General features: G+C 32.8%; 2 protein-coding genes and 1 pseudogene across 2 annotated transcripts; 1 reads left to right on the top strand and 2 right to left on the bottom strand.

Moving 5' to 3' along the window:
- Window positions 1–15,547: 15,547 nt before the first annotated feature.
- On the bottom strand, window positions 15,548–16,804 carry LOC142320063 (cytosol aminopeptidase pseudogene; annotated as a pseudogene).
- Window positions 16,805–26,349: 9,545 nt separating this feature from the next.
- On the bottom strand, window positions 26,350–106,624 carry eIF2Bepsilon (eukaryotic translation initiation factor 2B subunit epsilon). Its single transcript, XM_075357192.1, has 14 exons — window positions 106,324–106,624; window positions 102,730–102,854; window positions 98,594–98,767; window positions 95,017–95,194; window positions 84,900–85,144; window positions 75,598–75,705; window positions 72,271–72,424; window positions 66,006–66,162; window positions 63,301–63,525; window positions 54,468–54,558; window positions 42,843–43,035; window positions 39,787–39,945; window positions 32,757–32,851; window positions 26,350–26,532 (listed from the first exon to the last, which is right to left on the bottom strand). Exons 1-13 carry the CDS (start codon window positions 106,432–106,434, stop codon window positions 32,786–32,788), a joined length of 1,986 nt encoding a protein of 661 aa, XP_075213307.1. The 5' UTR covers window positions 106,435–106,624; the 3' UTR covers window positions 26,350–26,532; window positions 32,757–32,785.
- Window positions 106,625–107,326: 702 nt separating this feature from the next.
- mRpL21 (mitochondrial ribosomal protein L21) lies at window positions 107,327–122,639 on the top strand. Its single transcript, XM_075358078.1, has 5 exons — window positions 107,327–107,485; window positions 114,939–115,046; window positions 117,733–117,896; window positions 119,490–119,646; window positions 122,414–122,639. The coding sequence occupies exons 1-5, from the start codon at window positions 107,392–107,394 to the stop codon at window positions 122,518–122,520; spliced, it is 630 nt and encodes a 209-aa protein (XP_075214193.1). The 5' UTR covers window positions 107,327–107,391; the 3' UTR covers window positions 122,521–122,639.
- The last annotated feature ends 21,540 nt before the right edge of the window (window positions 122,640–144,179 follow it).

Genomic DNA, 144,179 nt, shown 5'->3' with positions numbered 1-144,179 from the left:
TCTTAATATTGCATTAGCATACTACTTCTAATTTTGATTTACTCAATGAGAAATTAGAGTGATTTCTACTTCCACTCTTTAATCAAACTATCTTAAATAAGATTATATGTAGTGTAGTGCAGCAGGTGACATGCTGACAAATGAAACTTAGAGTGAAAATAAATATAAAATAAAAAGCACATTAGTATCTAAAACCAGCAATTTAACTGTCAAACTTTATACAGCATGTATTTCTAAGGATTCCAATTTCACTAGAAAGTGCATATATACATTCAAAGAAAGAAAATACTGCTCATTTATGGAAAAGATGTAAATTTTTAAAAGAATTAGTTTATTGTAATATCTTATATAAATATGATAAATACCAGAATTGCAACTTACAACTAGAGGCTGCAAAACATTAATAGATCTCACGTTCAGAAATTTTCTAATGTTCACCTAACATTTACTTAGACTGAAGTAACAAAAGATTTCCTTGCTTTAATAAAATACATCGAAAGTGAAATTTTTAAAAATTTATTTAGTAAAAATAAGAATACCATAATGCTTATGTAAAAAAAAATTGTATTTTACAGTTTACTTAAAATAATACATTCCTTATGTACACAAAATAATGATATATACAGAATTTTAGAGATAAATTCATAAAAACCTAATATCACATAGTAACACAATATTTGTATAATGAGAATATCTTCATTACTGTTGATGGAGGTAAATGATTCTCTTGTAGCTTTATGTAAAGACTAAGTGGATCAGAAGAATCTAAAAAAATACACATTATGATATAGAAAATTTAATTTTTTTTTTACATCATTCATTTTTTATATAAAAGTTATAAGGCAACACCTGGAAATTATACTTCAAATCCTTACAGACATAAATGTATGATACGTGTCATAACCAAATGATTTTAGATGACCTGAGATAATAAATCACACAATTGCACAACTATTCTAAGGACTATCCAAGATTCTATGAAAATCTGCACGGTAAAGTGAGGAATGATGTGGTTTCCTATCGCCTTTTTCACTTATCTGAATATACTATTAAAAATTACATACTTTACAAACATCATAACCACAAAGAAACAAATTAATATTTTCATTTCTATAAAAGAACCCAATGCATTTTTACCGGAATTAATAAAATTATTGATTTCTGTGTAAACTTTTGAAAATAGTATACATTATGACAATATAATAACCAATGGAAATAAGAAATTGTGTCTTTCACATCTATGAAAAGATGTGAAAAAATCTTGTTGTGAAAGATTTTTTCTTTTTTCACATCATCTTGATGTGAAAAAAATTTTTTTTTTTACATTATGACAATATAATAACCAATGGAAATAAGAAATTGTGTCTTTCACATCTTATTTACTTTATTAACAATGTAAATAATTTTAATTTTTATTTATAATAAACTATTAAAATATCTTCAAGGTATGTTTGTAGTCATGAGTCACTAATAAACATCAATATTAAAACAGTGTTTAACTGAAAATGTTAGAGCTTAGAAATTGGTAATTCTGATTTATCTAACATAGCAGCAAATTAATTTTAATTCAAATAATGAAAAATATAAAAAAATTGAGATTAACGCTATCAATAATGACAATCAAAATGATAATAGTATATTATGCAATGATCCTATAATGACCTGATTATCATCAGGCCAGTCTCATGAGTGAGAAGTAAGTTATGACACTCGCTAAGGTTTGTGCTATTAACTTGTGCATGAATGGCCATTTTTATTCTATGACTGAGGAAATATTGGGATTATTGATTTAAATCAATGATAGAATACACTGTTAATGGAATTTTTTTTTTTAATTTTTGCAAAAACACAATTTTTGGCAATAAGTTATTAGTAGAAGGTTCTGACTTTTCTTTAATTTTGATTGGTGTTAAAGACTTTTTTCTTCCCCAGAATCACAGAATCAGACATAATTAACAAAAGAATAAACAGTGTAATGTAGAAACATATTACCTATTGGTGTGCTTTCAAATTAGCCTCTGCTAGCTAACTACTAAATCGGATTAAAATCAAAGTAAAAAAAAAAAAAACAGAAGATGCATTAAATAATACCTGTTTCTGTTTAGTCAATGGTTGAAAAAAAATAGGCTTTTGATTGAACACCTATATTATAATGGAAAAATGTTTCATAACGACCCTAATTTTGATATAGGTTCCAGCCATGTAATTTGAATATACAGCCATAAAAAAATTGTATTAATGGATTTAAATTCAAACAAACTAAGGAATCAATAAGTAGTTAACAGATTATGAACAGGAAAACTTTTTAACAGTAACAAAACATTAGGAGGAATTTATTTTGAACTATTGTGTTAGCTGTAACTACTTTTACATTTTGAGATCAGAACCTCAATCATAAAATTTCAAATTAGATACAATTTTTTTTATATATTAACAATTTAAATAGTTATATGCTTTTTAAATGTAATTCATAACTGAATAAAAGACTGAAATTTCTCTTAAACAATATCTCAATTGAAGAATTTTATTCAGTTATCTATTAGAAAGTTAATTTATTAACACTTATGATGATGAATAATTTATAATTATTATAAGACCCAGAAAAAGAGGAGTAAGCAAGATTCAAAAGAAAGCTCAGAAAGGAACTGGATAATTTTGGAATGGGTACATTGACTTAATTACATATATTTGCAGTGATCCAATTTCAAGACCTTTCCTTTAAGAAATGTGAGAAGGATTTGTTGATAACTTTTCTGGCTTTTGAAAAAGTGATTGATAGTACAAAGAGAATAAAAGTATGAAAGACATTAAAGAGAACAGGGGTAGAAAAATTCAAGGCACGGTTCTAAAGGGCTGACCGGTAACAAAAGGAGAACAGTTGAAAAAATAAATCAATGGTTTCAAATACTTATAAATCTTTATTTATTCTTTATTCTTCTACAATCAACATTTCATTCCAAATTTTGACTGCCAACCAACAATAAGTAGGTACTATATTACATAGGTGACATTTTGATATAATACACGTCCACGTTTGAAAATGAGATGATGGTGGGAATGAGTGACAGAAAATGTTAAAACTTACTATACTCAGGCATTAACATTTTTATTTCAGGTAAAAATCGTGTTCACAGACAAATAAAGTGAGAGAACATGACTTATTCAATGCAAATCATGAATTTATGTTTGAACAATCAAACCTTTGTTCTTTACAGAAGTTTTAAACTAATTAAGTAGTTTAGAAAAAAAATAATTACACTCTAAAATGAAATTATCATATAATTTAAAATATCAATATAATTTAGAATATCATATAATTAAAAATAGTTGATTAATATCATTACTACTTCTCTAACATGATCAGTTTTCCTCTTTTACTCTTCTCTGTTGACTCAATAAGATTTAGATAAGTTTTGGTGTGTTGATTATGGTTATGAACTTATTTTAGTTAACTTATGTTAGTTGTTAAGTTAATAGAATGTTACATCTTCATAAATAATCTGTTTGTTACACTGGTTAACATAACATTTGGAACTGAAAAGGGAGTAGGTGTTCTATTTAGTATTTTACATAGTATACTCATGTGCTAAATCTGAATATGTACTCCAAAAGAAACAACCCATCACAAAATATTCTTAAGTTAAACCCTTTAAATTTATCTGTTCCATCATTCGTGGAACAAACAATACAAATAAGTTAGTACATCTGTATGTTTGCTTATTCACATCTAAGTGACTGTTATTGGATACGATCACGGTCACGGATAAGATGGCCGTTATTGGATATGGCCGTCGAAGATATCCTTCGTGAAAACCAAGGTGGTTCGGGAGCTGGGAAGGAAGGAAGCCCCAAAGAGTCACTGGGTGTTAATGAAGACCTCGCCAAAGATCTGACAGGTCTTGGTGGCTGATGGACGTTTGTTTTTTGGGTGGATCTCATGTACTGTCGTTGACCATATAGAAGTCACCTGATGCTTTTAACTGTTAAGGCTTTGGTCACACCTCACTCCACTGCAGAACGCAGTCAGAGATGTGTGGGGACTGTGATCTTCCGGGGCACAGGGCAACCAACTGCCCTGCCAAGTGCATCCCCTATACCTTGGTGAAAGGCAGCGATGCTGGACACCGAGTCGGGGGTAGGCAGTGCAGGGCATATGATATTGATCGGATGAAAGCTATGAAAAATACAGTTTATGGTGACACCTGAATTGAGGAAAGCCTTTGAGGACGGATGCCACCATGTTGAACGATTGCGCCTGGGGAAGTTAAATCTGCATCACTCCCAGGCGGCCACAGTGAAACCATGAGGCACCTTGAGGATACAACCTCCAGGTTCTCTTCGTCCAGGAGCCGTACGCGGTCACGGATAGAGTGGTTGGCTTCCGCGAGGGCGGATGTTATTCATTCTCGTGGAGGACAGCCGCTCTCCACGATCGTGGTTGGCTCAGATTCGTTGGGTGTCTTCTGGATGTCCCATTGATCTGAGAGCAATTCACTGTCGTGCGAATCACGAGAGGTACACTCCATGTCGTACTGGTGTCGGGGTATTTCAAGCTTCGGTGGAGTATCGATGACTTGCTGGCGAAGTTGGGCAGAATTCTGGACGGTCTCCCGGGAACCAGAGTGCTGGTTGCTCTGAACGTTAATTCCAAGTCTCCCACCTGGGGTTCACCACTCACTGACTCCAGAGGCGCTGGTCTCGAACACTTCGTGGAAGCCAAGAAAGTTGGCAGAACCGCCAACTTTCTCTTTCGAACTCGAACAATAATAAAATAAATTATTAAAGCAGCTTTAAAATAAATTGTTCAACATAATTTAAAATTTGGTTTATTTAAAGAAAAATAGATTAATAGTTTAAAAAACGAACTCAGGTTTTAGAAAACTTACTGATATAATAAATTAAGCATACCACTCTTCTGATCACCGTGATTGAGTGGTAGCGTCTCGGCATTTCATCTGGAGGTCCCAGATTCGAATACCGGTTAGGCGTAACATTTTCCTGTGCTTAAAATTCCCTTCCTTTGCAATAACTTCTTTGTAAGCTTCTACACTGAATCATTCAACAGTTATAGAAAAAAGAATTGATACAATTGAATTTCAATTAAATTTTTATCTTCCCGGAAATGTATTATCTATTACATATACAAAGTGTATCACGGATTTCTCCCGGGACTTTCACAACCTATTCTACTCGCGAAGATAATGGAAAAAATTCATAATAAACATTTGTCCTAAAATGCTTCGTTTGCGAGTACGTCGGATTTTAGTTACCCAAATTCTTGCTTGTCGTTTAAATTGCTTGCGGTAACATCCGGACTATGTTCCTTTTCAGATATTTAAATTTACTATGGCCAAACCGTTGATCAAATCGAATTCTGACTCCATTTACAGTTTTTTAAATTACATTTTCTACAAAAAGAGGTGTTCATCTTTTACGATATCTGTTTGGGTTATCGGCAAATGTACCTTTAAAGGTGCGATGATGTACGGCGTACATTCCTTTAGGCTTTCCCTTTACATTAAAACATCTTCAATTTTCAAATAAAGGTCCTTTCTTTATGAAAATTAAAAGTCAAAATAGCAGAGGTTTCAAGTGGCTGGTCTCCGTTTGTAGAGTTAATGCTTCTCGCAAGGGCAGCTGTATGTGGCTTGACTCAAATTCTCATGTAGGAACAACCTATAGATGTATATTCCAGAGAGAAGAGCTATAATTTTGTATGCAATTCCAGTGTTTCAATTATGATTTTTCAACATAATATATCGCAAACTTTTTTACAAAGAAAATTGTTAAAAAAGAAAAAGAAAGAAGACTTGTCATCTTCTTGTGGTGTTTGTCGGATAACGCTATGAACCGTCCAAAATACTTTTTTACCTGTACGAAAGACAGGTAACCAGCTATAACCACTATTTTTAAGATGCTGGCTGACTTTCTAAAATCGAATACTTCAGAAGTTTTGAGCCCTGTTCTTATCACACTTTTTGCTCTGAACAAATTACAACGCACAGTTAGTTTTTATAAATTGAATAGACTTAAATTGTTATTAATCAGTATTATTCTGACATGCATGAGAATAATGAATGCAAAGGAAGTCCAGGAAGGAAAATTAGTTTCCTTCCTGGAGCCTAAGAAGGCTCGATGGGAGGGGACGATTGAAGCCCTGCCTACAAATTTGATAAGATTTTTGTACATCAGGGTTGTTGCAGAACTTGAAATTCCATGACATCTCTAAAAAATATGAAAACTTCTGTGTGTGTTGTTTTGGTTTTTGCTTGATATCTGCAGACTGGATGAAATGAAATTTGGCAACATTATTTCTGAATATAGTTAAGTGATGCAGTTTTATTTTCATAATGATTGGTCAAAATGGGCAGTGAGATACGGACCTTAACAGTCAAGTATATTGATTATTTACGTTTGATTATGTTTGATATTTTATACTCTAAAAAGGGGAAAAGGGGACAGAAAAGTTTTTACTTTTTAAATCTCTGGACTGAAAATCAAAAAGTCTTGTACTAAATAGAGCATTCTATTAAATTAGTGTGGATCTTTGCTTATTAGGGTACAATCATTCTAGGAGGTGGGCAAGGAGTATAATTTTTACCCCATTTTTTCATCAATTATAAAGCTTGCTTACTGTCTTCAGGATGATAAAACGCTTTTTATGAAATTTAATACGGTTACTTTTGAATATCAGTAATTGACTCCATTTAATATTGTCACAATTTTTTACAGGGGTAGGGAGATATAGTCTCCGAGGCAGAAAGCCGTAGTGTTCAGTAAGAAAAAAAACAATTTAATGCCATCGCTTTAACAAGGTTTTATATTCTTACTCTAATTCTTATGATAACTGCCCGTCAAAATCAGAGAGAGTATAGAATGTTACACGTAAATACAGCAGTTAATTAAGTTAAACTTATATAACAAACTTAAGAGAGTAATCAACCTTGATATTTTCCAAATAAAAACAATTCTTTGTTGTTTAGTGTAAACATTGCGAAGAATTTGAGTCCTGCTCATTTACTTCTCAGAAAATTGAAAATTCAGACGTCTTTGATGCAAAAAGACGAGCAACACGTGCATTTTGTCGGTTGGAAAAGGCTACAGTGGTGTAGAGAAATGTTGTCAAATAATGAACATGAAATCTTTTTTCCAACAAACTTTTCATAAACAATCATGTGTAATTTATTCAGATTGTAAATCTAATTCGATCCAATCTTTTTCCTGAGCTCACCAGCTTGTTCGAAATTATTATAAATACCTTAATCCGTTACTAACAAATGTAGGTTAATTGCGAGTCCTTTCTCTCTTTTTCTGTTTTTTGCCTCTGGAACCACCGTACTTCAGAGGATGATATGTATAAATGTAAATGAAGTGTGTCTTGTACTGTCTGAGGTCGACCATTCCTGAGATGTGTGGTTAATTGAAACCCAACCGCCAAAGAATACCGGTATCTACAATCTTTCCGCATAATAATTTAAATCCGCATAAAAGTATCTGCTTTTTTCTACGATTTGAACCTTAGAACTCTCGACTTCGAAATCACTCTGCGATGATAATTGTAAGTCCATCATTTTTCATATTTTAAGAATTTTGGGACAGCCAGCGAAGAAATAGAATTTAACGATACTATTAAGGCTTTCTTTTACTCCTACCAAAAATTAGAAATCTTGAAAAAGCACGAAAAGAAGTGTGAAAACAGTTTTAATCCTACTTAAAGGCTTGAGATGGTAAAGATTCCCTGTTTTTTTTCTTATATGATGAAGAATGTGTCCTTGAAAAATTATGAAGTGTGAAAGCAAAATTTCAGAGATTTTCAATTACAGGATCTAAAAGGATTAGAGTGTCTGACTGGACAATAAGACAAATCGTCAGTATTTTCGTTGCGAAGCTGTATGCTATTAATAAGGGCTTAAATATAATTAGCCCAACATTTTGACACGTACTTATCTTCTCAGATTCCATGAGTGTCTTACAGGCGATTGGTGACATGTACTCCAGACACCTACTGTCTGCGAGACTCGGTGTGTTATTTCTCAGATGACTCAATGTACACAACTGTAACCTTCTGCTGAATCCTCAGCCATATTAAAATTTTAAGCAATGAGCGTGCCGATACTGCGGCAAAAGAGGCTTGTTACCAGCCTCGTTTCACCAATCGCGTTGTCTCGAACGATGTTATCTGTTTTCTTAAGAGGTTGGTTCATGATGAATGGCAGAATGAATGGAATACTATCATCAATAATAAACTTTGTCGAGTTAAGGACACTACGTTACCGTGGAGCTCTTCATGCAGAAATAGCTGTTGACAGGAAGTTATTGATTACCGTTTGCGAATAGGGCACACCAGGCTCACCATGGATAGATATCTGATGACACAAATAGATGCATCCGTTTGTACTCGCTGCGATTGCCAACTAACAGTGCACCACATCCTTGTGGATTAAATCTGTTATGCGTCATTGGTGGCAGGTTTAAACTAGGGGCTGGCATGCGAAGTACGTCGGGTAACAATGAAACAATGTTATCTAATCTTTTACGATTAATCAGGCCGTCCGTTTATATTCAAATATTTGAGTATTTAGTGGTAGCTTTCAGCTATTTATACTTTATACCATTTCGCGTGTACCAGATGGTAATTTTATTGTTTTAATTTAGATTACTGATGTAATATTTCATTGTTATTTTATTTCACTTTTTGGGTTTTTAGTTTTTAATTGAATTTTTAATTGTTTTTATTGGATAATAGCTTACAATACGAATCACCCACTGGAGCATAAGTTAGCGGCTATTATACTCATGGTAGGTAGACTACATAAATAACCATTAAAGAAACCAGCATATAAAAACGATTTAAAAACTATTTTTCAAATAGTAGAAAATAACGGGTATAAAAAGAAAACGGGTATTATCAGAAAAATGAATTAAAATAGAAAAGAAATTAAAACAACATACGATAAAGAAACCTTTAAATGGAGTAAATTAAGATTTACTGGGAAAGAAATTTACCCAATTGAACACGCTTCCCGTTTCCCGGGACGGGAATATCCTACAACTGTTGTCAACTTTTTTATGAAATAATAGCTATGAAATTATTCAAAAATAATAAAATCAGTACTCTTCATCTCCCAAAGCAACAAAAAAAAAGAAAAGTAAGGCATTATAGCTATATATTGAAAAAGTTTAGTGTTTTTCAGGACCATAATATAGTTATTGAAAATAAATCTTTAATGATGAAATAATATAAGATTAAATAAAAGAAATTAAATTTGAATATTACATACATATATTTCTTTTAATTTGATGGATGCTTAAATTTCCACACAATGATCCTAAGTAATAATAAATACATGGCCAATCCGATAAAAAAAAATCTTTTTCACACATCAAAAAAACACAGTTGGAAAGAATTAAAAAATCCTCTTTTATTAAACAGTAGGACTGATCTCATTCTTTTATTCATCTTGTGGTGCCGTTGTAAGTTTCCTCCACCCATAAATCTGGTGGAAAATTTTTTTAAAGCAAAAAATTAACTATGATTTAGACCGTTTGAAAATATCACATTTTTGTTGTTTTCATTGTTCAATATTATTTTTTTATAACAAAATGATGGTATAATCTAATGTCATTCTGATATTAAAATTATTTCTATACAAAATTCAAAAAAAAAAATTGTTAAAACATAAGGTAATAAAATAATATCATTTCTGCAAAGAGCCTCACACTCACACAGGGCCTCAGCCCACACACAGTATCAGTATGTTTTTCATTTCTCATTTTTATTTTAATCAAAATGGAGTAAAAAGAAAAAAATAATAAACATTGCTTTTCAGAGAGCCTTGGCTAACACTTGCTGTCAGTATCTTTAAATCATTTCCCCAAATTTATTTTTTTTATTTTTATTAATATGAAAGTTATTTGCTTATTTCTTTCATATTGGCAAAGTTTTTTCAGGCCTACCCAGATTTTAAATAATAAAATAAAATTTTAAATATGAATTAGAATTTAAAAAGCTACACTATACTTGTAAAGTTGTTACCAAATTGCAGATCAGTAAGTTTATTATTATAATTAATTTGGCTTGAAATTTGAAAAATAATTAAATGAAAATAATATGTTTAGTTCTTGCGGTCACAATTTTTTATAATTTGGAAATGAATGACACTGTAAACAGCATCTTTAAAATGTACAGCTAGGAGTTCAAACAGTACGAGGACTGTTTGATAAGTATATGCAAATTCAAGAGATTGTGAATATAGTACACTCTGCTAGGAGTGTACACCAAGTTTCAGTCATGTACTCATAATTGTATGTGATTTGTGTAAAAAATGGACAAAAGAAAATTTTATCTGGTGATCAAACATTACTTTTAGAAAGGCAAAAACCACACAGGAAAGTAAATCAAAGCTGGATAAACATAATGATGAGTCAGCTCCATCAATTAGAGTAGTTTACAATTGATCATATGAGCACAACTGTACTAAACATCTGAATAAGTCTATTGAGTTTCCAACTGCAGAGAACATTTAAAAAATCCATGATATGGTGATAGAGAATAGAAAATAGGTGAGATCGCTGTCATAGTAGGCATCTCAAATGAACAGTTGCATCATATTTTTCATGATTATTTATTTATGCAAAAACTGTTGGATGCTATGTTTGCTCCCAAGCATGAACAAGAAAACATTTCAAGGCTTAGCATAGTTTGGGTTTACTGCTTCATAATAGTTGATGAAACTCAGATACATAACTACTGATCTAAATCCAAGGAATAGTCAGAAGATTGGATTGCAAGTCTCTGTTGGCCCCAGAGAAGGTAAAAATCATTCCATCAGCAGGAAAGGTGATGGTCACTATCTTTTGGGATGCTCGTGGCATAATCTTCATTGACTCTTTGGAGAAAGGTAGGATGAAAACTGGGCAATATTATGGATCATATAAATGACAAAATAAAGAAAAAACTAACTTGAAACAAAAAAATTGTTCTTTTTCACAATGTCAATACTCCAGTATTCTGCAATTGTGGTAGCAAAATTGTTCGATTTACACCAGAAATTCTGCAACTTGCAACTTGCAACTTAGCATCCAAAGATCCTAAGTCTGGCAAGTAAAACAAATTCTTAATTTGTTTTCAATTATGATTTCATGATTTCATATGAGTGTGATTTCAACATTTTGATAATTGAGTTCAGGTAAAGATTTGAGAGGATATCCAATAAGAAAATGTCTCGGAGAAAGTGGTACTGGATCTCTACGATCTGTGGAAATAGCAAAAATAGGGTGAGGATTGTTTTTTCCTATTACATGAGATATTTGATAATTGAAACCTTTGATTGCACTTTCCCATAAACCACCAAATTACCTTCTGCTCAGGACCGATCACCGCACCCCTGCTTTCCACCTTACTAGACTTCATGGGAGGCCAAGAAGCGATGTTGCCTTGTGATGCCGCATAATATCTTCAGAACGCTGGAATTGCCCAGCAAACAACCGGCATTGGCCCAGGCCCAGGGAATAGAATACTCTCCCTCCGCATCCAAATGGCTAGGGTAATAGCCAGGTTTCTTCAGAGAGCTGATTACCGGCCATGGTCGATTCTTCTAACACTGGCCTCCAACGCTTGCAAGTACGCCGGACAGTCTCTACTGATTACATCACGGTCCAGCTTACGACCAAATTTGGCGCAAGCCTGGCATGGTTATTTCTTCTCCCTGTTAGGACATGCCTTTAGGTCATGCTCCTCACCACATCGACCACAGACGTGCTTCTCCTGGTAGTACTTGTCCACATGGCCATAGCCCTGGCATTTGTAACACCTCGAGACATCTCCATAATGCTTAACGCGGGAGCAGTTCCTGTCAAGGTAATTCTTTCTCTTCTCCCCAACAAATTTCTAACTCGAAAACCCATTGACGCTCGCATTTATTGGTCTTTATTTTTTTTACAAGCTTAAAGCCTTCATTAAAAGCCTTCACACACTGGGCCTCCCATTTTTATTCTGGTAATATATGCAATATACAACCTCTTCCTTTGGCAGATCCGGTACATGATCTTGGGCCTAACGGACCTCGGGATGCTGGAGATCAAGCCCTCCTCTTCTAGAGAGCCTGGCTTTCCAAGATCTTCTTAGCTCCACCCTTGTCCGTCGTTTCAATCCCCCATCCCAGTCTTCAGAGAGGGGGGTGAAGAGGGGACTCCTCCCCTATCTTCAACTTCCTTAGATTTTTCACCTGAATGTTATCCAACCTCAGCTTAATCACCTCTCTGATCTTGCTTTGGGTGGCCTCAGCTGACAGCTTCGACTCACCATTTCCATCCTTACTGGAATGGACCAATACTACATTATCACGACACGGAGCCATCCTAGTCTTGGGCAGCCTCACAATATTAACCTTAGGCACACCCTTCTTCCTGAGAGCATTGGTATAGCTCCTCTCTCCCCCACACAACTCCGACTACTCTCACCCCGACCCCAATCCACCGAATCTAGCAAACTCTTCTCTTATTACTTCCTGGACCTCCTCCTGCTCTTGCAACCTCCCCAATAAGTAGGCCTGGTCTCGCATACATCGCTCAATGTCTCTCCGAAGACACTCGACAATGTCTTCAAAATCCTCCATTCCTCCACCTCTCTCCCTACGAAGCTTCCTTCAACTCTACTGTGTTAGGGTCCCATAACGCCTCTCCAGGCCCTTCAAGCCTTCAACAACTCTGTCTGAAACTCCGCGTCACTCCGTCTCAAGGCGTCGACTTCCATCGCCCTAGAACCTAGCCGTCCTCATCCTACGACGGAGAAGTACCACAGCCGCCCGCCCTATTCCTCTTCTCCCCCTTTCCTTCTGGGGAGAAGACCTGGTCCTCTTGACAGCTCCCTTCGCCGCCGCTGCCACCACCGCACCTCCAGCCTTATCCTTTATGACGGCGTTCGCCGCTACTTGCCTAATGTGGTTGCTAAACAGCAAATTCTCATCAAACAATACACCAAGGTACTTATGTACTGGAACTCGGCTGATTACATAGCCTTTATATTTAATACGGAGGTTACGACTGTACGATAATTTTTCTGCACTTTTGAGAAGCATAAACTTCGTCTTGGGTACAGAAATCTTTAAATTTGAATGTCCATCCAGCCCTCTGCGGTTGACAAAGCCACCTTCGCTCGGTCTTCTAGCTGCGGCCGTGAGTTACGAATTAAGGTGACAGTCATCGGCGAAAGCCTGGGCCGTCATCCCTTCCGGGAATGTCAGTCCCAAAAATCCGTTGATTACCAGGTTCCACAGAGGAGACCGAGAACAAAGCCCTGCGGGCTTCCCCTGGTGACGGACCTTTCCACAACTAGGAGCGCATCCTTAAACAGAGCCGTGCGATCAGAAAAGTAGTCACGTACTACGTACCAGGCGTATGTTCCCGTAGCCCTGCAGACTAAACAAAGATTGCGGCGTTCTAACTCACAGGACAGAATTCCAACACAAGGAAGGAAATGCTGCCTCTATGTCAATAAAAATTGGCAAAACATATTTACAGTCGGCGCTTTCCACTTCAGCAGGAGTACTTAAGATGCAATCCTCGGTGCCAACACCTTTCATGAAGCCATACTGGCCTCGATTTAGAAGTGAGTTCATATTGATGTTTTCCCAGAACTGTTCCACAATCAGCCTTTCCAGCAACTTACCGATAACCGGCAAGAGGCTGATGGGTCGATAACTACTGACCTCATTTGGATCCTTTCCTGATTTTAAGAGCACCCTCACCAAAGCCACCTTCCAACAAGCCGGAAAGCGGCCCCAGCTGAGGCACCCCGAGAACAGCCTGCCAATCGGCTCTCTTATGATTGGCAGCAGATGATAGAAAATATTCGGTCAATCCCTGGTTCTTTTCTCAGTGCCATTCAAGAAACCACTCCAATTTTCATTCACTGGATGATTAAATTTTACATGCAGAATATTTCAAAAACTTGCCAGGATGTGAGGAATATAAATAAAAAAATAAAAAACTGAAAATATTAGAAATCTACTGAATCATTTAAAATGTTTTATACAAAAATCCTTTTTTTGTTTTACTTATTTTCAGCTTACTATTTCTGTACAACTCTGCAAGGAAGAATATCCTTTAAAGTTCTTTCCAGTTTTAAATATTTGTTACAAATTTTACATATAACAAAGTAAAATCAATGCGATTGTTAACTGCTAGGTTCAATCAAGTTTTCAGAAATTGAACAAACCTTTTTCTCAAAATAAGTAATATCAAACAAATTTATAAAAATTAAAAATATAAAATAGTAATTTATTATATTAATGTAAAATAATAAAATTATAATATAAATATAAAAATTAATGAATTGTTTTAACATATATATTTTTATTGTATCATTATCAAAGTGATAAATCTAGTTTCAGTACATTTTAATTTTTCATAGTTTGGAAATGGTAATTTTTCAAAAACCTTTGCCATGTTTCATGTTGCTTTTTTTAAACAACTGAAATTTCACTTATGTATTTTTAAAAGACCTTTTCCCAATGAATAATTATAACAGTTGCAATTTTTTTTTATCTTTCGTACAAAATGTAGTTGCTACATATGTTTATAATCAGTTTCAATTCTACAGTATATTTTGACAAGTTTTATAATAAGAAAATTTTGTTTTTTTGCATCAATGAATTTATGTTACAGAAATTTTAAAGAATAAATGTTTGCAGTCAATTGTATATTCAGAAATATGGGATTCAAATACAAATTTTTTAAAAATGAAATGAGAGCCCATTTGAATTTAATGATAATTTTCAATTAAAGGACAACAATCATTAAATTCAATGTAATTTTTGTTAAATGTAAATTAGAATAAATTTTTTTTTAATACGAGAGGTCTAACAATATCTAAACAATTATTTCTTCAGTAATTTCAATTTTAATTTTACAGATCTGGTTGAATACATACTGCTACAATAATGTTAACAGTTTTCTATTTGATTTTCTGCTAGTTGTGATGATTCAAGTAAGAATCACTTTTTAAATAAGTGAACATTCACTTATTTAGGAAAATAAATAGGCTATTCTGTCTCTGTAAATAACTAACATTTACAAACTTGAAATATTTTACTTACTTGATATATTTATATAAACTTTTTTTGCGTAAAGTCATATATAAAAAACTGTTTTGAAGTGTTTGATACTTTTATTCAGCATTTCTGTAATTTTGAAGTTTAACATCTTTGTTATAAAAGTTAATGTTTTATATTAATAACTTAATGAGCAGAATAGTTTATGGATTAAGAATTAAATCAATATTCAGTAGTCTGGTACACGGTCATTAAATGAAACTTTTTGTGCTAATAAAAAATATAAGAAATCCTTATGTTTACAAGTTAACCAAAAGTTACATTCTCTGGTGTTCAATTCAAACATTTGTATATTTGATAACAGACATTCGCACATGCAAAATCCATAAATGTGTGCAAAATGGATGATCACATACATACATGACATTTAGGATCAACCTTTGTTTATATAGTTACATATCATTCAGTTACTAATATAGTTTCAAAATGTAAACTTAACTTTTCTTTAAATCAGACTGCTGGCAGGCGAACTGAGCTAAGAATTCAATTACATTTCGTGTTGGACGACCTGACTGTCCTTTCTGTAAATATTTATATTTATGGCCCGATGTTATTGATACACCATAAATATCCATATGTATCCTGTCAGTTTTACCACAAAGAAAATTTTCCAGGAAAGATGCAATCATACAAACACCTCCTAACCTATCAGATGTTAATTTTAAATAAGCTTAAAAGTGTTTCACTTTAATAAAAATGCCTCCACAATGGAAATCTCCAAACCCTGTCACCAGTATCTATACTTGCAATTTTCATCCGCTCCCATAGACTATCATTGTTCGTAAATACACCAGTTGCAGCAGTCCCAAGACCAGTCCTCTTACATTTACTTAACATTCCAATATTCAAAATAAATTTTGGGTTAAAGGATTCAGCGTATGAAAGAATATTAATTAATAACAATTTTCCAACTGTATCGGTGTCTTCAACTTTTACAGTCTTTCGTTTAAACTTTTAACAATGCCACGTGGTTTCAATGATCGTGGACCGATCATATTTTCACACATAGGAATTAAAGCTCGAATATTGACTGGAAGTTGTAAAGCAGAGGCAACACGTAGAGTTGCAATGACAACTGCAGCTGCCACATCCCCTCAAATTCTTTCCATTTATTTGTAATTTTTTAAGCACAATCTGCCACTATCAAATGTCACTCCTTTTGCTATCAAGACAACATGCAAGACAGTTGGATCACACCCATAATAAGAAGCTTCCACAGTAGTATTGGTTCTTCACATGATCCTCTAGCAAAAGCCAGAAATGCATTAAATCTCCACCAGTTTTAACCGGTGTTTTATCTTCATTTCTAAATTAATTCCAGAAACATGAAGTAGCTTAACTGAATGCTCTGCAAATGTTCGTGGTGTCAGAAGGTTCGGTTGGCATTTCACACAATTGATGTACAAGATTCTGTGCTGCAGCTTTGTGTAGACCAGTTTGCTAACCGGTGAAGTCACAGTCATCAAAAAGATGTAGTATTGGAATAATTCTCTCAGTGAACCCAGACACCCATCGCTGCTCCTTCTGCAGCAGATTCTGCATGTCCAAAACTCTACATAAATATTTTCACAGCTGTTATTTAATTGTAAAACCTGGCTTCCTATAGCTGCTGCTTCTCTAATTTGTTCTTTGTGCTCATCTTCATTATATCAGAGGCACTGTTCTCCTAAGCCAACTACAGCAACGCTCATAAATTTTGGTTCCAGACTATAAAAAGTTCTTCATTCCTATGCAACGCAGGTCCAGACAACTAACAACAATCCCTGCAATTTTCCTTTGCATATTCTAAGTATCTGCTGTTTTTGTGAGTGTGAAGGTTCTGTTGAGTTGGTCTTTGGGATCAGTGTATAGTCCTAATACAAGACCTACACTATCTCCTGATCAGATTTAAAACCTTTTAAATAAGATCATTCTGTACTCATGTTTTAAACATTTTCGAAACAGGCAGCACTATTGATATTTAGTGCAGTCTGTTTGGAAAAGTTGATATGACTTCAAACAAATTTAACTCTGAAAGAAATGATAAAATTTTACTTGCTCATATTGATTATCAGAAAGTAAAATTTTGAATATATAAACCTTAATCCATAAATAAACCTTAGTTACATTAAATAAATTTATATATGAATATATTTACATTAAAAATTTCTGTAAAGTAATTGTGATGGAAATTTCAAAAATAAATGTAAACTAAGAATACAATAAACTAAATGAATTTAATTGTAGCAGTTACTTAACAACATTGTTATATGAATTCTATCATATGATTCATGTAATTCTGACAGTTCTTGTTATTTTAATTAATGTTACAGAATTTTAAAATTATTTTTTTTATCATATTTGAATATAAATATTTGCTATTAAAAAAAAAAAAAGTTTTAAACAGTCCCGTTCTCTTTCAGTTACATTTTAATTAAAAATTTATAATTATGCACTCTAAACCGATTTATGAAATATGTAAACTTTATTTGCTGATATATTAATGCATGTATATAACTTGAACAGGTGCATCTTTAAATTGAATAAATAACTTGGAACAAAAATTCTTTAATTACTGTATTATTTTCAACTAAAAACTTTTTTTTTAATGGAGAATTGGTGTGTGAATTCATAAGAAAATAATATTAAGAAATAGAAGCCTAGTTAGTTTACAAATACAAAGATATCCTGTTTTATCCATTCCCCATAATGAAACCTGCAAAATAATAAAAACAAATTATAAAAATTAAAAAACTACTGCCAAAAAAATAAATAAATAGAACAAAAAAAAAAAACGAAAATCTAACTAAAAAAAAGAAAAAGAAACCAAAAAACTATGTTTTTTCCATACCTTGGTTTCTAATGTTTGACCAGTCAACTTTAAGACAGTTTTAATTTGTTTAAATATATTTTTCATGTTTTAGAAATAGGTTGTGTAATGTATGTTGCATTTTAGGTTGTCTAATTACGTTTTCACCAGGTATATATCGGTATTAAAATTTTGTTCTTCAATGAACATATGTAAATGCAGTCGGGGGTTTTGAATAGTAATTGTCATATATGAAAGCTCTGAGTAATAATTATGTTATATTAGCCCTCCCCCCACCGATTACCGATTGCATTTAAATATTTTCGTTGAAAGACCAAATTTTCTTATCGATGTAAGACCTGGTGAGAAGATAATGATTAGACAACCTTACATGCTTGCTATTTCTACAACATGAAAAATATAATTAAACAAATTACAACTGTCTGAAAATTGATTGGTTTCATTGTATTAAATACTGCATAACGATATTTAGTCCTTCATTTCCATAATTTATCTTTTTTAGTTCGATTTATTAATTTTTTGACTATAGCTTTTTAATTTTTTATAATTGTTTTTATTATTTAATACTTTTTAGTGATCACGAAAAAATTTCACGATTCGAAAACTTATGAACATAACGTATTTACCGTACTGAGCCAAATGAGTAAATTGTAAACATTTCAACTTATTTATTTAATTGTGGTATACCAATTGTGGCAATTTTTACACGGACTTGAATACTAGATCGTGGATACCGGTGTTCTTTGATGGTTGGGTTTCAATTAACCACACATCTCAGGTATGGTCGAACTGAGAATGTACAAGACTACACTTCATTCACACTCATACATATCATCCTCTGAAGAATTATCTAAACGGTAGTTACCGGAGGCTAAACAGGAAAAAAAAAAGTTTGTTCCATTATCGCTGCCCTGCCGTTAACCATGGCTGCTCCGCTTTCTGTTTGCACCAAAGAAGAGTAACGTTCAGAGATCCGTTTTTTGCGGTCGGAAGGTGTATCAGGGGCCAAAATTCATCGAAGACTTTCGGAACAGTGTATTGCCGCAACGGAGTGTCTACGAATGGATTGAAAAATTCAAAAACGGTCGCACAAGTGTTACGCACGACAAAGGAGCCGGACGACCATTTACCGCCACAAATTAGGAAAACATCGAGCGTGTACGTGTGACAGTTTTCTTAGACAGACGAGTAACTATCGATGAAGGGGCACATCGTCTACAAATTAGTCATGGTTCTGCCTCCGAAATCAACCACAATAGACTTGGGTTTCATAAAGTCTGTCTAAGATGGGCCCCAAAACAACTCACACAGTCGCATAAACAAACGCGCTTGGATTGAAACAACGTCTTGTTGCTTAACTAATATAAGCGTTCATCCGAACATGACCAACCTGACTGCATGTGCAACACGACTGCTCTTTTCAGGTTTCGAGCTCCGAATGAAAGTCGTCTCCCACTCCCTGCGGCATTATGACGTAGAACGTGGCGTATCAGATCGCCTGCCAAGCTTGCCGTGGGGCCTCTAGCCCTCCCGACGGCACCCTCCCGTAGCAGCACCCGACGGCACAAATGGGACGAAACATATTTAATCACACAATGTAACCTCATTAGATCAATCATTTTAATTAGTGGTAATATTGTAAGAAAATTTAAATGTTTTAACAAGAAAAATTAAACGATACAGAGTAACAGTAATCTTATATTCAAAATATAATCAGAATTAATAAAAAAATATATTAAAAACTTATCTTTTATGTTTTAGTGTGTTTAAGATTATCGTTTTAAAATGTTTTGTACATATTTATTATTTTCTAGCATTTAATATAATGGTTTTTAAAAAGTTTATTTTATAAATTTCTCTACATTTTAGTCTTAATAAGTTTATACTTTAAGCTGTGCTAGCACAGAATTTGAGCGATGTTTAAAAGTTTTCATGCCTCCAATTTCCAATATCGCAGACAAGAGTATAGGCAGCGTTAAAAGTTTCTACGTTCTCCATCAGCTTCAATATATTCTTTGATATCCTCCAAGGTTTTCTTCCAGTTCTCTTTGTTCTGCCTAAGTTCACTTCTGCTGATTTAAGAATTTCCTCTTTAACACTCTCCCATTCTTCTTCTATATTTTCTACCTTGACTTTTTTACTCAGACCTCTTGCAACGTCCTCCTTAAATGTCTTTACCTCCTCTTCCTAAAGCTTCTCTAAATTCCACGGATTCATCTGACAACTTTTCTTCAGTTTTTTAAGCCCCAATATAAATTTCATTATCACTAAATTATGGTCACTTCAATATTGCTATGATAAGTTTTGCAGTCGACAAGTTGAATTCTAAATTTTTGTTTAACCGAAATGTAATCTACGTGATACCTTTGTACTATTGCTCTGCTTTCTCCATATTCATATTCCTTTATTATGATTTTTAAACTGGGTGTTGGCAATTACTAAATTATACTTTGTGCAAAACTCAATAAGTCGGTCTCTTCTTTCATTCCTTTTGACCAGCCCGTATTTACCCACAATATTTCTTTCCTTGCCTTTTCCGATGCTTGCATTCCAATCTCCAACTATTATTAAATTTTCATCCCCGTTTAATTGCTTCGTCAATTTCTTCTTATACACACTCTACATCATCATCATGGATAATTGTAGGCATATAGATGTTAACAATCATTGTTAGCTGAGGTTTTGATTTTATCCTTATTACAATGGTTCTATCGCTATGCGTTTTGAAATATTCTACTCTCTTCCCTATCTTCTTGTTCATTGGAAAACCTACTCCTGCCCGCCCTTTATTTGAAGCTGAATTAATTATTCTAAAATTACCTGACCAAAAGTCGTTTTCCACTTTGCACCGAACCTCGATAATTTCTACTACATCTACATTTAACCAATCTATTTCCCTCTTTAAATTTTTTAACCTATCAACCTTTTTTAGACTTCTAACATTCCATGCTCCGACTTGTAGAATATTATTTTTTCATTTTCTGGTGACCCCTTGCTTAGTAGTCTCCATCCGGAGATTTGAATGGGAGACTAGTTTGTCTCCTGAATATTTTACAAAGGAACGCCATCTTTCTTACTTGAAAATGCAGAGAGCTTCATTTTCTTGAAAAAAAAACAGCTGTAGTTTTCTATTGCTTTCAGTTGCACAGTACTCAGAAGATTGGGTGAAGTTGATATGGTCATTTAAGTCCTCCTGACCAACAACACTCTTAACAACTACTGAATGAACTGCTGTCCTTTTTCAGGAATCAATCCTTAATCTGGCTCTCAACAGATACCTCTCCAATGTGGTGCAACCACATTGGAGAGCTACTCATACAGCTACTCTGTATGAGTAGCTCGGTCCAGCTACTCTGTATGACTGAGTACTCAAGCCCCCTCACCATCGGTAAGGTCTCATGATCCATAAAGGAAGAGATCCTTAATTATTCTATTTAAATATATCGCTCACTTTTTTACAGATATTTTAAGTTTAATCCGCCGTGGCTGCTGTTGGATCAGCTATTGCATGCCGCTCCTGGTGATGTGGTACGCTCACCAATTATGGTTGGAGTGCATTGGGAAAATAAAATACCCATGGTTGAGAAAAGCCAGCAAAGATGCACAATGGCCCTGGACTTTCTCAACGTCAGAGGGGATGGACAAGGCTAGGGAGATAACCCGAATAAAATTCAGGATAGTTAGATATCTGTTAGTTGGAGAGAAAGGTTTCTGTCTGTGAGAAGGGAAATCTTCTAAGAAAACACTTAAGTCTTCCACGTCGGGGGTTAGGCGTAGGGTTAAAAACCCTACTCTATAAAAAGAATCTTATTACGAAACCCAACAAAAAGCATCGGATTGATAGGAGTGTTGAAATAAACACTAGAAATGAACATTACAAAATATTTAAGGGCACAAGCATAAAACTGGCTATGTGGAGTGTGAGGATGATATAATAAACCGAGAAGATTTTTGAAATTGTAAGGAAAATTTCTAAGTTTCAAGTTGTGATATTGGCCTTAATAAGGTCAGACAGGGCAGATTAGACAAGAAGGAGCTTTACACTGTTATACAGTGGCTCAGACACAAGAGGGGGGAGAAATGGAGTCAGATTTATGATTGTGCGTTGGCGGAGAGGTAATATCCTTGGCTGTAATTCAATAATGAAAGACTATAACAATGAGATTGAAAGGAGAGTTTAGAAATCTCTTTAATTTCAATCCGCTCCAACAGATTGTCCCGATGAAGAGAAGGATAACTTCTATAACGTGCTGCATAGAGTTTCAGAAACATAGACTACCAAAAATTATTAAAAAACTGTCCTTACAGAAAAACATATATGAGCATATTAAATCCTTTGTAGTAACCCGGTACTATGAAAAACGAGAAACACCCGTTCCAAAATCCCGCTATCGTCGCACAAGATATCACGGATGTTTCCGGGTATATTAAACTGACGACACAAAGCCGCATAACATATGCAGTCCACGAGAAGGTGGTGCACAGTCATGCGACAGTTGCATCGTGTGCACAGGGGTGGATCTTCTCCTGACATTAGGTATTCGTGTGTGATCCTCGTATGTCCCAACCGTAACCGGCAGAGGACCACTTCCTCACGACGAGAGTTTCTGCAAGAGGAGCCCCATGGCAACACCGAATCCTTAACCCGTCGTAGTTTATTATTGACGGTAACCGTCCAGTCAGGTTGCCACCTTGCTCGCAGTGATTGTTTTATATGATTGATAAAATCAAAGGTACTAACTCGGGTGGTGAAAGGAAGCTGAATACACGCTTACTTTCACCAAAAAGCACAACCAACGTTACCGTCATGCTTCGACCCATCAGTATATATCACCACGCCTGGGTTCGACTTGGCGAGTTGAAACTAAAACATCTGCCGGAAAACAATAGGTGACGTGGAACGTTTATCTACGTTGTAAGATCAAACGTAAAAGTTACATGGTTTATTCTCCACGGGGGGTTCGAGCACGGACATGATGGAAAGAACGAGGGAAAGTCAACACTTATACGCTGCAGCAGACGTCGTGTACGGACACCCACAAGCGCAGTACAACGTCCTCAAATTAGGATTCTTAAGAACTGGGTCAAAAGCTGGGTGATTCGGCTTCTTAGCGTTCAAGAAGACCCGACGGCATACCGCTCTGGCCCTGCGGTACAAATTTAGATGTTCAGTTGTTGGTCTATTAGTGAATTTGCGTAGTGCCCGCCGTCGATTCTTAATAGCACATTTGCAATCATCGTTCCACCACGGAATGGAAGGACGTGTAGGATTACCCGATGTCTGTGGGTTATATCTGCTGGCAGTTTCAAGTATTATGGACGTAAAAGAGGAAAGTTGCTCAAGGATGTTCGCACCGACGTCATACTGCGATTGGAAGGCTTTGTGATATCCATCCCAATTTGCCTTTCCAACAATCCGCCTCCGTGGCCTTCTCCGAATCTCGTGGTCCACACCAAAGGTCCACTAATAACAATTGGTTTGTGGTCACTGCCATGAAAATCATCACAAACAGACCAATCAAAATGAGGGAGTAAATTCGGCGAGCATATGGAGAGATCGATGTTAGACACAGTACCAGATCATAAAGACATGAATGTATGAGATCAAAGGTCCATACTTGGACAAAGGTCCAAGTCCTGTCTCACACTGTGTACTATATTTCCTCGAGTGGAGCAGAAAGTCGAGCCCCAAGAAACATGGTGGGCATTGAAGTCTCCTACTATTAACGATGGAGATGGTATTTGTGTGAGAAGATTGAGATATCCAGAGCACTGAACTCAATGTTCAGTGAGAGATACAGATTGCAGACATGTAACTTGAAGGGGACAGAGATCCTCACTGCAACAGCAGGAACAAGAGTGGTCAGTCGAATCCTTTCAGCCGATAATCCATCCTTCATGAAAATAGCCACTCCACCACTCTCTCTACCGTATCCTCCAAGTGCTACCGGGTTATGTCGCAGAAGATGAGTTTCCTGGAAACATGGTAATCGGATCATGTACTTGCGCCAGTACCCCAATATCTTCAATGCGGGACCGTACACCTCTAACATTCCACTGAAGAATGTTCATAAAAAAAAAAAATAAATAAAAAAATTTAAAAAAAATATAATAATAATAAATATACTTAGGAAACAATATAGAATTGTAAGTGATTCTGTTTTTCTTTTTCGTGTTCTTCAACTTAGACGCCCTCGGGTCGGGAGGTTCTTCAACCATATCCTCCAGTATACAGGATGATGGTGGAGGAGACTTATGAGAACGGGATGTTGCTACTGACATCCCAGAGGGGGTGGTTATGTGGGTTACCTTCGCAGGAACCTTGTTAGTTGGTTATAACTGGTCTGTGATCACTTCCAAATAAGTTTTTGAATACGCACCAGGTAAAACATGTAAGTAGGGATGCTTAACATAAGGATAGATCGATGCACAAAAATGTACCTGAAAAGATGACTTAAGCATGTATGACCCACCATTCAACAAGCAAAGATCCAAGTTCTGTCTTAATCGCTTAACTACAGTACTTGAGAAGAACATGATGATGAGCCTTGAAATCGCCAATTAGGCAGAGCAATGGAATCTGTGAAAACAAATTGGATAGATCATTCTCACTAATATTGGAATTGAGGTAAGGTACAAGTTGTAGATATTCATTTTAAACAGCACCAATATCTTTACTGAGACTGCAGGAATGATTGTGTCCAGTGATATCCACTAACATGAAATTGTGGCCAATACAATTTCCTTTAGGAAGACAGCCACATCTTCTTGTCCTCTACCCACAGCTGGATGGTCGCATCTCTCAGAGACGTATCCATGAAAAGACACTTCATCTTGAGGACAAAGATGAATCTCCTGCAGTACAGTTTTAAAGATCTCCTTCCTTACCTTAATAAAGTCTGTTCCTTCTCATAAACAGGTCTTTTTTGAGGTCTTGCTGAATGTGAACCCTCTTGAGTGAGTTAATGCACTCTTCAGCTTCAGTGCATGTGATATCACCATCTCTTACAGCTGCAACGTGCACAAACTTGTTCCTTGGTGTAACCAAAACCCTGACACTAAAAGCATCTCAAGTTTGGTATAGATGATCGAACGTGGACAGAGTAGCCAATTCTTATTCTCTCAGTAACCATTGAAGCAGAAACGGTTTGGACAAGTGAAGATGTTGGCCATCAACACCATTCTCCTTCCTTGATCCTTTGTACAGAAGTAACCAGCTGCGGTGACAGCTCCTCTGAGATTTCTGATAATTCTATGCCAGACAGGTCATGGCAAAAAATTACTCCCTTGCTGGAATTTCTTATTTATGTGGCTCCACCATTACTTCATATTTCCCATGGTAGCTAAGGGCTATGAGCTTCTAGCTCTGTGTATCATCATTCACCTCAATCAACAGAGCTCCACTCCTAAGTGTTTTAATTGATTTCAGTGAACCACAAGCCGTTACTCTGCATTTGTTTATTAAAAAGGGAGAAACAGAGAATTTACCTTCTTTCTTACATTTTACCATCACAAATCTTACATTAGATAACTTAGTTACACTACTTATCTCTTTATCGCTTGACTCGTCTTTGGCTGACAGCGTTGGTCGAAGTCTTTTCAAACTTTCATTTTTGTTAGTTTTTTTCAACTTGAGCAACAACCACAGAAGGAATATTTACTGGAACAAATATATGGTTCCCTCAAGTACCAACAATATAACAGACCACTCCAGCAGAGCACACATATACTTGGACTAGGGCTTCATAGAACTGGGTTCACCCTGGTGCCCAGAGGATATCGTTTGAGACTCACTACATATAGCCATCCACCCATCAGCATGATAGTTTCCACCTTGGGTTATGGTTGTTTCATAAGGTGTCACAACATTATCAAGTGTAAGTGAAAGATGTTGCTGTTTATGGTTTAAAAGGTCAGCAGCTCAGTGAGTAGTGGGAAGAAAAGCTGCAAAGGCTAGGCTGTGGAGACACTAACCCTCCACTTCCTTTTTTACCTTTACTGCTTTAAAATACAATTAATTAAATTTTTTTTAGACTCATTCATTTTAGGATTTAACTTTAAACCTAAACAACAGCTGATTAATCAAAATAGTGGTTTATAAGATACTTGAAATTCAATTACTGTTAGATTAAAACTGACGGAGTAAACACTTTTTTTAGAATAACATTGTTATTGCATCAATTCCAAATAGGAGGTAATGATCATGTTATATAGTGTGAATGAAATCTGAGTAGATCAGATAACTTTTCCATGTTAATCTTAAACATAAATTTTATACATAATTATAAGAGCAATTGTGTTGTGAATATTAAAACACTTGCATTATTATGGATGTAGATTTTATCACACATTTACATCATAACCAATAATCTCTGCATTAATTACATTTAAGAAAAATTTTAATTCAAAAAGAAAACACCAAAAAAATACATTTTTTAATATAATTTATTTAAAAATTATTTACAAACAATACAACATAAATTGCATTATTATTCTACCAGCATGAGAAAGTATAACTCCAACTCATTAGCACAATATAGTGCAGCACATCATTAGGAAATCCATAACATCATGAGGTCATCTATTTCTGCTACCAATGTAGCCACAAATCTGAAACATAAAATACATGTTTTAACCTAATTCTGAATTCTGAGGTAACTGAAGTTGCCTTTTTAACACTAATTACAGATTAAACATTATGAATGGATTACATCAAATGGAGAAACTAGTAGAAGAATGGGTTACAAATATTTTAAAGGCTAGAAACACAAGAGCATCCTGAAACAGTTTAACATTCTTTTCATTCAAAGAATTATGCTGAGCATTCTTAAATAAGTAAAGTTTGATAACTTCTTTGTACCTTTAGTTAATGCATGATTTACATAAACTCTTTATACCTTTAGTTACATACTACACGTTTAACTATGTACTTAACTTACGAGCATTAATTTCTCTACCATTATCATGCATATATGATTATGGTGATGAACATCATCTATCCTTGTACTACTCCATACCATTGGTAATCTGTATGCTGCGTGTATGTATTTAGTTTCAAGGTAAGACCGTTTCTTTCTTCAGCATCAGTATCAGGTAGTTTTCATCAATCAGCAGGTATATATGCAATATAATGCAATAATGCATTACTTCAGCCATAATTTCTCTTCCATCTCTACCAGTATTCTCTTCATGCTTCTACGCACACCTTTATACATTTACCATGGCATCTCCTCCTGCTTATATCTTTCATTTTACAGTCAGTAAAATGAATGTGGCTTCTGATCCAACTTTTGAATAGCTTTCTGTACCTTTTGGGCAGAATGAGGGCAGAAGTTATCATACAAGAGAATATTACGTCTTTTGGGAGAGAATCAGGACATTCTTTTCTTATTCTGGGTTTCACTTTATTTTCTAGCATGTAGTAGTGCTTGTTTAGTATAATTTTTTGTTTCCTCCTTATTTGATGGCAAACAAACTAACTGCTTCTTCTTCTTATTTCATAAAAGCATATTCATTTCTTATTTCAGTTGACGAGTTCACCAGTTGATTTTTACTACATATTACCTTTTTATACTGTATTGTTAGTCTAATTCAAACACTGATACATGTAACTTGACTCTTTGGATATAAACGATGCAGCGCCATAAAGTTCAGAATAATGAAAGGTGCCTTATGGGATAGCTATTCAAACATTTTTTTCGATCCTCCGTGCCATGCATAATATGAGGTTTATTTTTATTGTGGCATTTTTCAATTCACAGAGAATCCAGATTATATTTTACAAATCTTCAATATGTTAATTTATGTTTAATCAAAAAAGAATTTATTCAAGTTGCCAACTACTCAAAACAAGCCTACAACTTATTTCTTCATTACCATTAAGTAATTTCATTTAATTATTTCTTATTTAATTCATAATTTATATTTAACATTGTTAATTAAGATTACCAATTTTATAATGAACAAAAAACAAATAAGACAGAGAGGATCAATTAAATCCTCTTTAACAAGAATCAGTACATTCATTGAAAAATATAATGTCTCTCAAGTTGATAGTCATGTCTTATGAATTAAATAAGAAACCGTCTTGAGTTGCAAGGCAAATATGATGTCATTCAAATGCAACTTGAAATGGAATATGATTAGGATATTTGTTTAGATCGTGTAAAAGTTGAAGACGAGTATGCAGCTTTGAATGTAAGTTGCAATTGTTGATAAATAATAATATCAAACTAACTGCAATTGATCTAGAAGTCAATGTAATTACAGCAACTAAGCAAGATTTATTTACCATTTTTCAGAGAAAATGTTCTTGACTGGCTACATTATTATAGTTTATTTAGAAATTTAATACATAATGATTTAAGTAACTTACAAAAACTGCACTATCTACATTCTTCCTTGAAGGACGAAGCCTTAGCTATTATTAAAAATTTGCCAGTCATGAATGAAAATTGTATAATTGCACTAGATCTATTAAAAAGGTGTTTTGACAATAAGTTTTTATTAATTGCATCTCATAATGCAGTTCATATTTTAAAACTAAATTCTATAAAAGAGTAATGTAATGCCCACACCAACTGTCTATCTCATGCAAGCAAGATTTTATTTTCATCGTATGCACTATATCTTACTATTAGTTGTTAATCCTAAAATAGTCATTTTAAACCGAAGCGGTAAATTATTTGTAGTAATATAACATGTTTTTATAACATACTACAAGAAGATCCTCATATTGCTACAATTTTATATAATGTACCAAAAATTGTTAAAAAAAATGTATATATTCCTACATGTTTTAAGTCTAAGCCACATGAGGGAAGTTGTATCAGAAACCTTATAAATATGTTATTTTACCTTGGGTAATAAATACTCTTATAAAATTCAAAATCACAGAAAAGGAAAGACAGGTGGCCAATGATAACAAGGTAGTGTGCCCACCAGCAGAAAGTAGTAAAGGTTATTGCTACTATTCCATGACACAGGAACAGAGATTTCATTTATCAGCCAGTATCAGTTGAATTAGGCAGAGCTCACACAACATAAAGGAAGTGGCTGTAAATAGAAAAATAATCTGCGATTCATCAAATAGCAAGCAATTGGTAATGCATTATTCTTGCTTCATTGTTAAATTCTCTATTTCACAAAATAGAGAAAACACAATTCTGAATGAGCTTCAATAATTACAGAAATTAAGAAAAGTAAGTAATAATTTAATTGTATATGCATAATCATATCAAAGTAAACAGTCATTTTAATATATTTATTGATATTTTTACAAAAAATAAGTCAATAAAGACAAATCAGAAACAAAAATCTCAATAACCAAAATAACACACAAACACATGTGAAATTACTTTTCAGTATTTTCTCTTTTTACCCAGTAATGTTGTGAACTTTTTATCGTTAGAAAATTAAATTTTTTCTTTGGAAAAAAACTCATGTTGGTCAGTGATCCATTAACATTGCTTGAAGAGAAACATTTTAACATCTTGTGCAAAATAAAATCAGCATAATATTTGCACTCTGAAGCAGTAAAAAAAAAAAAGGCAACAATATGTAAATATTTGTTTATTTGTAGCTAGAATCAATCTTTTAACGAGACAATAACATCTAGTCTGAGGATAGATCTCAGACTAAGAGAAAAAGTTTTTTTCTATATTACATATTTCATTTTGTTGCATAGTTATAGACAGGTTCATCACCCTTAGTAAAGTTTTCTCTCATATGAGAGAAAACCATCCAGTCTTTTTTCTATTTCTTAGTTAAAAAAAGGTATACGATCTCACATTGCATTATGTCCTTAAATCGACTGCAACACACATACTGTTTTTCTATATAATTCATCCTCTGTATTTAATAATCCATTTATTTCCTGACCCCGAGAAATACAAATATTCTTGATTCTTTTTACTTTAGAAAACCATTTAATAACCCACCGTCAATTTCAGATGGCCCGATTTGAGTATGGGTTATAAACCCCCTTAAAATTGACCCCTAAAACCTTTACATTCAAATTTTCAGGTATCCCGAGTATTAGGAAGCAGTAATAGGAGAAAGGACCTGATCTCAGGAAAATGCACAGTCTGTGCGTGCACAAACCTCTGTGAAGAAGCGAACAGTTATGCTCCACCCAGGCATTACCAGAGAAAGAGGTCAAATTTTTGTATGTTGATCCAGGAGCAAATTTATTTTCCAGTTGCACAGCAGAAATTTGACAGGTACTTCATGATAGAATTTGGTGGAGATGATCTTGATGACAGATTTAGGTCACAGAATTTGATGGAGGTGAATGACATGACAGATTTTGGTGGAGATGACAAAATTTGATGGAGCGATTTTCATGATAGAATTTGGTGTCAGACGCCAATCTTCACTTACCTTCACTATTTTGGAGTTCTGGTCCAGTTTTTGTGCATTTAATTTCAGACACAGTCAAGTAGTTTGAGGAATTCGTGATAGAACTTTAAAATGGAATACTGACACTTGAAGATTTCTGACATGAAGGAGTGATGATATGACCTTGATCAAGGTTATAAGATCAACATTAAGGAAAAATGAGGCTTTGGCTGTACGACTTTCTCTTTTTAGCCTCAGGAACCACCATAAGGTATTATTTCAGATGAATCACCTTCATCCTGAAGGTATTACTTCAGGATGAATGAGGATTATGTGTATGAATGTAAATGAAGTGTAGTGTAGTACAATCTCAGGTTGGCCATTTCTGAGATCACCAAGAACACCAGTGTCCATGATCTACTATTCAAATAAGTATAAAAGTGTAGCAGAGATATTCTAGCAAGTTGCTTTTTCCTCTACTTACAGCTATACATCTACTCCCCATCACAAGCGCCTTGCCTTTACTATGATTTGAATCTTAGAACGCTTGACTTCGAAATCAGCTGATTTACAATAATGACTGACTGGCTGTATGACTGCAAGCCGACAACTACCTTGACTTGGTGAGGTTGAGAGGAGATTGATTTTCTCAAGAGATCTGTGGAGATGTTGTTTCTGGATAATAGAAATCTCCACAGTTTGCTCAAGACTATCAAGTGTTGCCAGGAATTTCTAAAGTTGTCAAACCAATGTTTATGCGATTTGGTTATAACATCTTCCATCTGCATTGGAAGAAAAAATACTTGATGATGACAACTTCATCACTGTTAAATCAAAAAAAAAAAAAAATAGCAAGGGACTACTAAGCCCTATAAAATCCTTATTTTTAGCAAGAGCCAGGTGGGAGACTTGGCTCTCACATGGGTAGCACATATACTCATTCTGACATGAACCATGAGATATTGTACTTACATATGGTGAGCACACATGAGTTTGATGTCGGACACTCGACTGAGAAAAATCAAACACTATAAAATTCTCAGGGCACGGCAATCTAACTATAATTAAAAAATAACCAGCTACTGCAAAGCACCTTTCATTATGTAATCAAGGGTGGGGGTAATCACATAGCGACCAGATGCATGCCGTCATTATGATGTCACCTTACCAGTTGAAGGTTAATGATATTAATATAAACAATTCTGATATTGTGAAACAAGCTTCTTCAAAACCACTGCATAAAAAAAATCCACCGTCTGGGATTGTACCCACTTTTGCAGCAAGATTTTCAACTCTTCACTTTCCTCAATCGTTGAGACGCAAGCCAGTTTTTGAGGTGTAGGAAGAAGTGGAAGTCACTGGAGGTGAGATCAGAACTGTACAAGGTTTGATAAAAAAATACATGGAATTTTTAAATTTCTCAGGTTGTATTAGTCCAATTGTCACAATCTTTTCTTTAGCTGTCAAAAAGGTTACATATGTTTTGGTATGGTTAAAGATTTTTAACTTTTGGAAAAAACTGAACAAAGAATTTGCATTAAATTTTGCTTTATGAATGTAATAAATGCAGCATAGTATTGGAAATGTTGAACATTGCTTTTGGAAATTTTTTTATGAATAAAACAAGCAGTATAAATGTTTCCAAATGTCCTTGAAGATGATGCGCACCCTGGATCTCCCAGCAAAACCACTGGATATGATTCCCCATGACTTCTTCCTATTCCCCAAGCTGAAAAGAATGATGAAAGATGACGTTTTGCCAATATTGAAGAGATAAAGACAGAATCGCTGAAAGAGCTAAATGCCATACCAGAAATTATGTTCCAGAGGTGCTTCAAAGATTGGAAAAAGCACTTGTACAAATATATTACATCTGAAAAGGAGTACTTTGAAGGTGACAAAATTAATATTGATGAGTAAATAAGGATTTTTTGAGAATTCATTGTATTTTTTTTATCAAATCTTACGGGGATAATAAAAAATCTCCCATCCTAATTTTTGAATTGTTTTTGTTGTGGATGCAGTACGTGTGGATGTCTGTTATCAATAAAGAACAATTCCTGATCTCAGCATTTCCTATTGTTGGTTTTAAATGGCATGACACAGTTTAGAAAGTGTTTCTTGTGATTTGACGGCTGTTCCAAGTTCCATGAAATCAATCAAATATCTTTTTGGTCTCAGAATACAGCCAGCATAGTGGAGTAGAGCATTATGTACTCTTGGATTTGGAAATCTATTCGCTGATCAAACTTCACAACTGGTGGAATTTGTTATTACTGTACTCATTTTAACACACTCACAAAGGCAAACAACAATGAACTGAAGGCAATGTGACAGTTACATGCCCAACAAACCACTTAAAGCTAGTATGCATAAACCAATCAAGGTTGTCAATCGCTACTCATAACTCACTGGCTCTTACTTTTGAACCACGCCTCATAATTAACATAAATATCTAAATAAAGCAAGTATATATATTTTAAAAATTCATTCACCATCTCCATGAAAAATCCTACACATATGGTTAATCACTTTCTGAAGATTCTTCAGTACTTTCAAGTTCTCTCAGCCAAAGTACAAATTTCTTTACCTGAAATAAGTAAAATATTTTTTTTAATACTAAAAATTTATTCAATAACCATAAAAAGATATAATTATATTCTTGCCATGCAGTAAAAAATGAGTTGAGAATTTTGAGTACATGGGTTCAGAAAAAACCTATATTTTGAGTATATGCGTAAAAAAGAAACTTTAAGAGCTTCACAAACTTAGCAAATCCTAAAGAATATTGAAGCTGTTCAGGCTTTGTTACAAGAAACCCTTGAAATTCTGCTCATAAACAAGCATCAACTTTGCACCTCAGCTGAACAACCATTCAACAAATACTCCCCCAGAAATTACAATTTCATCCACAGAAAGTGTAGACTGCACAGCAGTTAAGCCAATGGACCATTTAGTGCAGTGGCAATTCTATGAATAAATGATGGAAAAGGTCAACAACCAACCCAGTTTCATTGAAAACTTGTAGATGTCAGATGAAACAAAAAAAAAATTTAATTGTTATTTTAACCATTAATGGCATGTGGTACACACTTTTAATTTTTAACAATAAAACTTACAAAAACGTTTTTTAACATTGGTGACAGTAATTTCAAAATTATCAGTTTTCCTGATCCAGTTTGTAACATTATTAGGTCAAACATTAATAAAACCACTACTAATATCCTAATGAAAAATTGTTAAAAATAATGTACTTAAAACCTTAAATTACTTCTTTTTTTAACAAAATTAAACTTTGATCTCATTCTTTTATTTTATCTCAAAAGAAAAACATGAGAAGAAAAACAAGGTAGAAAAACTTTCTACCTTCTTTACTACCAGTATTTCTAACTTGAACACAGAACTAAAGAACAGTTAAATGATGTAATTAAAATTTTTTCAGCAACTGAGGGAATCTCTTCTTGAGCATATTACCAGATGTTTGCAATCCATAAAGCAATTTTAAGTATTTTTTAATGGGAAGTTAATTTAAGGCTTCCCAGTTTAATTTTTTTAAAGGTGTAGGTGTAGGTGTGAGTGTGAGTGTGAGTGTGTGTGTGTGTATGTGTATATGTGTGTGTGCATTAACTTATGAAATTGTATAAAAATATCTTGATGGTAATTTCTTTTATTAACAAATTATTGTAAAAAAATGTTTTTTTCCCAGCTTTATTAAAATAGTGAAAAGCTGCATACAACATTGGAAAGCTGAGAAAATTCTACACAATTTTGCTAGTTAGCACTTTTTTCTATGACAGTAGATTCAGCAGTATTTAATAAACAAAGAGCTGTTCATTAAGTAAGTGCATGAGCACACAACTATTGCAGCAGTATATACTTGAGTCATGCTGCCATAAACAATGCCACAACTTTTGATCCATTAATCATATTTAATAAATTCAAACTGGCATGTAACTAACAGTGAAGACAATTAATTAATCATATCTGAAAGCATTTCAAATGTTTGAATTCCCTGTTTTCTTGTTTACGTGTGAAATTTTACAATTTATTGATTTAAGCCCTATACAAACAAATTTAGAAAAACTAGTCGCTACTGTAATTTCTTCTTAAGGCCATTATCTACAAGTTCTATAAGGGATATATCTATAGGCTATTATTGTTTTCTTTATAGTAAATTTTCAGTTGTCTCTTATAAGAAAAATGCATTTCACGTCTTCCCCAATTAGAAAAACCAACCGCTACGTATTTTTTTTTTTTTTTTTTTTTTTTTTGTCTTCAGTCATTTGACTGGTTTGATGCAGCTCTCCAAGATTCCCTATCTAGTGCTAGTCGTTTCATTTCAGTATACCCTCTACATCCTACATCCCTAACAATTTGTTTTACATATTCCAAACGTGGCCTGCCTACACAATTTTTCCCTTCTACCTGTCCTTCCAAAATTAAAGCGACTATTCCAGGATGCCTTAGTATGTGGCCTATAAGTCTGTCTCTTCTTTTAACTATATTTTTCCAAATGCTTCTTTCTTCATCTATTTGCCGCAATACCTCCTCATTTGTCACTTTATCCACCCATCTGATTTTTAACATTCTCCTATAGCACCACATTTCAAAAGCTTCTAACCTTTTCTTCTCAGATACTCCGATTGTCCAAGTTTCACTTCCATATAAAGCGACACTCCAAACATACACTTTCAAAAATCTTTTCCTGACATTTAAATTAATTTTTGATGTAAACAACTTATATTTCTTACTGAAGGCTCGTTTAGCTTGTGCTATTCGGCATTTTATATCGCTCCTGCTTCGTCCATCTTTAGTAATTCTACTTCCCAAATAACAAAATTCTTCTACCTCCATAATCTTTTCTCCTCCTATTTTCACATTCAGTGGTCCATCTTTGTTATTTCTACTACATTTCATTACTTTTGTTTTGTTCTTGTTTATTTTCATGCGATAGTTCTTGCGTAAGACTTCATCTCTGCCGTTCATTGTTTCTTCTAAATCCTTTTTATTCTCGGCTAGAATTACTATATCATCAGCAAATCGTAGCATCTTTATCTTTTCACCTTGTACTGTTACTCCGAATCTAAATTGTTCTTTAACATCATTAACTGCTAGTTAAAGATTAAAAAGTAACGGAGATAGAGAACATCCTTGTCGGACTCCCTTTCTTATTATGGCTTCTTTCTTATGTTCTTCAATTGCTACTGTTGCTGTTTGGTTCCTGTACATGTTAGCAATTGTTCTTCTATCTCTGTATTTGAACCCTAATTTTTTTAAAATGCTGAACATTTTATTCCAGTCTACGTTATCGAATGCCTTTTCTAGGTCTATAAACGCCAAGTATGTTGGTTTGTTTTTCTTTAATCTTCCTTCTACTATTAATCTGAGGCCTAAAATTGCTTCCCTTGTCCCTATACTTTTCCTGAAACCAAATTGGTCTTCTCCTAACACTTCCTCCACTCTCCTTTCAATTCTTCTGTATAGAATTCTAGTTAAGATTTTTGATGCATGACTAGTTAAACTAATTGTTCTGTATTCTTCACATTTATCTGCCCCTGATTTCTTTGGTATCATTACTATAACACTTTTTTTGAAGTCTGATGGAAATTCCCCTTTTTCATAAATATTACACACCAGTTTGTATAATCTATCAATCGCCTCCTCCCCTGCACTGCGCAGTAATTCTACAGGTATTCCGTCTATTCCAGGAGCCTTTCTGCCATTTAAATCTTTTAATGCTCTCTTAAATTCAGATCTCAGTATTGTTTCTCCCATTTCATCCTCCTCAACTTCCTCTTCTTCCTCTATAAAACCATTTTCTAATTCATTTCCTCCGTATAACTCTTCAATTATATTCCACCCATCTATCGACTTTACCTTTCGTATTATATATAGGTGTACCATCTTTGTTTAACACATTATTAGATTTTAATTTATGTACCCCAAAATTTTCCTTAACTTTCCTGTATGCTCCGTCTATTTTACCAATGTTCATTTCTCTTTCCACTTCTGAACACTTTTCTATAATCCACTCTTCTTTCGCCAGTTTGCACTTCCTGTTTATAGCATTTCTTAATTGCCGATAGTTCCTTTTACTTTCTTCATCACTAGCATTCTTATATTTTCTACGTTCATCCATCAGCTGCAATATATCGTCTGAAACCCAAGGTTTTCTACCAGTTCTCTTTATTCCGCCTAAGTTCGCTTCTGCTGATTTAAGAATTTCCTTTTTAACATATTACAATACGCTACGTATTGTAATTTTTAAATTATTTAGCAGTTAAAATAAAGTGATAAAATACATACTTTCAGATGGTGGAATTGGTTTTAGTAAAACTTTAATTTATTAGTGAGTTTTATTAGAAAAAAGTAAAGATAATCTCCAAAAAGATGAAAATATATTTTTGGAGATTACAACAAATTTCTAACATTTTGGAGATTTTATAATAAATTGTTATAAAATGATAATTTCATTTAAAACTTTGTAAAGTTGTAGATAAGGCTTCTAAATATGTAACCTTGCAAATAGTGACTTTTTAGTTTTTCAAAATCTATTTATAAGTAAAGGGCTTAAATCAACAGATTGGAAAATTTCGCACTTAAACAAGAAAACCAGGAATTTAAACATTCAAAATAGGATTAACTGTCTTGATTATTAGTTAATTAAATGTGCCATTTTGAATTTCTCAAATATCTTTAATGGATCAAAAGTTAAGGGCATTTGTTTATGGCACATGCAACACATAAAGATATACTGCTGCAGCAGTCGCAAAGCTTGCACACATACTTAGTGAGCGGTTTTTTGTATATTAAATACTGCCAAATATACAGGTCATAGAAAAAAGTGGTTTACCAAATTATTTAGAATTTTCTCAGCTTTTCAATGGTGCCAGCCAAAAGCGTTTCACTATTTTAATAAATAACCGATCTGTTAAAGAAAAACCAAAAGAAGACTGAAAAGAAACACAATTTTTTTACAATAATTTGTTAATAAAAAAATTAGCAACAAGAAATTTTTGTAGAGCTTCATACATTAATCCACACATCTTCACGGACCCTTTCCAATAGTCTGTTGCTTGGGGTAGATTTTTCTCCTAGTTCAACCCTCCAGATCTAATATGCCTCATCTAGAGTAAAAAATCAACATTACTTAATTTTTTACATGAAAAATCAAAATCAATGACTGTGAAGTTGAAATTAACGTACTAGCATTCTATTCAAACTTAAGGTGGGGTGAGAAGTTCCGGACCACTTACAGAGATGGCATTAGTACGCTTAATTTCTTGAAGGCGTTGCAGAATTCCTTTTACATTGGTTTAATGTAACAGTTTAAAGTAGCTGCATCAGTTAGTAGAGTAATTATAGTCCATCAAAATGGAGAATTAAGGCACTTTTTTGGAAAATGGAAAACTGGAAATTCGTGCAGTGATTAAACACTTTTTTTCTGAAAGGCTTAAGTGTAAAGTAAATTAAAGAAGAGCTTGATACAACATTAGGATTATTAATCTTTCCATCAAATATAACAATTAAATACTGGGTCAGAGAGATTAAGATGGGTCGAACACACACTAGTGATGAACCACACATGGATGCCTTCTGAAATTTTTACACCAGAAATGTAGAAAAAGTGAATAAAATTGTTTTTATAAATCAACAAGTGACAGTAAATAAGTTAGCAGTCTCAAAATGCATGTGCAATATTTTGCACGAACATTTGGGCATAAACAAGCTGTACGCTAGATGGATGCCGTGTTTGCTCACACTTGACCAAAAACAGATCAAAAAACATTTCACGCGATTGTCTTGAGCTCTTTCAACATTCAATTGTCAAGTGCGCTCTCTACACTTTTCTCTTTCAAAGAAAGGTTTACGTCAATCTGTGACAGTTGGAGACTGATTTGGATACCAGTGACTATTACTTATCTCAGTCTAAAAAAATGGCTTGGAGAGAAGAGATTTTCAACCAACAATGAAGTTATTGTCACTGTAGTTAGTTATTTTAAAGTAGTTGGATAAATTGACATACCAAACTGGCATAAGCACTCTTGTGGAACACTGAGCTGTGTATAGACCTTAATAGTGACTATGTTGAAAAATAAATCAAAATGTACCAGAAAAATGTTGGTTTCTTATCCAGGCCTGGAAATTTTCACCCCTGCATCTGATCAATGCATAATAACGCATTACACAAATGACATAAGGAACCTACTCTATGAATAAAAGGAGAAATTGTTAACATCAACTGCCTGGATGGATCAAGGGAAACTGTAGAAAAAAATTTGATCAGGTGAACATTTCAAAATAAGCAATAAATACTAAGATACAAAATACATGAGGTTAAAGTCCATTTAATTATTTAAAATATAAACGTATGAAATTATTGAAAAGTAGATTACTGAAAGAAACTAAACATATAAAATAACTAAAAAAATGGGATCACAATTCAGATAGTATTAATGAAATTATTTGAGAATAAACTTATGTACATGTTGAATAGTGGTGTAAAAAATTCAGGTGTTTTTTATTTTGTAATTAATATTTTTATAAATTCTTTGATTGTAATGTTATTTAAAAAAAAAAAAAAATTATTTTATTTAAAATAAATTAGTGCACAATCCATTAAATTTTTTGGCAATTTATTAAAAATTACTACAGAAGCATAACAAGACTATTTTCTTGTAAACCGAAAGCACTCTGTTTACTTATAAAAAAACAGTTCTTTAGTCTGTTTTGGTAGGGGTGATATGTTATTTTTTTAAGAATAAGTGACTATTATTTTTAGCAAAGATTGCACATTCATAAATATAAACACTTGGATATGCTAATATATTTAATTTGATAAAACCAGTCCAGATGATACATATTTATCGACTCCAAACAATGATCTAACAGCCCATTTTTGTATCTTGAAAACTCACTTGAAGTTTTTGAGGAAGCACAGAAATTAAATACTTCAGACAGGAATACATGTTGGCATGATAAATACTTAATACTATGACAGGCTTAACATTTTTTATTACGACATTTCAGAGCAAAACAACAGTTTCATTCTATTGTAAACAAAACTAATCTGATAATTACAAGTGATTTTTTCATCTAATAAAACTAAATTAAACTAGTGCAAAAACTTACACTATAGCCTACACCAATACTGTTATCATAAACAGAAATTCTACTTGTACAATTAGCAATTTTACATCTACCTGAGAAGTACAATGGAATAGTTTTATCCATATTTAAAGTTGGACGGTTACAATACATACAGTGAATAATTTTTGGAACTACTAACATAGAATTTTCATGACCTTTTAAATAATTATCGTCAGATATAAATAAAGTTAATTTATCTTGGAAGAAGGTAATTATTGGTTTATGATTTTTATTCAGATTATTAATAGACAATAAAAAAAGCACGCTATCAAGGACATTGTTGTTATTATGAATTCTAGATTTTGAAGTAAAGAGCAAAAATTTTAATGTATATTTTTATCAAAATATGTAATCAATACAGTAAAGATTTCCTACCTTAGCACGCAATTCCTCAGCAATATTAACATCAATTGATCCTGAAGGATTTTCATACCACCAATCAATGGAATCAGCATATAGAATATCCTGATTATAAAGGAAATGTATCAACTGTATAAGAACTTCCTGCAGTCTTGTAAGCGATTCTGCAACATCCTAAAATTATTTATTTTATTTATCATATCCACAGAATCGCACACATTATATGGCATTTAAAAAATAATTAACATTAAAACAAAATTGCATTAAAAATACAATATAAAATTAAATTTGGGTTATTATTTCTGTATTTGATGGATAATTTGCAAAAATATTGCTTTCATAATCAAACCAAGCTTAGAGTACTCTGAATTACAAATCTATCGCATCTTACAAGTTGCAACATGTTTTTCTTTACATATTTACCTAAAATTAAGCTATTGGTCTTGAGCAAGACAATAAACTACCCCAATCTACCCTGATTATATTTTTTTACCACCCACACTTCTTTTTTATTCTTAATTCCTTCGCCATTACTGATTCTGTAGGTGTGAATCTGATCCAATTAGGTTTCTCTAGGCTAAGAATGCTAGGGTCTGAAATGCAATATTCAGCCTACTCACAAAATTTAGCCTCTTCTAGCTACTATAATAAATCTGCTGATGATGCCTCCTAACATTTCTTTTAGTTTTATTTATAGATGTATTTAAAACTCAAAAAATGCCTTGAGGGAAAAAACAATTGGAAAAATGAAATGTTGAACATTGTAAATAACAACTTTGTACACCTTGAAAAATAATAATGAGAAAAATATGTTCAGTTGAAAGAATATTGTTGAAGAATAAATAAATATAAATTGGGTACTTTTATTTCATCATAAAGCCCTTTATAGTTCCAATGATGATAATTCCTTTTTCATTGAAATTGTTACTGAAAATTACCTTATTATTATGAACTCGAGCATAAATCTCATTAGACATAGGGCATAATTTGAAATAATAACCAAGATAATAATAAAAGTAAAATAAAAATTAAAAATTAGAACCACATATCTTTTAACTAGTCTCAATAATATTACTGGCTTTGAAAAAAAAAACCGATACTAAACACATTTAATTAAAAATCATAATGTGTGATAAAGTTATGTGATTACATCAACAATATAAATACATCTGAAAGACGTTTTATTACTTAAACTGCTTAACTATATTATAATGATGAGACAAAACCTGCCATTCCGAGGGCTAGCTTTGTCATTTTTTAATCCTTTTTTTAATAAAAAAAAACTGTGTTTTGAAAAATCTACAGATAAAAATCGTAACCAATATGAGACTTTTAGTTAACAACTTAGCTAGCAGTTTCCATTCATTATTAGTCACGCTATTTCAGTTTTTTCTCATTTTTTCATTTGTTAAGTAGCAAATTATAAAATCCACTTCACTGTTGTTCTCAAATTGTTAATGGTTTAATGTAAATATAAAATTCAAAATAAAGTAATTAGTTTTAACAATTCAACATAAACAATTTCAAGTACTTTTCCATCATAATTGTACCACTTTGAATTTTGGCGGTATTAATAATAGACATTATTTGTCAATCTGAAATAGATGTTCCTCAACATTTTACACTGAAATTTGTCAGTTTTCTTTCTACAAACATTAAAAATCTAAGAAATTATTAAGATATATCATAATGGAAATACCAGCCTGCTAGTTTCCATTTCAACAGTGCCAACTCATGAATCATTCAATTTTCTTTTGTCAGATTTCACAACTATAACACCTGACCTTCTTTTTTTCTTGTTTTAGTCTCCGATACTACCGTTTAGATAATTCTTCAGAGGATGATATGTATGAGTGTAAATGAAGTGTAGTCTTGTACATTCTCAGTTCGACCATTCCTGAGATGTGTGGTTAATTGAAACCCAACCACTAAAGAACACCGGTATCCACAATCTAGTATTCAAATCCGTATAAAACTAGGACTTGAACGCTGTAACTCTTGACTTCCAAATCAGCTGATTTGGAAAGACGCGTTAACCACTAGACCAACCCGGTGGGTTATAACACCTGACCTAACTTTTTCAAAGTTTGTGAATAATAAACAGAAGGAGGGTTAAGTTAGTGGATTTAAAAACTATTTTTACACAGACACATTTCTATTTTCATTAATAAAGAAAATTGTAATATAGGAATATTTCACTATCTATATTAAGCTGTCAGAAATATTCACTTCCAGTAGTCAAACATCTTTTATTGCTGTCAGTAATTCACAGAAAAAATCAATTTGACATTGCCACAAGAATTCAGCAAAGTAATTTCATATAATGTCTAAAGGTTCTTTTATTGCAATTTTGTGGAGGTTTGTACCACTAAGCAAACCTTCATAAAATTGTAACTGTGATTCACTTTGAAGCGTGTAAATCTGGTTTTCTCTATTTCATTTGTTATATATGCGTCCCAAGAGTTCAATATTATGGGCGATTCTTCCTCTCAATTCTCCTCAAAACAACCACACGTAACGAACACAAGTCATGAGTATTATATGCTCATATCATTAAACAGCCAGCGCCACTACAATGGAAAAACTTGTTTCCATTATAACAGTGCCATAAGTTACAGAAATTTTCATAATTTTCAATTTTTTCAGATTGAAAACCAGTAAACTTTAACATAAAATAATAGGATGTAAATACCTAAATGATCTTTAGGTATTTACTAAATGATTTAGGTATTTAGATCATTTAACAATATCACGCTCAAATTCATTTAAAATACACAAAATTTGTAGTAGTGCTGTTATAATGGAAAAGTAAAAAATTTTAATAACAATCTACAAAATATTAAATAAACTCTAAGATTACCCTTCAAATAAACATTATTTTCCCATAGATCACATAAGCTGCAATATACTGTGGTCATTAAGCATACCGATTGACCAGTAATTAATACTTACAAATTTTTAAATTATACTCAATATTTAAAAATTAGCAAAGAAAAAATAATAGTCTCAATAATGGACATAAATGAAATGAATTCATTAATATCAGTAACTAATAAAAAATTAAGATTCACCTCAATGGCTAATAAACAATCCTTTTGAGAATCTGTACTACGAATGTATTTTTTTAAAACTGGATCAAAATAAATGATTCTCTTTTTAAGTTCATCCCAGTATAAAGCAGGAGTGGTCTTATCATTTGGTAAATTTAATATGGCTTTTACTACAAGACAGTTCAGTTCCTTTAATGTCACATTATAAGCATATCTGTAAAACAAAGATTAGTAATTTTACAATAAAATGAATAGCAACATTTTCACAACAAAAAATAAAATATTAACATTAATTTTACAAATAAAACTACATTTTTAAAAAGACTCATTCAGAAAAATACACAGTTAGGAATAACCTGAATTTATAAAATATATTGAATATTATAACACTATTAAACTCAAATCCAAATACCCATAATTATATGGTAGATCTTTACACATACTCATAAACTCATGCTTTGTCATTGCTAATGTACAGTATATAGTACAAAGACCTCATTAATAAAAAGTAATGAAAATTAAGAATTACTTTTCATTACTATTAACTTCATTACTTTTCAAATATTGTGAAAGTTTTTTTTTCAAAATGTGAAAGAAAAATAACATATATCTCAAATAGTTAAGAATTATTAATGCAGCACAAACATATATAATTATTAAACTTGTTTGTTAACATACAGAAACAGAATGAATAAAACTTAAAAATATGTATGAAAACAGTACTTAAATTTGTTAGCATCTCTGTTATAACCCTTTCACTGCCACCATAATTTCAATTTATTTTAACAAGAATTTTATATTAATTTTATCCTTGCAAGGATGAAAAGTTGATAGTCTACAGCAAGTAAAGCAGCATATTGCATTACTTGACTATACATTACTCTGTACCACACACATTTTCATGCTTACTGAAATCATAAAACTGTGCTCTTCACAATAAATCATTTATTTAATACAATTTTGTATATGTTTACTGGTTGTGTTTTACCTACTCTAAAGGAAGGTATAAATACACAAGCAAAATTATTATATAAATTTTATATATATATATATATTGTCACCGAATGGCTTCGACGGCACATGGCACTTACTAACCATATGGTGACCCTGAAAAGGGCCATTTTTTTTGTCGATTGGCTTCGACAGCTTGTTGTAAATGCTAACCTTATGGTGGCCCTGAGAATGACTGTTGTCGTCGAATGGCTTCAACAGTTCTTATTTCATAACCTTGTGGTGGTCCTGAAAAGGGCCAATTTTAGGTTCTTGGGTCCAGGAGCTGGTCTCTGGCGGAGTCAGGGAGTTGCGGCTCTTCCATTTCAGCAGCAGTTGGGTCCCCACTACAGCATGGCAGAGGTGGTCCCCAGAGCCCCACAGTGTCGGGAGGGCGTCGGTCGTCCTTCGCCGGCGCGGCTGAGGCGTTCTCCCCGAGCGATCCCACGCTGGGCCGGCTCCTGCTGCTGAGTCTACCGGCCAGAGCGATTGAAGTCTGACGATCTGAAGCTGGAGCGGGAAGGTAGCGTCTGCGTTCAGCGATTCCCTCGGCGGGCCGGCCAGGCCTGTTGCTCCAGTGGGGATGTTGGCATCTGCCGGGACGTTCCACGTTGAGCCGACCAGGGAACTTCTTCTGTCTTTTTCCATGGTCTTCTCCAGGTGGTGGTCGACGATGAATTGACAATCCACTCTCGTGCACACTCTTTTATTGGAGCCTGAGAGTAGTGGGGCTGCAGCGCCGCTATGGTGTAAGAACTCCGCAGTGGGAGAGATGCTTGAATCAGCGCATCCATATACTGTACGCCCCACTCACATCGTTGCTACCAATATTAAATTAGGCAGATATGTGGTAACAATATATATATATATATATATATATATATATATATACAATCATTTAGTTTATATTAACTTAACAAAAACAATTCTTTTGTTATTGTATTTGTTCATATATCTCTCTGTATTAATATATCAAAAATAAAAGTATAAAAACTATTTACCACCAAGAGTATAGAATTTGATAATGCTTCTTACAAAAATAAAATGATCAAAAATATTATTATTGATACAGAAATTAATATTAACAGAATTAGCCATAATGAAGAAGATAAAGAAAGATTATTTAATTTTATTAATAATAACATTTATAAAATTAGTAATGCACTTATAAACAAGAAACCACTTTTCAACAAAAAAGCAGTATATAATTTAAAAGAAAAAATAAAAGAAAAATTAAAAAGTATATAAAATACGAAAAAAGTCGTATTGTACTTAAATCAGACAAAACAAAAACTGGTTGTTATGCTAGTTGATGAATATAATAATTTAATAAAAAAATGTATAAGTGAAAATAATTTTACAAAACTAAAAGACCCAACTAGTAAATTTCTAAATATGACAAAAAGTATAACAACAAATTATAAATCAATTTTTAATAATAATAATAATACGAGGTATCACACGAGATTGTATCCATTTAGACCATTTGCCCCCAAACTTACTGGTCTTCCAAAGATACATAAAAAAGATAACCCAATACCACCATTAATTAATTTCAAATCCGCTCCTTGTTAAATCTAAAATCAATTTGCCTAATACGTGTATTATAAAAAATGGGTACATTTAGTAAATAAATTAAATAGTTTAACAGTAAATGAAAATGATAAGTTATGACATAACTAACATGCCCTAGTGTCCCTACAGATCAAACTATGTAAAATAAGAAATAAATTGAAAATTAATATTGAAGACCTGAAGTTTATAGCTAATATTATAACTATCACCAGAAATATATGTCAACAAAATTATTTTTAGTTTAACAACAAATTTTACACGCAAGATAACACTTAACCCATGGGATTTCCATTATCGGCTGTTATGCCAGAAATCTATTTACAGGAGTTTGAGAATAGAATAGTATACGGGATTACCTATATTCATAAAATTCAATTATGGGTACAAGTTGATGATATGTTGGTAGTCTATGAACCTGTTATAAATAATGAACAATTTAGTAATAAATAAGTAGTAATAAGTAGTTAATGAATAATTTAGTAATTTAAAAAAATTAATTCCTATTATAATAATTTAAAATTTACCTTTGAAGCTGTTAAATACAGAAAAATAAGTTTTTTAGATGTTGACATAGAAATTAGTAAAAGTAATAAAATTATAAAATGTGTATACAGGAAACCAGCAACTAACAAAATAACTATTAACAGAAGTTTAAATCATTCTTGGGCACACAAAATTAATACATTTACAAACATGTTAAGTAGAGTAATACATTATACACATAATAATAAAGAAAAACTAGGTTTAGAAATTGGTATTATAAAATGTATTGCAGTAAAAATGGATGTAACACGACATTAATTGATAATATTTATAAAAACAGAAATTAAAATCTAATAATGAAACAATGTTGATATCCATAAATAATAAAAGTGTTGATGAAAATATTTATATAAAATATTCCTATACTAACAACATTTTGAAAACTTTGTTACAGTTTACAATGATAAAAAATACAAAATAGATTACAGACCCATACAATCATATAAAAACACACTTAAAAATACATAATGATGATAATTTGTGTAGTATCTATGAAATAAAATGCAATGATTGCAATAAAATTTATATTGGGAAAACTAGTAAATCATTAAAGGCAAGGTTTGCAGAACATTTTAGATCTTATAAAAACAACAAGTTAGGATTCTTCTGTCTTGCAGACCATTTAATAATCGTAAACATTCAATCACCGATTTGGATACAAATTTAAATATAGCAGAAATTGTAAAAGGATGTGATAATAAAAATAAAAAATTAAATATTTTGGAAAAATATTATATATACAAGTACAGACAGAAGTTTAATTCGATTAATGTACAGACAGAATTTGATGACTTTCTTATCAAAACCGCCTTATATAGCAGCACATTTACATAATTTAAATAGCTTCAGTACCGTGCTGTTGTGTGTGTTTAATTTTTTTATTTTATATTTTTTAATATTTACGACTACATATTTTTATGTTATAATTTTATTGGTTTGAATTTAATGTGTGATTTGGAAGAAAACGTTTAACTGATGAGGGGAAAACCTCGAAAGTACTATTAGAAAAAAATAATAAGCATTATCAAATTCTGTACTCTTGGTGATAAACGGTTTTTATACTGTTGTCTTTGATATAGAGGACCAGTATAACAGATTCATTCCAATTAAAAACAAAGTATGAGAAAATAATAATGAAAGGAAACCAGAAGGAATTAAAAGGGATCTGGCTAACAGGCCCGTTTAACAATCTGTTCTTTGTAGTACAGACAATGCACCTCCAACAGCTCTTGTCTGATGAGAAGGGGCTACCAGACTGGAATAAGAATTTATGGGAAAATGTAAGGGGTTAATGTAAAGTTATTAAGCTTCAGCGGTTAAGTAGTGAGGCAGATACTTGTTCTACAGGCTAGGGGATATAAATACAGCCAGGACCAGCAGGAACACTTAATAGTAATTGTGCAAGTAGTTCTGCAAGACTGTGTTCAGAGCAGTCACCAAAAAAAGAGATCAGCAACTGAAGTCCAGTGTACAAGAGTTATTGGGCAGAATGGAAGTTGCTGGTAGTGAAGGATGGAGTCCTCTACCAGGAATGGCAGTCTGCAGATGGAAAATGGGCCGTTCTGCAACTTATTCTCTCAAACAGTAACATAATGGAGATCCTGGAAGAAATTCATGGCAGAACATTGGAAGGTCATCTAGGTATCAACCAAACATTGGACAACAGTAGTAACATTGCCTCTCAAGTTGAGGGGCAATGTTACTACTCGCTCTATGTGCGAGAAGAAGTGGAGAAATGATGCAAGCTGTGTGGCTAGTTGGGGACCTAGACTGTGGAGCAGAGGCCCCACATGCAACAGTACAACATGGAAGCACCATTTGAGCGTGTTGCCATCGATATTGCTGAACATTTCCCCATCACTGAAGAGAGAAATAAGTATTTATGAATAGCCATGAATTACCTTACTAAATGGCTGGAGGTCTATGCTTTACCCAACCAAGAAGCCTCATTGGTAGCAGATGCTCTGGTAATGAATACTTCTGCCATTTTGGGATACCAAGAGAAATACACAGTGATCAAGGACAAAACTTTGAATCTTGACTTTTGCAAGAGGTTATCAAGCCTTTTGGTGTTCGAAAAACAAGAACTACATCACTTCATCCACAGTCAGATGGTATGGTTAAATCAAAACAATAGAGAAGCATCTAAAAAAGGTCATCTCAGCCAATCAGCATGATTGGGACAAGAAACTACCTCTCTTTCTAATGGCTTACAGAGCAGTTGTATATGAATCCATTAGCATTACATCCACCACAATGATTTTGTTGAAGAGTTCAGGTTACCACGTTATTTGCTCTTTGGTTCAATGCCTGGGAAACAATACCCATCAATTCAGTACACAGCAGAATTGGTTAGTCACCTAACAGAAGTACATTATTATGCCCAATAACTATTGAAGATGGCCAGTGACCGCATGAAAATAAGATGCGACTTACAGGCCAATTCATCTAGGTTTCAAGAAGGAGATCGAGTGTGGCTCTATTGTCCAAGGATACAATTGGAAGATGTCCAAAGCTTCAGAGCACTTGGGTGGGGCCTTACATCATATTGAACAGAATCAACAATGTGTAGACTACATTAGTGCAGTTCAAGAACAAAGAAGATCGTAGCTCATCTGGATCGCCTGCTGCCTTAACAGGGAACTGTTGGGATGAACAGCTTTAAGGAGAGGGCGTGTAACAGACCAAGGTAACAGATTCCTTCCAATTAAGAAGAAAGTATGAGAGAATAATGAAAGGAATCCAGAAGGAACTAAAAGGGATCCATTTCTCAGGCTAAAAGATCCATTTAACACTCTGTTCTTTGTTGTACAGACAATGGCACCTCCAAAGGTTCGATGAGAAGGGGCTACCGGACTGGAATAAGAATTTATGGGAAAATACAACGGTGCAGATGATGAAAGTTATTACACTTCAGCAGTTAAGGAATGACGCAGATACTGGTTCTGCAGCCCAGGGGATATAAATACTGCCAGGACCAGCAGGAACAGTTGGTAGTAACTGTGTGAGGCCATGTTCAGCATAGACATGATAAAAAGAGTAGTTTTGTGGGGCTGTGTTCAACAACATTTGTATAATGGCATTATCAGTAAGTGTTTGATAACAACAAGTGAAGAGTGTTAGGGAATGAAATACTCCCAAATAAAGTTTAATTGAATTTATTAAATAATGCTTTATTTTTATGGTATAAAAATGGCATATGAATAACACGGTAATTGTACTGTATGATTTATAATGTATTAACTGAATACTGCACTTATACATCTCCTCAGCAGTTTGAATTGAATCCTACTAACTTATTTTTATTTTTTTTCTATGTTTAACTCAGTGTCCACCATTGCTTCAGAGTATGAGATGAATGATTTGTAGCGTGTGTGAAAATGCCATTCTTGATCGGGATTTGAATCTGGGACCTCCGGATGAAAGGCCAAGACGCTACCACTCGCACCACAGAGGCCAGCTGACTTGCATTGCCCAATCCCCACCACAAGCAAACATGCAACCAAAATATATGTATACTCTACAACAAAGAATACATCACAAGTAATCCATTTTCAACAGTGAGTGACTGCAGGAAGTTGTTTGGTGTGTTATTGGTAAACAGTAGTGAAAGTGATACCCACCAGGTTGGTCTAGTGGTGAATGCATCTTCCCAAATCAGCTAATTTGGAAGTCGAGAGTTCCAGCTTTCAAGTCCTAGTAAAGTCAGTTATTTTTACATGGATTTGAATACTAGATCATGGATACCAGTGTTCTTTGGTGATTGGTTTCAATTAACCACACATCTCTGGAATGGTCAAACTGAGAATGTACAAGACTACACTTCATTTACACTCATATCATCCTCTTAAGTATTATCTGAACAGTAATTACCGGAGGCTAAACAGGAAAAAAAGGAAGAAGAGAAAATAGTGAAAGTGACAGTATGAAATTCATTTGTAAGGTGTAGGGTAGTTATATTGAAAACAGTAGAAGTAATATTTGCAGAGAATTGAATTTTATGAATTTTAGGCCTTTCTTATGTTATCTTATTGTTTATCCAATATCAGGTTCCAACGATCATTACAAAATTTTAAGTGAATTAGACTGTATTCTGGTTTTTAAAATTTAACTGTCTTTAAAGAAATCTTGTCCTTAATTGAATTACTATTTTGTATGATATACAGGTGATTCAAAACTATACAGCAATCTCTCAGGAGCTGATTCTAAAGCTAAAAACAGGAAAAAGGTTTGTACAAAGAGGCCCAAAAACACTTTGTTAGCAAGTTACGGTTAGCGAAAAATTTTGCCCGGTGAAATGAATACTTCCTGAAATTCTGGGAAGGTACATTAAGGGATGAATTTAGTTGTTTTTTATGGTTTTTGACCTGAAAATATTTTTTAAAAATGGGTCTCAGAACTGTATCTTCATTAGTTTTAAAGATATCTAACATAAAACAAAAATTGGTATAAAGAATAACACGTTTTTGAGTTTAACGTAAGAAAACTTTGTTAAATGGTTAATTAAGTTGTATTTCTTTTTTCAATTACAAACGTAGAAAATTTAATTTGAAAATATTCATGTAAATTACTTTAGAAAAAACTGAATACAGGATATTGAAATTTAGCTTCTTTAAAAAACAAAACAAGACTGAACTGTGAAAAAAATCTTTAACAGAATAAAATTACTAATTTTCTTCATAGGTTGAAAACAGCTTTGAAAATAGCTAATAAAACAGCTAACTTTGAAAATAAAAGAAAAAAAATACATTAAAAATTAGTAAAGGTGTTATTAATTACCTTCAAATTTGCTCGAAACAACCCCTCTTTTGTTCAATACATGATCCACTTGACGAATTCATTCTTTTCTAATGTGTCTCTTAACATTAGAAGTATTCTTAATAATTTCTGCAGCTTCTATTATGCGATTCCTTAGTTTTCTTATGTATTAATCTATCTTGAATAAACAATTGACTTCATCCAACCCCCATAGAAAAAAGCCTGAAGGCGTGAGGTCAGGAAATTGTTGTGATAATTTCACTGGTCTGTTTTGACTAATCCATTGTCTATCATATGTATTTATAAATGACCCTTCACATTATTAGAAAAATGAGGTCTTGCATGAACCATATCTCTAACATGTTTTCATAAGAGATATCTTCTAAGAGGATGGACAGGTCTGTTTATAAAAAGTTTAAGTATGCTTCTCCTGTAAGCCTCCTTGGTAAGAAAAATAAAGTAATCGTATTATCAACTAGAACACCAAATCATACATTAATTAAAAATGTATGCTCTTGTCAAAGTCTCATGTTGGTTTTCATCTCCTCAAATATGGGTGTTATGAAAATTTACTATTCCATTTCTTGTGAAGAATAATTCATCAGTTACCACATTATGACAAAGGAAATTGCGATTTTGTACCCATTTTCTAGTTAACCATCAGCAGCATATTTTCCATTTATTATTATCTTGTGGTAATAAGTCTTGTACACGTGTTACATGGATTGGGTACAACTCACCTCATGAAGTGCCCACCATATGCTTGATTGTGAAATATTTAAATTCTGTGATACCCATCTGGTGCTTGTAGTTGGCAATAATTATACAGCATTTATTATTGCTTGTTCATATTATGGTTTCTCACACTTCACTGATAACCAGTATCTACTTGTTTTAGTTTAAAACTGCCAGTTTCTCTAAGTCATCTCTCCACAGCTTCAAAAGTTTAGCGATCAGAAGCTCTTCGAGGTGGATAAGTATCACAATATTCTTGAAGTGCAGCCAACGATTCTTGTATACTTTACGATAAATTAATATCATGTCCAAATAATCTTCAAATGAATAGAGATTTGCATTGTCTCCCATTATGTATGAAAGAAAATCTCACTAAATTTTGTAAAAACTGTTTTCTGAGTTGTATACAGAACATCATATATCTTAATACAATACAAAAACCTCAAAATTATTTAAACAGTTAATTGTTGATCACCTGATATTGCCAACCTATGAAAACAAATTAAAATTAATTCAATCTAGTAAAAAATTAAATGATCAGCTGTTATTTCCAACCTATAGACAAAATTAGTTAATTAAGCTTTAACAAAATTAAAGAAATAGTTAATAGTTAAAGAAATAGAGTTAAATAAACAGTAGATAAAATTCTTTAACAGTATGAAATACTGAATTAAATTTTCTAAATTTCTATTGAAAAAAAATACAACTTAATTAACCATTAAACAAAGATTTCTTAGGTTAACCCAAAAATGTGTTATTTTTTACCCCCAATTTTTATGTTTAACATCAGATATCTTTCAAATTAATGGAGGTACAGTTCTGAGAACCATTTTTTAAAAATATTTTTGGTCAAAAACCATAAGAAACAACTAAATTCACCCCCTTACTATACCTTCCCAGAGTTTAGGGAAGTATTCATTTCACCGGACAAATCTTTGGCTAACTGTAACTCACTAATAAAGCGTTTTCGAGCCTATGTTTACATAATTTTTTTCCCTATTTTTAGCTATCGAATCAGCTCCAGAGAGATTGCTGTATAGTTTTGAATCACTCTATATATTCATTATTATTATTGTTATTACTATTACTATTATTTATTTCATCTTCTATATCTTTTGAGTAATAAATTGTATTGATACCAAATTTTTAGTCTGTTGACAAACTAAATCTGAATATCCTGGTCGAGTAGTGAATATGCAGCAATTATATATATATATATATATATATATATATACATGTGTCCCATGAGGAAATCGACATACTGCACACATGTATTACTCTCATCAAAATAATGAAAAAAAGTTCATATAAATGTAGGTCTGGAAATGCTTCATTAGCAAGTTATATCTAGTGAAAGATTTCGCCTGGAATTCAGCTTCCTCGGTGAAATTAAATCAAATTGATTTTTTTATGACCATAACTGAAGAGCAAAATTAATGGTTTCCTATGGTTTTTGACCTGAAAAATTGAATAAAATAGTTTTCAGAACTGTACCTTTAGTAAGTTTCATGACATCTGAAGTAAAACTGTAATTTTGTTGTCTGGAAATCGGTTTTTTTAGGTTTGCAATACAATAACTTTGTTAAATGACTAATAAATGTGTAAATTTATTAACAAAACATGTAGAGAATTTAATTCTAAAAATAGTGATGTAAATAAGTCCAATAAAAATCAAATAAACGTTTTAAAAAATTAAATTTTACTGAAGAAACAAAATAAAAAATAAATGAAATGACTTACATGTTGGAAAAGGCTTAGTTTTCAGTATATTAAAAAAGTTATTGTATTTAATCTTGTTATTTTTTTAATTTAATTTTAATACTTTACAGTTACTGTTCAAAATGATTTCCTGGTTTATGTGAAATCTAGTGCAATGTATAACATCAATGGAAGCTTTTCTAAAAGCATAACGGTAAATTCTTAAGATATTCAAAAGCGTTTAAAATTCAGTTCAATAATTCTTCTTTGGAATTTACATTTTCTGTATAAACAAGTTCTTTTAAATGACCCCAAAAATAATAGTTCAAGTGATTTAAATTGAGGGACCTAGGTGTCCAATTAATTGGTCCACCTTGACCAATCCATGTACCTGGAAAACTTAAGTTTACATGCTGCCTAACGTTTTGTGAGTAATGAGGTAGTGCACCGTCACATCACAATAACATTTGCTCCCTTTTTTCAAGAGGTACATCATCTAGCAGAACTGGCAATTTATTGTGTACAAAATCTTTATACACAATACCAGAAAGGTGATTTTGGAAAATAAATAGTCCAAATAACTGGTCCCCAATTATACTACACCATACATTTATAGAAAATCTGATTTGAAAGTTTGACTCTTTAATTGCATTCGGATTTTCAGTTAACCGGATATTCACGTTTTGCAGCCCGGCTATTTCCATTAGTAAAACTGTAAACCAAAAGCAATATCTGCATATTCTTGATTTGAAAATTTTGTTAATACATTTTACAGATTTATTATTTAACAAAGTTATTGTATTGCAAACATAAAAAACAGTTTTCAGACAACAAATTTCTCAGTTTTACTTTGATTATCATGAAAACTACTGGAGATACAGCTCTGGCACCTATTTTATCCAGTTTTTCAGGTTAAAAACCATAGGATACCATTAATTTTGTCACTCAATTAACATCCTAAAAATTTTTGTACGACCTCATTTTACCAAGGAAGCTGAATTCCGGGTGAAGTCTTTTGCTAGCTGTTAACTTGCTAATGAAGTGTTTTCAAACCTATGTTTATATGAACTTTTTACATTATTTTAATGAGAGGAGTAAACCTGTGCAGTATGTCAGTTTCCTCGTGGGACAAGTAAGGAAAATAAAAAGTTCAAAACCATCCCAAAAATCACAGCTTATCTGAAACCTTATGAGATTTTTGTAAAATATATTTTCACGAGAGAAAAAATTTAGCTTATTAGAAAGATAAGTTTGTGGACAAATTTTACAATTTAACAAATGTATTTACAATCTCAATTAACGAATCAATGTGAATTCAACATACAAATAATTTTCAGAATCACTTACCTTGAAGAGTTTATTTCTAAGATAAGATTATCACAAGGTAGTTTTTCAGTGTATCCTCGTATCAATGAATCAAGAACTTCGTTATAGAAAACTGAAAAAATAATTTTTAGTGTAAAACAACTTGATAGCAATTTTATAATTGTTAATTTTATAATTTTATATTTTTTATTAAAAACTATATAGTAGAACTTAATCCATTTGTTTGCTATAGATTCCCACCTGTAGTGGGAACCCAACTGCCACTGAGGGGAAGCCCGGTCTGATTTCAATGGACAAGCCACAACTCCCCAACTTCGCCGGAGACCAGCTTCCAGACTCCAATAGCTGTTCTCAGAGCTAACGCAAAAAACGGCCCTTTTCAAGGCTACCACAAGGTTATAAATCACGAGTCGTTGAAGCCATTTGGCAACAATATACAAAAAATATAACATAAGAAAAAAGACAGTTTAGTTTAATCTATAATTATTCTCAACAACTGTCCAATTCTTTCCTAATATTGTTCAACGTAGCTGAGTACTAACAGTTAAAAAATGAATTTTCAATTTTAGCCTAGTTTGAGATGGTTATTGTACATGTCTTATATCTTGTGGGAGTTCATTTAAAAAGTTAGGTAGACAATATTCAAGCAATGCTTTACCATACGAGTTACTAAACCTTGGGGTTATAAGTTTTGTGTTCATGTTCTATACATACTTTCTCTATGAATTCTATATTGCAAGTCAAAATAATATTTCTGTAATATACAATATTCTGTCAATCCTCAAAATCCATTATCTCAAGAAAGCCAATCTAGATATCATAGAATGGAATTCTTAATATTTTGTATGTGAGGAATTTCAGAGCAACTAATATAACCAGGAGCTGTTGAGTAAGAAGATATTACATATCTTAGAAACCTTTCTAATAATGAAAAATATAGCGTACTTTTAATCTGAATTGGAAAACATCTGATAGTTTATAAAATTTACATAGAGATACTTGTAAGTAGATTACAAAGGAGAGTAATGTGTGCATTATATTTGATACTGCTATCAAAAAAAAATTCCTAAGTGCTTCAGACTGTCAACCAAAACTAAACTTTCACTCCAACAGGCACGATCTGTTCTTAAACAATTTTGATTATGACAGTATGTAAACTTATTAAGTATACTAGTGTAATTATTTTTATTGATACATGATCTTCTACCTTTGAAAACTATCAGTTGTGTATATGTATTAAGGGCAATATAATTATTAAAAAAGTACTTTATAGGCAGATCCAAATTTTGTTGGGCGTGTATTATTGCTTGAAATACATCAATGGTAGTAGTCAGCATATTGTAAGACCTTTCCTCTAAAGTTAAAATGGACCGTCATTTACATATAGATTATAAAACAAAGGCGCTAAAATACTTTCCTAGATCAGACCAAATTTCTGTTTATAGGACTTATAACATTACCTACGATTACGTGAATGTATCTGTCAGTAAAATAATTTTTAAAAAGTAATAATTTTCCTCCAATTCCTATCCAAGTTAGTTTACCAATAAGTACATCATACTTAACGATATCAAAAGCTTTTGATATATTCAAAGGCACAACAACTACAAATCTTTTATCATTAAGTGCAATACTGTCATTTGTTAGTTTATCAATAAGATCTGTAGTAGATTTATATGAAACAAAGCCATATTGAATATTAGTAATTGTATTATATTTTAGACAGAAAGTGTAAAGATGATAAAAAATACAATGTTCAAAAATTAATCTTAATTGTGTATATATATATATACATATATAGTAACTCTATCATCTATCAATATAGTAGTACAATTAAGATTAATAATATTCAAAGACATCTTGCAAAACCCTGGTTCAACAATAAAATAAAATCACTGATTAGGGAAAAAGATAGGCTTTGGAGAAAGGTAAAGAGTGATACTGTAAAGAGGGGGAAGGGGTAGAGAGAGAGATATTAAATTACAAAACAGAAAAAAAAAATTTAAAAAATTGAGAAACGAGTTAACTTCTCAGAATTAGTCAAACCCAATAATGGCCACCTGTTACATGCTTGATTCCCTTGACTCATCAAATTAGATTTAATATATGAGTTTTAATGAAACGCCAATAAAATAATGATCAGCAGGCTTAGATTCTACAACAAAAGAAGTGTAATCTGTCTGAATTCTTAAATTTATATGATGTAAACAAGAAGATACTAATTTGTTATTTATTAATTTCACTCTTGTTGGTTTCATTATAATATAGAGAAAACCACAACGTAAAGGATTTTAGTACATTCTGATGCCCCATAGGTGTTTGAGAGATAACAGATATTTTTTGCCACCAATCAGTATAATATTATTTTTTTTTAGACTACTATTAGATAATACAAGATGGAGGCCTATAAAAATTAAAATAAAAAAGCTTTCATTTTTCATCTGACTGTTTATTCATGGTAATTCTGCATTGATAAATTGAATCGGGAGTTCATGAATTTGTAATCATTTCTACAGAAAATAGCAGCACCACTCCCCTCTATCAACCGATCTATAACGAGAAATTGAATGAAAGCCTGCCAAGCAATAGGAGTACAATTCATCTTTGGGTACATTGAGTTCAAGCACAATTAGTACATGGATAAGAGTTAGAATTTCCTATATATAAATCAGGAGTAGGTCCCAGTTTTTCCTAATACTTCTGGTATTTTCACAAAAAATATTAAGGACACCATCAGTGGTTAATATCTGCAAGCTGGATTCAAGAGAATTAAATGAAATAAAATTTCTATCTAAATGAAGATCCAAGTCAATTAGATCCATAGAGATATATAATGATTTATTATTATAAATAAAAAGTGCAGTTATATAGTATAACAGTATATAGTAAATTATTATTATAGTAAATTATTACTGTAAATATAGTATTTACAGTATATAGTAAATTTAATATTGAGAGTGTTTAGGTTTTTAAATGTTTAAGTTTTAATGTTTAATTGATAAAGTGTAAAATTTTTAGTAAAGTTAGTTAATGTTTAGTATACTGTTTAAGTACAACTCTGTTGTTTTATTAAATAATACAGTTACCAAAGTTTACAAAATATTTAATGAAGTATTTATATTTCAGTTATGAGAGTTTTTAGCCCTGTTAATAATACTTTTAATTGGAGTTAAACCTCAACGAAAGACTACAAACTTTAATTACTTTTGGTTTAACTTTAGTATTTAATTTAGTTTATTATTAAAAGTAAATTAGGTGAGATTATGTTAAATACAATATATGATGACATAATTCAAATATATTGTCTATGAATTTAGGATAGATTATGTGATGAGATCTAAATCTAAATTGGCCTGCTCGTATCTTCTTTTTTAATGCTTTTTTTATTATGCTTGAGCCATTCATCCACAGATATTTATAATTTTTATTCTTCCCAAGCTTCCTAGCTTTTACAAACAATACTGAAAAGTAGGGGTCAAACAATCATTAAAGAAAATAGGCTTATCCGAGTTGGATTTATCTACCAGAGATAACTTAGATCTACACTTTCTAGCTTTTTTAACTATCTCATCAGACATGTCTTTGTTGAAAAATTGCAGAATAACTGGAACTGTTGCACCATTCCATCTTCTTAAACAATGAGCTGTAAACTGTTTTTTCAACAGAAAAATGAATTACGATTATTTGGTGTTTTTAAAAACAACCTATGAACCTCTATTAATGTAAAGTTCTATGTTAAAGTAAAGCTGATGCAAGAATTTATATAAAGTTAGACGTTAGAAAATAAAAATTACTTAGCAACAGAAGAAAGGAACAGTTAATTAAAAGAATAAATACAATTATGAAACCTCTTCAAAGAACTCATGAGTAGAACAAGAACAAGCCATAAATAAACCATATATCACATCTCAATTGACATTTTTGAAAATGTTAATTTCAGTAAGGCACATATGATCACCACTGATGTAATTGTAATAAAATTGTAATGATGATTGGTGGTGGTGTTGATGATAATGGCAATAAACATTTTTGTTTCTTTTTTTTTGGGGAGGGAGGTGGAAATGCATTTACACAAGGAGTATCTGGCTGCTACTGCAAGTCTTATCAAACCACCATCAGCAGACTACTGACTAAAACCATCTCCCTTTCTAGCAGAACTCAGAACTGTTTAACACATTAGACTGAGTCCTATCCTAGCCTGAGAAGGCTGCTACTTAATTTTCACTTTGCTCATGACTATCCAGGTCACCCTTCTTGGTCCTAAGAATGCTCCTGACAAATTGACGGGCCAAATTCTCCTAGCTGCTCAGGTTCTGAGCAGCTACAAGAATGTCTGGCCCGATTTGTCAGGAGTGTTGTGTTGTTCTCGAGGTGCCTAAGCTGGGGTTGCTTTCCGACTTCTTAGAAGGTGGCTTTGGTGAGGGTGCTCTTAAAATCAAGAAAGGATCCAAGTGAGGTCAGCCGTTATTGACCCATCAACCTCTTGCCGGTAATCGACAAGTTGCTTGAAAGTCTGCTTGTGGAATGGCTCTGGAAAATGATCAATGTGAACTCACTTCTAAACCGAGACCAGTATGGCTTCATGAAAGGGGTTGGTACCAAGGATTGCATCTTAAATGTTCTTGCCGAGGTGGAAGGCACCGACTGTATATATGTTTTGGCAATTTTTATTTACATAGAGGCAGCATTTCCTTCCTTGTGTTGGGAGTTCTGTCCTCTATGAGTTGGAACACTGCAATGTTCCAGTAGTCCTGCAGGCGGTAATATGCGACTTGTCTGATCGCACGGTGACCAAGAATGACACACCACGACTAAGGGAAGACTCTTGTATAAGTTTATACAGGATTTGGGGGGATGGTATGCCTCTCCTTCATTTTTAGGGGCAACAGGAGTCCAATTGCTCTCCAACCATGTAAATTTGTTTCGGTTCCACCTGGCAGCTGATGAGCTGTGCGTCTGCAGGGAGGTCCAGTCGAACGAACACATGATGTTTGACTGCCAAGGTCATGGGGGGGGCTAGTACTCAGGCCACCCTGGAACTTAGAAGTCAAGGGGAAAATTGGCCACTCACAAGTGGTGAGAGCAGCATTGTTGAACTGTGTAGGAGTTCCTTGATGCAGTTGCTTTATTCAACCGACACCAGTAGTTTGCCTAAGGGAAAAGATTACCATACTGCTGTTGGAAGCTAGCCGAGATATATGGTTGGCTACCAGCCAGATAAAGGCTCCAAGCATTTTAATGGTGGACAGGTACCTGCTGGCATTCAGCGGCCTAGACATAGCAGCGAATTGCTGTCTTTGATGAAATAAATTTCATTATTGATAGTCATATATGTTTTAGTAGTAGACGGGATTCGCCTACCCATTTTAGTGATATATGACAAGTGGGCGGTGGGACATGCAAGTGATACAACGCTTATTTCGCTCACGCTTATATGTTAGCTCTATGAGCTAGTTAGGACACTGGTCATTAAACTGTTTTGAAGCTCAGTAACCATTTGTGGCACAGACATTTGGATTTATGCTATAGGGCTACCGAATGGGGTGGTGGCGGGAGAAATGCCAAGCAAACTAAATGTTAGCTGCTCAGTTCATGGAGCATCATCGCAACAACATTGTGGGGGGTTAATGCTCCGAGACCCACCTCTAGTGTCCCTTGATCTGCTGCCAACTGACCACATTTGAAAAAGAGGAGCTCAGCATCGTCCTGTACACTGGAGCAATAGAGGCAGATGTGGGATGGCATGGATAGCATGGAAGTACTTGTGACCCGTTAAAAACTGGGTTACACAGTACTCCACCTCTACATGCTGCCACTCTGTCCACAGTCTGATCAGAGAAGTAAGCCTTGTGATCCATCGTCCTTTGGTCTAGCTCTCATCATGTGAGAAACATGTAAGTCCGTTCCATCTCGACAATGATCTCCCAATCGTGTAGGCTGCCTGGAGCTCCCTTTCCAAAAGAGCAATTGGTATAACGTCGGCTGCCACCAGTACGGCAGGCTCAGAGACCAAACGATAGCGGAAGCAATTCGCAAGACCGCAGTGCGTTGCACCTGCTCGAGTTGCTTCCGGTTTCTTTCAAATTATAATGCCTGAGACTACACTTCCGCCCTGTATAACAGGAAGGAATGCGCTGTGGACATCTGCTGGCCTTCAGTCCACCGACATTCGCCATGAGCCGGCTGAGAGTGATTATGGTATTTGCAGCTTTGTCGGCAGCTCTTCGAAGCTGTTCTGTAAAGTTTTGTTTTCAGTCAATCATCACACCAAGGTACTACGCAGCCAGCTTGGTCTCGATAATCTCATCCCCGACCCGAATGGGGAGGAGGGTGTCAATATGCTTTTTCGTTAGAACCATAATCTCCGTTTTGCTGAGGGCTAAAGACAGCCCATGGTCATCCTGCCAGGTGCTGACCCTTGTGCATCGCTCGGCTGAGCCTCAGTTGGACGCACTGCACGTCGCTATCTGCAACAAGTAGCGCAACATCATAAGCGTACCCAACCAAGGACAACTCTTCAGCCTTAGCAAGCCATCACAGACGGCATTCCAAAGGTTGAGATCGAGAATCGACCCCTGCGTCACCCCCGACATGATCACGGTCCTACAATAACTTGCCGTGGTCTCATTTATGAGATTATGGTTCCTCAGGTATGTGTCCACTTTTTTGAAGAGGTTAAATTTATTTCGTCAAAGACAGCAATTTGCTGCAACATTAATCTATAATTTTACAAATAAAAGTAACCTACAATTTTATCAGATTAATTTAAAATGATCAGTTGCAGAATCTAAACTTCCCTGACTAGTACTGAACTAACAATAGAATATGTATTGAAAGGTAAACTGCATTAGATGCACTTTATTTTGAAAAATAATTATAGCTTATGGAAACACTGTATGTGAAAAATTATGGAGTACGTTTAACAAGTTCAATTCTAAACTTTAATTATAACAACCACAAAGATTTTTACTTTTTCACACAATTTTTTTCCAACACGAGCAGAGGTTTTAATGCTAAATCTTCATATAAAAATTAACAAAATTCATTTTAGTAGTTATTCATAACATTTTTAACTCTAAATATAGGCAGAGGTATATAAGAGAATTTACAAAGTCTGTGTATGCCAGAGGCTGTTAAACTCAATCACATTATAAATTTCTAAAGACATATACTCATTAAAGCTCATGGGATCAATCTTACAATTACTTGGATTAATTCTCAAAGTTTTATTACATCTAACTGGGTTGTTTTACAATCATCAAACAAAAATGAAATACATATATAAATTCAGGATGTGTTTTATCATTATAATCATCATCATCATCATCATCATCATCATCTGGTGTTCTGCCTAGTGGGAGATCCTTTATGCCATCTCTGTCTCCAACTATTTTTGCCCCAAGCCTTATCCTTCATCCCCATGTAATTTCCAATCTTCACCTTATCTATTAACTTTGCCCTACTTCTTCTTCCTCACTTCCTTTCTTATTTTATTGACCCTTCAAATGCAGTTGTCAAGATTCCACTTTCTCTGACCAGATACCCTAACCAGTTTCGCTTTATTCTGTGTACATTCTGCGTAAGTGCTCTTTCTTCTTTAATCCTGTTATTTCTTCCTCACTTTATCCGTTCATCTTATTTTCTCATTATCCACTTCTCAAAAGCCTCAATACAGTCCCTTTCCCTCCTTCTTATCACTCATGCTTTACTCCCACACAAGACATGCCAAATATAGCACTTAGCTAACCTATCCCTTAACTTTAAGTTTAGATTTTTACTACTTAGTAATTCTCTCTTCACACTGAAGGCTTCCTTTGCCATCACTATTCTTCCTTTTATTTCCATTGCAGTTCATTGCAAGACTCTTCTGTTCTTTGTCTCCAGAGTACCCAAATATCTGTAATTTTTTAATTTTCTTTTTTTTCATCACTTGTCCTTACCACTAACTTCTATTTGTTGTTTACTTCCATTACACTGGTTTCTACAATCTACTTTTCATTCTATACTCTTGTATACCTTCCTCCAGAACTTTTAACTGATAACAATCTCTGAAACTTATGTGTGCCATCAGCTAGAATTACCATATCATCAGCAAACCTTATGTATTTTATTTTTTATCCTTCTACACTTATTCTTTCTTATTTTTTTCAAACATTCCTGATTGTTTCATGTATAACTTCAATTAACATTCTGACATTCCATTCTTCTTTTTTATTTATAAGAATCTCCATCGTTTTTCCTCATTTGACTATCAAATATCTTCTCTTAATCTATGAAACAGTCATTCCTCTTCCTCTCACTCTAAATATCTCTCTCCAACCATTCCTTGTAGCCTGATGATACCTTTGGTTCCTTTCCCTTCCCTGAAGTCAAACTCTCCTCTCCTGCATTCTTTTCTATTATTCTTAGCAAAATTTTAATAACCAATTTTTGTCAAGTTAGACTGATTCTTGCAAAGAGTCTGACTTTGAAAGTAGTTGTTTTTTCAAAAAAAAAATTAATAATATGAATGTAAAAATTTGCTATTCAAAACTGATTAATCCAATGGTTTTTTATCCGGTCCAAGGGTGAAGTGGATGATAACACTAATAATTTTGAGGGAAAACCAATTCACAGAAGCAAGCTTGTTTAACGCAAGATGTGTGACATCAATAATGAACATATTATGTTAAGGCAATGATAACAGAAACATAATAAGTGACTCAATTAACAATAACCAAAAATATTCCTATTTAAAATAAACTAGAAATGATATTGAATGCTACTTTTTATAACAGAGTAGTTTTCACTGTAAGCTATATATATTATAAAACTACTATATGTACTAATAGTTAGATAAATATTTTTAACTTACTATTTGTATCATCAAGTTCAGGAGAATCGAGGTCAGAACTATCAGCATCACTTTCTGAACTTTCAACAATCTCATCAAAATTCTCTCGTCTAACATTTGACTGAATACGAAGCCCTGGACCTCCAAAGTGAGTAGATTTCTTATCTTCATCATCGGATTCAGATCCAGAATCTTCCTCTTTTAAAGAACTTATGAATGCTTTGGAACCCAATTTACCTTCATCTCCTAAAAAAGAACTTTTAAGTTTAAAAAAATAATAACAAACAAAAGTTCTGATGAGAAAAAATTAACATTATAAAATTTACACAAACAATAAGGATTAGATTTGTGATAATTCCAAACGACTAGAAATTTAAATTAGAATAAGACCAAAATATAAAACTAACTGGTGTTTAAGAATATTGATGCAATACAATCCCAAAAACAGGCCATGCACAGACGTTAAAAGAAATTACTACATCAATGAAATATAATATTACACTTTCACCATACACTAGTAACAACCAATAAAAAAGTCAAGAAAATTGGTAGTAATACGTGTAACTTGTCTTTAGTTTTGAATTATTCATGTATAATTGGGAATTTTTAAGATATACACTATATTTACCATGCAGTTACTGCAGGAATTATCCTTTACAGTCTGTTACCCAGTTACAGAGTAACTTAAAGTGGCTTCATCTCTTAGTTTAGTTTATAAATAATATTTTATTGGCAAACACTTACATAATAATTTACAGAAGGTTTTGAAAATTATGTCCATCCATTTTTATGCACTTGTCAACACATTTGGTTATGTCCCTGGCTGCTCTTGTTAGCTGTACCCAGTCTATTTCCTGGATGGTATCAGTAATGTTTGCCTGTAGTAATCAGTAATCCTGTAGGGTGTGTGGATTGCTTCTATAAAAAATTATTTTTAAGTAACAACACAGAAAGACTAGACTGGTCAAATCAGGGGATCTTGATTGCCACAATCCTTTAAAAATTATTCTTCAACTGAAAAAAATCCTGTAGCAGTAGAGTGAGCTGTATGGCAAGTGATACCGTCCTGTTGCAACCAGCAGTCACACTCGTCCTTTTGCAGTAAGCCTATGAACTGTTGAAAATTCAATTTCTTGGTGGACGGCAGCATTCACAGTTTTTTCAAAAAGCAAGAGTTTTATCATTTGCCTTGAAACTGCACCCATACACATACTTTTTATGGGTGTAGGGGTTTCAGTACCCCAGGTTCAGTCTCCTACACCCGCTGGGTTTCAGTACCCCAGGTGCAGTAGTTCTGACTATTAACATACCCACCAAGATTAAACCATGCTATTCTGTGAAAAACACTTGATCTAAGATGCCGATGTTGCCTCTAATGAAGTTCTTGGACCATTAACAGTAGTGAACCCTTCAGCATAATCAGCATTAGTTAGATCATAGAAAATTTGCATTCAATTCGGTTAACATTTCAGCATTCTCCTCACTGCAATGTGAGCTGAACCTAGTAAAATGTTTTTACCAGGCTTAGTCTCCAGAAAGATTTATGAGATCTTGTAACTGCCGGTTTAATGTCCTGTACTACTTACATCATTAAAACTGATCTGCGTTGGACACATTTCTGGTCTAACTCCAAACCTATGTCCTGAAATTTTTTAACTAACTTCTGAATAATACTTTTCACTGGTGCATCCTTTTGAAATTTCTCCCTGATCTTTCCACCAACACACATGCGATTTTGTCTCTAAATAAGTTTCCATCACGAATATATGTTCTCCAACAGTAAACTGAATTTTAATAAACAAAAACCCATGATAACACAAACTTTTTTAAAAGCCAATGCTCTACACAATTGGCAATACTCAAATGTGCAGGCAGTAAACAGTCCTCTCCACTCCACCTCCAATCATATGAACATCTACCAAATTATTTTACCCATTTACATTTTAACCCATTTTTTATTTGTATCTTATATTTAAAATACATAAACCTGATATACCTATGCAACCTTTGATTGATTTCACAACTGCTCCATCGTACATTATATAAAAAACAATAATACTTAGGATAAAAATAAATTTGGATTATAAATACAATATAAAATGTGGGTTTGAATTTGAATGTTTATGTAGTTATTTTATTTAATTGACTTCATATGTTTTTGTAAATATGATTGTAATTTTAATATTTTAATCTTTTAATTTGTACGTGTGCTATGTGCGCACATGCACACACACACACACACACACACACACACACACACACACACACACACACACACACACACACACACACACACACACACACACACACACACACACACACACACACACACACACACACACACACACACACAAACCAATTTACTAGACAGCCTGTCATACACACTGGTAAGAGCTCAATATTCAGTTAAAATCTCCATCACTTTCATTTAGAAAACTTCAATTCATCTGAATCAAAAGCTCTTTATTTAATAAGAAATATAACTGACAGGCAAAGATAAGCAAGGAATGTAGTGATTAGTAATAAAGTGGAATTATAGTTCACAAAATTGTAGATTACAACAAAAAACAACATGTAAATTCTCATTTTTTTAAATGATTACAGATTATACAGATTCAAAAAATATTCATAAAACAGATGCTTAGATATTATTTTGTTAAATATAAATGAATAAAATGATCAGTTTAAAAAATCTATCAAAAACTAGTAAGGTTAGCAAAAATTACCTGAACCAGATTGAGTAGCCTGCAGACGAACACCAGATATTTGCTTCTTTAAATCAATAACAACATCTGGACCCAGGATACTTCCATGAGAAACTGAACTTCCAGCTTTAATTCTGCAGTTATCACCAATTACACAATATGAAAGGGTACAGCCATCCTGAGATCAAGACAAAAATAAAATTTAATAAACAGAATAAAAATGAAATAAGCAAATTGATAAAATAATAATATAATTTTACACATGAAGCTTCAATATATTAAACAGTTTGTTACTTTAATGGTACAATTCAAAAAAAACATATATTATGGCAAGCTATGCTATGCTAATTTACTGAACTAGTAATTTTTACTTCTTCAAAAAGTAATTTCTAAGTAAACAGCAACCAATGCACTGGGTTAGTCTAGCAGTGAACTCACTGCAAATCGGCTGATTCAAAGTCGAGAATTCCAAGTTTCAAATCCCAGTAAAGTTACGGATTTATACAGATTTGAATACTAGATTGTGGATACCGGTGTTCTTTGGTGGTTGGGTTTCAATTCAAATCTCACACACACCACACACACCTCAGGAATGGTCAACCTGAGACTATACAAGACTATAATATCATCCTCTGAATTAATACCTTACACTGGATTTGGAGGCTGAACAGAAAATGAGAGAGGTACACAGCAAACAATTTCCTCATTTTTTGTATTAGCTTTTGGCTTCCTACATTTACAAATATTACAAAATAAATGCAGTATTATTTTAAACAATATACTAAAATTGTTTTCTTTGTAAAACAACAAAGTAAATCAAATTTTATAAATACAGTGGAACCAGTGAATAACAAGCTCGCTTGTAACAAGAACTTAGTTGTAACAAGAAAAATTCTGGGATTTGTTTGGTTTTCTATCTCATTAATGAGAAATTAATTGCCTTTAGTGAAGTATCGATGCATCATAAACTTGGTTATTACGAGAATTTTCTTTTCTTAAAAGTTTTGTAATTCAAAAAAAAGTTAAATAATCTCACTGCAAGGGAAATTCAATTTCTTCATTTACGAAATAAACATTTACGATTTATATGTATAGATTGTGACATTTTATCTTAGAGTTGTTCAGGTCAGGTCTGAAGGGTGAAAAAAAGGTTTGTAATAGGACATTGAACAGTACAAGTTTCATTGTGGTATTACAAAGGCTGGTAGTTATTTTAACTACTTGGGTTTTACTGTTTGCAAAATACCAGGAAAGACTGGGGCCAAACAATGATCTGTCAAAACCACCCAAACAGGTTCATCGAACTCTATAGCACATTTTAAACGATGTAAGTGAAAGTCTGGAGAGGGGTGTGTTAAAGACAAATTTTACCTGTCCTATCCCCACTGGTAAATTCGGTAGTCATATTTTAAAAATACAGTACTGTACCACAGAATCAGTTAAACAAACAGTATCGTGTTAAAGTGATCGATCAGATAGATATCCAGCAGCCAAATACAGTATAGTAATACTGTACTCGCGTCAGTGAATGCGAGTACAGTATAGTAATACTGTACTTGTGTCAGTGAATGCGTTTTCATTTTAGTGATTCTTGCTAATAAAACTGTACAGTGTATTTTAAAAAATTGTACCCTATTAATTCCGATCTGTAATGAACGATGTTGGTCATCAAAAGGAAACAACTGTCCATGAGTGATAAAATGCAATTAACGAAGAACTGGAATGAGGCCTACATATAGATGGTTATGCAAGAGCCGATGATGACATACATACTACAGAAATTCTGGCTGATAAAGAGATTATTACTGAGGTAACTCATAGTTGTGCAGGTGATAGCGAAGCTGAAACTGAAAGCGAACATGAATCTACTACTTTCCCAGTTGTATCTATGATTGATGCCAAAGAATGTTTTAAAAGATTAACAGAGACTAATAATGTAAGTGATGAATTTGTGGAGTACTTCAATAAACTACAAAACTGTTTTGATGATTACAGGTATAAGATTATTAAACAAACAAAAATAAAAAATTATTTTAAGGCTAATTAGTTTGTATGCGCAATTAAGTTTTGACGTATTCTGTTAAAATGAAGAAAAAATAGATCAGAATGATTTTTTTAGATTTAATAAATGCAGTTTGTATGTAAAAATGTGTGACAGAAATTTTTGTGTGGTGTTCATTTGTTACTTTCCTCGATGATTTTGGTAAGTTTTTCTACACACTTATTACCATGTTTTTTTGCTAATTCAATGAATGCTAACAGTTTTAGTTAAAAGCAAAACATATTAGCGTCTAAAAATTGTATTATGTATAAATTTTATTTGTTAGTCTATAACACAAAACAAATTGATATTTTATTTTAAAACAGCTCCTTCTTAGGTATACAGTATATTTTTTGTATTATAATAGATAATGATGACATAAAAATTTATGGTTACAAGGTGACAACTCAGAAGTACCAAGCATTCGGCTGTAACAAGCAAATTTGAGCAACCCCTTGAATCTTGTTATAACCAAGTTTTATTGTATTTTCTTACAAAATACTATGTTCAAAACATTTTCACTTGCTCTTGCTGCAATTTTCAGAGATTTACTCTTTTTATTGTGATCATTTTTAGTAGCTCACTGAAGATGGTTGCAAGAGGGACTAAAAACATTAAATATTAAGTTATCAAAAACATAATGTTTACAGAATTCGGACTGTTTTGTCCTTTCTAATCTTAGTTTTAAATAATATATATACAAAATAGAACCTTTTTAACTGATCTCTAACTGTAATACTTTTCTATGCATTATTCTTTACATAGAATACAGGTCTGTAAATAAAATCTTTCTGTCACCTAAAGGTCTGTAAATAGCATATACTTAGATTAAAACTTCTAAGCAAATGCTCAGCTTTCATAAGCAGCCCTCAGTATATCTCAAATTGAAGTTCAAAGTAATCAGCTAGTATACTCCATTTGTCTTCATAACAGTGGCCCAAGTTTTAGCAGGAAAAATCCAGACGTGAATGCAAAAAATGAACTTTTAGTAACATATTACTCCCCCATAGCTCTGTATGAATTTATCAATTTATTTACAATAATCTGGTAATTTTGAGATTTATGAACAGCCAAACATTTGAGCAAGTGTTTTTAAATGCTGTTCAAGCAGTGATTTCTATTTGAGTTAAAATTAAAATTTCATCTCTGAGAGTTAAAATTTTTATCTCTGACTAGTTCTCTTATTTGTAGGCCAATAAAAATCCCTACTTTAATTTTGCTTCACTTACTTTTGGAAATTTCTTCCTTACATACAACAATCCTTGACTGTTTTTCTTCACAGCTTTTACAAATTTTTTATTAGTCCCAGTTTGATATGAAGGGGTGCTAAAAATATTTTTCTGGTTAACTAAAGGCTGATAAATGATGCTTTTTTCACTGTGAATTAAATTCTCATGTTTCTTCCACTGTTCTACTAAATAATGCTGATCCCTAGCTCAGCTGTTTCAGTCAAAATAAAACAACATTATTAGCTTTTAAGCTAAACCTGAAGAATCAATGAGAAGGCACAATTACTTAGGTTCATAAACTTGTCCTAATTATAAGATAAGCTCATCAATATTTGTACAGTAAGTTAAGTTTCTTCAACAAATTATTGAGAAAAATCCTTCTGTCAACTTTAATGACTCGAGATATTTCTATTTTTTTAAAGTAAATTCTAACCTTGCAATCTTGAGAATAAAAGTTTAGCTTGATCTTTTGAAAAGTTTAAATCTCTTATCCAGTCATTTAGCTCACCTTGTGATATAAGATATGGTTCACTGGATTGTAATTCCAAGTCTGAATCATGATTGTCTCCTTCCATAATGTTCGCTTCTTCATCACTATTCTCATGAAACAAATTTTCAGGAATTCACTGAGATGATTCACTCAGAGGTACAGGTCTGAATGCAGATGGCAGTGAAGGATAGAGTAGAGTGTTTAGACTTCTTAGAAACTCCAGATGCATTAATTGAAACGAAATAACAATCATTTACGTGACTTTTTGGTTCATGCCAAACCACAGGGATACAGTATGGCAAGACCTTTCAAAAGCCTTCTAGCCATCTTCTTCAGTTAACTGCACAGTTACTACATACTATATGAAGAGCCCATGTCTTATCCTGATCACTGGTTTTACAGTCAAAGTACAATTTATTAGTTTTTTTAATTAAAGGTGTAATATTTTCTTATGTAATTTTATGGTAAACTCACCACACACATAACAAAAACTGTTCAAATCATTAACACAGTTATAAGGCATTATGAGACTTCACTGTTCACTCACTTAATACAGTTATTGCCTTGATTAAAGAGATTATATTATTAAAAGCAGTAGGCTAACAGAGCCAACAAGCTTTGTGTTGTTTTCAATAGTATACACATGATGAATCTTGTTAATCTATGCGTCAACAAAGGTATGATGCCATGATACGTGATGTTTATATTATTATTGTTTCATGGTTAACAACTGATTAATAGAGTCAAAAATATATACATACTGAGCCCAAAACTATAAAGTAATCATAAAATAAAAAATGCACATACCATTTAATAACAATTTTCAAAATTTAGATTTTGGATTTTTCAAAAATATAGGACGAAGAAAAAATATTGATTTCAGATTTGATTTCAGCATTAAAGAACAAAATGACTTCCTATCAAAAGTTAAGAAACAAAATGCATTTATCAGAGTAATTTTCATGACCATTAATCATGGGCAAAATCACACCATAAGAAATGAAGTAATTTTAATATTGTTGAACATAAAAATTTTTCACATTTTTTTTTTTTAATATAGAAAAAATTACAGAAACTTCATTTATAAACAAATTACTCTGTTTAAAATTAATATCACTGACATTCATTTTTTATGTTGTCTATAACAACTATGCAATGTTAACAAACTAGCAGCTACTGAAAAAATTAGAATTTACTGAAATTTCATTTAAGTAAATAATTATGAATAACTCATTCATTCATGAATTAAATTTATATGTTAAAATAAAATTTCTTCTGAATAGAACTTAACTTAGATCTAAAAGTTTCTTAGAACAAAAAATGTTTGCTTTTTAAAAAGAGTTTTATTTATTAACAACCAGTGAATTAAAAAAAAATAAAAATAAATAAATTATGCTCTTTATGTGCATTCTGGATCAGCATAAACCACACAAACGGATGATGCTTAGGTAGTATCTAAACTATAAGTAATAAGCTTATTTACATGCTCAATATCCTTGTCAATGCCAATTGTTGGTATATAAATGAGTAATAGAGAAAAATCCACATAACAGGAAAAAAATTTGGATGCGAGCATAATATAAATAGGACTGAACTGCCACTACTACACATGCAATGTTGGTGTTAATACCATGCCATATGCTTTTCCTCTAGCAGCCTTACTGGTACCAACTACCAAACATTTAGCAATTTATAATCTTAAGGAAAACCAATTTGTTACAATAAAATCATACATTCAATTCTATATTACAAGAGAAAAAAGACTTGCCAAAAATTACATAATTTTTAAAGATAACTTTATTAGCTGTTACTCTTGAAATAAAAATTATCTTCTACACAAGGAACAACACAATCGTAGGGCAGAAATTATAACACAGTTCTTATGAATTTTTGAGGGAAGTAATTTGAAGAAAACGCCTGGATTTGTGGTGAAACAATTCATAGCAACTGCACCATGATAATGATAATGCACCTGCTCAGATTTCACTGGCTGTTTGTGATTTTTTGGCTAAAAACAATACCATTACGATGCCTCAGCCTCCGTATTCACTGGACATGGCCCCCTCTGACTTCTTCCTATTTCCCAAGCTGAAAATAATCATGAAAGAAGACTTTCTGACAACACTGAAGAGATAAAAGACATCGCTGATGGAGCTAAATGCCATACTGGAAATTGCATTCCAGAGGTGCTTCAAAGTTCCAAAGTGTTGGCAATTAATATTGATGAATAAATGAAGATTTTTTGGGAAAAACTAAAATTCTCCATATTTTTTTATTAAACTTTGTATGTTGTACAAATTCTGAAAATCAGTGCATTTCTAACTGTGAAATAATGAGGGCGTCAGAAACAAAAGTCAGTCTTCTTGTGCAGAACTGTGCAAGAAATTCTTTTAATTCTATTTCTCAGACACATATATACATAAAAGAGCATAAAAGTTAAAAAGAAAGATGGGACAAGAGAAGAAGAATCAACACAGAAATTAAAAATACTTAAAATACTATGAGAAAAACAATACTGTTACACACCTCAACAACAATATCATTAAATAAGTAGCACCCTTCTAACTTGACATTATTTCCTACATGACAATTTTTACCAAGAACCGAACAATCAATAGATGTTTTTTCACCAACAAAACAACCACTTCCAATCATTACATCTTGAAGTAACTGACAACCTCTAAAAACAAAAAAAAAAAAAATCATAGTTAGATCTTTTGTTCAAAACTGACAGGAACATCTATGATTATATAATATTAATTTATTTAGATTAAATTTTTTATAGTCCATTTTTTCTTTTTCATCTGTACGTTAAATAACTATATACAATATATAATATTTTTTCCACCCCTGCAAAGTACAGAATTAGAAAACACTCTTACCTTTACTTTTTTTATGTTCATGAAATGTTTTCGGGCCTAAGCTCATCTTCAGTGATATATTTTATTTTAACAAATTCTTCATTTTTTTACATTTACACATTAATTTTAGGTTTTTGCATTTACACATTAATTTTAACTTTTTAAATTTTATTTTGTAAAAATTGTTTGTTAATAAAACTTAAAATCATCTAAAAAATTCAGAACAAATATTTGTTCAGTCAAGAGAATAATAAAAAAGTATTGCAATCACAATAATAACCACCACTACAATTATTATATGATTATACAATAATATCCACAACAGCTAAAAAAAAAAACAAATGTTTATTGTGTATCTCAACTTTTCAGAACTGAAGAAATTAATGTTACTACATCATATACCTATTCCTGACATGATATAATAATAAATTATTATGGATAAATGATATCAAAATGTTTATTCTATTTTGGTTACAAATTAATAAAAGGTTACAGAGATAAGTATTGAGACAACTTTTTATTATATTCAAAATTAATTATTGAAAATAAAGATGATATTATTTATAATACTTGTTATTGGTTATTACAATAAACTCAGCTGCGTACTGTGAGACCTTGACCTTGAAATTTTTGATGTGCCATACAGAAGAAGTGACGTGTCCTACTGTTATCTGCAAGAAGATGCAAGACTTCATTCTGCTACTCAAACTCTAGAGTTAATCAGATCTTCTGGATGGGAACAAATAGACCACCCACTGTACAGCCTGGATCTTGTGCCAAGCAATTAACACCTGTTCTGCTACCTGAAAGTTTCTCGGCAGTCAGCGATTTGATATCAATGAAGTGAAAACCATGATTAAAGACTGGTTGTCTTCACAGCTGGCTGATTTCGATGAGGTGGACATAAACAATTTAGTAAAACACTATGATAAATGTTTAAACAAACAAGGTACTGTGTAGAAAAGTAACATAGTGAAATAAAAAAAGATTTTTGACAATATCTTTACTCTTTCTTTTCCTGTTTAGCCTCTGGTAACTACCGTTTAGATAATACTTCCTTCAGAGGATGAATGGGAATGATATGTATGAGTGTAAATGAAGTGTAGTCTTGTACATTCTCAGTTCGACTATTCCTGAGATGTGTGGTTAATTGAAACCCAACCACCAAAGAACACCGGTATCTACGATCTAGTATTCAAATCCGTGTAAAAATAATTGGCGTTACTAGGACTTGAATGCTGGAACTCTCGGCTTTCCAAATCAGGTGATTTGGGAAGACGCGTTCACCACTAGACCAACCCGGTGGGTGACAATATCTTTACTAGTTTCTTTGTATTATATAACGGATCTTACTTAAAAATTGACCTTTCTTGTGATCGTATACATACACAAGGCATATCTGAAAAGTAAGTACCGTTTTGTTATTAAAAAATACACGTAACTTTCAACAGAATAATTTTATTATTACATAAAAGAACATGCCTTAAACTACTTTTCTACATAATTTTCATCATTATCAAAACACTTTTCATATTTTGTACTCAGTTTTTCATTCCTTCCTCAAAGAACAGTGCACATCAGCATCGTTGTCATAGCACTGACCAGCAATGGATTACTTGAAATGAAGAAGCAAGTGGTAGTCACATAACACTTTTGTTATCAGGTAATAAAAGATTGAGCAGAGTCTAATCACTAAATTTTGTGAACCTCTGTCAAAATTTTCAGCACCCAACAAGAGAAAATTTACGAATATCTAGGTTTTGTGTTATGTTTCATGCAGAACTGTTGGGACATTTTAGGGAAGTTTCTTCATAATGAAGAAATTGTTAACTGTCAATTTCTTTGAATTTTTTCATCCATTCACAACCAAATCAGCATTAACAATGGAAAGTTGCCCACTCCTTTGCTCGTCATGTACATTACTATGTCCCTCAATGAACTGCCATAGCCACTTTCTAACCATGTATAGCTTTTTCATTAAATTTTCACCAATTTTCAGATGAATATCAGCTAGTTTGATTCTCGCATTTAAAGATCTGTTAACTACCCTAATTTCATAATCATCAGAATCCTCAATTGACTTGAATATTTTACACAATGTTTAATCAACTGTGAACAAATGTTGCTGTACTTGTAATGACATCTACAGAAAAGTGCATGCTCAGATTTGTAATGACAACACTGCGGCAGTGGTAAAAGGAAATGATACTTATTTTTACCTACTTTATATAACTGAGCTATTGTTGCTTACAACAATTTGTAAATGACAGTCAATAGCCCTGAACAGCAGCTTCAGAGTGCTTTCAAGCATTTTCTGCAATGTGCATCACACAACTATGCTTGCATTATAGACAATGAAGTATAATTAATTCCTTCATGACATCCTGCCCTGTAGAGAAGATGGGCATTATACATGTACTTATTTGGGCATACTCAAGAGGTGCCCTGCAAACTAACATCAGGAAACAGACCATGCGTATAACGTCCGCCCAACCTTCTTCATGATATAAAAATTAATTTAGTCTTTTTTGCAGTCTTCCAGGCAACAACTTAAAAAAAAAACAGATTTTTAAAAGATATTGCACATGGTAGTAAAGCCAAAAATAAAATATGTTGTGGTTTGACTCTGACAACCATCCATTCAGGCAGAAACATAGGAACATCACCTAAATCTGAACCCGTTATACTTGCTGAACTAAAACCATTTTAGATTTCATTTTAACTCACTGACTGAGCCATTAGGCTTAAAATATTAATTAATGAAGACCAGTTAATTGTCTTTCTTTTAGTGAAAATCCTCCAAAAAATAAAGTAGACACGTTGATATAAACATTTTCTAGCTTTAATTATCTTCAATAAAAAAAAAACTTTTACGTAAAAATAAGCAAAAAACCTGCATTATTTAAAAAGACAACTCATTAATTAACTAATTGCATCTAATCACACAACACAAGAAAATACTTAAATGCCAACTACATACTATATTTCTTACAATGATAGTGTAACATTTTTTCCTAGGTACACGCTATGCCTCTGGAAACCATAAGGAAATCCAGCATCTGGGACCACAGGGTAAACCCAACGGTGAATAACATCATGCCTATAAAAAAAAAAAAAACTATATACTTAACACAGATTGAACATAAAGAATAATAAAAAAATACAAACAATATTATGACCATATCCAAAAAAAATCCATCATTTAAACATTTCAAATTATCATCAATTATAACAATTATCATCAATTATAATTATCTTTTATTCTGTTTATAAATTTTTTTGTAAACAAATTTATAAACAGAATAAAAGATAATGGGTATGGGTATGCTGGGATCCAAAACAAGAAGCTAAATGATACAACCATGATGACACAGCAAATAAAATCTATTTATTTCAGAATTCTTAAATTCCACTCGCTGTACATACAGATGATTGAGTGCTTGTATGGTGAGATTGTGCCGGGACAGTTGTGGCTTATTTTTAGTAATAGTTATTAAGAGTATTTAATACTACATATAAATGTTTGTCATTTAAATAATATAACCATAATAATATATCCTATTGATTGTTTATTTTTTTACTCCAATTTGTTTTTCATGCCAACTTCAACATGTTGTGTTCTACTTATCTAAAAACAGTGTGTAGGTTGAAATGTATTATGTGCAGCAACTGTAGCAGTAATTTTCACTCACAGTTTTTTAATCTTACTCAAGAAGAGGTTAATTTCATTGAGCAAGAAATAAAATTTGGAGGTGTGCCATCTGTGAAAATGAAAAAAGAAAGAGTGTTGTCCTGCAATCAGCAGCTGAAGAGGTTCGATTACAATGAAAGATATTATGGAGTTACTAAACAAAATCCACAAAGAAAACCAGAAAATGGACAGAAATTTAGGGTATTTGACCGAAGCATGCCACAGAGAAATTGGGGCACTATCAAAAAAAAAATTTAAGCTCAAGAAGAAAAAATACAACATAATCTTACTAAGGTTGACGATCTGTCAGGTGAGCTAAAAACAAAAAAAAATAATTTAATTTTGCTAAATGAAATTAGTGAACTTAAACAGTATTCTTGTGTGAATAATTTAGAAATACATAGTACATCCAAACAGAAAAATGGAAATTTAGATTTATTAATGCAGAATGTTGCTAAAGCTCTTGACTAACAGATATCTAAAACTGACATAAATGTGTGCCATACGCTAAGTAACAGAAACCAAAAAAGATAAGCTACAATTATAGTTCGCTTTACCAGAAGATTCGTAAAAGATGGCATCTTAAATAGAAGGTATATCAATAGGGACTCTCAATAAAGAATATGAGGTTGCCAAATGGTAATCCAGTGTATATATGAGGATTATTTTTTTTTCAAGGTCCGATAGGTCACGAAATTAAAACCACAGTGAAAATAAAAAATTTTTATTGTAACAAGTACTTACCAAGTTACGCTATTTCTCTACATAGTCGCCACTTCGATTTAGACATTTGTCATAGCGTGGTACCAAATTTCCAATAGCCTCGTCATAGAACGGAGCCGCCTGTGTTTTCAGCCATGTTTCTACGCTGGTCTGCAGCTTGAAGTCTGTGCCAAAATGTTGTCCTCCTAGCCAGCGTTTCATGTGAGCAAAGAGGTGAAAATCGGATGGAGCCAAGTCCGGGCTGTATGGTGGGTGATCAAACACTTCCCAAAGAAAACGCTGCAGGAGCTTCTTTGTTACAGCTGCAGTGTGCAGTCGAGCATTGTCATGGAGAAAGACAATGAATTGAAAGATTCTGAATTGCCCTTCGTAGACGTTGAAGAAGTCATGCAGTATGAGGCTGCAGTGATGGTCGTGCCATGTTCATGAATTCCACCAAGCGAACTCCATTCCGGTCCCAGAACACAGTAGCCGTACACTTTCTGTTGGAGAAGGTTCGCTTTAACTTCTTTGGTTTAATGGGAGAATAAGAATGCATCCACTGTTTGGATTGTTCTTTTGTTTTGAAATGGACCCATGTCTTGTCCTCTGTGACAATTTTGTTCAAAAAAATCTTCTCCTTCATTGTGGTAGCGCTGGAGAAACGTTAGGGAGGCGTCCATTCTCATTGTTTTGTGATGGTCGGACAGCATCTTGGGTACCCCATCACACACACAGTTTGCAGTACTGAAGTCTCTCACTCACAATGGTGTAGAGATGACCTTGAAATTTCAGGAAACAAATCACTCAATACAGAAATTGTGAACTGACAATTTTCTCGAATTGCCTCATCCACTCACTCAACGAGATCATTGGTTGACAATCGCTTCCTTCCCAGACCGCCTGCATCATGAACATCTGCATCTCCTGCTTTAAAGTCCCTGCATCATTGTCACACTTTGCAGTCACTCATTGAAGTTTCACCATACACATTACTTATTCGTCAATGAATTTCAGCTGCACTACACCCCTCAGCCTGAAGAAATCGAATTACCACACGCACTTCACACTTGGCGGAAGATGCTATTGTTGTAGACATGTTTAGTGGTAGCTGCGTGTTCAGAACTAAACGAAGTGACACAGCGTGATTGAAGGCCATACTAGAGACACTGCGCAACACATATGCGCAAAGCTTCATCCGATTTTTGCATGGGTTTTTATTTCGCGACTGACCTTGAAAAAAAAATAACCTGTTGTAATTCAAATATTTGTGGATATGTAGCAGAAAAATTTCTTTACGCAGAAGTGATTGTGCTTACTTCAGTTGATAATGTCAGTAAATTTAAATAATGCTTTATTAAGAGTTTTATTATTATTTACTTTTTTCTTTAAATATTGTTTAGTGTTTGCTAAGTTTTTTATAATTATCCTTTTCTTTTTTCTTTTACGGAAGGTAAATCTTTATTTCTAATTCATCAAAATACAAGGAGCATGCGTAAAAATTTTGATTTATTCTTAAATGAAATTATTGTTTTAAAATTATTTCCTAAAATAATAGCATTAACTGAGATATGAATTTATGATGAACTAAATAATTATAAAATTGATGGATATAATCTTTATGCCCACTGTAAAACTTACAGAGTTGTAGGTATAATAGTGTGCATGCAAAACGATATTAGTCAAGGTTGATGAGGCCAGTTTCTTATCGGCTGACAACATTTGTTTATCTCTATCTGTTGATAATTATGTTTTTAATATTTTTGCATTTTATAGATATCATTGGTCGATAACGGAGGTATTTATTGAGTTATGTAATTTCTTAGATATCCACAATAGTAAGCCTATATTGATGCTTGTAGCAGATAAAATATGAATCTTTTAGAGGATAATGATATTGTTAATAAACATATATTTTTGCGTTATTCAAATTGTATGGAATGTCTGGTCACAGCCCTATGAGATTGGATACAAACACTTGTATAAATCATTTTTTCATTAAATGTAAACAATTCAAAGAAATGTCTTTAAATTTCTTTGCTGATGTTGCACATACTGGCAGCACAAACCATTCCCTTATACTTGTCTGGAATGATATTAAAAAGTTTATATACAAAGTAAACTGAGAATGTAACACTCTATATCAATATAATTTTGTTTAAACAAGAGATCTTAAATGCTGATTGGAATAAAGTATTTAATGAAAAAGACATAGACAGAGCTTTTGAGCTATTTTACCTATTAGCTACTGAGCTATTTTTTAAAGGTATGGTCTGAAAAAAGCAAAGAGTTTAAAACAAAAACTAAAAATATTATCAAAATTAATCCCTGGATATCAGATAATTTATTAAACAGAATTAAAGAAAAAATTTATTGTTTAAAAAAGTTAAAACTCAACCATGTAATTTAGATTTAAAAATATATTACAGTAGGAACAAGAATAGACTAATCTATGATATAAGGAAGTCTAAAGGATTATATTTTAGAATTTTTTTTTATTAACAACACTGGTAATATTAGGGTACACTGAAAACTAATTGATCAGTTACTTGGAAAAAAGGATTAAAATATGAAATAAATGGAATTAAGGCTAAGATAAATTTTTACCTCAACTGAAGTCAGAGCCACTATTTTCACAGAGGCTACACATTATCTGGAGATTGAAAAAATTATAGTCTATGAAAATGAAAATTTCATCTGGTTTTGATGAGATTTCTTCATATGCCCTAAAGTTTGTGTGTGAACATATTTCTCATGTTTTTGCATATTTATGCAATTAAGTGAGCAGTCAGCTAAATTTCCGGATAAACTTAAACAAGCACTGGTAGTTCCTATTTATGAAAAAGGAGATAGTAATTATGACAGGATCTTTAGGCCCACAGCACTGCTTTCACAATTTTTAAAGATTCTGGAAACTGTAGTAGAGTCAAGACCGGTTAACTTTCTAAATAAAAATTATTTCCAGTGTTAATCAATTTAGCTTTCAGAAAAATTAAGGCACTGAAAATGCCTTACTTAAATTTGTCTCACAATTGGTAAACGGTATCAATGAAGATTCTACAGTTTGCGCCTTCTTTCTGGATTTGAAAGAAGGACTTTCATGATCAAAGAAGGACTTTGATGTCATTGATCATAATATATTATTAAATAAGATGGATCAAGTAGATATAAAGCCTTTAACTGGTTTGAATCCTACTTAAAGGGAAGAATGCAAAAGGTTAAAATTAAAAATACACTCAGTAATGAGGGAGTTTTAGAATTCAGGGTCCCTCAAGGTTCAGTTTTGAGCCCAATTCTGTTCCTAATTTACATTAATGATGTCTGGCAAATTTCAAGGTAATTTAACCTCATATGCAGATGATACTGCACTTTTTTATAGAGAAAAAAGCTTTGACTGAGTTTTGAAATCTATCAACGAGGACTTATTTAAAATTAGGTTGTGGTTAACCAAAAACGAGATTACCTTAAATGTATCTAAAATCCAAATACATGATTTTCCAATTAAAGGGTGAGAAATCTAGCAACTCGCATGCTAGATATCACAATCTCACTCGCTCTAGAATAGCCGAATGTAGTTGCATTAGTACTGATCAAGTCAACGTTATGAAATATCTAGGTGTAAATCATTGCAATCTTTCATGGGAAAAACATATTCTTAGTCTAAAGAATGAAATGTTTTGTTACGTGAGAAAGTTTTATTATCTTCAGGATTTCTGGCCGATTAGTGTACTAAAAATGCTTTACATGGCTGTGGTTAAATCACGATTAAGATATGGAATTGAGTGTTGGGGTGGTGCATATTTCAATAAAATCCAACCCACATTGATAAGCCAGAAACATCTTATATGTATATAAAATACCTACTAGGACACATTCATTCCTGTTTTTTACTTCCTTGTATGAAGTAAAGGAAGTAGGAAGTACTGTGATCGTGAAAAATTTCAGTTTTCAGATTTCAACAGAAATATCCATTTTGACTAGTTTCAGCGTGATGTCTGTCCGTATCTCACATAACTTAAAAACGATTAGCCACAGTATGTTGAAAGTTTGGATTTAGGACTGTTGTAACATCTAGTTGTGCACCTGCCCTTTTCATTGCAATTGACTGAACCAAAAGTGTCCAACAAAGCCAAAAATAAATAAAAAATGAATTTTGGACTTTTTCTTAGCTGCAGTAATAAGCCCTTATGATAGCTTTTCAATGATACATCTATCATAAGTGGTATTTATTTTCATTGGTTCCAGAGTTATAGCCAAATGAAATTTTAATTAATGAAATATTTGGATCTATAAGGGGGATCACATCGTTTCGAATCAGACTTCATCTCGTTTTTTACTTTTTTAACATTTTTTTTTAAAATTAAATATATTGATTTATTAATAATTATTAACCCGTGATTTTAAAAAAAATTTAACAATAAATAATTATTCAATAATAAAAATAAAATAAATAAAATTAAAAAATTCACAAGTTATTAGTGAAATAAAATTTTATGTACTTTTAAAAATGTATACATGTAAATTTAATATGCATTATTGCATATGTGTATATGCAATAGAGTTTGTGAAACATCTGATTATTTAATATTAATTGAAAATTACAATTTAGAATTGTATTATTTTTGGAAAGGTTGACGATTGTAAATGAAAAATAAAGTGTAACTAAAGGAAAACACGGGATTTATTCAATAAATTCAAATAATAGTCAAATATTGTATAAGGATAGCCCACTACAGTATATGATTAAAAGTTATAGTATCCTAAATTTATTAATGTAAATAAATAAATAAACTGAATATGGACAAAGTGCAACACTCTGAATTATCAATAACAGATCTTAAGACATTAGAATTAAAAGGAATAAACTTAAACAATTTGTCGATGGCTAGGAAAGATAATATGGTCAGAGGTGATGTATCGATGTGGGTAATAATATTATATTGTATATTAATTGTAATTGTTATTATGGTATTGTATATTGAAATATTTATAGGAAAACACACCTGTGCCTGATTAATAAACCCCTCAGTGTTTTATTTGCGAATGAGGAAGTTATGTTACAGTAAAATCCTGACGCATTGCACTCCATAAGCTATGTGTGCTTCATATCACTCAATATTTAGAAATCTACCATATGATGGAATGCAATGTAGCTACATCCTGTACCAAGTGTACAGAATAATTATTCAGTTTTGAATATACTCTCATCGAGTAAAGTTCTATTGCAGTACTCGTTCGATACACTTCATTGCCCTATTTAATTCATCATTAACATACACATACGCAAAATGATGTTAAAAGTTAATTATTTACAGTTAATGTATACAAACTGTAATAACGTTAATTGTGTAAATAAAGTTCATGTTTGATTTATTAATAATTATTAACCTCTGATTGCAAAAAAATCTTTATGATAAATTAGAATTCAATAAGTTATTAATGAAATAAAATTTGATGTACTTTTAATTTTTTTAAATGTGTACATGTAATTTAATAGTTGTACAAGGAACTCATGTGGTGTCCACATCATAATTTTGTATCTTGAACTTGCTCCCTTTGAAGCATTTATACTTGTTTAAGAGACAAACTTTTCTTTCTTAGGAGTGGAGATAAGGCTCTTAAATATAGACTATTTGACAAAGTAAGGGTAATTTTGTACTTCCTAGACCCCAGAAGAAGTGATATCGTAGATTTATCACTTATATGGTACCAAAGGTTTATAATTTTTTGCTAAATTGTGTGAAGGATAGGTTTAAATTAGTTCAGAATTTCTCTCGAGCGCTGGCTCATTCAGTATGAAAACATTGAGTTATTTTTTGATTCAATCGTGACTAAAATTGACAAGTTATCCTAGGGAAGCATAAATCTTATGGCTTTCGTGAATCACCTTTTGATTTTTAATGACAAACTGAATGATTCTTTCCTCTCTTTAATATTTCTATAATTTACAGCAATTGTTAAATTTCTACTCATCCACTTTTGTCCTCATTTATATATCTTTAGTAATCTTCAATGTTTTAATCATAACTCCTAACACAAGATGGTAACTCCTAAAACAGGACTCTTGTCCTCAACGAGTACCTAATTTTCCAAACTACTATTTAATCACAAAAATTATTATTTCATCATAAATTACTGCATCACAGTTTTAAATTAGAAAACTATAGTTACTCTTGTGAGTCTATTATAGTTCAATTAGAAGCTATGAGTACAAACTGTTGTAGGTCAGCAGAAGTATTTATATAATTCATAAGCTATGTCTAATTTGTAACTCTGTTGTATATTCTAAATGGTATTGTATTGCTTGCCTTAAAAACTGCATTCCTAGTTTGAAAAATATATTATTATTATTATTATTATTATTATTATTATTACTATACAGAGGATGATTTACCAGGTTATGCAGATACTCTGGCTGCTCATTGCCAAAGTTTGGTTAAATTTAGCTTTATATTGCTCTAAATAAAAGTCCATTTTACTTGACTGTTATTCGCTTTCTGTTTACTTTATTTATACTATTGTGTTGAGAATTAAATTTCCTACAAGTTTTATTAAAGAGTTTTATTTGTTTATTGACAATTTAATAAAGTTATTAAAAGTCAAATGAAAATAAGTGTTTTTTTGTGTTTTTCACCAGTTTTATAAAAAAACCTAGATAAGTTACAGTTCTAGGACTCATTTTTTTTCAATTTGTCAGATTGAATTTCATATGAAACCATCAAATTAACTTACATTTTTATGTCCCAAGAATTTCTGTATGGCTTCATTTACTGGAGATGAAATCTGGGTGAAATTTTTCACCAGTTGTAATTCGTTAACAAAGCGATATTGTTATCTATGTTAATATTGTACATTTTTCTTTATTTTTACACATAGAATGAGCTGCCAAAGTACCTGCATAACCTGGTAAATATTTGTATATCAGATCAATCAGCAGGAAACAATTAAATGGCCAGGTCGGGTACAGTACACTCAAAAAGAACTTCTGGCTAAATCTGATATATTATAATCAACAGCTGCAAATTTTTAACAAACATGTACATTTCATTATTCTTCCTGCTATTACAAAATGTAAAATTTCTAAAAAAATATGAGTATAAAAAATAACTTATAAATTAGCTTATACATATAAAGTGAAATATGAAAAAACAAATTAGAGAAACTTGTTTGTACCTAAATGGAAAAAAGCTAATAATTATAATCAACCCTAAAATATCTGCAATGAAAAAATAAATTATTATTTTGGTTTTCTACATTTTAAACCACGAAAAAGCATTAAATCAGCATTACAATGATGCTTTATTGTAGTATATCACATATACTATCACATATTTCAACAACTAATCCACTACCTCCCATTAATATATCTGAGAGGGAGAGATTATCCCCAACCATTTCTATTCAAAACTTTCCTACTTTTTAATGTGTTTTCCAGTATAATGAGATTTTTCTAACACTGCAAAATAAGTGGGAGTCTCAGCTTTGGTCTCTAATCTTCATCCAACAAGCCATTTCTTCAAGTTTGGTAAAAGGAAGTAACTGGGAGCCAAATTTGATGAAGAAAATGCATGTGGAAGAACTCATGTGTAGGTCACAAACTTTTACAGCAACAACCTGAGATATGTATGCAGGTGCATTATCATGGTGAAAGAGCTATCTCTTTTTGGCCATATGTGGGAGTTTAGCCTGAACAACATCCTTCAATTGATCTGTAATGAAGTGTAATACTCCCCAATAATGGTCCTGTCTTTTTCCAGGTATTCTATGAGCACCACATGATGTTGATGGTGTTTTTAGGTGTTCTGAGCATTCACCATCTTGAATGGATGGACAACCATGCTTAAATCCAGCAGCCCACTTCTTTACTATTAAAAACAAAAGAAAAGAAAAGATTAACTTACGTAACTGTCTGATAATCAACCCAGTTTGAAACAGTAGCAGCATAATTTTGGCATGGTAAAAAGTGGCAATATAATGTACTAGCTAATATTTCTTCATTCATAAGCAACCCTCGAATAAAATCATCTGCAGTTTCAAAATCAAAATTGTCTGAAAATAGAGGTGGCACACTTGAAGAACAAATATAGACTTTTGTATTCAGCAGTCCATGACATATATTAACTTGACTATAATTCAATATTATTTCCTGAAACAATTAAAAATCAAATAAATAAAAAAATACTGATATAATTAAACAATGAAAATAAATTACATCAACTATCAACAGTGATAGTACATATGCAAGAAACTGATAATTACAAAACATCCTATTACCAGTCTTTTTATTGATCCACAAGTCAACAAAAAAAAAATTTGGAACTGAGATAAAAGTTGGCGAATTATATTTTTATGCTGAATCTTAAAATGAAATCAGTTCTTCTTCATTACCCTCAGATTTTTAGTTATGACCCTTTAAAATGTTGAGAAACTGCTTAAATAATAAAATACAAAAATAGTAATTATGATAAAAATCCAACCTTTATTTTGCAGAAATTAACGTTTATTTTATTTATTTTTTCTTAGTTTCCTTTTGTGTTCAGTGAAGTCTTCTCTTTTTGTCATCCAGCAGTAGTCATTCATTATAGATTCATTTGCCTTGATAACACTGTTCCATCTACAACACATCTTGGTGTAACCTTTTTCCTTGTTTGTTGCTGATGTCACCCAAGTTCACGCAGAAAAAGTCCAAATGAGAATGTAAAAAATGAATTTTCAATGACATTCTGCAGCCTAAATTTTTGTATTTCACTAAGAGTTCATTTATAAAGCTGATCATGGTTTTCACCTTTTTTGTTTCCAAGAAAACCAGTAACAAATCTTTGACTTCTTTTCTTCTTCCATGCAACTAGTTCTTTAGGATTCAGTTTGTTATATTATAAATATATTTTATTAATTTTCTTATTTGTGGCCCAATGAATATTCCCTCTTTTAATCTGGCTTCACTTAGATGTGAAAAACCCTCACCTACATATTTAAAGCTGTCTCCATCTTTATCTAATGCTTTTACAAAATTCTTCATTGGCCTAATTTTATGTGTAGAGGTGGTAAAATAATACAATCTGCTTCAACAAAGAGAATATTGACAATATTTTCCTTTCCTGGGATAAAATTATTTCTTTTTGGCATTTTTTTTTTTTTTTTTTGAGTAATGCTATTTATGAATGCCTAGGCAGTGTTGGACTCGCTAACATGTTCCGCAATGTTATCAGGTGTGCATGTGTTCCTGCGCACTACTGACTAAAACTCCACTTCTGACTATTGCACTAAAAATCCTGCTGAAACCTCTATATCAAGCAGTGCGGAGAAAATGGTAGGTAGAACTGTGCAGGGAGAGCGAAGCTGCGGAGGGCAAAACCAGTCCAAAGGGCGCCTCCTCATGAAGTAAGGGTGGTGAAGAACAGTGATGTGATGGTCGATTCTAAGCCAGAGGTCTTGGGGGCGAAGCCTTCTATATAGAGATCTGGCTCTGGGGCTGATGGTTTGGGGAGGATCGAGGAGATGCGGTCTGCATGGACTAAATTCTCCTCAAAGAAGAAGTCTTGAATTACGGTGGAAGCTCGACAGTTAGTCAACTCTTACTTATCCAATTGTAGTTTGATGGTTGGTGAACTGGCTTTAAAGTGTGAAAGCCTCCAGGGTGCCAACCGGGCCCTTGATACAGTTGTGTCAAGGCTCTTGGGCAAGTTTGACCAGGTGGTGGAGGGAGTCAGCAGTTTCAAGCCAGTGACGGGTGAAACCCTTGGTGAACTTGTAAACTATTAAACAGGTGGAGGAGAAGGTTAAGAAGCCAATCTCCTTTGCCACAGTAACTGCCACCCCTGGGCCTAAGCGGCTTAGTCCACCGCTGCCAGTCAAGGCTCCGGCTGCAAAAATTAAGAGGCCCACTGTCAAGTTGGTCTTGATCCCACTTGGTCTGGGGGCTTTGTCTGCAATGACGGAGCTAACCCTGAAAAAGGTCCTGGACTCAAGGAAAGAAAAGTTCCAGATTTCCCAGGTCACGAAAACAAGGGGCAATAGCGTTGTGCTGGAGGTTGTAAATGAGCAGCAGGCTGGAGGCCAATATTCTTAAGAATGATCTGAAGGCTCAGTTGCTAGCCCAGCCGAGGTCGCAAATATTGGTCTACAATTTGCTGAGGGCAACAAGAGTAGAGGAGCCTGAAATCCTAAGGGCCATACACAGCCAAAATCCTGTGTTGGATATGGCTGTCGAGAACTTTCCCAAGAGGACCAAAGTGGTCCGGCAATTAGAGTGGAAAGAGGCCCCAAACAGCCACTGGATAATTGAGACCTTACCAAAGATTGGGCAGGTCTTGGTGGCCGGTGGTCGGCTGTTCCTTGGGTAGACCTTATGCAGGGTTGTCGACCATATAGAAGTACCCCGGTGCTTCAAATGTCAGAGCATTGGTCACACCTCTCTCCGCTGTAGAGCACAGTCGGAGATGTGTGGTCATTGCACCCTTGCTGGGCACAGGGCAGCTGACTGCTCTAATAAGACAGCATCCGCGAATTGCGCTCCCTGTGCTTTGGTAATAGGATTTCATGCCGGACACCGGGTTGGGGACAAGCAATGTAGATCGCACGACATAGCTCGGTCGAAAATCGTGAATAATACGCCGTATGGCGATGGCCGAATTGGGGGAAGCTTTCCAGGATGGTCGTCACCATATCAAACGCTTGCGCCTGGGGCAGTTAAACATGCATCATTCCCGGGCGGCCACCAATGAAGCCATGAGGATCCTTGAGGAGTACAAGCTCGAGGAACTCTTGGTCCAGGAGCCGTACGTGGTCGGGGATAGGGTGGTCGGCTTCCACGGAGTTGATGTTATTCAATCTCGTGGAGGACAGCCGCTCTCTGCGATTGTTGTCAGCTCGGTTTCTTTGGGTGTCTTCTAGGTGCCCCCCAGTTTTCTGATAAGCAATACACCGTCGTGCGAGTCACGAGGGGTATGCTTGAAGTCGTACTAATGTCGGGATACTTCCAGGTTGCATGTATCCCGACATTAGTACGACTACTTAGTATCGACTACAATAGTATCGACGACTTGCTGGCGAATTTGGGACAGATCCTGGGCGGTCTCCCAGACATCAGAGTGCTGGTTGCTCTGGACGTTAACGCCAAGTCTTCCACCTGGAGTTCACCACTCACTGACTCCAGAACGCTGATCTCGCACAGTTCGTACAATTCAGGAACCTCTACTTGCTTACCGAGGCAGAACAACCGCCGACTTTCTCTTCCGAACTGGGGGGAAAGAGGTCATCAACGTCACCTTGGTGACGGGTCACCTACTTAGAAGTACAAGTAGTTGGACTGTCTAGCCCGGAGCCAGTGTGAGTGATCATAAGCTTATAACCTATGAGATCGCTTACGGAGGCGGTCTAAGAGATCCAGATTCAGGTCGCTATAACCTAAGAGGCCTGGATAAGAATAAACTACGGCGCGAGTGTGCGGCTGCCTTACAGGGGTTGGAATGGCGCATGGAACACAGGGAGGAGGTGGAATTGATGGCTGTAAAACTCGGCCGGGCCATCGAGATTGGCTGTGATAGGGTCCTACGGCGGCCTAGGCCAATGAACGGACCCTTGGATAGTAGCCAGTCCGCTGATCTGCGACAGCCTGGACCTGTCATGACCTCCGCCTCCGGGGAGCCGTCTGTTAGACACCGGCGGAAACCCGGGAAAAAGGGTGGTCCTCTGACCTGAGCGAGCTGCGCGCAAGAGTTAGGTTCGCTAGGAGAAGATACCAGCGTCGTTCCCTAACGGGGATTATCGTTGATGACGTGCGCGCTGAGGTCAGCGGATCTACCGGCGCGCCCGTAATGAGTACGTTCATGTTACCAAGGAAGCCAAACTCAAATGTTGGCAAGAATCTATGGGCGAATTGCAACGCAGCCCCTGACAGCTCGCTAAGTTATGTTACCGGCCAAAGCCATTGCTCATGCTGTGCAGTGTTCGATCGCAAGGCTGTAAAGCCTCCTCCGCAGGCGGGAGATGAGCAACTGTTCGAAATTTTGAACCGGTGCATTGCGAACATCGTTCCGCTCCGGTATAGGCCTAACTCGAAACTACATCCCAAATATCTCGCCCTTCCTACCTCTTCGCAAATCCCAGATGGCCGCCCGAACTTTCACCACTAAATCGATTGGGACAGCCTTTCCCAATACGGTGGTAGCCTCATAGGAGGTTGTTTTAAACACACCAGTGCATACGATTAAGGCTCTGCGCTGAGCACTCCTTAAATTTTGAATAAGTGTTAGATTTCTTTCCAATCTATGCGCCCAAACGAACGCAGCATAAATGGTCATACTTTCGAAGACACCTCGATACACCATGTACAAATGATGGCCCAACAGCCCGTAATCCTTCCGAGCAATCCTCCTAAGTTTGTGCATCACAGAGACGGCGTCCGCCGCTACTTGCCTAATGTGGTTGCTAAACAGCACCTTCTCATCAAACAAAATACCTAGGTACTTATGAACTCGAACTCGGCCGATTACACAGCCTTTATACTTAATATGGGGGTTACGAATGTACGATAATTTATCTGCACCCTTGAGAAGCATAAACTTCGTCTTGGGTAAATAAATCTTTAAATTTTGCATGTCCATCCAACTCCGTACGGTTGACAAAGCCGCTTGCGCTCAGTCTTCTAGCTGTGGTCGTGAATTACCACAAACAGGAGAGAGTCATTGGCACAAGTCTGGGCCGTGACCTGTGGGAAGGTCAGTCCCAGAAATCCGAATACCAGGTTCCATAGCAAGGAACCAAGAATGGAACCCTGCAGGCTTCCCCTGGAGACTGATTTTTCCACAACTAGGTGCGCATCCTTAAACAGAGCATTAGGGTTAGACAATTAGTCACGTACCACGGCCTCCAGGGCTATGGGAACATTGCGGCGTTTCAACTCATAGAGAACAGAACTTACCCAATTTAGTAAATATATGAAAAATGAGCTGTGGGGACACGTAAGCCGGTGGTGTATGACACCGCGCTTAGTCCGCTCATGCTGTTAGGTAAACTCTAGGAGTTACTTAAGACACTTGTTGCTAAACTGTTTCGAGGCTCAGTAGCTTTTTGTGGTACAGACATTCGATCTTATGCTTTAGGGCGACCGAATGGTGTGGTTGGGGGGGGGAGAAATGCCAAGCAAACCAACCAATACAGTCGGCACTATCCACCTCGGCAAAAGCATTTAAGATGCAATTCTCGGTGCCAACCCCTTTCATGAAGCCATATTGGCCTCGATTTACAATATCGTTCATACCGATGTTTTCCCAGAGCCGTTCCACAACCAACCTTTCGAGCAACTTACCGATTACCGGCAAGAGGCTGATGGGTCGATAACTGCTGACCTCACTCGGATCTTTTCCTGATTTTAAGAGCACCCTCACCAAAACCACCTTCCAAGTCGGAAAGCACCCCCAGAAGGGTATTTTTATTTGGCAGAAGGCCTGAATCAGCTGCAACATCCTATCAGCCTTATCACTTGCCTCAATGGTATGAACTCCAAAAATCTGGAGTCTATCCCAGACTCCAAGATACTTAATAGCAGATCTCATAGCAATCTTCTTACACTCTAACTAAGTGTCAAAGTAGGCCTTCTTTTAACAGCAGTGATTACCCCTGCCAAATAAAAGTCATGTATCTTAGTGACAGCCTTCCTCCGTGTGAGGGCATCAATCACCATTGCCAGGTCATCAGCATATCCATAAAGCATGACTCCCAGAAGGACAACACGGAACATGTTGTATGCCAGGTCCCAGAGGGTCCGTCCAAGGGCTGACCACTGTGGCATTCCCCTATCAAGACCACATTTGACCAGTCCGTTCTGGACCTGTTATACCATCTTACGTCCTGTAAGGTATGACTAGAATATCCTACACAGATACTACAGGACACCATGAGTCTCCAGTCTCTAAGGAGCGCATAATGTGAGGAATGCTATTAAATGCATTCGTCACATCCAGCATCACCTAAACACATCCTGCCACCACCAGTTTTAGTCTCTCTGCCGTCTTGCACACTCTAGCCATAGGCAGACCTTCCCCTGTGAAAACCAAATTGGCTGGCAGAGAGCCTGTCCACCTCTTCCACCACCCCCAAAATCCACTACTGGATCATTTGTTCCCAAACTTTGGCTAACGATCTGATCACAGCAAGTGACCGGTATAAGAAGGGAAGTGCCAGGTCCCTCTCTGGCTTGGGGACTAGTACCAGCCACTGTTTCTTCCATCCTATTGGAGAAACGCCTTCAGAAAGGCACATATTAAAAACTTCCAAAAATATATCTGGGTCTACCCAAGCCACACCTTAACTACTAAATTTGGCAGCCAGTCTGGACCTGGCACCTTGTCCACTGGCATTCAGGTTATCATCACAGCAAGCTCATCAGCAATGAAGGGGGCGAAGGTTCCGTTTCTTCCAGAACATCAGCCTCTAATTCTTCTCCACGAGGGAAAAGCCCTTCTATTATAAGCTGTGCTTGTACATCTCTAGTTACAGGCACTTTATGTCTCAGTGTTCTCCTAACAAGCACCCTGTATGGTCTTCCCCATGGATCTGAATTCACCTCTGATATAAACTGTTTATATCATGCCTTAGCTTTTGACTGACGATTAAATCCTGCGAGCTCTTTCCTGCACTCCCTGTATTGCATCGCATACATGGCTCGAGAGTGCAGGTACTCCCTGGTCATCCGCCTCCTCACCATGTGACATTTCTGTCTTTCCTTGGTGATGTCCTGAGTCCATCCCAACCCCGTAGGGGAAGACACCCGCCACATAACATCCACGTTTCTAGTCCTATGAGCTTTAACAAGAGGATGTCCTAAGTCCACCAGTAAGCGAGTGGGTGTCCCGATCTACTATACTTCTGTGGTAAACACGCACAAGCCTCTTCTAAACATACAGCCAGGTGAGTAGCCTTTTCCTCAGCCATGGTAGGACCTCTGCAAAAGCGGTCCCTAACACTCCAACCCTGAAACACTGGCAGCGCACCTCCATCATGGCCGCTGCAAGATATTATCATCAATAAAGGCTAGTGATCACTGCCCATAAATTCTTTTGAAACCCTCCAGTCAGAAATCTGCACAGCCAACCCCAGCACAGCAAGTGAGATCCACTATGGACCCAGTATTGATGAATCTATAAATAAATGCTGATCATGAATTAACATATTCAATGTCCAGTTCAGACATTAGTGCCCTAACATTATGGCAGGAACAAATTAAACCATCTCTTCTAAAGTACTTCAGAAAATTTTCGTTTCAATTTCTATATACTGAAATTTTAGTACCTTTGATTAATAAATTCCATTCTTTAAGACCTGAACCTAAGAATTCTACATGTTGTTTCGACAAATACAACTCACAAATTAGGTCGCTCAGTTCTGCTTGTGTGATGAGATGAGTTTTAGTAATTATTCTTCTGGAATGTAATTAATATCTATTGAAGTTGGGAATTAATGGGCTGAGCCTTCCGGGGAATCAGAATTTCTTTCCAAGTAGTTGGAATAATCAGAATCGGTAAATCAACATCGTGAAGTACTGGTCTCATAGCTGAACGAACATTTGAGTATACAAAACTGCTTTTATTGTTTGAATTGAAACCAGTAACATTTGTTAAGCAAATATAGCAGTTATCATAATGGTTAGCAGGCTCTTGCCAAATCATACGTATGCCAAGGCAAATGCTCTTTTTTTCCTTTTAATAACTGAGGGGTTAGTTTAATGTAGCACTAGATGCATGTTACATTGTGGAGTCCAGGATTTATCTTGGTTTCCCAAGGGACAGTCGAAATAATGTTTGTAAGCAGTTTTCAGCAGATTTGATACTGGTTTTTGTTGACGTTTTATGGTGAATTCTTTGCAAATGTAACAAAAAATATATGGAGAAATTTTACAAGCCCAATTATTATTCATTGTAAAATTAAAAATGTAGTAAAATGAAATATTACAGAAATACTTAATTATAAAAATAATTAAGTTTTAATTAATAAATACTTAATTACTTAAAATATTTCATAAAATCCTTTCACCATCAAGTACAATAAAACACAGCGCGAAACATGGAACTTAACAAACATTGATATTCAATAAAGTAATACCAAAAGTTGTTCTGTCATAAAAATCTTTCACTAAATTTATGGCATCGCTTATGAAACAATCTTTATAATACATGTATGATAAAACCACTAATACAACTAAAGAACACAGCATGTCATATCAAGAGCTGAACCCATACTGAAGAAACTTTCATCACATTGAATTACTCATTACTTGACTCACCGACATGTCTTACTTGACATGAAATATCATTTGACTGTTATGTATCAAATATAGGACTACAGCATGCATCACAATATAACTCAGATGTCAATAAGCAAACATACAGATGTACCAACTTAATTTTATTGTTTGTGGCATAAATAAATTTAAGTGGTTGTAACTTTTTTCTTTCCCCCTTTCTGAGATCGCTCATGGAGAGCACTGCATCTGAAAGGGGGGAAATCATGTCGTCAGATGCCGGTATGCGGAGTGCCCACAACCTCATTGCGCAGAGACGACCCCTATATGCTCAGGAGCCCCTCTAAGTGCTCAGCTGTGAGCCTGTCTGGCACTCTCTGATGTCTCATTCTGTGATGGGTCTCCTCGTACGTATGTAATCTATCAATTACCTTTTTAACGTAGTTTTCAACCGCTCTCCATTCTTCAACACCCTTCAGTGATGAGGAATGCGGGGGCATTTCTCATCAAAATGCTGACAGCAGAAGTGCATATGAAAGGGAGTCTCCTCCTTGTCACAGTCAGGGCAGCGATCTGTGTGGTCTGGGGCATATTTGTACAGATGTGCCCTGTAACCACAATGGCCCACCAGGAACTGTGTTAAACTGTATCCTAATGAGCCAGGGGTGATACCAACTGCTGATGTCACTAATGAGGTGGTAGGTCCACCGACCTTTAGTATCTCAGTCCCATCGCCCCTACCACACCTCCATTAATTCTTCTTCTGTTTGGGATGACATGCTCTTCCTGTCTCCATGTGGTAAAGGCCTTTGCTCCTAAAGTCTCCTCCTCTACAATATAACTAAGTCAATTGGCACTGCACCCGCAAAAACTTCAGCTGCCTCCTTAGAGACAGTTTTGTAAACAGCTATGAATTTTAAACAACATCGTCTATGGATCCCCTCTACCTTACCTAGATATTTTGCATACCTAGTTACTCCAGCCCATAAAGCTCAGCCCTGTATAGCAGTGTGGCATACATCACTCCCACAAGTAACCTCCTTCAATGCAGGGTCGGTCCACCACTATTTGCTACGAGGCTGGCAATTAGCTTCGCAGTCCGTTCAGATTTTTTAGCCGCCTCTAAGGCTTGTATTCCAAATCTTAGCCAGTGTCTATCCATATGCCGAGGTACTTAATTTCCGGCCTCAACACTATTCTTCCACTCTCCAAGATGACTCAGAATTGATCGTTTCTTTGCCACATTGATTGCTACCAGCTCCGTCTTATCTGGGGCAAGTGTTAGTCCCACACCATTCAATCTTTCCCACACCGTCATTCAATCTTAACTTAAGAACGTTGTGGTGGTTTGTTTCGGAATACATATGCAGATCCAGCATACAAAATACTACATAGTACACCTACTCCTTTTTCAGTTTCAAATTTTACGTTGACTTGTGAATTACTAAAATTATATTATCCTTTCAATAAACATTTTCCCAAGTGTATTAAAACACTCATTCTGTAGATAAATGCTTTAAAACAAGAATCGTTATATTCATGTGTATTTTATTAGTATGGTAATTACAGTTTATCAAATTGAAAAATAATTCATTATATTATAGTTTTTTTTCACAAAATCTTTTTTAAAAAACTCATAATTCATTAGAGTAATAAAGAATTAACAATAACAGTATAATATCAACATTTACCCTACTTTCATTAAATATGTTATGGTAATTAAACTATTTGCAGATCAATAACAAAAAAATACAGTAACAAAAAGAAAAATACATTACCATAGGGATTTTCATTTTAGCTGATTTAGACGAATGCTTGTTAATCCAAAGAATTTGGTTACTTTTAGAATCCATAGCAAAAGTAACTTCATCTGAACTACTTTCTCTTCTACCACCATCTTTATATAACAATGTCATTGCAATACTTTGACCAGGCTGATCTAATTTTCTGAATTCACTGCAAAATTTTAAATTTTAAGAATCAAATAAATAGGTTTATTGAAGTTAATTTTTAATTCGATCAACCTCATATTAAATAAAATATTGAAATTGCATATAACTGTCAGTCGAAGTCCCTTCCTCCTCTTAAGACATGGCCTTAACAAACATTTTCAAAAACGTTTTTATGCACCATTGCCACAATTTTGTAATTCACCTTGTTGAAAATTAATTTTTATCTATTAATTAATAAAAATCAGAAAAATGCTATTAATCTGATCAACCACCATTACTAATAATTTAGTGAATCTCATTAGAAATAGTGTTAAAACTTTCTATTCAAAGTTAAACATAAATGTAATTTTCATCTGCTGAAATAAAAACATAAACTTAAATAGAAAGTTATTTAAAGGTACCAATGAAACAACTTTTTATTTTATGAATAAAAAATTTTGATTAGGGAAGAAAATACAGTCATCTCTACTCAATCAAATATCACTATGCCAAGCCCAGTGAAGTATAGGCGATACTCAACCCTACAAATTCATCACAGATACCATCTGTAAAATAAATGTATGGACAGTGATAGATAATGTATAGCAACAAATTTTTGCACCACTTTTCCTATGAAATATTGGCATATATATGAGGCCATTTCAAAGGTAAACATTGTTAATAATATACTACAATTATAAACAAAGTTTTTGATAATCATTTTTACTTCCTTGCACAAAGTAAAGGAAGTATTGTGTTCGTGAAAAATGTTGGTGTTCAGATTTCAACGGAAATATCCATTTTGACTAGTTTTGACATGACATCTGTACGTACATATGTATCTCATATAACTCAAAAACGATTACCTGTAGGATGCTGAAATTTTGGATTATGGACTGCTGTAACATCTAGTTGTGCACCTCTCCTTTTCATTTCAATTGACCGAACCAAAAGTGTCCAAAAAGTCCAAAATCCAAAAGAAATTTGGATTTTGGACTTGTTCTTAACTGCATATAACTCATACTAATATAACTTGTACACATATATTAAGCCCTCCTCATTGTACACATATATTAAGATACACAACTTGTACACAAGTTGTGTATAAGTTGTAACACTTGTTGTGTTGTGTACATAACTTGTACACATATATTAAGCCCTCATTGAGAGCTATTCAACGATATATCATAAGTGGTACTTATTTTCATTGGTTCCAGAGTTATAGCCAAATAAAATTTTAATTAATGAAATACTTGGATCAAGGGAAGGCACATTGGTTCAAATTAGACTTCATCTCCTTTTTTTAAATTTAAATATATTGATTTATTAATAATTATTAACCTCTGATCGTAAATAAAGTTTTACAATAAATAATAATTCAATAATAACAATAAAAAAATTTTTTTTAAATCAGAAGTTATTAAATAAAATTTTATGTACTTTTCATTTTAAACAAATGTGTATATGTAATTTAATAGGCATACAAGGAAGTCATGTAGAGTCCACATCAGATATATATATATTTTTTTTAAACAAAATTGAAAACTTCAGCACATAAATATGAAATTAATTATTATTTAGTGAATGAAAAAATACCAAGCTTTATTAGGATTCAAACCAGAACTTTCCAGAGCTGACTAAGGTGCATCACAAGATCATTAGTGATTTAACCCAAAGTTTAAACTAAACAAAATTAGGTTTATAAAGTAAGACAATTTTTCACACTATTACACAAAAGTAAATAAAATAGCTATTTAGTTATCAATAAATTCACACAACAGCATTACTACAATTCTGAATAAAATACATACAATATAACTAATAAATATATTACATACAAAGTATAAAAATTGTTTAAAATATACATTTAATTAAAAGAAGACAGAAGATTACACACAACATATATTATTATTTACTATTTTGTATAACTTTCCTGTAATTTTATTAAGGTGAAATGATTGACTGTTTCAAATAGGCAGGTACTTCAGATTACCTGGATGTGTATATCAAAGCAAGACATTACATATTTAAACTTAATAAACATATATTGAGTGTCCAAAACCAACCGTCCCCCCTTAAAAAAAACAACAAAATTCAGTTTTCTTGAAAAACTCATGGCTCCATACTAAGTAAACTGGGTATGCTCTATCGAATGCTGATATCAACTTCCTGATTCCCACCGGATATGAGTTATGCAGACCGGAGTTCATTTTTTTAAACAGAACATGCAACATTGACAACAGATTGGGATTCTATGTTGGAAAATATGTAAGTCTCAAATGAAATTTACATATTTTATCATTTGCATTTTTTATCAAAGTCATTTTTGACTTCTAAATGACCTTTAAAGATGACCTCATACCATGTCATTATGGTTTTTTCAACTTCAAAAAAAAAAATTTTAGCATAACAGCAATGATGTCTAGCCTTAAGCTGAATATGTTTTTCAAATAAGGATATTTTCAACTTCTGGTTTCTACCAAAGATGGGTTTTCTAGACCAGAAGTTCATTTTTCAAAACGAATCCTTCAGAAATAATAAAAGATTGCACCTTACTGTTCATTTTTTTATGAAACTGACTGCCTGAAGAGAGGAAAACAAAGTTTGAAATAAAAAACATCAGTTAATGAATCTCAAATTCTTTAAGAATCTTAACTTTTCTTATCATCAAGACTGAATAGGTAAATTTCATATTCAGTTTATCTTAACATAATACCTACATATCTCAATTTAAATAATATAGTAACTAAATGATAACATTTTAGAGGCCAAAAATTGCATTTTGATAAAAAATGTCTCAAACATAACTTATGTATTTGTCAACATAAAATTCAAATCAGTGGTGAGAATATGAATGTTGTATTATAAAAAATGAACTTCCAGTCTGGATAACTCACTTCCAGTGGAAATTAGATGTTGATATTATCAACAATCTATAGAGCAGACCCAAAGTCATGAATTTTTCAAGAAAACTAGTGTTTGTCATTTTTTAAAGGGGTGGATGGGTGGTTTTGGACACCTGATATATAATGAATAAAACTTAAATTATATTATAAAAATAGTCTTTAGCATACTTTATATTTAAAATATAAATATATTTAATATTTATATTTATATTTAAAATAACATTGGAATAAAAACTGAAATAAAAAGCTCAAAAAATAAAGATTTTTATCACAAAATTATTATATTTATGTTTAAAACACCTTGGTAATTGAAATACAAATTCAATTAAGTAATAATTTAATTCATACATGACACTCCCACTGTTTTACAATTATAAAACAGTGGGGAAATATTTATTATGTCCAATTTCAAAGAAAATGTTACTTTTATGTAAAACAATTCCATCTCCAACGTAAATTTTGATTATGTAACTCTTTCATTAAAATGCTAATCCTACCAAGAATTGATGTCACTTTACCTGTGTTTTTTTAAAAGATGTTCAAAGGGCAGATTAGCAACTAAAAAACCAGTTACAAGAATAAAATCACTACGAATAAGTGCCTTTGTGTCCAGATCACGCATTGCATCACCAAATGAACGACAACCCTCCGACACTACAACTGTTATAACCATATCACCCCAATCTCGTTTGCTATAATAAAAAATAAAAAAAACAGCACTAGCAATTTACCAAGATACAAATGTCATGAAAATGGTCATGAAATGGTTAAAGATGACATTATAGACTACAACATTTTTAAATAACTTAAAACATGTAACCTTAATCACAAACTATATATATATTCAAACCGATTTGATTAACCTGGATGATCCTTAACTGAGGCACCCCAGGGGCTAATGTAAGCAAGTATCATGATGTTTGGAAACTGATCATGGGCAAAGAATCTAGCAAGAGAAGTCAATTACTATCTATCTGAACTCAATAATTGTATAAAATGAAACTAATCCAAAGGGATCATATATAGTAAAAAATATTACAATGGAAGATGTATAAATTTTAGAATCTAAAATTCTAAGGCCAGGAAAAATCATGAGATAATTAGATTAAAAAAACACATTCAGAAATCAGAGGTGTAATCTAGAAATATTCTTTGAAACCACCACTTGCAACCTGACATCACAGATTACTTTTGTAATAAATATGTGTCATGTGCCTATTTTTTCTGTTTTTGGTTGCCGTGAGTTTCTACGAATGTTCTCTCTTCTTTTTCTGTTTAGCCTCTGGAACCACTGTAAGGTATTACTTCCATAGTTGCAACCGTGACATCAGTCCTATTGTATGCGACCCCTGCATGGAAAAGGGCAGTGACGGTTCAGAAGTACAAGAGGAAGCTGGAGGCCACTCATAGGAGGTTGCTTCTGTGGATGACATGTGCCTACAGGACGGTCTCCTACGACGCGATCTGCGTCATTGTGGGAACACCGCCAATAGACCTATTGGTGGAGGAATAATGCTTGCGGTTTTTTAGGTGTAAGCAAAGATAATGCAAGGGCGCATATCATGGCCATCTGGCAGCAACGGTGGGAGGCGAGCCAGGTAGGACGATGGACTATGCATCTGATGCCGGACGTGAGTGTTTGGGTGGGGCATAAGCATGGTGAAGTTGGATACTGCCTCACTCATTACTTTCGGACCATGGGGACTTTGATAGCTATCTGCATCACTTCAAGAGGAGGAGAACAGCAGGTTGCAGGTACTGTGCGACAGCTGACACAGCCTGGTTAGACTATGTCAGGTGGGAGAACAAGAGACGTCAGATTCCAGTGGCCACCAAATAACATTGTCAGACACGTGCTGCAGAGTGAGAATGGATGGAGGGAGGTAGAGAGAGTGGCTCATCACGTACTAACAGTGAAGAGGGAGGAGGAACCCCCTTGATGTGCACACGGCCCCCCCGATGTCACCAGAGGCGTCAAAATGTGTTTTATTTTTGTAGTTGTTAATGTACTTTGTTAGGTTAGGAATTTATGATTGTATTATGTGTCTTTGCTCATGTTGTTGTTGGAATATGCTATGCCGGATATACCGATGGACATGGAGTGGGGGGATATTGTATGCGGTGCTCTACCGCTGACGCCGAGGGGGACATGACGCAACAAGTAATGAGGGGTCATGGGAATGCGTGGGGGATCGAGGACAAGTACGAGTCCATCGTGATGCGTGTAGGGGCCAGGGAGGCAGCCTCTATACCAAGGGTGTTCGGGCCTACTCACGCGCAAGAGTGGGTGGGTCGAAGCTTCTTGATGATGGCATGGGGGACCCTCAAGGTGTGCATGGGGGGACGCATAACTGTGAAGGGCAAGCGAAATGCGTGTCTGGATCAGGTATAATAGGGACAGGAAGGGTGGCTTTCCTGTGGAGAAACATTCCGATCACCGGAAGAGATGATTTTTTTCTTTGAGGAGGCATAGGAGACCCCAATGGGATGTCCGAGTTTGGACGAGCTAGGGAGGGCAGACTGCGCTGCCATGACACCCTGAGGCGACTGTGTTAAGCTTTTCAGAGGATGATATGTACGAATGTAAATGAAGTGCAGTCTTGTACAGTCTCAGGTCAACCATTTCTGAGATGTATGGTTAATTTAAACCCAACCACTAAAGAGCACCGGTATCCACGATCTAGTTTTCAAATCCACATAAAAGTAACTTTACTAGGATTTGAACCTAAGATTCAAAATATCTACGAATATTCTGGAATTTTCATTTCAATCATGTTAACAAAAGTGTTCCATCTGGTAAGATGTTTCTAATAAAGCCACTATTAGAACATATTCAGAGTAAATGCCACTTGTTTTATAACATATTCTTGCATAATGCTGTAGATGAAAGTACTATGTCCTTTAAAGGTAAAATTAGTTTTTAAAGTATTTAACAAAAACTACCCCCATAAATTTGAGATAAAATTTTTTGTAATTTCAGGGTGTTGTAATGGCTAAATTTGCCACTTTATACCATATGCTGGTAAACAAGAACTTATTACAGATTCGCAATTACTGAAAACACAGGTTGTGAAAGTATTAAGCGACTGTAATAAAAGACATCAGTCCACATTGCTTTATGACAGTGCCCGTCAAGGGAGGAGAGTATGGGACTCTGTTATCGTAAATTAATAAACAATATGCGACTGTATTGGGCTTAAAATTCTCTTCCGCTCCAACTTTAATTTTCAAATCAATTACATACATCTTTAAGGATTCATTTTGATGTGAGCAATCAATCACATATAAAGGGTATTTGCTTTTGTATTCGGAAAATGTGTACGGCGAATCTATATTTTTATAATATGATTTTTGAAAATTAATAAACATCCTATACATCAACGTTTGATTCCCTTGTAAATCTTCATACAGGTATTTATTTGAATTTATCATTACAATAATATTTTTCACGTTAAAAGAATCAAATTCTGACGCATCCTTCTTATCTTATCTTTCCTATTGATTTGAAAACCTACAATAACATAGCGCGGTTTATCTGTTTGCGATAAAGTTGTCACCTTCCATATAAAAGAATTTGTTTGAGGAACCACTATATTTTCATGAAGTTCCCACGCTCTGAACACCATGCACACATCTTTATTTTGATCTTACATCTTAGCTAGTTCTAATTCATATTCAGGTGCGACCTTTAAATATGGAATAACCCACACAATGTCTGTTAATTCTATCTAGATTTATGGTCGGGAACCGTATCGCATTTACATCGCTATCAGAAAGTCTCAACACTAACTCCTGTCTATTGTTATGATTATTTTTTTATAATCTTTGGCGAAACCCAACAGCATTGATAACGCTATGAGTAAATTAAAAGTATCATTTTCATCTAAATCCACTTTATATTTTCCACTGATCCATCTGGCTATTTCGGCCGATGGCAGTAGAGAGTTTGTCATTAAAAGAACATTTTTGATAACCGTCGTTACACTTACATTTTTTACCGACCCTACTTCTTGCGCATTGATAAGATATCGTATATCCTGGAATAAAAAGGCTACGACAAAATTAACTAATTCCGAAGTAGTAGATTTTTCCGTTTGTTCCGACGAGTTTTCCTAAAACAATCAGATAACTTTCGCCCGAAACAGTATACAAATCCAGTTGATTTATAGGGATTTTAATCTCCTTTTCAATTTTATTAGCTAAAGTAAGACCATAGTCCTGGTGAGGGATCCCTTTGAGATTCCTCATTAGAGGCAAGGCACCAAAATCCCAGTGAGAGGAACCCTTTGGGATACCTTCAATTGAGGCATGGCAAGCAAGGAAGACCAAGTCCCAGTTGCCTGGGTGGGGCCTCGGGCCCTTCAAAGTTAGTTTGAAGTGATGGCAGCCCTTGGAGCTGAGTTTAAGTTTAGTCATGAATCCGGCTCCAAGGGGCGGGGAAATCAATGGAGAAAAAAAAAGAAAAGGTACCTGTCATCCTACTTAATTTTATTCTGTACTTGGTGGATCAAGTTATTTATATACATAAATACACACACGTGCGCGCGCACACACAAACACACACACACCCATTAACTAACTTCAGTTATACTTTGCATACTACATGTAGGATTTATATATTTGATCAAATTACAAACAATAACAATTTACCAACCTTATAAATGATTTGATCTGATCTGAAAACGATGAACAGAATAAAATCACTTCATTAACACCACCAGATGAAAGGCAACTCAAAGTATATTCCAAAAGAGGACAGTTGGCCAGTGGTATAAGACACTGTAAAAATGCACAATTTATTACAATTAGGTAGAAATATACAATTTATAATTTATTATTAGCATAAGCAAAGAGGTAATCTGTTTGTTACACATTAGCAACAAATAACAATAACCTTCATAATTACTTTCTGTAAATGGGTTATGATTAATCTATGGGGTTATAATATAAATGTAAAGATACTTTAGCTATCTTCAATATTCCTTTAATTCACAAGTTATTCTCTTAAATAGGCTGATTTAACTTTTTTCCATTAGTAAATATTCAATTTTTACTTTTAATTTTTCTCTTTAAATATCTTCAATTCTAATTTGTTCATAAGAAAAGAGACGTTCTTCACTACTGCTTATACTATTTTTGAGTCTTTAACAATGACATTGTCATTAAAGATAATGTAAAAATAATGATATTGTTTTTACATATTCCAATTTTTTGTGCAGTTGAAAAGAAGATTTATATATGTATATGAATTTGAAATAAAATATTTATGAACAGCTTGAGGAAGTGTGATAGCGCTTTACGATAATTAAAATTTTTATGCATATCATTTTTAAATAACAAGTAAGTATTCTTCAAGTGAACGATTGGGAGAATATTATGCAGCTTCTTCTTATGACTGTATCACTGTTATGGTAGTTGTCTTTAAAAAATGAAGAGATTGTTTTAGAATTTAGTTTGAATAACATTCTACAGATGACAATAAATCACTTTCCATACAAAGAAATAAACAATAATTGTTTTTGTAATTAATATTCAAATAAAACTTACTTTAAATTCTGTATGTACACCTCCCTTATAAGCACAGTTTTATTAGTTGTCAAGTGTATTTAGAAATTTTCTTCCATGTTCAATAATCAAAATTGAAAAAATGTGTTTGGTAGCAGTTTTCTACTCACCAACATTACTTAGTTGCAAATGGGAGATCACTGATCATTTTCATTTTCTTTGATTATACCCCAAAGGGAGATGTCACAGGTTATTAAGTCTGGACTTGTTGACAACCCCTGAATCTTAGAGCCCCTACCAATTTAACAACCTTCAAAATGTTCATCTAAAAAGCTCTTCACTGACTAGCATCACAAGCTGGAGCTCCAACATGTGGTAAATGACAGTTGACTTTATGCAATCGATCAAATCTTAGGAATAAAATAACTTTCAAGTGTATTAAGATAAGAAATGCTGTTAACGCTTCAATAAATGACACACTCATCAGAGAAGAAAATTAGTTTCTAAGATTGAACTTTGGGAAAATGTCATAGAAGAACTTTGCAACAAGTTCAAGTTCGCTTTAAGTCATGTCCCCGACAGAAAACACATTAACACAATTAGGCTTAAAGGGTTTACACCCAAAATCATTTTTCATTATTTTCTGAAGTGTTGAACAGGGAATACTTAGCTCTGAAGATCTTTTCCTGATTGGCTTAAGAGAAGATTACTACACAGGATTCCTTAACAATATCGGACCAATACAACTGATTGAATGGATGTCAAGATAGTTTAAATCTAGCACTGAAAAGCCTTTTTTCCCAATTTTGTGTTACTACTGATGAAGCTTCCTTGACAAAACACTTAAGGAATCTGTCACTTGAGTTTTCATTTGCATTTGTATGCTCATGCACCAAACACTAGCAACAAGTCTTTCTTCAAATGAATACTTGCTGGTGGCATTTAAACTTATCACTGCACAAATCAAAATTTTTACTAACCATGTGAAAATAACATCAACCTTGTTGATGTTATAAACAAAGTTGGTTTTGGTAATTCTGAGCAATTACTTGATTAATTTAAATTTTGTTCATATTTAATTATACCATAGTAGATATGCTTAGGAGTGATCAGAAAAACAAAAGATCTAAATGTCAAAAAGCGCGTTTGGACAGTGGGTGACCCGTGCAAGGTCAAAGTCTGTGTCGCATTGTCAGTACTCTAGTAAGCTATAATTTTGTTTGTATCAAGATCAGATGAAATGCTAATATATTCTTTGGAGAGATTAGAATTAAGGTAAAACTTTTGTGGAGAAGTGTTAGAGATAAATTACCAAGATATGATATATACTTATTAGATATATACTTATTACCATCTCTAAGGTAATTGGCTGAAATTATGTTTAAATGGAAGTATAGTCACTACACAGAGAAAACAGAAATATAATGACTATAAAACTACATCACATGTTCTGCGTTATTAGTCACATGTTTGACAGATAATCAACTTACAAAGATTTATTACTCACTCCACAAACTCTAACCTTAATCCTAACCTCTCTTCACAGAACAGATTAGCATCTGTACATGTTGCCATAAATCACAAAACTGACTGCTATTTGACTAAAGTACTGATAACATGGCAGGGACTTTGACTTTGAATGGGTCACCAGCTGTCCAAACCTGCCATTTAGATCTTGTGTTTTCTGATACTAAGCATATCTACTATGGTATATTTAATATGAAAAACGGTACTTATGCAATATCCAGTACACATATTATTTTAGATTATGTTGATATACGTACAACTCGTCAAGTACACAGAAACAACATAATCTAACTAAACATAACCTATGCTCACTAACCTCAACTAACAGTAATGTTTTGATTATTTAAATAAAAATGAATTTGCATGAATTATTTTTTTTCTGGCCTCCACATGAATAGTATATAATATGATTATGGAATGATTATTTTATAACTTTTTTTTTTAAATAACTTAAAATTACTTTTAAGATTAGCGCTAATCTTAAAATTCATAACAATAAGAAAATTTTGTAAAATACCAGTAATATGTATGCCAGATAATGCACAAGTACTGAAAAAAATTTATGTTGATCAAGTAATTGCTCAGAATTACTGAAGGAACATACTGAATGAATACAATATAGATCAAATAACCACTAAATACTAAGAGGGTTTCCTAACCTTATGAAGGTCAGTAGTATTAATACCACATGCTATTAAACTTCTCTGTTACAGAAGTTGAATAACTAGCTCTGCAAGGTCTTCTGATAACAATTTCCATGCATTTTGGAAGAGAGTATTTGTAAATATTTTAAATAGAGAACATTTTGTCTTCCAGTTTTGTGTAACTTGTGATGGTTCGCCCTTGACTTTCCTTTCAATAAAATAAAAATTAATGGAAAAAATATACTGGTAATTATACAAGCACTTGAGATTTCACTTTTCTGCAGTTTCAATAAAAACAAGTTAATTTTCATTAACCAAGTTATTATTTAATTATTAAGTTTATTTGAAACCTACATATTTTGACAAAACATACATAACAGAAAGAGATCCTATAAAATTATGTCTGTTAGAATTCTATTTCCACTGTATCTAATATTCTTATCAGCATTCATTTATTTAAAAACAATGAAAATAAACATCTATGGAAATAAAATTACCTGGGGCACATCATTAAAATTTAGTATACGGGCTATTAATAAAATAAATTACAATTTTTTTTTTAAATTACTCACAGGCGGCAATGTTTTCGAAAATGGAGTGAAATGATCGCTGAAGGAATCAGCTATTACGACAGCTTGAACAATTTCTTCCTTTTTCCATCTGGTAGAAGTGTTTTTTGCCATATTTCAAAATAATTAGATAATTTATAAACGAATAAACAAAGTTCAGTCGCTTCAATAATTCTAACCACAAACCGGTAACACCAATTCCGCACGCGTTACCAAGACATACCAATGAATATAATCATATGTTCGTCTTACTACATACACCTACCTAGTCTAAAGGTTCATACCCGAGGAAAACGTCCAGATTTGCGGCTTAAGAATAATCGTTTAAATGATCGATAATTATTTTGTGCTTAAATGTTACTATAACTTCATGGCAAAAAATACCAGTATTAATAGTCTTAATGTGACGTTATAATTTAATATTAGAGTATTGCTGATAAAAGTCATTTATTATCATTAATGTGGAAGAAATCAATGAGCAGAATACTAAAAATGCTACCTGACACAATGCAAACTACATGCTTCAGTAGACTATTATTCTAATCAGTGGTAAAGTTTAATTTACATAAAGTAAGAATTTTGGGTACAACGGTTAAGAGCATTTGGTTACTATTTTAAATACCTTGAACTTTTGTTATCCAACATTAAAACTGAAGGAAGGAAGGATACAGTTGAACGGTCTAAGTTGCATTGCATACACATTTTAGTTTATCAAAGTTAAATGACGCTGGGACAATTTTCTTGTAAACCGGAGGCTAATAACCACAACTGCCGGTAACAATTGAAATTTGGAAAAAATTAAAAGAAACTGTTTTTGAGAAAACATTTTTTGACGAAAGGAAACAAAAATCATTAAAATGTTATTTGTGTACTAACTATGAATATTAATAATTTTTACTTTTTATTCGTCCCCCTTTGCTTCATTTCATTATTGATGTAATTATGCTTTCTATGAAGAAGATAGGTTCATATATAATTAATTGAAACAGCACAGTAGTTTTGTTTGTAGCGCATTCTTCAGGGGAAAAGTATTCAATTGTTACCGATAATCTGAACGTAACCTTATTAGAGATGGCATCTTTATTTTTAAGAAATATTGATAAAAATGTTTGTAAATCAGTGTTAGGAGTGTTTAGTTCTGCAGGAATAAATCAAGTTATCAAACGTCAGTATTTTCTTCATATAGAATTATTGCTTTTATGTTACTTATTTTAACGTTGTGTGCTAGTATATAGAGTGAACGAATGTAGCAAATAGACTCAAGTGTTTTTAATATCTACTTCAACATACGTAAATCGGGTTAACTGAACATTCTGTGTTGAATTAATTTAGCAGATTATGTTGTATGAAAGTTGTTGAGCGTTTTTATTTTGTGTGCAATGAAAAAGTGAAAACATTTTCACACGAAGATAAATTAATGTATACGTTTTTATAACAATGTTATACATATCATTTTTATAAACACACCGTGGTTATGAATTGACTATACGTTTTGCTCGTAAGCGCCTAATTAAAACGCTAAGGTTGTCATCATTATTAAATATTTATTATGCCTTCATATATTCTTAAGTATAATGTCATTTCTTGTGCACTTCATAAAGTCTGAACGAGTTTTTAAGTTACAAAAATGTGCTATCGGATCATTATATGACGCCCATAAGTCAGACGTATCGTGTAAACCTATATTTAGAAAATTAAATTTGTAACTAATCTTTGTTTTTTTATGAATGTGCAATCTTTGCTAAAAGGACTGATCACTTTATTCTTCAATAGTGCCAATATCCACCTTTACCAAACAAGCCAATGGAATATTGTAGTATAACAAAATGCAATATTTTGCCTTTCAAGAAAGGGCCTTATGCTATTTTTGCCATTTTAATAAATTCCAAACTATTCTTAAAATCTCTCCACCAATAAAGTGCAATTGAAAGTTTTCTTTTATATGAACAATATTATTCTATTGGATGTATTTTTAAACAGTACTAGGTAATTACGAATCGCTACTTGATTACTTTCAATTCTTTTTCATATTTTAATATACCACTGTAGATATGGTTAGGATCAGGAAACGTAAAGATCTAAATGTTTGGACAGTGGGAAGTTTGCAGCATGTTATCAGTAGTCAATTATCAATCAGTTTGGTGGAGAGAGATTAGGCTTAAGTTTTGTAGAGATAGTAATAAACCATAAACTAACCTTAATAATCGAGTCACAACTGAGTAAGCCATTGAAGATAGTGGAAGATGCTCTTCTTAAGGTTAAGAAGATGTAAATCCATCGTATACATTACTAATAGCACAGAACATGTAGTTTAGTCTCTCTCTTAAGTTTTGTAGAGATAGTAATAAACCATAAACTAACCTTAATAATCGAGTCACAACTGAGTAAGCCATTGAAGATAGTGGAAGATGCTCTTCTTAAGGTTAAGAAGATGTAAATCCATCGTATACATTACTAATAGCACAGAACATGTAGTTTAGTCTCTCTCTAGTGGCTGTATTTATGTTTAAACATAAATTTGGTCAAGCGTCCTATATGATGGTGTAAGTATGCCATGCTTCCTTGGCAATTTATTATTCTCTTCACAGAACAGGTTGTTATTACTCATAAAACTGATGGTTAATTGACTAGAGTACTGAAAATGCAGAGCAAACTTTGACCTTGCTTGGGTCACCTGCTATCCAAATCTGTCCCAACATTTAGATCCTGTGTTTTCCTGACCCTAGGCATATCTACTATGGTATATTGAAGTATGAACAAAATTGAAGTTGATCAAGTATTTGCTCAGAATTACCCAATTCTAATTTTAAATAAAACAAAAACAACTTGCTTTATTTGCATCATGTACATGTATGTAAATGTATGCTCAAAATAATTTTCAATAGTGGCTTCTGAGTTGTAAATTATTTTATTTTAATTTTTTTTATATCTAATGTATTTACTTTAAAATTATTTCATGTATTTAAATAATTAATCCAGTGGTCCTGGGCTTGAATCCCAGTCAGGCATGGATTTTTTTATGTACTACAAAATTCCATTTCCATATTTCATGTACAAGCTTTCAGAGCTTATGTAAAATCATTAAGCAAAAGAAAAAGGCCAAATACATTTATTTTTTGTTTAATTTGTTTTTATATTAGTAATTTATCTTATATTAACATGATCTATGTAATGTATTATGAACAATTGGAATAAAGATTTATTTATTTATTTGAAGGAGATACAGGGGTACTTTTTCGTTAAATGCTAGTTGTGTTAATTTTATGTTTGTTATATGTTTGCTACAAGAATAACCATTTAACAAGTACCAAATTGGTTTTAATATTCATTCTGATATTATATTGTTCGTTTATGCTGAAATTGTGACAATTTGTTGCTGATTTCCTTTGCCTGATTGAATAAAGCTAAAGAATTTTTCACCCAGTATGCAGTTAGGGAGTATAATCTATATTAGTTACAGAACTGTAAACAACTTTAGATTATTATATCTTCAAACTGGACACCAGCTGAAAAATTCATTAGTTGTACTTTTTACTGATGGCAAATACATTTAATTTGAAGTTAAAATTACTGGTTCACCATTAGGCTTTTCCTCTTCAAAGTACTAGCGTAAATTGTAAACACATTCTCTCAATTACTGTAATATAGTTCCTATCCCATTTTTCTTTCTATTAGAGAGAACCATTATAAATCACAAAAGTATTGAAATACAACACAACTTAGCATAAATAAAATTAACTCCTGTATACATATAATTAATTGTAGTGCATTCATAAAACCTAAATTATTATGATTAACAGAAAGATCTACCACACTAAGCTTTATTAAAATCATATATATTTAAAACACTGTTAATTCCATGTAGTATGCTACTTATAATATTGATTAAAGAAGTAATGATTTATGACGATGCAAGACTAATAATGCCGTAAAAGTGTGATTTACTGCAAAAGTAGATTTAGATACTGCTTTGTATTATAGGTACAGTATCATATTGTTATCAGAATGTTTATAAAATAATCAGGGCTAATTTGTCTAGATCAACAACTACTGATTACTAACTAAAATCAAATATTTTTGAAATTAATCCTTGATTTGAACAACTTTCTGAATTTATTTTAAGTTAAACTTTTATCATATTATTAATATTCTTGCCAAAGAATTACCTTCTTTACATATTTTTAAATTATGCCTATGTATGGTTTTTCATTTCTTAAAGGTCTTTCTTCTGTAGAAATCTCTAATTTATATTAGTACTAACCTCTTTTGTTCATATTGTTAACAACCTTCCTTGAATCATTCAAGATTTGCAATTGTTAAGAATGTTTGAGGTATTTTGAATGATAAGCAAACTGCAACAGTGTTTATTGACTTAAATGAATACAAAATATTGTCTGATGATAGCCGTTGAAAGTGTTTAGATAAATTACAGAATGCACACTTATAGAAAAGGCTTAAACTTGATCGGCTTAAAAGGTTTAGGCTTGATTATTATTATACAACACGTGTTGTGTTGTTCACAACACTATTATAATAATTGAAAACACAATAGAGATTTGTTATGAATGAATAAATTCATGTGAGACATCTTAATGTAATGAGTAGAAAGACTTGACTGAGAAAGCGACCAAAGAGGCTAGAACACCCTTGTGGTCAATAGGAAAACTAACACTTTCAGTTGCCATAATCTTAACAAAGGTTTTACAATTCTGATTCTAACTGTGACTTAACATAACTGGCTAACAAAATCGGAAATTTTATAGAGGCCACACAAAAGAATACACTGAAAGCATATAGTTAATGTTACATGCAAATAACACATGTACATAAACATTGATTTCATAAACTTATATAAGTTAAAACTTAAATAACAAACTTAAGGCGACAAATATTCAAAAATATTAAATAAATGAAAAATAAACCATGGAACATACATGATACAGAGACCAGTTTGTCAGACAACAGTAGTAAGCATAATTTATGTACAGGCCTATGAAGTAATCAATTGGATGTTCGAATGTCCACAACCCTAACTAAATCATCGAGACCTACGTGTGTAGGAGTCACAATTTTATGCTTCCAAAACAGAGTTGAAGTATTTTCATTGCTGAGTAAAACTAGGTCACCTACAGAAAGATTTCGGATGAGAAAATGCCATTTGTTGCATTGTTGTAAATGATCCTTAGATCACCTTATCCAAATTGATCAAATGAATCTTTATAATAATTGCCATCTACCCAAACGATTGAGAGGGATTTCTGTGAAGTTAGGATCAGGAATTGTAGCAGCAGGAGAACCTACAAGGAAGTGACTGTGTGAAAGCGGTTCTGGATCTTTATTAGTATCAGCAGAAATCGCAAACATAGATCAAGAATTCAAGCAGCCTTCAATTTGAGTTAATATTGTATACAATTCTTCAAAATTAAGAATTGTGTGACCCACAAACCACCAAATTGAAATGAAGATGCAGGAATGAATGACCATTATATACCTTGAGAAGGTGAAAACAATTGAACATTTGACTTGAAGTTTTTAGAGTTGAAGAGTTTGAATAACTCATGAAGAATGTTTTTGGCACAACAAAGATTGAATCCATTATCAGAGAACATTTGAGAAGGAGGTCTCTATGAGAAATAAACAGTCTGAAGGCAGCTATGAATGGTTCTGATGTAAAATCAGAGACTAACAAGTGAATAGCTTAAGTAGCTAAGTGGAGAAAAAGTGTGATGTAGAATTTGGTTAAAGTTGTAGATTTCTGCCTGCCATGACGAATCAATCAGACTACCATAATCCATGGCGCAACAAGAAAATGGTTTGGATGGAGTGACTAAAGAAGGAGGTAACTGACCAAGCTGTTGAACCTTATTTTTAGTATTAAATAGAAAGTATCTTAAACATTTTTGAATGATGGAATGAATAACTGCCTTCACATTGATAATCCAATATTTTTGATGAAGAGAATGATGTGTTAACTGGACACCAGAGTGCAAAAGGCATAGGTTTTCACTAGCAGTGATTAATCTTGTAATTTTGCATCAGGGTGCAAGATAAGAGGATGCTTGTTATTGTAAGATAATGCGGAATGTTATCTGCCCCCACTTTGCCGCATTATCAAAGTGTTTTGCTGTATTTCAGAAACCCTACTGCCAACAAAGATTTTCCACTTAGAAGACTGCTCATGAATCCAATGTAAGGCTGTAGTGGAATCTGAACATAAATGAATTTCATCAATATTTATATTTAATGAAGAAATTATTACCTTATTTAAGGAAATGGGTAAGAAGTAAGCAACCACAAAGCTCAAGCTTAGGCAAAGAAATTTGTTTCAGAGGAGCAACTCTTAATTTAGAACAAAGTGGATTGGTTGAAATTTCACGATTTACAAATAAAATTTGTGCATATATGCAACAGCCATGGCCTTTCATAGATGTGTCAGCAAATCCATGAATTTGAAATGACTAAACACTACTACTATTGTTTGGTTCAGTAGACCAATTTATATTTATTAAACCAATCGAATTTAGTTTATTGTGCAAATCCAACCATTGAAATAATGTGTCAGGTAATGTTTCATCCCAATTAGTCTTGAATTGCCGTAATTGCTTCATAAAATGTTTATATGAAAATTCAATGGGACCAGTTAGACCTAAAGTTCATAAATGCCTGCAATTACAGAAAGAATATTTCTTTTAGCATGATGTTTGGGATTATATGTATAATTGACTTCATAAAGTAGTGTACCTGAATTGTCATTCAATAAAATTCTTAAAGTACATACGTTATGACCTTTATTTAAATAAACACAAGAATCGGCATTGAGTGATTAGGCAGTTTCCTTGTTTGAAAACCATTTGTGAAGGGGAAAGCTATATTGTTCTAATAGTTGATAGATGTCTAATTTTAATTGAATAATTTCTTTAAGATCATCTGATCACAAAATAAGATCAACATAAAAGTCATTTCTTACTGCCCTGCATGCAAGTGGATTGTGTTCATTTTCATTTGCAATTTGGATAAGAAATGCAGTGGTTAAATAGGTATTACTATCTGTACTATACATAATAGTTCTTAATTCAAAATGTTTTAACTCTTGTTTTGGCAAATCATGCCATAGAATTCGTTGTAAGTTAGAATTATCAGGTTTGACTAACACTCGTCTGCACATTTTGGTTACGTCTGAAGTGATGATGTAATTATGAATTCTAAATCTGAGCATAATAGTAAATAAATCTTGTTGAACAGTAGGTCCAACTAATAATATATCATTAAGAGATATACCATTTGTAGTTTTGCTGAACCATCAAAAACAACCCAAATTTTAGTTATCGAACTGGATGGTTTAAATACTGCATGATGAGGTAAATAAAATACATTTGACTTACTAACTAACAAATCATCTGAGTTAAGTGTAGACATATGACTCAAATCTAAGTACTCCTTTATAAAGGTGGGATAATTATCCTTAAAACTAAAGTTATATTTTAACTTATGTTCTAAAGATAGAAATTTACTTTTAGCATTTGCAAAAGAATTACCAAGTTCAATGTCATGTAATTTCTGAGGTAATGAAACAACAAACCTGCCATCTTTATCGCGGAAGGGTGTTATTAGAAAAATGTTTTTCACATGCTGAGTGTTTCATCAGTACTTCATTTCCACGTTCCTCTATACCATATATATATATATATATATCTATATAGATATAAATATTATTCATTTTGCATCATCCTTACCTCACAAAATCTTACAATTCCTTCCTAGCTTACTACTTAACCAATTTCTATCAAATTTTCTCCAACAGCTTATCATCATCCTCCAACTTTTATACCATACATAGCTTACAGAATCTTAATTTTAATTGCAATAATCAATCTTACAGTACTCCTTAAGAAAAATGAATTGAATTGTAATAAATAATAAATGATGTTGTGTTATGACTATCAGTTAATGATGTAAGTTCACTGGTATGTTGATAGAAGAAAACGCATGGAATGTTGCCGAATTCTAGCCCAGTATTGCCACATCGATTAAAATGCTGGCACATAACCTTGACATCTAACTATGTCGCTCTAATGCTCCCATGCACACAAATTAACACAATGCACTATTAGTCTCTTAGATTTCACATTTGGTCTGGCTTGAAGGACCAAAAATGTTAACAACCTTCCTTGAATAATTCCAGGATTGCAATTGTTAAAAATGTTTGAAGTAGTAAATAATAGTTGAATAATAGCAAACTGCAACCATGTTCGACTTAAATGAATACATTATATTGTCTGATGATTGTCATTGTAAGGGTTTAGATAAATTACAATGTGCACACTTTGTAATTAAATTTGATTTGTATCTAAACAACACAGTATTATTGTAATAATTGAAAATGCAATAAAGATTTGTTATGAACGAATAAATTCATGTGAGACATGTTAACGCAATGAGTGGAGACCGGACTGACAAAGCAACCAAAGATGCTAGAATGCCCTAGTGGTCAGTAGGAAAATAACATTTTCAATTGCCATCATCTTAACAATGGTTTTAAAATTCTGATTTTAACTGTGACTTATACATATAACCTAATAATATTTTCTCCATTTTTGTTATTTCATTTTTTGTTCCAGCACTCAATTGTTCAGTCGCTAGTCGCTTCTTGTCAAATCAGAATGTTATGCCAGAACATCAGGAAATAATTAAAAATAACACAGAAGATGACAGATTGTTTACTAAAGGTAAATTATCTTTTTGAAAAATTATAGATGGGAGATGTATTATTCCATACATCATTGTTGATTGTAATGGAATCTGACCAAACATAAGTATTTTATTAATTATAAAATGAGTAATCTGTTGTTTTTTTTCTCCTTTGCTGTGGATTTTTTAGCCTCTTTGCTGTGGATTGTCAGCTCATATGTGTCGTACGATACATACATCTGTTTAACGCTTCATATCTCCTCTATTTTTTTCCTGCAATTACAAATAACCCTCTCTTTTAAATGCACAGTCATCTTTTCAAATGTATATGTGCAAAAATAAAGATTTGACAGTTAAATCACAAAGAACAATTGAATCAGTTCATTCAACACAGTCGGCAATATTGTTACACGACAAGAGAGCTACATCTCCTGTATTTTTTGTCTTAACATGAATATTTATTTGTTGTATAAAAAGTACACTTTTCAATATATATGAGTTGAAAAAAAAACACATATTTTTGACCAGTTAATGGGCTAAAAAAGTAATAGATTTTAATTAAGAAAAAGAGAATGCATTACATTAAAAATTAAGGTTTCACACATTCTCTTGTGCGATTCATTTTGTTTGATAATAAATTCTTTCTTGAAATATTTATCAAACACTTGACTGCCTACTGATGTAAAGCATAATTTCATTACTTTTTAAGAATAATGAATGTGTGATTTATTGTGTTACCTTCATATAAACAAAACAAGGAATTATTTGTTATACAATAGAAATAATAAAGTATTGTTTACACAGCAATAAATTCATTAATCTAAAAATTATAGAAGATTTTTCAAACTTATTTCTTATTATAGATTAATTTGAAATATATAGCCTTTCATTCTCGCGTTGAACTTAGCTATATGTGTTTATTTTTTACAGTTATTATTTTTAATTAAAATGGCTTTTAATTATTAATAAAAAAACAAATACTTTGTCTTCTACTTGATGTTGACTTGTATACTGTTGATTTATCTCTGTATATGATGGATGGACTTTGATGATTGTGATGAAATAAGGAGGGCCAATTACAATATTGAAATAACATAAATTTACTATATTATTTTAATATTTTATTTATTTTCTGGAAATGTGTAAAATACTTCTTGTGTACTATTGAAATTACAACTCATTTTCCTGACGAAGAATTAGAAAAACTTAGCAGACTTTTTTTAAAATGGTTTACAAGTTGTAGATTTTTGATAACTGGTGCATTAATAATGAAACCATTCAGATTTCTGCTGAAAACAAACAATATTTAGGAAAATATGAAATTCTTTTATAAATCTTAAAACAGTTATACGTCATTGTAACAAATACCTTATAGTTTCAAATGGTATGAAAATTATTGAATTGCAATACTTCTGATTTTTAATGTATATAAATAAAGTAAAGAAAAATGTTGGGAACTTATATTTTTGAATGCTGTTTGTTTGTAGCTGCAAACATTAACATAGATCTTTAATTTTTCATAAACGTTTCTAAAAAATTACAACTACACTTATTTTTTTAAAAATAATTTTCAAATAGATGATGGCCGACATATGTTGTGGAAACAAAATAATGTTTAAATAAGAAATGGAACTCAGGGAAGCAGCTGTGCTTGGAGGTATGGTGTACTTGACGCATGTAAAGGATTAATTTTAGAATAATAAGTAGTTGAATGTTTTTTAACATTTGATGACGTTCTATATTTATTATTGAATAACTTATTAATAAATTCATCACCAGATTTTCATTGTACGTTGAACATGGCAGTATTTTTTTTTTTTTTCATTATGATTAGCTTGTACAGTGTGTATTTATTACTACATATTATGAGTATTTTATTTTTATAGATTAGTCTTGTTTTTAGTTAAGACTTAATTATTTATGATTAAAATTCATTTACCTTCTTGAATTTTATTATTAAATACTGCTTGCTGAGATCATATCAGATTTATAAAAAATCATATTATGATTAGTTATTATATGTTAGCGACAAGTCTGTTTACTGCTGTTTAATGTAACAGTTTAATTATTTATATCATAACAGACTGATGCCCAATAAGAGTTTCTGATAGATGAAATGTATTCTATAGCACGTTAAAAATGGCATCCCTATTCAGGACTTTAACCTGGAATTTCCAGATGAAAGCAAAGATACTTTTTTCTACCACTGTGTAATGAAATTTGGCCAAATTAAATAAAAACACACATATTGTTTAATTTTAGCAATTTGAACATGACAACATTCTCATAAACAAAAAACCAGTTAAATATTTTATAAATAAAAAATGTCACTTCATTCATTTTCATAAAACAAAATAACAGATTTACAGAAAACATTCCCCCCCCCCTCTTTGTTATACAATCAGTGTTTTCTTATTCCACTTGAGCAATATTTTGATCATTGAATAATGTTATATAATTCTTTCAATAAGTCTGTGAGTGTTTGATACAGTTTGTTTGTTAACTGAAGATATTCAACATTTGACTTTATGTTTTACCCAACATAGAGACTATTTTATTCTTAAACCTGTTGTAACAATGTTAAGATCACTTTCCTTAACTGTACAGTACACTATTAAATTAGCAGAAATAATTATTTTTTATCGTATCATAGTTATTATGTAAAACAATAATATAAATATTTTATTGTATGTAATATAAAAATAATATTGCATTTGTTTACAGAAACTATTGCTTTAGTAAATTCTCAAATAGAACAAAAGAAGGAAGGAAGATTGTTTGCTGTTATTCATGTAGCTGGAAAACAGTTCAAAATCACCGCAGAAGATATTATCATTATACATGGTCACTGGCCTCCACAACCTAGTGATGAAATTCAGTTTGAAAAGGTAAATTATTTTATCTGTATTCAGTGATACTAGTATTGAAGAAGTTGATGAATTTGGTTGAATCTAGTTTCTGACTGCACAGTAACCACATGTTTTTTTTTTGTACTCTTTTCAAATACCCAATTTTTTAATTACTGAGAGTGGGTGCATTGTTTCCCAAAAAGTCTTTGTATCATTTTAATTTAAAGGAAGTTGCTGAATTTTAAATGGATCCATTATGGGTTTTTTTTTACTTCCTTTTATGAAGTAAAGGAAGTATTGTGATTACAAAAAAATTTAGGTATTCAGATTTCAACGGAAATATCCATTTTGACCATCCCTGAGTCCATTTTTATTAGTTTTAGCATGGTGTCTGTACGTACATATGTATCTCACATAACTCAAAAACGTTTAGCCATAGGATGTTGAAATTTTAGATTTGGGATTGTTGTAATGTATAGTTGTGCACCACCCCGTTTGATTGCAATCGACTGAATCAAAAGTGTCCAAAATCAAAAAAATTTGGATTTTAGACTATTTCTTAACTGCAGTAATAAGCCCTTATTGAGAGCTTTTCAGTGATGTATCATAAGTTGTACTTATTTTCATTTGTTCCAGAGGTAGCCAAATAAAATTTTAATTAATGAAACATTTGGTTATTACGAGGGAAGACACATCGATTCAAATCAGATTTCATCTCCTTTTTTTTTAATTTAAATATATTGATTTATTAATAATTATTAATCTCTGGTTGTAAAAAAACTTTATGATAAATAATTCAATAGAAGAAGAAATATCATTGAAAAGCTCTGGTTCCAAAAGCTAGAAGTAGGATGGATCAAAGAAATTAGAGAAGATATGAAAGAATTGGGAATTTCCCTGACTGACCTACAGAATAAAACTGGAAAAATTACAAAGCTAAAAGATAAAAGCATTAGATTTAAACAAAAGACAGACAAACGACAAAATACAACGAAGAGGGTGTTCACAGATGAAGAAAAGAAAGCAAGATCTGAACGGATGAAGAAATACTGGGCAGCTCGAAAGAGTAAAATAACACGCTTTTCTCAGAAAAGATCCAACTAAAATTGACTTAAGTGGTCCCATGTTGGCCGTAAAAGCATAATAATAATAATAAATAATTCAATAACAATTTTAAAAAAATTCACATGTTATTAGTGAAATAAAATTTTATGTACTTTTCATTTTAAAAAAATGTGTATGTAATTTAGTAGGCGTACAAGTAAGAAATGTGATGTCCACATCAGATTTTTTTTTACCAGTTATATTAGTGACATGAAAAGCAAAAATACTACTACTCATTTCAGATGCAATAAATATGGACTTGCTTGCAGAATTATTGTTACATTATCTTTTATGATTTTCCATTAAAAATATTTCAGAAACAGAGTTAAGTGACCTGTTCTGTTTAAGATAAATTCACTTTGTTGCACTTACAGCAAATATTTTGAGAAAGTAATAATTATTCTGTCTTTTTTTAAAAGTGTTAGATTTATTATTAACAGATTAAACCATGGTTACATTTTAGGCGTATGTCAGTATTATAAAATTCTGTTTAATGTATTGAAGATGTCACTGGTTTTTGTTTATTAGGTTTTGATGGTTGCTGGACAAGATTTTAGCCTAATAGGTCGACCTGTTTTACCATCAGGTCTTGTATGTATAAAAGGGACAATAATTGAAAAAGATCTTTCTCATACAAAAACACGTTTTGTTAAACAGAGAAGGAAACAGTTTCAGCGAATTAATTGTAAGTAGTTTTTATTTACTTTTTTTTTATGTATTCATGTTTAGAAAATTATAATTCAATTTTTTTCTTTCGTGTATGTGTAGTTTGTTTTTTCATTGCTACCTAGTTCATATAATATTTGATCACTAATGAAATTTAACTCTGTTTTGGGTAATTTTTTATACAAGGGATGTTCAGTAACACAGATCAGCAATGATTTTGTTAAATGAGATTCAATAACTTGTAATAAAGATATTTGGGATAACAGTTAAAACTAGACGTACTGTTAATACCTCTATGTTCCCTCTGTCATGCGGCCAGTGCCACTTAGCCAAGAGCTTCCAATTCCAGTACCATCAGAAACATGAACTTAGATGAAGATGAAAATATCGAATCTTGTGCTGACTTGTCAGGAGATGAAGAAAGAGATCCAAACTTTTTAGAAAATAGATATACTGAACCCCATTGTATTAATCAGTCAGAATTAAATGATCTGGTTCATGATCTAAATTTATTAAAAAATCAAGCAAAAATACTGGCATCAAGACAAAGAATGGCATCTTTTACAACCAAACACTAAAGTAAGTGCTTTCCGTCACAGACAGTCAGAATTTGAACATTTCTTTTCTCAGTATGAAAACTTAGTATACTGTAATGGTGGAGTTTTTACTGGAAGCTGTGGGACATATGCACCATCCTGACAAACGATGGCTTTTTATTGACTCGTCAAAGCTTAGTTTGAAGGCTTTTCTACTTCACATTGGAAATAAATATCCATCAGTACCATTAGCATGTGCTGTTCACGTGAAGATTTCTTTGGAAAATAGGAAACTTGTATTGAACAGGATTCAGTATGAGAACTGTTTATGGCATATTTGTGGAGATCTGAATGTAGTAGCGCTTTTACTTGAACTGCAATTTGGATACAATAAGTACTGTTGTTTTTTGTGCAAGTGGGACAGCAGGGATAGGAAAAACCATTACATTAAAGAACAGTGACCCAAGAGAGAGATACTAACTGTAGAAGAAAAGAATGTTGTCAATCAGGCATTAGTAAAACCAGAAAAATGATATCTTCCACCACTACACATTATGCTAGGCTTATTCAAAACATTTGTTAAAGCAATGGATCGATCGTAATGGTGCAGTTTCAGTTTCTAAAAAAGAAATTTTGTAATATAACCAATACTAAAATTAAGGAAAAGGTATATTTGTTGGATCACAAATAAGAAAACTCTGAGTTATCCAGCGTTTGAAGAATGTTTGAATGACTGGTAGGTTGGGGCATTTCAAAATGTGGTAAACAATTTCCTTGGAAACCAGAAGACCAGTAACTACAGAGAACTTGTGAGTGAACTCCTTCAAAACTACAAAGAACAACTTTGGTGTAACATGTCACTCAAAATTCATTTCTTACATGTACATTCGAATTTTTTCCCTAACAATCTCGGCGCTGTCAATGATGAACATTGAGAACACATTCACCAGGAGATATCTACAATGGAAACATGATATCAGAGAAAAGAACCCAAAAATGTTAACCGACTACTGATGGAATCTAAAGAGGGATCTACCTGCAGCAAATTACAGCAGAAAATCCAAAAGAAATAAATTTTAGATAAATACAAGATGAATCTAATGTATTTGTCATATTATGTTGACCATACATTTTTTGTTTCAAAAGAAATTTCAATTACAAAATTACTGAGTCCGATAGAAAAATCTGTTAACATATATGAAATCACAGCATAAAAAATACTATAACAATCAGCCTTTCACTCATTTAACAAAAAAAAATTAAATTTTGTTGACTAGTGTAATTAACGAGACAGATTGATGTAGAGAAAAACAGTTCATTCATTGACAATGAAACTTCTTGAGGGTCAAGTTGACCTTGAGAACACATTTAATCAGCTATTCGATCATAATTATTCTAAACATTAACCACTTTTGTTGATTTCAGAATGTCAGAAATGCTTGAAACATGTATGCTGGAAGAGCAACATTCAGTGATTAGATTTTTGCTGGAAGACCAATTGAACTTTGTATTACTGTGCTACAGAATCGCATAAATGATCTTATTTGCAGACAGGTGAGTAAAAATTTCCCAAATTGCTTCAATAGAAAGTGAGACCTGCGATAAGGCTAAAACATCATGGCGCTTTCTCAAAAGGTGCGATTCTCTTGCATGACAATGCGCACCCTCACATCACTTAGAGAATGGAAGAGAAATGCTTGAGAAGTTAGGTTGGGAGGTGTTGCCATGTCCTCCTTGCAGCCCACACCTCACTCCATCTGATTTTTATTTGTTTGGCGTGCTCAAAGAGTTTTTACGCAGTAAGAAGTTCGATGACAATGAAATGGTCAAAAAAGTGGTACACGAATGGTTCAAACAGAAAAGTAAAGATGTCTATGCTGCAGGAATCAGAAAGCTCACAGAACAATGGGACAGATGTCTAAATGTTGCTGGAAACTATATGAAAAGTAGTGTAAGTTTCAATGTCATTAAATAAACTGTTTTTTCTCTACATCAATTTGTCATATAATTATTGAACACCCCTTGTATATGTAAGAACACATTTTAATTGCTTAATAAATTCATTATACTAAATAATACAAACTTCTGATTATTTTCATTTGTGTGATGAAAATGATTGTTACATGCGTATGTTAATTAACTAAATTTTGTGTTTAGAATTAATACATTATAACACTTTTAAAACAGATGGCTGATAACAATTATTTCAGACAGAAAACTAACAAATTGTATTAATTTTTTTTGTTTCAGTTATACGGTCAGAACATACTATGGTAAGAATTAATGAAATAAAATTTACAGGAAAGGTTGGCGAATCAAAAACCAGTGAACCCTTAGGTAGAACTATACAAAGATAATTTCTTTATACAATACAAAAACATTATTTGTTTTTCTTTAATTACAATGTTATTAAACCTAATTTTATAAAAAATGTATTTAATAGTGTTTTTCAAAAGTAATAAATGCATTTGGCACATTTTTGATGTTTTCTTTTTATGTATATAACATCTGTGATCCAGAGGTAAAGGACACTATATCCAATTTTGTCAAAAGTCAGTCTATAAGTACTTTTTCTGCTCTTTCCAGTGATATACAAAGTATCTCTAGTTATGAATGTCAACAGAGATAACGTTTTAAATCGGCGCTCTTATCAGTCATGTATTTTTATAGAGGTAACTACACTATATTCATGTGTATTTGTTTACTTCTGAACAGAATAATATTTTTGCACCCCATATGTGCACATAGTGTTGTATGCTTCTGATTAATACTATTATGGTTTTAATTTTGGAGTGTTACTGCACTAACAAATAAGTCACATAACATCATTTTTTAACAGACCTGATTAAAGATGCATTATTGGAAGTTAAAATAGTCAAAATAATATTTCCAAATTTTTAATATAAAAAAATTGTATAATATAAATAATAAAATTAAATATTTTTTAATTTTCCAAATTATTAATATTCTATGTATATTTTTCTGTTAAATTTTGTAGGTCTTCGTGCACACACTAATTTCAGTCAGTATTTTTAAATTTTTATTTTTTATTCATACTGGGATTTTCAAAAAAGCTATGACTGAAAAAGACAATTTGTTGTATTGTCATGTATTGAAATAAAAACCAAGGAATGAAGGATTATACAAAACAAAAGGAGAATGCTATTCTTTATACCAGTGATTCACTTTTTTAGCTCCAGGGTCATACAAGAGTTAAAAAAATATATATAATGAATATTTTGCAACCCCTCCCAACTACAATCCAATTAAACATAATTAAAACTACTTATCTTCATAATACATTGTGATAGCGTCATGTTCGAACACATCATACTTTCAGCTGTAGGAAAGAGCTGTAAGGGGGTGTTGCAGAATGTCTATATCTAATACTGATGTATTAATTCAATTAAAAACAAGGCCGTGGCAAATTAGTTAAGTAGATCAAGGACAACACACACCAAATAGCAAAACTAGATGGGGCAATTTGGAATGTAATACATAAAAATTTTGTTCTAAAATACTTCATTCACCCAACTTCAGATAAGTCTGATGAATGCAACAAAACTGAAGGGGGAGTTAAATCTGGCTGAAAAGAAATCATTTCAAGAGATTTATCATTTACACCTTTTGTACATATAATAAAGATTACACTGATACAAATGCTGCTGATTTGCATTAATGTCTCCCTACTCTGGTATTAACTAATCACTTAAGTTTTTATAAAAAGAAAATTTTTTAACATTTAATTTCACAATGTACAGTAGTTCAAGTGGGACTACATATTGTATGATGTGGAGACTGCAAGACATGGAGGGAACGAAATATTTATGAATTTGTAACTGAGCTTCATAGCAGTGTAATAATAAACTATTATCAATAATAATGGAAATTTATAATAATTTTGATCAGCATTTCCTGTTGGTATAAGTATATAATTATAGTAATATACAAAAAAACTGCTTACTAACAATTGAATTTGACGTATTAAAGCGCTTTCGGAATTAATATTCCATCCTCAGGAACTCGCATTATTTGTAACAATAATTAAAACTTAACATGTTAATTGTATGAATGTTGTTATATTTGCATAATTATAACAGTTGGTCATCATATATTTTTTAATTTTGTCAACGTAAATGTTCTGTTCTGCGGTGAACAGTTGAGACCACCAAATTGACAGGATGTTTACGTTGACATAATTTTAAATATATGACAGACAACCAACTGTTATAAATATGTAAATATAACAACTTTCATACAATTAACATGTGAAGTTTTAATTATTGTTACAAATATGACGAGTGTGAGTTCATGAGGATGGAATATTAATTCTAAAAGCGTTTGAACGTGTCAAATTCAGTTGTTGATAAGCTGTTTTTTGTATATTAACTATAATTATAATGAAAATTACACTCGCTGCTTTTAATTTTTTGTTATATGATAGCTGTTGTTTCATTTTCTAAGTCAGTTAATTAACTAACTGTGCAGCTCGTGCTATTGTGACCATGTGCATTACCACTTTTGCGATTCCAACATGAACAAAAAGCAAAGATGAAAGTTTGTGTGAAACTGCAAGTCTGCCAACGAGACATTGCACATGATGTAGTAAGTTTATGGTGATGCTACCATGATTCATGCAAGGTGTTTTGAGTGGCATGTGGAATCAAAAAAGGCAAGGGCAGGTCTGCAGTTCAAAGAAATGTACACTCAAAGCGACCAGAGCTGAGACACATGAAAAACTGAATACTCGATGATGCACTCTTTTATCATTCTCTGCTCACATCTAAGTTTCTTGCAAGATGACATGTTCTCATTTATGCATGCACTGTAATCTCCACATTTGGTTCCTGTGGACTTTGCCCTCTTCCCATATAGGAAATCCAGCTTAAAGGCACCATTTTGGAGATCCAGCACAAATAGCAGAAGTTATATGGTATGCTTCAAGAAGTGGACTTCCAGGACACATTCTAGAAGTGGTAAGAACGACACTGTATTGTTGTGTTAGAGGACTGCTTTCAAATTGACAGTGTGTAGATGTAAATAGTAGAAGTTTCTTATCAACAGAGCTAGTCTTGAAATCTTTCTATATTCCTTACAAAAAACTAAAGGCAGTAAATTGCATTGTTTATTGTATATTTGTAAATGTATTGGGCTGTTGTGATGTGCTTCTTTTTTATTTTATGTAACTATCCACAGATGAAGACTATTAACCACGTTTTAGTTGAGAGTGCACACACCACAATAAAGAGTGCACTAATTGAAGGGATACTAAAAGAAACGGTTTCTTTAATAATACTGACGCCAAAGGACTGGCAGCAGTTAAGTTTGCCAGTGTTTAAAAATATATATTGTATGCAAGATGGTGATGAATGACTTCAAAAATTTCAAATTTCTCTATGTTAAGCTGAAGTCAAGCTTTTTTATAGAAAACTTGCTAATAAGCAACAACTAATGTTGTCATTTTTTCAACTTTCAAAATTTTTTCCATTTCAATCTAAGTAACAGAATATTGGAATGTTATATTTCAAATATGAAAATGATGCAGATTCAAATTTTTCGGAAATTAATTTAAGAAAAATGACATAATAAAATCCAGATTTACTTGATAGCATTAATAACAATCCAAAACCAATTTCAATTCTAAAATAAAATGATATATTATTTCTCGTTCAGTTTCTACTATCAGGATCATCATTTTCACCAGAATATTCATATTCAAATTGATGTGAAAGATAAACCTGAAGAACCAAATGAAGACAAATTTTTTTATATATCTTTAAAAAAATGTTGTTTTTTGTTTAAAATAATTTTATTCCTAATTGCTCTCATTATTTTTTAAAATGAAAGAAAGATTGCGTGATTTTTTTTATGTTTGGTATTGTTGGTTATGTTATAACGTCTTTGAGTTATGAATCAATCTATAAGATTAGTAATGTTTTTTATTAACTTATTACAGTATTATCATTTTATTTCAGTTATAAAAATTGATTTATAATACTTTAACAATAGTTTTTTTTTTAAATAACATTTTGCACTGCATTTAGTCAACGTAGACAATTTTTTATTGTTTTGTGTGCAATTTTTTGGTGATTATTGTTTTAGTTTAACTCAACTTCTGATTTCTGTTGTATTAAAAACATTTTGTGATTTTAAATTTCATTGCAGGTATGGAATTTTACTGTTGTATTTTAAATTATTTTGATGTTTCAAAATACTGCATTTTATTATGCCAATTATCAAATTACAATTTCTTTTTATAGGTCATCGCTGTATACTTCAGAAAATAAGTTAATTTTTTACTTATAATTTTTTTTTATAAAGTATTTTCAAAAGATTTGTGATTATCTTTTATCGATTGCAGACAGTGTTGCAAAAAAAATTAAAACTCATTTAGAAATAAATAATACTGTGTCAATTTTTTAATTAATTGGAAAATACATAAATTTAATTAGCATACATTAAGTAGATCAAAATAGTTTTTTTTCAATAAAAAAGTGTGGTAGAAGAAAACATGCATTAAAAAATTAAAAAATAGTTAATTTTAAAAATTCTGCTCTTGTAGAAAAGTAAAAATGTGACGTTGTCCCTTTAACTCTGAGCCACAGGTATATTATATATTATGTTTTGTGTAAAAAAGAATTTAACCTATTATCCTTATAAATTATTAACCTAGTCATCCAATCTCTGCACCATTGATTGCAGTGTTTTTTTATACCTTATTTATTGCTATCAGTATCCTGATAAAAACAGTGATGTCATAAAATGGACAATGCTGTACATTCATGGTCAGGTCTAGAATTAAGTAAAATGTTCATTTTAAAAATAATACTGCGTTCATTTTTAAAATGAATAAAAATGTAGTTTTATCTGAAATTGATGTTTTTATTTGAGATAAAACTACAATTTTTATTCATTACAAAATTGCTGGTAAAAATGATTAAAAACAGATAATGTGTTGTTAAACAGCTGTTCAAATTCAATAAAACAAGTTAATAATTTATTCATAACCGTGATTTAACAGTTTTAATTATTATCTAACAGTTTTTAATTTTTCTATTTCTAAACATACCACCTATTTTGTAATGAATAAAAAATGTGGTTTATATGAAATTGATATTTTTATTTCAATACCACCATTTTATTTCTATAAATTCTAGAAGGTTGAAATTTTCACAGAAAATTTTTAAAACCTTCATTAATAGATCTGTAAAATTTCAGTAAAATAAGTGGAGAAATGGCCAAATGATACTAAATCAAAAGCGCACACTTCTTTCTGTTACTTCGTAACAATATATGGTGGTGAAAGTGGTAGAGTCTCAACCTTTTTTATCTGGAGGTCCCGGGTTTGAATCCCGGTCAGGCATAGCATTTTCACACACTACGTATATCATTCACCTCATCCTCTGCAGAAATACCTAACGGTGGTTCTGGAGATTAAAAACAAAAAACTGTATATGAGATCTGAAAAAAATAGAAAAAAATTCCAGAATTATACTGATCTAATTTTTAAGAAATCAGAGAGAAATTAAAAAAATTGGAATCGAAAAATAAACTATTTACTTTGACGTAAAATAACTGTTAAATGGACAATAAACATAAAATTAAAATAAAAATTGTAAAAAATTGATTTTCATTTAAATGTCAAGAATAAAATTCACAGAAAATAAACACAAACGTAAGATTTTCAATGTTTATTTAAAACAAAACATTAAAATACGGCAGATTTTAATTAGGTATTAAAGGAAATAAGAAATCCCTTTCGGCTTGCCAGAAGGCAAAGGTAGATTTCACCAGTGCTAAGTAGAGGGTAAAAAGACTTCCACCTTAAAGTTAAGAAAGACTTCAAATTTACTCAGTACAACAATGGTTGTATGTGAAAAAATGTTTCACGTATTTAGCACATGACAAGCCCCATCTTCTTACAATTCCACCAACATATTGGTCATCCCTTGCTGTAAGGGTTGGTCATATCAAAAATTGTTTCAGACAAAAGTTTTAAGTAATGTTTAGAGGACTAACGACCACTTTAAACCGATTTGATACTGTGCTTATTAAGGGAGGTATGATATTTTTTATCTTCGAAACCCCAATTTTTCCACCCCCTGGGCCAATGGTTGGTGATATCAAAAAAACTTTACTTAGATAAGTTTTAGGCCCTTATCCAAAGAATAGTAGGAACTTAAACCAATTCGATATTTCACTTAATAAAAATGTTATAGCGATATTTTGTTTTTTTTTTTCTAAAAAGCCCTCCTTATTTCCATCTCCATAGTCCGATTTTGGCCATTAACGAATTCGATTGAGATTTTGTGGCGAGTTATTTTTAAGAAAGAATTTGAAAGTGATTGGCATAAAATTATGGCAGTTATCGTGTCTACAATAATGTGAAATATATATATAATATGTAAACTTTTAATCTGACGCTGGTTTTGGGGTCTGGGGGATGTGAAACAGGAAGATATGTCATAATTTTCCGGAAGTCGAATCATGGTATCTATTATAATAGGTAGCTTGCTTATGAAATCTACCTAATTACCTTTTATAATTGTAATTTCTTTCGATTCGATGTTTTGGGTTAGAGTACCAAATAATTATCAAAATTTTATTTTTCTAAGAATAGTTTTATATTTTTTTTTTTCAAAAAAGGAGGTTATATATTCGACCCGTGTTTTTATTTTTTTTTATTTTGTCTGCGCATAAATTTTTTCTATTAATCTGATTGAAATAAATCATAAGTACATGCAATCGACGCATGTTCTTTTCCCGGTGGTACCATGTTAAAAAAATTTTTAGACACAAAAAATCGGTCTGAAAATTGACAAAAAAATTTTCTTCGCCGCCCGGCGGGTAGGTAGGGCCAGTAGGAATCCTGATATTCTATATGTATGCACCACATTAGATGATATTATATGGTCTTCTGTATGGCAGTTCTGTACAATATATGTAGCGACGTTATTAAAATAATAAAAAATCGGGATATCTCGTGTTGAACCTTTCAGACCCAATATTCATTATATATGATATACATCATCGGTAGGGACAATGGAAATCCTATAATTCCAAATATGTGTATCATATTACTTGGTCTTGATGTCGGTTCCATTTTTTTTTCTTCTAAATAATCTTTTTTTTTATTTTTAACCTAGGTTAAGGTAGTCGTAACGGTAAGGGGTAAAAAAATCGTTTTTTTGAATTTCTTCTCGATTTATTTTTCAATATTTTCTAAGTGATTTGGTATAAGATTCATAACTGTATAACAACAAATAAAGTTTTTATGATTTAGAAAAAAAAATCGTGCCATAGCTGTTTTGCAAACAATGGCGCCCAAATTTCCCAGGAAAAAGTGTTCTTGCTCACACAAAACTTCTCTCCCAATATTTTTTCTTCAAGCTATAAAGTCAATATTTCAAAATTTATTTAATGAAAATTTGTTGAAAAAATATTTCTATGGACAGACGCAGAACACCAACGAGTCTTTCAACCATATAATTTAGAACCAGTTGCCAAAAAATATTTTTGTGAGAAAGGAAACATTTGAATTTTTTGTACATGATGCAATGTCAACGTAAAATTAATGGAAACATTAGCAAGTGTGAAGTTGGACCGTTGGGAGTTCCTTGATGCGGTTGCTTTGTTCAACCGATATAAGTAGTTTACCTAAGGGAAAAGACTCCTACCGCGTTGCTGTAGGAAGATAACCGAGAGATATGGCTACCAGCCAGATTAAGACTCCAAACGCTTTAATGGTGGACAGGTACTTGCTGGCATTCAGAGGCCTATGCGTGGCAGCAAATTGCTGTCTTTGACGAGATAAATTAATTATTGATTTATGTTTTAGTAGTTGATAGGGTGCGCGTACCAGTTTTAGTGATATTTGACAAGTGAGTGATGGGACACGCAAGCGAGTGGTGTATGGTACCACGCTTTTAGGTTAGCTCTAGGAGCTAGTTAGGACACTGTTTCGAGGCTCAGTAGCCGTTTGTGGCACAGACATTAGATCTTATGCTTTAGGAGGATCGAATGGGGTGGTGGCGGGAGAAATGCCAAGCAAACAAAAAAAGTGTGAAGTTCTGCAGAATCTTGGAATCAATCAGATTCTTATTATCGTAAATATTTTAAAATAAAGATTGACGAGTAACTGGTAACTGTATCAGAAAAAAAAACACTTTAAGAAATGAAGAAAAAGGCAAGACAGAAAAGCAGAAATAAAAATGTAAAGCCAGAAAATCAGGAAGGTAACGCTGATGACCCATATTACGAAGATAACTTTAAAAAAAAGCTGACAACAAAATTGTAGGAGTTTCCCGTCACGCGGCTTTTTTCTGATGTACGGCTTAAACACACACAATTTATCCTTTTATTTAAATACGATATTTTTTGTTTATTTAATTCAATGATTCTAATTAAAGTGCGCTCGCATACCGTATTTTATTCGCGCGGTATGACGGTACTAGCGGGTACTTTAAATATTATTCATTTATTTAGTCTACCGCTCACCTGTGACTTCGCAACATAGTAGTCGACTACAGCAGTAGTCTGGCCGCTAAGTGGTTTGTGGGGTGTGTATGGGGAAGGGAGTTGACTGGGTTAAGACCCCAATTTGATGGTGAACAAATCTTTGGATACTACGAGATGCTAATAGAAAAAACTGCAACGAAAAACACCCACTATAATGCCTTCTAAAACGTTTCGTTTAGCAAAAACATTTTTACACAAAAGATTTTTTTATAATTGTTAAAAAAATGCAACGAAAATTATCCCTTATACTGCCTTCTATAACTCTTCAAAATTAAAACCATTTTTAGGGATGAGGGTGAAATTTAGTAATTTTATTTTTTTACAATAGTTGTTTATTTAATATTCTCAAAATTATAAAACAAAAAAAAAAATAAAATCATAAACAAAAAAATAATTTTAATTATGCAAAATCTGAAAACGATTTAATTTCTCATTCCTGTAACCCCTACCTCCGACCTTTTGAATTAGAAATTTAATATCATAAATGCCCCTACAATAGAAATATTATATAGCCAAGTTTGGAAAACTCGGTCACGCAGTTCTCGAGATATAAGGCGATTTACAGGTCTACATACAATTAAACATACGTACGCACATTTTGTCGCGGAAATTTCGATGCCATTTTTCGGTTTTCGGAGTCATTAGGAGTCAATTCGTCATGAATCGGTGAAAACCGGATATGCCCAATTTTGAACGATCACCATACTTTCCCTTCTGTATAAATATACTAGCAGACCCGGCGATGCTTCGCTATTGCTAGATTTGAGTATATATATATATATATATATATATATATATAAAATGAATACAATTGAAAGTTTGGTAAAAGATTAACATTACGGAACTTCATAAAATTTAACCTCTCACTTTATCTCTTTTTCCCTATTTCCCTTATCCCTTCTTTTCTTTTTCCCTTTTCCCATCTTTCCTTTTAAATCGGTCTGGTAGTTTTTTAGTCTATAGCGGACACACATACGAACATTGCCTTTTATATCTATAGAAGAAGAAAGTCTGTATATTTCTTTCTTTGTTTCGTAAATATCTCGACACCGGCGCCCCCTAGTGGGTATAGTTTTTTGCAAAAATTTCTCTTTTCGCATAACTAATATGTATTCTGAATATGAGCCAGATTGGTCCATAAATACAATTTTTCAAAATATCTCGATCACAGCGCCACCTAGCGGGTCCAAACTAATTCAGAAACCTTCGCGGGCATGCGCACAACTTACCAAAGTTTCATCGCAATCGGATGAACGGTTTAGGAAGGCATAACAGACAAACATTCATTTTTATATATATATATATAGATATAGAATAAAAAATTCTATATTTTATATATTTTCTTTCCCGTGTATAGCAGCTGTAGCGACTGCTATATAGACGTGAAAGTGAAACTTGTTTATGTTATTTTTAAATCCCGTTTTCCAAAAATCATATTTTTCTATATTTATCAACCGTTTTCTTAGGACAACTGAAGATAACTTGAAATTTTTTGTCATTATTCTATATGTATATATCTTTCAATATATCTAAAATTATGAAGATATGTGAACAATTATTCGTTAAAAAAATAATAATTCCTAAAAAATGAAATAATTGTTAATTTTTATTTCATTAGGGAAATGGTTGATAGTTATAATTGTAGATGCATCTAATCTACTTTAGAATACCAGTTATCCAGAAAAAATTTGAAGCCTGAGGCATTTAATAGTTCCTGAAATAATAAGTCTTCAATATAGCTAAAATTAACATAGCAAAGGACAGGGCAGTTACGACGAACCTTAATTTCAATGTAAGCTAACAAAATATTTCATAAAATTATCAGCCTATATCGATTTAATTAACTTATTTAAGTACATAAAAATAAATAATTTCTGTTAAGTAAAAAATTATTTTTTTTTCGTTTTTACCACGATACTATATTTAAAAAATATAAATTATAATTCAAATTATTTTATTATTAACTATTAAAATTATTTTATTATAATTATTTTATTTATTATTTATTATTTTATTATTAACGTAAAATAATAAACACATACAGTAACATGATTTAAAAAAAAGTACCTAAAGAGGAAATTTTGATATATATTCTTAAAGAGAGAAAAAGAGAACAAAACAAAGTAAGAGAAAAAAAAGAGTATGTTCCATCCATCCACCTATATTTGAATTTATTACCTGTCTGACCGATACAAGAAACCAAAGTTACAACGCCTTTCGTTCCAAGTTTTATAATTGAAATCAATTTCAGTTCAATACATAGAGGTAATTTAAAAACCTAATAAAATTCTTTTGCTATAAAATATAAATCACATATTAAAAAAAAGAAAACCATAATTAAATGATAAAATGCAATATTAATAAAACCAAAATATGAAAAAAAAAATTATAAATATGCATTACCGAACTTTGTAACTTTTAAAAAAAGTAAAAAAATTTATTTATATTAATAATAAAGGAAATTATCTCTACATTTGTACAATGAAACTTTGTACAATGAAAAAACCAGAAAGAATGGAAATGAGGTGTACTCAAATACTGCGACTGTAATAAAAAAAAGCTATTAACAAAATTATTATACTTTCCTGGCATTGGTTAAGTACAACCGATTAAAAGTTACGTGTAATTACTTTATTGGTGGAGGGAATAAATTATGATTAGATTTTATTGTAATATTATTAAAATTTTAAATAAGCAAAAAAAAGTTGTAAAATTAAAAAAAAAACGATATTTTTAAACTTTGATCGGTTCCCGTACCTAAAATATTCCCACAAAATTTGTTGGGTCGTTTGCACTATTATTATATAGGAAGACATTAGATAAAAAGGATTTTTATTTTTTTTAATGTTGAAAAAATTATTTTATCCAATCATAAAGAAAAATTTGAGGAAATTTTATAATATTAAATTATACCGGAGATTTTTAATTAAATTTAAAAATATTTTTAATAAATAACTTTGATAAAATTTATTGTTTAGTTGTTCTTATTTGATATAACAAACAAATGAAGGAATAAATTAAAAAAACTAATACTAAATCATTGGACAAAAAATATTGGTGTTTTATTATTTCATTAATTACAATTACTGATGATAGGTTGAAAATCGAAATGCGCATCTAAATCCATATTTATTTTTTTTAACGATTTTTATGATTTCATAATATAGTCTGTTTATTTTGTATTTTAATATGCTCTATATAAGCTCTAATTTGCTCTAATATACTCTAATTTTATCACTAATAAAATTAGAAAAGACTTCTTTCTGGTAGCTTTCATAATGTCTTGTTTAATTTCGTTTAAGTACTTTATTTATTTTAAGAAGCTACAAAGACAGTTTAAAGTAATTTTTATTTTTATAGTTGAATTCAATTAATTAATTTAGCACAAATTAATTTAAATGTCAGGAAAAGATTTTTGAAAGTGTATGTTTGGAGTGTCGCTTTATATGGAAGTGAAACTTGGACGATCGGAGTATCTGAGAAGAAAAGATTAGAAGCTTTTGAAATGTGGTGCTATAGGAGAATGTTAAAAATCAGATGGATGGATAAAGTGACAAATGAAGAGGTATTGCGGCAAATAGATGAAGAAAGAAGCATTTGGAAAAATATAATTAAAAGAAGAGACAGACTTGTAGGCCACATACTAAGGCATCCTGGAATAGTCGCTTTAATATTGGAAGGACAGGTAGAAGGAAAAAATTGTGTAGGCAGGCCATGTTTGGAATATGTAAAAGAAATTGTTAGGGATGTAGGATGTAGAGGGTATACTGAAATGAAACGACTAGCACTAGACAGGGAATCTTGGAGAGCTGCATCAAACCAGTCAAATGACTGAAGACAAAAAAAAAAATTTTGTCCTTAATTTAAGTTTTTTTTTTTTTTGTTAGCCTCTGGGACCACCGTTAGGTATTGCTTCAGAGGATGAGATAAAATTACAATTATGCCATGCCTGACCGGGATTCGAACCCGGAACCTCCAGATGAAAGACCAAGACGCTACCACTCGTCCCATAGACGCCGGATAATTTATCTAATGATGATAATAAAATGCAAAAAAAAATGCCTAAAATTGAAAATCTATTGAAGATATAACAGAGGGTTGTAAAATACTCGCTGGAACAGAATACACTGAAGAAACAACAGAAGAGAAAATAAGTCACCAAGAACTTGCAGTTAAATATGGACTTATCGCAGGACACAAGCTATAATACAAGTACATACCTGAAAACGTATTAGAAAATAGAAACTACAAACTATACTGGGACAGATCAATACTCACAGACAAAACAATTATATCCAATAGACCAAATATTTTTCATCCGGAAGTCCCGGGTTCGAATCCCGGTCAGACATGGCAATTTCACACACGCTACAAATCAATCGTTCATCTCATCCTCTGAAGCAATACCTAACAGTAGCCCGGAGGTTAAACATAAAACAATAGACCAGATATTATATTAATAAAAAAATTAAAACATACGTGAATAATTGCTGTCCGAACGACAATAATTTAATATTAAAAAGAATGAAAAAAAATCTGATGTGGACACCACATCACTTCCTAGTACGCGTATTAAATTGCATATACACATTTTTTAACAATCAGAGGTTAATAATTATTAATAAATCCGTATATTTAAATTTAAAAAAAAGTTAAAAAAAAGGAAATGAAGTTGGATTCCAACCGATGTGCCTTCCCCTTGTACGATCCAAATATTTAATAAATTAAAATTTTACTTGGCTATAACTCTTGAACCAATGAAAATACATACCACTTATGATATATAACGTTGAAAAGCTCTCAATGAGGGCTTATTCCTACAGTTAAAATGAAGACCAAAATCCAGATTATTTGGATTTTGGTTTTTTTTTGGAAACTTTTGGTTCAGTAGATTGCAATCAAAAGGAGAGGTGCACAATGTTACAACAGTCCTTTCTTTTTCCTGTTTAGCCTCTGGTAATTACTTTTCAGAGGATGAATGAGGATGACATGTGTGTGTGTGTTGTGTGTAAATGAAGTTGTAGTTCGACCATTCCTGAGATGATAATTGAAACCCAGCACACCAAAGAACACCGGTATCCACGATCCAGTATTCAAATCCGTGTAAAAATAACTGACTTTACTAGGACTTGAATACTGGAACTCTCGACTTACAAATCAGCTGATTTAGGAAGACGCGTTCACCACTAAACTGGACAGTGGGTCCACCAAAGCAGCTACTAAAAAGTATTTTGACGTGCTGTAATTATCTTTTATTTGATTTAAATTAGTTGGGGAAAATTCCGTTAAAATACTCTCATCATTAGTAAAATGAGTTTTAACTTAAATACGTTAAAAATTAACAATGGACTAATTATTTGCAAAAATTGACACTAAAATGGTTTGATTTAGTGAAATTATTAAATTATTAATTTGTATTAAATAAGGTGTCAAAAAATAAAATCTAATAATTTTCTTTAGGGAATTAACCGTAAATTTATATAATATTTTATTACACCTAAAAAAAAAATGCAAATTTCTAAGCTTTGTGTTCTGTTTTTTTTTTTTTTTTTTTTTTTTTTGTTTGATGAAACAAATAAATTTTTGAGAATTATGCAACTGGCATTTGAAAGCTTAGGAATTAAACTTTGAAAAACTACATTTGTTTTTCCACATAATACAAGATTCTTTTTTTTTTGAGTTAAAATTAACATTTTTATTCTTTAAATTAACCAAATTATATAAAGAATATGGTTTGGAATCGAAAAGATACATTTTATTTACTGTTTTAAAAATTATTATTAACTACCTGTACCCGCCATGCTTCGCTGTGGCACATTGTGGTTGCATGGATGAGAAATGAGAAACAAAACAAAGCATACGTTTCATAGAAGTTTAATTTTGCAATACTTGTGGATATACAATATTTTTTTGTTTTTCCACTGTCTGCGTAGATATAAAGACTATCTGGTTTGCCGACTAGGGAACACGCACATACAGTTGTCCATGTGAGAAGCAATCCACATCTAAATCTAAACCACACAATTCTAAAGATTGACCTTGAGTTTTATTGATTGTGATTGCAAATGCCAATCGAATTGAGAATTGCAATCTTTTAAATTGAAATGGTGTATCGGTCGGGATCATGGGTATTCGAGGAATGAGGACATCTTCACCTTTGAAAGGTCCCGTTGAAATCGTTGCTTCCACTACGTTATTCATGAATTTCTTAACTGCGAGTCGCGTGCCGTTGCAGAGTTTTAGCTGATTAATATTCCGCAACAGGATAATTGGCACACCTATTTTCAATTTTAATATGTGTGGTGGCATCCCTGGCAGATCAAGTGAGTTTAAAAATTCCGTTGGATAATTAACTACTTCATCTGCTTCCACAACGGTGTCTATCGACTTATATGTAATTTCCTCACTTTGAATGCCGGATTGAATAACATTATTAACTCGATAGACATCTTTATTCTTTGCGGCAAGGATAGCTCGTTCACTGAGCCGATCGTGATTTCTATGATTAATTTGAATATCAGAAAATACTTTTTCGATCAGTTCTTCTTTCGATGTTACTAAATTACAAAAATTATCAGGAAATGATATTCGTCTAGACGTCTCATCGACTGGCAGCTGTCCGTTTCCAATGTCCAGTAACTGTCGTGAGAATACCTCAGCTGATGGATCATTCTGCAACTGGACACGCATATTCGTAGTCAACTACAATGTACGTACGTGTCGCCACAGTGTTGAATATTTCAGACAAGCATCTATTTCGTCTGCTGGTGTCGATCGAAAAATTACAGACAATGTTTGCTTAAAATCTCCTGCGAGCAATAACAAAGCATTCCCGAATGGTTGAACGTTTCCACGCAAATCACGTAACGATCGATCAAGAGCTTTAAGCAATTTTTTATGTGCCATCGTGCATTCATCCCAAACAATGAGTTTACATTTTTGTAATACTTTTCCCATACAGGATGCTTTGGAAATATTGCACGTGGGAGTCTCGATGATTTGCTTGTTTAATGGCAACTTCAGAGCTGAATGCGCAGTCCTTCCACCTGGTAACAATGTCGCAGCTATTCCAGACGAAGCAAGAGCTAAGGCTATGTCATTTTTTGATCGAACCGTTGCTAGAATCAATCTAATGAGGAATGTTTTCCCAGTTCCTCCTGGCGCATCCAAGAAGAAGGTCCTCCCAACTACGTCATTTATCATTTGCATTATGCGATCATAAATGCCTTTCTGTTCACGCGTTAATTTGGGAATGTTTGATTAGACATATGACTAAAGATCACCAATGTTGTAACTCTGTTCACGGCGTAAATCCACATCAAATGAACCAATCGCAGCTCGGGTGAGTGCTGGCATTCCCAATTGACTAAGAACTTTATTTGGATTAGCTAAGCACTTGTCTTCAATATTTATCAATGCTTCGCTGTAAATGCCTTCAGTAAATTCAGACAAAAGTGAATATTTAACCTAACAAAGGATTTTTTTGGTCATTATGTAGGGATATTATTTTCTGTGTATTTGGTTATTTCAAATTTTTTTGTTTGCATAGACTTAAGTCTATCTGGACTATAAGAAAGTTGGGTGTTTTAATTTATTTACTCTAAGTCATCCTTCTTGGTGGCTTTTCTTTTTGTTTTGGTATTTTTTTTTTTTTTTAATAAAATACAGATGTTTTAGCTGTTAAATATAATTCAAAGAAATTTGTTACTTAATCAGTTGTGATTTTGTTTTCATTGGCAACAGCCATACGGGCTCTTTGTGGTTGGTCGCTGTGTTTGACAGCGGCCATCTTGCATTGATGTGATTGGTTTTCCTTTGTTTACATTTCCAAATTAAAAATAGATAGATAGATTTATTAAAAATAGATGAAAACAATCTTTGATGCGGGTTATATATCGTGCTAAAATTTGAGCTCAATCGGTGCAGAACATTTTGAGTTTTTGAAGCGTACACAAAAGAACTTATCATTTATATATATATATAGATTTATAAATTCCCTGAATATTTTCATGGAAACTATTGTCTACGATTTATTGATCATATAAATTTTCTATTAAAAAAAGATTCTAGAAAGTAAGGAATAAGTTTATCATTTCGAATCACCGCCCCTTTATAACACTAACCAAAATCATGGCTACACACTACTTTTGAAACTTTAATGACTCCGCAAAGCTCGCTTCGCTCGCCATTTTGGTCAAGCCAGGACGAACACCCACAGTATTCGCAACCCTTCCGGTTGTGAGAATAAAATTGATAAATAACAATTAACGTATTCAGGCTTTATAGAAACCTGAAGAAGAATCTAAATTACAAAAAAACCAAAACAGAATAATAGTAGCTGTGATAATTAAAGTACACACACCTTTGACGAGAAAATCGTCACAACTTCTCTTAGTACGGTGACAGAGATTTAATTTTTTTCTTGTTTAACGATATTTTTAATTGACAACTTCACCCCCAAGGGACCTAGAACCTGATTTATGGCTTAAAAACTTCCGTGGGATAACAGGAATGTATCCTTTAAATTTGAAAGAGATTAATTGGTCGGTTCTCGAGAGATTCGAGAACAAGTAAATAGACAAACTTTCGGCTATATATATAACAAGTTTTATAAAAACATTATAATATACAAAGATTAAATAAAACAAAAAAAAAAACAAGTTTTTTCAGGTGATAAAACTAAACTACACATATTAATTCAGAATTACTTCATTTTCAATTTAGAATTGCCATTAATTTTCAATTACAGTACATTAATGAATTGATATATCGATATGACTCATGGGTAATATTCATTTCTAAATATTGCTACAATTTATTGAATATTGGACCCGCAATGAAACAAACTACAATTGCAAATTACAAATTGATTCGATGTAGTGAAAGATTATTAACAACGAGCGTATCAAATCATTATTAATTAAATGTTTTTAATACACACGTATGTACACACACAAACACAAAAATCCATCTGAGATATTAAGACCATTTACAGAATTATTCTACTAATAAAATTTTCGACAAATTAATTAATTTGTTGAAATTAATTAAAAACAAATTAAATACATAAAGAATACAATACATGAATCGTATTTATGAAATATAATAATCATATTATATCTTTACGGATAGGTTTGAAGCTTAATAAATTGCTTCAATTAATACGTAATAAATAATTCACTTCTTTTTTTTAATACATTTAAAGAACTATTTAAACATTATGAAAGTAAATTGGATAAAAAAAACTGAAAACACAGTTGTAGGACCTTCCCGTCACGTTGCTATTTATAAATAAAATATAATTAATACAGAGTGATTCAAAGAAACGGGAAATTTTAAAAATTAAAGGTTTCAAGCATGGCTACGTAACGAGCCGACGTCACTGTAATCGCAAGACCGTTGTCATCCTCAAAAAAATAAGGGCCTATAACACCGTAAGATGACATAGCACACCACACGGTCACTTTCTGGCTGTGCAACGAACGCTGGTGTAGCTGCGTAGGATTTCTTGTGCCCAGTATCTGAAATTTTGCTTGTTAACAAATACACTGGGTGGAAATGCGCTTCATCTGACATCCACAGTTCGTGAACAAACTCTTCGTTATCATTTATCTTCTGAAGCATTACATTACAGAATTGTGCTCGCACAACTGCATCGTTCGGTTTCAGTTCCTGGACGATCTGCAACTTGTACGGATGGAATTGCAAGTCCTTCACTAACATTCTTCGAACACTTGAACTATGCGATTGTAAAGATGCTGAGAGACGACGGATTGACCGATGTGGACTTCGTGTGACAGCATCTTGTAAAGCTTGAACATTCTGTGGTGTACGGACGGTTCGCTCACGGCCTGGAGGTTTCTTTTTCACTGCCGAACCAGTTTCCTCGAAATTAGATGTTCATGTTTTAATTGCATGTGCTGATGGAACACGGTCGAGCCGTCCCAGATTAAAATGACGGCGTAATTCTCTACGCGCTCCCTCCAAACTGTCATTGTTCTTGTAAAACGCTTTGATAGCAAATGCACGTTGCGCACCACTCCAAGGATCCATGACAACTAAATGGCAGGTTAGGTTAGAGAGGCTGGTGCCACTTATCAAGTGGTACCAATCGCCCACGGCTACCAACACAACTTTCAAAATTTCCCGTTTCTTTGAATCAGCCTGTATTATAATGACATATTGAAAAAAACACGTTATAATTACAAGTTAATAATACTAGATTTGATTAGTTTGCTTGGTATTTCTCCCGACACCACCCACTCGGTCGCCCTAAAACATAAGACCGATTTTCTGTGCCACAAACGGCTACTGAGCCTCGAAACAGTTTAGCAACCAGTGTCCTAAATAGCTCTAAGAACTAACCTAAAAGCGTGGTGCCATACACCACTCGCTTGCGTGTCCCACCGCCCACTTGTCGTATATCATTAAAATGGGTAACTACTAAAACATATATCTTTTAGTAGTTAACGGGGTGCGATATGGTTATCAATAATTAAATTTATCTCGTCAAAGACAGCAATTTGCTGTCACGCCTAGGCCGCTGAATGCCAGCAAGTATCTGTCCACCATTAAAGCGCTTGGAACCTTAATCTGGCTGGTAGCCAGCCATATCTCTCGGTTCACTTCCTATATCAGCATGGTAGGAGTCTTTTCCCTTAGGTAAACTGCTGATGTCGGTTGAACAAAGCAACCGCATCAAGAAACTCCCACGCGATCCGACAACGCGACTCTCGCTACATGTTTAATATTGGGGGTGGCAATATTTGTTATGACATTTTAACTTCAGTTTTACAGGACTGTGCTAGTTTACAGCACTATTACAAAATGGGTAACTTCCCTTAAATTAACAGCATCTGTTTTTCAGGATTTAATGACAAATTGTGCAAGAAATTAAGCCTCAAGAATTTGTATAACCTCAACAGTTTTGCATATCCATGTGTATTATCCTTAAATAATAATCTACAGATGTTGCAAACCTTATTTATCCCAGAAGAAACACACTTTGGTTATGTACAGTAGTTCTGTAAATAAATAAATATTGCATTATTGGGGTGGTGTAAACCCATATTAACTGAATATCAAGCCCTTACGTAGTGACTATGTCATTGTGTGATGAGGGTTACTATCAGGAGTCGTGAAATTATTATTAAAATAAATATATGTTTTTAGTGGATGACAAGGGCATGTCTGTAACTGTCATCAGTGAACGTTACTTAAAAATATTGTAAAACTTCTTCATTCATTAAGTACGGATGCTGAAAATGTGTATGGACCATTTATGTTTCCAATAAGACTGTGCTCATGACCAGAATATTCATGAATTTTTTACAACAGACCTTTCCACAGAGACTGATTTCATATCACGATGACTTGGCCGGCCTGGTCCTCTCATCTAACATAAGTTGATTTTTTTATTATGGAAGTACCTCATGCAAGAAGTCATTCAAATATGTAGTGCCACCAATTGGAATTAAAGGAATGCATCAGAGCTGCCATCATCAATTTCCCTAACTATTTGTAATGACAAATAATGGAGAGCTCCTGATATTGCTTAGAAGAATGTGTGGTGCACGGGATGTCATTCAATAGGGGGTCATATTTAAACATTAAATGATAATTGGATTTTTGTACCTTGTATTTGACATAGAAAGTAATAAATAAAAAACAGTTCATTTAATATTTTATTTTATTAATACACTGCAACACTACTACAACCGTTATACTTTTTTTTTAATATTAATTTTCTTTGAACAAAAGAGTTTAAATTTATACATAAAACTTGCAATAAGAACTACAGACTTCCTCTACTTGAAATAATTTAATGATTTAAAAAAATTATATCAAGAAGGCAGAATTTTAATATAATCTTTAAATAAAAAGATCAACAATGTTAATTACCAAAGAACTAGAAATAATTAACACACAAAGTAATCGAAAGCCATCTTCTAGAAATAAAAAAATTCACATTCTAGTAATAGAAAAACAGAAAAAAAGTTTGTGCATAAAGCAGTTTGACACCACCACAAGGAAAAACACAAGAATATTGAAAAGATTAAAGAAGGGGTTAAGAATGTAGAATAATTTAACAATGTCATTATGCATAACATCAGAGAAAAGAACTAGTAATTTTTAAACCACATAGATTAGTCATTAAAACAGAAAAAAAAATTCATGATAAATTTGTTGACTGTTTATAGTGCAACAATAAACAATTATAAACATTAAAGACCAACATTTACAGTTACAGATCATGTACCTTAAACATTACAGAAATGGTTGATTGTGAAAAAAATAAAATCATTATAAATAAAGTCCTTATAAATATGAACGGAAACAAGAGATATGATTTGTAGTGAATAGAGATCACAATTAGAGATTGACTGACTAATGTGATGAGACATTATTAATAACACTATTAACATAATTTTTGTTTTCTAAGATGCGATACATGATTTTAATCTGTTTTTTATGCTGAAAACGAATATGAACTTAGAATCTTTTTATCACCCACCATTTTTGAAAAATTTTTAAATTTCAATTAAAGGATTTTTTTTCATTTTTCAATGTGTAGTTAGCATTTTAAGCTCCTATATTGTATTTTGTTAGCTCATTTTTTATTGCTTAACTTTGTTAACATAATTTGTAAGCTATAAATAAACGATACTAGACAAAGAATTAAATCATATCATAGTCATATATTATGACATCATATCAAATTCTGAAAAGTAAGCCTTCATGGACAAGATTAATCATGTCTGTGCAGGTAAAAACATGTAGCTGTAAACACAGCTGTGTTGTTTGTATTAAGCACTGGATTTAGAAATGAATTAATTTTGTTCAGTCTTATCACTGTCTTAAGTTTGTTGACAGTGCAGTGTCGTAATGGCTTGAAATTATGTAAATGCTGTGGATGCCTTTTGTTATGTATGTGGTGAGTTTACGATAAAATCAAATAGAAAAAACATTACACCTTTAATTAAAAAAGCATATCATTTGTAATTTCAGTGTAAAACTGGTGATCAGGATAAGACGTGGGCTCCTCATTTAGTGTGCACTAATTATTCTGTATATTTAAGAGGATGGCTGAAAGGTAGACTGAAGGCTTTGCCATTTGGTATACCTATGGTTTGGCATGAACCAAAGGATCATGTAATCAATTGTTACTTTTGTTTAACAAGCGTGTCTGGAATTTCTAAAAAAATCTAAACATACTGTAAAATACCCTTCATTGCAATCTACAATCAGGCCTGTACCTCACAGTGAAATTATTTCAGTTCCTGAGCCACCTGCAAGTGTATTTCGAAAGCAGCGATGAAGAATCAGGCAGTATTGAAGAAGACAACAATGATTTTGATTTTGAATTATCTTCCAATAAGCCGCATCTTATATCACAAGGTAAATTAAATGACTCAGTTAGAGATTTAAATTTATCAAATAATATGATTTATTGCACAAATTTTGGTGCGCTTATGTTGCACTTGGACAAGTTCATAAA

Source organism: Lycorma delicatula, chromosome 2 (assembly GCF_047948215.1).
Source record: "Lycorma delicatula isolate Av1 chromosome 2, ASM4794821v1, whole genome shotgun sequence".
In the NCBI taxonomy this organism is placed as follows: domain Eukaryota; kingdom Metazoa; phylum Arthropoda; class Insecta; order Hemiptera; family Fulgoridae; genus Lycorma; species Lycorma delicatula.
Note: the sequence above shows the minus strand (reverse complement) of the source record. Positions and strands in the feature narration are given on the sequence as shown.

Excerpts from the sequence above, each read along its gene's own strand:
- eIF2Bepsilon (XM_075357192.1), bottom strand. The coding sequence starts at position 106,434 with ATGGCAAAAAACACTTCTACCAGATGGAAAAAGGAAGAAATTGTTCAA. Across the intron at positions 85,145-95,016 it reads CTAAAATGAAAATCCCTATG|GAAATAATATTGAATTATAG; the intron begins GTAATGTATTTT and ends TAATTGTTTCAG. Across the intron at positions 32,852-39,786 it reads CTGAGGAATTGCGTGCTAAG|GTAAAGAAATTTGTACTTTG; the intron begins GTAGGAAATCTT and ends TACTTATTTCAG.
- mRpL21 (XM_075358078.1), top strand. The coding sequence starts at position 107,392 with ATGGCATCTTTATTTTTAAGAAATATTGATAAAAATGTTTGTAAATCA. Across the intron at positions 107,486-114,938 it reads AATAAATCAAGTTATCAAAC|CACTCAATTGTTCAGTCGCT; the intron begins GTCAGTATTTTC and ends TTTTTGTTCCAG. Across the intron at positions 119,647-122,413 it reads ACAGTTTCAGCGAATTAATT|TTATACGGTCAGAACATACT; the intron begins GTAAGTAGTTTT and ends TTTTTGTTTCAG.